The sequence below is a fragment of the Rhododendron vialii genome, chromosome 2a, assembly GCF_030253575.1.
Source record: "Rhododendron vialii isolate Sample 1 chromosome 2a, ASM3025357v1".
Lineage (NCBI taxonomy): Eukaryota > Viridiplantae > Streptophyta > Magnoliopsida > Ericales > Ericaceae > Rhododendron > Rhododendron vialii.
Window position 1 is genome coordinate 6,613,322 of NC_080558.1, and position 140,685 is coordinate 6,754,006.

General features: G+C 38.6%; 14 protein-coding genes, 2 long non-coding RNA genes and 1 other non-coding gene across 32 annotated transcripts; 11 read left to right on the forward strand and 6 right to left on the reverse strand.

Moving 5' to 3' along the window:
- The first annotated feature begins 2,626 nt into the window (after positions 1–2,626).
- LOC131318019 (probable voltage-gated potassium channel subunit beta) lies at positions 2,627–9,147 on the forward strand. Its single transcript, XM_058347794.1, has 4 exons — positions 2,627–3,334; positions 5,442–5,582; positions 7,683–7,847; positions 8,852–9,147. The coding sequence occupies exons 1-4, from the start codon at positions 2,771–2,773 to the stop codon at positions 8,963–8,965; spliced, it is 984 nt and encodes a 327-aa protein (XP_058203777.1). The 5' UTR covers positions 2,627–2,770; the 3' UTR covers positions 8,966–9,147.
- A 1,934-nt stretch (positions 9,148–11,081) lies between these two features.
- On the forward strand, positions 11,082–17,817 carry LOC131318020 (uncharacterized). 3 transcript variants are annotated; one of them, XR_009197473.1, is made up of 10 exons: positions 11,082–11,382; positions 11,616–14,504; positions 14,700–14,786; positions 15,046–15,198; positions 15,427–15,590; positions 15,673–15,823; positions 16,028–16,150; positions 16,242–16,329; positions 17,279–17,694; positions 17,734–17,817. XR_009197473.1 is itself a non-coding variant. In XM_058347796.1 (9 exons), the coding sequence occupies exons 2-9, from the start codon at positions 12,090–12,092 to the stop codon at positions 17,464–17,466; spliced, it is 3,369 nt and encodes a 1,122-aa protein (XP_058203779.1). In that variant the 5' UTR covers positions 11,082–11,382; positions 11,616–12,089; the 3' UTR covers positions 17,467–17,817. The 3 variants fall into 3 exon arrangements, 1 of the variants encoding a protein (XP_058203779.1); XM_058347796.1 differs by having other exon boundaries at positions 17,279–17,817; XR_009197474.1 differs by lacking the exons at positions 16,242–16,329; positions 17,279–17,694; positions 17,734–17,817 and having other exon boundaries at positions 15,720–15,823.
- An 817-nt stretch (positions 17,818–18,634) lies between these two features.
- LOC131318021 (3-ketoacyl-CoA thiolase 2, peroxisomal) lies at positions 18,635–24,626 on the forward strand. The gene is made up of 14 exons (XM_058347797.1): positions 18,635–18,965; positions 20,413–20,489; positions 20,602–20,686; positions 20,797–20,923; positions 21,010–21,108; positions 21,209–21,276; positions 21,660–21,767; positions 21,845–21,922; positions 22,051–22,183; positions 22,273–22,369; positions 23,254–23,377; positions 23,520–23,628; positions 24,080–24,163; positions 24,297–24,626. The coding sequence occupies exons 1-14, from the start codon at positions 18,870–18,872 to the stop codon at positions 24,404–24,406; spliced, it is 1,395 nt and encodes a 464-aa protein (XP_058203780.1). The 5' UTR covers positions 18,635–18,869; the 3' UTR covers positions 24,407–24,626.
- Positions 24,627–25,988: 1,362 nt separating this feature from the next.
- On the reverse strand, positions 25,989–38,662 carry LOC131318023 (uncharacterized). 6 transcript variants are annotated; one of them, XM_058347801.1, is made up of 10 exons: positions 38,507–38,629; positions 38,359–38,472; positions 35,597–36,480; positions 33,133–33,859; positions 32,935–33,021; positions 31,013–31,213; positions 29,824–29,909; positions 27,915–28,014; positions 27,644–27,742; positions 25,989–26,444 (listed from the first exon to the last, which is right to left on the reverse strand). In XM_058347801.1, exons 3-10 carry the CDS (start codon positions 36,475–36,477, stop codon positions 26,382–26,384), a joined length of 2,244 nt encoding a protein of 747 aa, XP_058203784.1. In that variant the 5' UTR covers positions 36,478–36,480; positions 38,359–38,472; positions 38,507–38,629; the 3' UTR covers positions 25,989–26,381. The 6 variants fall into 6 exon arrangements, with proteins under 6 accessions (XP_058203784.1, XP_058203786.1, XP_058203783.1 ...); XM_058347803.1 differs by having other exon boundaries at positions 35,597–36,523; positions 38,507–38,624; XM_058347800.1 differs by having other exon boundaries at positions 38,359–38,476; positions 38,507–38,621.
- On the reverse strand, positions 35,190–35,297 carry LOC131318262 (small nucleolar RNA snoR100). The gene has a single exon (XR_009197591.1). It is a non-coding gene; the product is annotated as a small nucleolar RNA snoR100 (small nucleolar RNA).
- Positions 38,663–40,522: 1,860 nt separating the features above from the next.
- Positions 40,523–97,618, reverse strand: LOC131318029 (sm-like protein LSM5). Of its 2 annotated transcripts, XM_058347811.1 has the most exons (5): positions 97,614–97,618; positions 43,323–43,397; positions 42,984–43,107; positions 40,928–41,000; positions 40,523–40,841 (listed from the first exon to the last, which is right to left on the reverse strand). In XM_058347811.1, exons 2-5 carry the CDS (start codon positions 43,357–43,359, stop codon positions 40,809–40,811), a joined length of 267 nt encoding a protein of 88 aa, XP_058203794.1. In that variant the 5' UTR covers positions 43,360–43,397; positions 97,614–97,618; the 3' UTR covers positions 40,523–40,808. The 2 variants fall into 2 exon arrangements, with proteins under 2 accessions (XP_058203794.1, XP_058203793.1); XM_058347810.1 differs by lacking the exon at positions 97,614–97,618 and having other exon boundaries at positions 43,323–43,448.
- On the forward strand, positions 44,889–47,212 carry LOC131318030 (uncharacterized). Its single transcript, XR_009197477.1, has 2 exons — positions 44,889–45,126; positions 46,967–47,212. It is a non-coding gene; the product is annotated as an uncharacterized LOC131318030 (long non-coding RNA).
- On the forward strand, positions 53,914–55,816 carry LOC131318026 (chalcone synthase). The gene is made up of 2 exons (XM_058347807.1): positions 53,914–54,216; positions 54,601–55,816. The coding sequence occupies exons 1-2, from the start codon at positions 54,039–54,041 to the stop codon at positions 55,590–55,592; spliced, it is 1,170 nt and encodes a 389-aa protein (XP_058203790.1). The 5' UTR covers positions 53,914–54,038; the 3' UTR covers positions 55,593–55,816.
- On the forward strand, positions 61,795–70,348 carry LOC131318025 (uncharacterized). 4 transcript variants are annotated; one of them, XR_009197475.1, is made up of 7 exons: positions 61,850–62,053; positions 62,387–62,474; positions 62,936–64,634; positions 66,474–66,960; positions 67,521–67,687; positions 68,203–68,414; positions 69,632–70,348. XR_009197475.1 is itself a non-coding variant. In XM_058347806.1 (4 exons), exons 3-4 carry the CDS (start codon positions 63,075–63,077, stop codon positions 66,810–66,812), a joined length of 1,899 nt encoding a protein of 632 aa, XP_058203789.1. In that variant the 5' UTR covers positions 61,795–62,053; positions 62,387–62,474; positions 62,936–63,074; the 3' UTR covers positions 66,813–67,074. The 4 variants fall into 4 exon arrangements, 2 of the variants coding, with proteins under 2 accessions (XP_058203789.1, XP_058203788.1); XR_009197476.1 differs by having other exon boundaries at positions 67,529–67,687; XM_058347806.1 differs by lacking the exons at positions 67,521–67,687; positions 68,203–68,414; positions 69,632–70,348 and having other exon boundaries at positions 61,795–62,053; positions 66,474–67,074.
- Positions 68,630–69,815, reverse strand: LOC131318028 (uncharacterized). The gene is made up of 2 exons (XM_058347809.1): positions 69,406–69,815; positions 68,630–69,191 (listed from the first exon to the last, which is right to left on the reverse strand). The coding sequence occupies exons 1-2, from the start codon at positions 69,813–69,815 to the stop codon at positions 69,131–69,133; spliced, it is 471 nt and encodes a 156-aa protein (XP_058203792.1). The 3' UTR covers positions 68,630–69,130.
- LOC131318022 (uncharacterized) lies at positions 71,024–86,984 on the reverse strand. The gene is made up of 13 exons (XM_058347798.1): positions 86,438–86,984; positions 82,414–82,563; positions 80,343–80,513; positions 79,475–79,618; positions 78,709–78,814; positions 78,326–78,474; positions 78,077–78,202; positions 77,179–77,322; positions 75,073–75,160; positions 73,911–74,284; positions 73,373–73,696; positions 71,973–72,203; positions 71,024–71,513 (listed from the first exon to the last, which is right to left on the reverse strand). Exons 1-13 carry the CDS (start codon positions 86,714–86,716, stop codon positions 71,376–71,378), a joined length of 2,424 nt encoding a protein of 807 aa, XP_058203781.1. The 5' UTR covers positions 86,717–86,984; the 3' UTR covers positions 71,024–71,375.
- LOC131318031 (uncharacterized) lies at positions 88,254–88,952 on the forward strand. Its single transcript, XR_009197478.1, has 3 exons — positions 88,254–88,408; positions 88,524–88,758; positions 88,820–88,952. It is a non-coding gene; the product is annotated as an uncharacterized LOC131318031 (long non-coding RNA).
- Positions 94,439–96,952, reverse strand: LOC131318027 (bifunctional protein FolD 4, chloroplastic-like). The gene is made up of 4 exons (XM_058347808.1): positions 96,627–96,952; positions 95,604–95,840; positions 95,306–95,473; positions 94,439–95,192 (listed from the first exon to the last, which is right to left on the reverse strand). Exons 1-4 carry the CDS (start codon positions 96,945–96,947, stop codon positions 95,022–95,024), a joined length of 897 nt encoding a protein of 298 aa, XP_058203791.1. The 5' UTR covers positions 96,948–96,952; the 3' UTR covers positions 94,439–95,021.
- Positions 97,619–107,755: 10,137 nt separating the features above from the next.
- Positions 107,756–110,198, forward strand: LOC131317030 (uncharacterized). Its single transcript, XM_058346611.1, has 3 exons — positions 107,756–107,774; positions 108,953–109,203; positions 109,860–110,198. Exons 1-3 carry the CDS (start codon positions 107,756–107,758, stop codon positions 110,196–110,198), a joined length of 609 nt encoding a protein of 202 aa, XP_058202594.1.
- A 1,276-nt stretch (positions 110,199–111,474) lies between these two features.
- On the forward strand, positions 111,475–112,046 carry LOC131318032 (uncharacterized). The gene is made up of 2 exons (XM_058347812.1): positions 111,475–111,579; positions 111,702–112,046. Exons 1-2 carry the CDS (start codon positions 111,476–111,478, stop codon positions 111,901–111,903), a joined length of 306 nt encoding a protein of 101 aa, XP_058203795.1. The 5' UTR covers position 111,475; the 3' UTR covers positions 111,904–112,046.
- An 8,960-nt stretch (positions 112,047–121,006) lies between these two features.
- On the forward strand, positions 121,007–124,866 carry LOC131318034 (pentatricopeptide repeat-containing protein At1g63330-like). Of its 4 annotated transcripts, none has more exons than XM_058347814.1 (3): positions 121,007–122,977; positions 124,202–124,512; positions 124,615–124,866. In XM_058347814.1, exon 1 carries the CDS (start codon positions 121,044–121,046, stop codon positions 122,919–122,921), a length of 1,878 nt encoding a protein of 625 aa, XP_058203797.1. In that variant the 5' UTR covers positions 121,007–121,043; the 3' UTR covers positions 122,922–122,977; positions 124,202–124,512; positions 124,615–124,866. The 4 variants fall into 4 exon arrangements, with proteins under 4 accessions (XP_058203797.1, XP_058203798.1, XP_058203796.1 ...); XM_058347815.1 differs by having other exon boundaries at positions 124,646–124,866; XM_058347813.1 differs by having other exon boundaries at positions 124,202–124,866.
- Positions 124,867–128,575: 3,709 nt separating this feature from the next.
- LOC131318036 (pentatricopeptide repeat-containing protein At1g63330-like) lies at positions 128,576–132,639 on the forward strand. 2 transcript variants are annotated; one of them, XM_058347820.1, is made up of 2 exons: positions 128,576–130,658; positions 131,905–132,639. In XM_058347820.1, the coding sequence occupies exon 1, from the start codon at positions 128,725–128,727 to the stop codon at positions 130,600–130,602; it is 1,878 nt and encodes a 625-aa protein (XP_058203803.1). In that variant the 5' UTR covers positions 128,576–128,724; the 3' UTR covers positions 130,603–130,658; positions 131,905–132,639. The 2 variants fall into 2 exon arrangements, with proteins under 2 accessions (XP_058203803.1, XP_058203804.1); XM_058347821.1 differs by having other exon boundaries at positions 132,053–132,639.
- Positions 132,640–140,685: the final 8,046 nt, after the last annotated feature.

The window sequence follows — 140,685 nt, forward strand, 5'->3', positions numbered from 1 at the left end:
TCTGTCCCTCTCGCCGTATATAAAGCCCCTCAACCGTTTTCCGCCAGATAAAAATAAACAAGTACAAAAAACAGAAATTTAAAAAACACTTGAAGAGTTAACGAGGTCATATATGGGCCACGTAACAGAATTCGGTGCCGTGGGCCCCCTATTGTTTTGCTATTCTTCTATTTTGGCCATCTATTTCGTCAATATTAATTAATAGTAGTACTTCCTGGGAAACGCTACGGTGTCTACCCGCCATTTAAGAACATCGTAATTTTTAACATAACTGATCATTACAAGCATAACCAAGACCAATGATATGTATAACCAAAGCCTTACGAAGGCATAACCCCCAAAATTCCCAAAAAGGTTATGCCTTCGTAAGGCTTTGATTATACATATCACTGGTCTTGGTTATGCTTATAATGGTCAGTTATGCCAAAAATTACGGTGTCTCCAAAATGACCGGAGACACCATAGCATCATCCAGTACTTCCTAGCTTATGAAATTCCCTGGATTTTTAAACCAATTAAGTTACTTGGCCCCGTTTAATAACAGTGATAGATTGATGAGATTCGTAAGGAGATGAGATTAGAATTGAGATTGGTAATGAGAAGTGATTGTTAATGAGTATGTTTGTTTGGGATGAGATTAGATGATGGGATTATTAATATCATATTTGTTTGAGATGAGATTAGATGATGGGATTGGATTGATAGAAGAAATTGATAATAAAAAGGGATTGGTAATAAAAAAAGGGTTGGGATTGAACTACGAATATCAAGTCCTACGGGGTATTGCTAATACCTCCTATAGAGCTCACTGCTCATCCCAAAGGAGTAATAATCCGATTATCAAACAAGGGGTTGGGAAGCCCTTGGGATTGGTAGTCCAATCCTAAGGCATAGTCCGGTTATCAAACGGGGTGTGTTTTTTAAAATTAAAGGCGATATATCGTAAGAGAATAATTTGTCTCTTAAAGTGAAAATTAAGTATTTAAAAATAATGATCTTAGCATGACAGGGTCTTACCCCGTTCCATTTTCTCAAATAAGAACTTATTTTCAAGCTTAAAGATAATGGATTTACGAAAATAATTTTTCAATTTTTTGTAGGTCAAACAATATCCATATTGCATATTTTTTTTATTTCAGTAAGCCTATTATTTTTAAACTTGAAAATTACAAATAAATACTTATTTTTTAAAGGAATAAACCGGATAGTTCATCAATAGTAAATAAGACTATTGAATTCATAGCAAGGGAGGTATTGGATTCGCAGTAGAGGCATTTGCGGCTGGCTCAAAACGATTTTTGGGATCGGAAACACATGGTGGGTTCACGGCGGTCAGAGCGACAGTAGCAGCGTCTCAATTCTTGGGATGGATTTGGTGAGCCGTTTGGCCTCAGATCGTGTAATTGTCAGTGTTTCTCACCGGTCAGGTATTGAGGGTGGTTCGCCACCAGTGAGGGTGGGTATCTAGGGCCAGGGGCTACTTAGGATTTGGTCTCGGGAGGCTGAGGATGAATCTAGGCTCTGTTTAGTTATTTAAACGTTGCTTAGTTTTTTGATGTTGTCCCTTATTCCTTTTGTCATTGTAATACTCATATTTCAGTGATAATAAAATCTTTTCCTTAGAAAAAAAAAGTAAATAAGTCTGATTCTTCCATAAATAATATTTAAAAAAAAAAAACACCTGTTCTGTTTATCAATGGCATCCCCTTGATTCTTTGATTTAGTTCCTTAATAAAAGAAATTGTTAAAAAAAAAAAACATTGGTTTTGTTCAACCTTAACAGGTTAGTTTGACATTTAGAATCGGAAATTTAAGAATTTATTTCCTCATAAGTTTATCAATTCATCTAGGGGCCATTCTGTAAGAGGCATTGTTTGACTTTAATCCCTCTTTCCCCAAATGCTAGTGTACAATTGAGATTGGTCCTTCGGAAAATAATTAAGTGCGTAATCTGACCCATAAACATTTTTTTCTTAAAAAAGTTCTGTTCATTTTCGTTAAGTATCATGAATTATGTTGTTTGATATATTTCTAAGACTCTATTCTGCCCTATGACAAGAATCATAGATGAAACAAAGTTCAAGCCATCATTGCATCGCCAATAACCACGTGCGGTATAAGTTGTTATTGGAACTTGGCTACTATTGGAGTTCTTGTTTCATAGTGCCCCAACAATACATATTCTTCACTATGCCACTACATAAAACCTTGCTCGTTCTGGACTAGGGCTACGAACGAACCGAGCTGATTTAGTAATTCTGCTCGAGCTTGAATTTTGGGCTTGTTTACTAAACAAGCGGAGCTTGACACTCAAAAGCTCGGCTTAGCTCTTGCAAAAACTTGATTAGTTTGTATAGGCTTGGCTCATATAATGTGGCTCGTTAAGTAAACTGGCCAAGCTTGATTCGTTAAGTGCTCAACTCGTGTACAACAGAGCCGAGCTCAAGTTTTAGGCCTAAACACCACGAAGCTTGGTTCGTTTACGTTCCTATTCCAGACTGAATTGTAAACAAGAAATACAAGAAAGGGAGAAATTAGGTCAAAGAAGAAAACATCAGTGACCAACAGAAATAAAATAACTTGACAGGGTATAAACTGTCATTTACCGCCAGATGCCATCGCTCGATCTCCTCCTCTATATTCTTTCCCCCACCAGCCGTTCTCTCTCTCTCTGTCTCTCTACTCTCTCACTCCACTTTTTCTCTCTCTCTCTCTCTCTCTCTCTCTCTCTCTCTCTCCACCGCACCACCACCGCCGATCTAAAAAAAAAATGCAGTACAACAACCTGGGCCGATCCGGCCTGAAAGTGAGCCAGCTCTCGTACGGCTCGTGGGTCAGCTTCGGCAACCAGCTCGACGTGAAAGAAGCCAAAACCCTCCTCCAGACCTGCCGCGACCACGGCGTCAACTTCTTCGACAACGCCGAGGTCTACGCCAACGGCCGGGCCGAGGAGATCATGGGCCAGGCCATCCGCGAGCTCGGCTGGAAGCGCTCCGACATCGTCATATCGACCAAGATCTTCTGGGGCGGGGCAGGGCCCAACGACAAGGGGCTATCGAGAAAGCACATCGTGGAAGGTACGAAAGCGTCGCTGAAGAGGCTGGAGATGGATTACGTAGACGTGATTTACTGCCACCGTCCGGACGTGTCGACGCCGATCGAGGAGACGGTGAGGGCGATGAACTGGGTGATTGATAACGGATGGGCATTTTATTGGGGGACGAGCGAGTGGTCCGCCCAGCAGATCACGGAGGCGTGGGGGGTGGCGGAGAGGTTGGATCTTGTTGGGCCGATTGTGGAGCAGCCCGAGTACAATTTGTTGTCGAGGCATAAGGTATCGGAAAATTTTTACTCCCTCCGTAACGAACAATTATTTGGTGGTCTTCGGATACTGCAATGTGGTGCTCCAACATTTTTATCCACCACACATTTCTCTTGTCCTACTACTACTAGGTGTATGGATCCCACAGAACTGATAATGGTGTTGGGGCGCCAAGTGATGGTGCCCCAAGACTGCTGAATAATTACTCATCCGTAATATCAAGACGTGAACTTAAAAATAAAGCATTTTGGTGGGAAAGATTTTAACTTTTTTGGGGGGGTTGTGTGAAGTTGATTGTATGAGGTTATGGGAAAGATGATTTGGTTCTTTTACCACGATCTAGGCCTGCTGAACGAGCTGAACAGTTGGATTGTTCAACTTTGGTTTGAAAATTTGATGAGCTTTTAGAAATTTGTTTATGAGATGAATCACTCTCAAACGAGCTGATCACGAACCGAGCTATGGATCACGAACTGATCATGAGTAGCTTAAATTTTTAGACATCATAGCTCGTTCCCTGAGCCAGGGCGGCTCTTGGGATTTTAGTTCAGTGACAAAAACGTATAGAAATTATTTTGTGGAACAACATTCTATATAAAATAATTATTATTTTTATTTTTAGTTGACATTTTATTGGGGCTTAGACAATCAAGTCCACTTCCAAGCCAGTCGCCATTGGAAGCAGGAAAGACTCACTCATTTTATTTTGCTGAGCTAATTTTCTTGTGTTTTGACTTTGTATTAATGACTCAGTAGGGACAATATTAAAGAAAAATCAATTTATATATAAAGAAAGTACAAAAATTTATTACATTTTTCTAACCCAGGGGGCTCGATTGGACTCTAGAGCCGCCCCTGCGCTGAGCAGTGGTTTGTTCGAGTTTGGTTCGAAATCTTAACAAACATAAAAAATATGCACAAGGTTGGTTTGTTTATGCATCGAACCGATCTCAAACGCGAGCTCAAACTCAAGCGGGATATAGACATGGCTTCTTCTTTTGTGAAATTGATACTTGTGGGTTCTGTGAAGTAGCTTTGTCTTATGTATATAGATGTCTTGCTGTGTGTGTGCATGCTTCCATTTGTGTTGGGGAGGCCGTAGGGGTGAGGAAAAAACCGTTGATGAATCCTGACCAAACCGAATCCTAACCAGCCGATTTGGTTCGGTTTCTTAATTGTGATTTTTGGATCTTGGTCCAGAAAACAAATAACCGGATCAAATGGTTTGTCTGCAGATGTAGTGATTAATGTCTTTGGTTTTGGTTCCAAACCAATCCAAACCACAATAGATATGTGCATGTACAATTATATAAACTCATTCAAGTATAATTTCATGGAACCCTCTTTGAAACGTTTATTGGATTTTAGATACGATTATTCGATTTTAGTGACTTTTAATGGTGTTTTTTTTCCAAGTATAGGTTTCAATTTTAGTGACTTTTAATGACTTTTTATGCAATTTTGAAGTGGTATAATGATTTGTGAATCTGATACCGTGGTTCAAAACCGGGGCCGAAGTATTTAAATGGTTTTTATTGGTCAGGTTCTATGAGTTGCGCGGATTGGTTTGTCCTTGAAATCTACAATCCAAACGAATTGGTTTGGTATGGTTTGTGAAGTTGGTTGTAGGCTTGTAGCATGTATGGGTAAGGTAGATTTTGTGCTTTCTCGGATCATCCAAGTGGATATTGTTTTGGTCTGTGTTTTTGTGGGGCGGGTTGGTCTTATATTGCATACAAAGATTATATGCATGTGGGGGATAGCAGAGTGGCATGGAACACATTCTTTAAAACATGATCCCAAGCAGTCAATTAGGTAACCAAAGCAATCTAGAATTCTTTCACCGTAAATTCCCTTCACATTCTGAGAGTTTATCTTCTCTCTTCCTTGTAGATTGAGGAATTTCTCCTGGTTCATATCCTAGTGGATTCTACAACAGTTTAGGTTGAAGAATTGTAGCATGTTATGTGCCAGTGCCACTATTAATGTTGTTACTGTTGTATATATGGTGTTGATGATGGGTGGGATGGGACGTCTGTGAGCTGAAATACTACTTGGTTTCTTTGCATAGTAATTGATTCAATTGATTCTTATTGTTTTATATTTTGTGATACTGCAGGTTGAGTCTGAGTACCTCCCTCTGTACACTAACTATGGAATAGGTCTCACCACATGGAGTCCACTTGCATCTGGTGTTCTGACTGGGAAATATCTCGGGGGAATCCCACCTGATAGTCGGTTCTCATTGGAAAACTACAAGGTAAACTTGTTTGGAAGTTACTGTTCTCTTAGCTACCCTTTAATTTACAGTTTCATCAGACTTTGTAATTTTTTTTTTCCCGAAGGAGACAAGACTACATAATTGACCTAGTTAATTTGCACTTCTGACCCCTCTATTTCTGATGAACATGCTCTCTGCATAATTCGTCTTCTATCATGGTTTCCTGCGGTATATAAAGAGAAGGAAAAAATCATGAAGAACTTCATGTGTTGGTGGCTAAATGTACTTTAACGACATACATTGATGCTTAATTGACTGTGCACTACTATAGGACGATGAATTTTCATTGCTGTTGCATCATTTCACTTTGTTTATGTTTTTGTTTTTTCATACGAAAATGGATTAATGTAGCACCTCAGTTCACAGTTTGGTTGGATTTGGTATGCTCCTGCATTAATCGTGTTTCTGCTTTTTGATTAGGATATATAGTTGCACTTACCGTAAAACCAAGAAGAAAATTTAGCTGCGGTAATATGGTGTAACACCCATAAAATAAAAACAAAAACTAGAGTATATGTTAGTGAAATCAAATCATTTTTTTGACTGGACCGAATTGTTTTATTGAGACTAAGATAAATACAAGAAAGAATAATAGAAGTATGTGTGCATGTGCTAGCAACGTGTAAGCTAGAAATGAAGTACAGAGAAGATTTTGAACAAAGAAAAATCATTTAAGTGTGGACATGTGTCTCATTTCCAGACTCTCACGTATGCCGAGTCTTTTTGGTCTTTTAAAAGGGAGGAGTGGGTATTGGTGGTGCTTATTTATTTGTACGTAGTCAGAAGAGAAGTTGAGAGAATGGAGCAATCGTCCCCGACCGATTGCGGTGATGCATATCGTAGCAATTTCGGTCGGTCATTCGTTGTGGAGTGCGTATATTGCGGTGGCGATTTGAGGGTGAGTGTGAGATACATATTTCTCGTACAATATTAATGTTGGGTTCTTGTTGGTTGTGTTATGTGCGGTGACTGTATGTCGTGGAACTGTTTGGTATGTGGCGGGGTGACTAGGCTAATAAGCTATGCCAAAAGACATGTTGGCCAATGGGCTATGGTGAGGCTAGTGAGGTGGTACGTCACCCGTCATATACCGAGGAGGACAGGATATGTGGTTCCTTTTATGTGGAATGTGTTATATTCCTGGTTGGTGTTATACGTAATGATTGACATTGTGCAGTTTATTTGATATTGCTATTGTACACGTTATTATGTCTCACATACTCCTGGGGTCCTTTGGACTCCAGCTTGCAGGTTGGTTAGCGGGCTCGTCCGAGTTGCTGCGAGAGTGGGTGTTGTTTATTTATTTTAGAGATAGTTATAAATTGTAAAAAAAAATTGGAATAAAAGACAGATTGTGGTTTTTTTTTTGTATTGTGGTGCTTGAGGATCCGGGTCGTTACATATGGTATTGTGGAATGTAGATTATAACATTTGTTTTTTGTTAACTAAAGAAACTAGGTTGAGAAAGAATGAACACGGCGTCTTTCCTCCTGCCTTCTATCTGTTACTGCTATTTATCGCTCATTCCTTCTTCATTTGAACACCTTTAAATGGATGTCTCATACTCGCTTAAAGCATGCGAGCTTGCCCGCATTCCACAGTGATGCTTTCATGCGTGAACTGTGGACTCCAACAAAACCTTTTGTCCAATACGTAGCATGAACAGGCCGATTCAGTCGCAATTTTGGCCTCACACCAGTTATGGAATTGGAATTGCAAAAGAAAACCAGATTTTGAACCTGCTTATATGCTAGGTCTTGGCCGTTTTGGAATCCTTGGTGGATGCACTTTTAAATTGTTTGTAACTCATAGAAAATTTAATTATTAAATCTCTATATCGGGATCGCATGGAACTGTGTGCGCTTGTGTATATGATGTGACTCATTGATCTCGGTATTCTTAGTCCTTTGCTAGTCATGTAACCAACAATGTTCAGGTGTAACATCTTAAGCCTCGTTCCTCGGGAGGAACTCTTCCATTTATTTCATACTACTTCCTAACGAACAGTCATACACGTAGTTGCATTTTTCTGCCTTTTTACCTTATTGGCATATCTGATTGTGGTGTTCAACCTTGTAGAATCTTGCCAACAGATCGATGGTGGATGACGTGCAGAAAAAAGTAAAAGGATTGAAACCGATTGCTGAAGAACTAGGTGTGCCTTTATCTCAACTTGCAATCGCTTGGTGTGCAACCAATCCTAATGTCTCTTCGGTTATTACTGGTGCTACCAAAGAGTATCAGGTCAGTTTATCGTACTTGAAAAGGTTTTCTGATAATAATAATAATAATAATAATAATAATAATAATAATAAATTCCTGGGTCAGATGCTCATAGCCAAAATAAAAAAGAATCCCTTTTACTCTTGAAGAAATAAAACAAAGCTTCCAAACAAAACCCTCCCTTCTCCTTCTATCGTTTTTGACGACTTACGAACTCGACGACTCCTGTTGCTTTTCGTGTTGTTTTTTGATTGAATCGGCTTCAATGTTTGATTTTAGCAAACGGGTATTTATATATATCGAAAGGGACATTGCAATGCAATAAAAGTTTAGAGTCAGCCCCCCGGGTATTTATGTATATCGAAAGGATATTGGTAGTTTTTTTTTTTTTACTTATTTTTTGAGTAAGGCATAGAGAGATGTTTGATGTTGAATTTTTTCCGTTATAACTCGGCCCCCCGGGATTTTTAATCCTAGCTCCGCCACTGTGTTTTTGTTCATGTCTTTTAGAGTTCGTGCTTTTGGAATATTAGATATATTTGAGGGTTGTTTTTTGCTTTTTTGTACAAAATTGCAATTTCCCATATTACAATGTGTTTAAAGGAAGTATGATGGAAACATGACAATGTGAGTGCATTTTCGCGGGTGAAACTAGTTTTCTTGTCTTGGCCCCTCTCAGGTCAAGATCCTAGTTCCGCCTCTAACGTTTATGATCACGAGTAATTAATATTCACGTCAATTGAAGTAGTCAAACCATAGAAAAAAGTAGCAACTTACCATGAGTCACACCTGTTGACCAATATTTTAGAAGTTGTTTGGAACGCAAGAAACAAGCTTCCAATAGTTTTGCTGCTTTTGGTTTTCCTACTCGAACCTTGGAAAAAATAACGCATTCAAAATCTTACTGTGAATAAACGACAATGAAGACCAACTACGTGATACTGTTGTATATGGTCTATTCTTTTGTTTTTGGTGCATTTTTAACAATATTCTTTTCACATTAACACCATTTTCCACTTGTGCAGATTCAAGAGAATATGAAGGCTATTGATGTCATCCCTAAACTGACACCTGATGTACTAGAGAAGATTGAGGCTGTCGTTCAGAGCAAACCGAAGCGTCCCGATTCTTATAGGTGATCGTAAGAAGTGCTTGAACTCCGTGGTTTTAGTTTAATATATATCCCGAAGACTACCTCGTGGTTTTAAATTTACCATTTCCTTTGTTGTGGAATGATGCTTCTCATGGTATTGTTTGTCGGAAATTCATTTTGAATAATGATTCATCATTGATAATGACTACATGACCTTCGACACAAAAAGAGACCACTGCCCCTTTCTGCATTCAATTCTCTATTGAGCCTGGTGTGGAATCACCATCATTACCTGCCCTTTGTACGTTTTAAATGCCAAGTGATTGAACAGAGACAGTTCGTTTTTCTAGACACAAAAGAAGTGGTTTCACTTCTTGTTTTCCTTCTTAAATGGGTATTGTTATTGGCGACGGTAGAGTGGCTGTTTGTCCTCAATGTTTGACCGGTTAATAGCGATTTTTCATGGTGCGTATTACCATGATTTCAGTATTGTTCTTAGGGCTCGTTTGTTTGTCCAGAGATAAAACGAAGGAATAAAAGATTCATTGGGTTTGTGTGAGATGTGTTATTCCTTAGGATTGCTGCAAACATTTTCAGTTGTGTCCTCGTGCGAACTGCAAGTTTTGTATAGACCATAGCCGAAACAGTCGCGCAGTGCTACTTGGTAGAGGGATATGAAATTCCACCCTCAAGGCCTCAAGGGATCTCTAATTGCGTACGGCAGTGGGATATAGGCTCTTTCAGGATACGTTATCCTATTCCAATTTGTGACACCAGACATTGAATTTCTGAGGCCACGGTATTACATCTCCAATCCCAACCCTCTAAATCCCCCAAACAAACGAGCTCTTAGTTGCTTGTTTCTTTTCAGATTTTCTGTTTTGCTCTCTCCTCTCCAGAAATTTTTGGGTACCAATAGGATTTCTCTCTCTCTCTCTCTCTCTCTCTCTCTCTCTCTATGTTTGTACTTTGAGGGGGATCAGCATGATCTTTGTTTCCCTTTAGTTTCCGAGCAACCAGAGTGGTTCTTCACAATACGAAGCAGACTTGAAGCACTACAGTTGTGATCGGGGCTGTCCTTAGGCTTTCAGGGGCCTGGGCGAAATCGAGGAGTGCGGTCTGACATAATTTTACAATGGAAAATTTTAAAATCAGCTCAATGGGCTGACAATAGTGAGTGAATGAATGTGTATTAAATGGTATAAAAAGTACACAGAAATACGTATTTTCTCGTCTTCTAGTGTATTTATCGTTAGCCCGGTGGACTGACAATAGCAAGACCGTTTTACAATTAAACACCGAGAGTGTAAATATTGGTGAACCTAAGTATGTCAGTTCATATTACACACCGTAACTGCTTGGACAGGATTTGAACTCAGCCACTGCGAGTGTTTCGTTCAGCTTACCACTGAATTTACGAAAACCATTGCTCGTTCAGCTTACCACTGAATTTACGAAAACCATTGGGTTTAGGTTTTCTTGGATTCGTGTGTTTCGTTCAGCTTACCACTGAATTTACGAAAACCATTGGGTTTAAGTTTTCGTGGATTCTTGGGTTCTAAATCTGTGAACCGAAGCGTAATCGACGGTTATTATCAAATTGTTATTAAAAACTCAACCAAACCCGCGCGGTTCGTTTTAGTATCAGAAATTTTTTTCCTTTCATATTTTTGCCATAAAATAGCATGAATGGATTACTAGCTAGTGAGTTCGATTATAACTGGAATTCAGCACTCATCCATGAACTCGAATCCTAATCTTTTCCTTGAAACTAAGGTGCGCAAATCACTTAAGCTAACCCCGAGGGGTGATTCATAATTACCTTTCTTTTAACGCAATCTAACTGAGGGCGGCAAATGAATCAAGCTGCACGCGACCAGCTTCAGGCTCGGCTCATATAGTAATCTAGCCAAGTTCAAACCTAACTTTTAGTAAACGGGTAGAGCTCAACAGTCAAAAGCTCGGCTCGTTTCTATGGACTTGGCTTGTTTACAGATGCGCGGTTAATAAATGAACCAAGCTCGACTCGTTTATAAACGAGCCGAACTTCGAGCTCGTGCTTTAGGCTCGTTTAGGAAACAATCCGAACTTAAATACTACGAAGTTCGGCTCGAGTGGTTTGTACCCCAAACATAAATAACTTGGTCGTGTGTGTGTGAGAAAGAGAGAGAAATTAGTTACAGTTAGGAGACCCCCTCCTGGGTTGATGCCGCTTTATTCTAAGATGTCACTCTCCAACCCCTCCCCCGACTCTCATGCAACGGCCCTCTCTCTCTCTCTCTCTCTCTCTCTCTCTCTCTCTCTCTCTCTCTCTCTCTCTCCCCATTAACCTGCACCTCACAAACAAAACACAAATTCAGACACCAATTTTTCTCTTTTGAGCAAGCCTGATTTTTGCTCCAGAAATGCAACTTCCTGGGCTGCAAACCACACAAAATGGACAAAATCTAAGTGCACAAAGAGGTACCCTTTTGGACTGTTTCTTCTCTATATTCTGCATTCCATATCCCATCTGTCTGGATATTCTTGATATTCTCGTAAAACGTCTCAAGTTTAATTCATTTTTAATACCCATTTCTATTTCTCACCAATCTCCATTTTTTTCAATAATTTTCACCATGAACATTTATTGGTTGATTTGGTTATCTTATGCTTGAATCCATTGGTTCATTAATGATCCTAATTTTTCTGCACAGCTGAATTTGTGAGTCTCTAGATGGAATGCCACCACAAATCTGTCTGATAGGTGTATTTGAGGTGATTATATTGATGTGGGATTTCAATCAGCTATATATTTTGTCTAAATTATAATGGGGTGAAAAATGAAAATTGAAAAGGAAATCCTTGTTTCTGTGTATAAATGTGTTGGGTTTTCAAATGGTATTTGAAGACTGGTAGATTGTAGGCAGAAATTGTACATTATCAAACCCCTTGGGCGTTCTTGTGACAGTTTTTTCTCAGTTGTTTGTGAGAGTGGCCATTTCTTGTATATGCAATTGAAGAAGCCAATTACGGAAATATTGTGTTGAATTTGGATATAGTATGACCTTTGTTCCACTTATTCTTTGTTTATATTTGGAGAAGCAATTGCACACCTATTGTCAGATTTTATGGTCACCCACAAAAAAGGCTCATAAGGCCAGACAAAAGGTTCTTGGTGGATTGACATCATGACAAGTGAAGTTCAGGGTAATTCAGGCCGACAGTTCAATAATGATTCGGCCAAGGTTGTGCCAATCGATGAATTTTACAAAGGCAAAGACGTACACAACATATGTATACAGACTGGGGAGGAATTTTCGCCAGAGTTTCTCAGAGATCGCATTTCACCGCGAAGAGTACCCCTCATTAATGAGACGGAACAGCGGCAGGCGAGGAGAGTAGGGTTTAACTATGATCAGAACAATCAACTTGTCTATGAGGATCTTACTGGTCTTCTTGGGATAAGAAGAAGAGATTCTGTGGATGTTTCAGCAGAAGTAGAGCAAAAGGCTTATGCTGGTATGGTAAGCAGATACCACAGGAATTACATAGCCAATGACCAGCAAGCGGGTAATTTTTTTAATGAAGTTAGTTGTGATCGAGCGGCTACCGGGCCACTGGGGTCTCCCTTTTATACATCAGACTCGCCTCAGTCCTATCACCCACTTGGTTCTGGAGTTTCGGATGGTTCTTTATCTGGAAAAATGAAATTCCTCTGTAGCTTTGGAGGGAGAATTTTACCAAGGCCAAATGATGGGAAACTTAGATATGTTGGAGGAGAGACACGTATCATATCCATAAGGAAAAACCTTACCTATAGAGAACTAGTGAAAAAAACTTCTGTAATTTGCAATCAAGCCCATACGATTAAGTACCAGCTTCCAGGTGAGGATCTTGATGCGCTTATATCCGTATCATCGGATGAGGACCTTCATCACATGATAGAGGAGTATCATGATTTGGAAAGAAGCTCTCAAAGGTTACGAATATTTCTCGTTTCATCTTCTAGTGAAGCCGAAAGCCCAGTTTCCTTAGAGTCAAGGAGCGTGCAACAAAATGATGTTGATTATCAATATGTTGTTGCGGTTAATGGAATGCTTGATCCGAGTCCCAAAAGGAGCTCTAGTGGGCATAGTTTGTCAAGTCAAGCAAGTCATTGGGGTTCCAAGGACTATAGTCCAACTTTTCAAAGGGACTCCCCTACTTCCGTTCAACCTTTGGAGATTAGGGAAGGAAGCGGCTCCCCAAACTTGAGACTCATGCTTTCAAACCCTGCCACTCAATTTTTTACCACAACCAAATCATTCAGTCAGTCTCCTCCTTTATCTCCCATGCCAATTCACTCTAGGGATCCTAAGAATACCCATATGCAGATGTACGAGGATCGTGCATTCGGTGATGGGCATTTCTATAATCAACCTCAAGTAACTCTGCAAGTGTTGAATTACCAAAATGCTCATAACAAACATTTGGTAGAACCCAACAAGACTCGTGACATGCGGTTTCTTAATCGTAATCCTTGCAAAGATTGTGTTGTTTCTTCTCCACTATATGGTCAAAGTGATACAGACTTTGGTAGGCCTAATGATAGGGGATTGCAGGGTGAAAAGTTCATCTCTTCTCCTGATGATACAATGCGGCTGTTTCCTGAATCTGATGTTCCAATTCGGACTTATAATAGAATGCCTCATTCTCTCTCTGATCCACAATTACTACGGGAAGGGAATTCCAACTATGATGTGGAGAAAAACGTAGACCTCCCATGGTATGGCCAGAATTTCGAAATGGAAAAATCTCCTTCCTTGGCAATGTCAAGTTTGTCACAAGAATGGCAACAGCAAGAGATGATTGCTGAGAAATCAGTTGAAAATACAAGTATGCCCATTTGCAAGTCAGGGGACCACAGCAGGGAATTTACTGAATGGGAGCAAGACACGATGAATAGTATGGGAAAGAAAGGCGATCCTTCAGGTGGGGATGGGAAACATTATGGTGGAAATGGAAATCCAATGCAGAATCGCAATGCTATGGAACATCAAATGAATAATTCGCCCACGAACTCAATTCATCCACAAGAGTATGTCCCTGAGGGAAGAAGTTCTGATTCCAAAGCCACTGCACTGGAAGATTTCACTAACAGTATGAGAGAGCTTGTTAATGAATACCACTTAAACCCATCTGCACCTGAGTTCCTTGTCAAGAGCCAAAAGGCTAGTGAGACGATAAGCAGCGAAACAGTTTCTGATGCATCTCCTGGAGAAGAGCCTATTCTTGGTAGCCCTTTAAATCTGAGAGGTTTTTCGTGGGAGAATGACTGTCTTGGCCTTGAGGAGGACCCTGGGAAATATCTTAATGGAAGCTATGAAGAAATGGTAGGATTACGAGGGCAATCTTTTGTGGCCTCAAGGATTGGAGAGAACTCAGATAACCTTTTTGAGGTATCTGAATCAGCTGTCATTGTTGAAGATGTAACTGGCGTTTTACCTCCTGATGTCCCTTCATCTTCAACAATTGTGCCTCATGTAGATGATGATCCCAGCGACGAGAATTCATCACCCAGAGAAACAGATACTGAGAGTTTCGCTCCAGAATCCGACTACGAGGTATTCTTTGTACCTTTTTTTTCTCGATAAATGCTAAAACTATAGCTACTGTGCTAAGCTGTTAAGCCTCCTTACTTTGATGGGTCCTAATATAGTTATGACTTTGTAGAATTTCCTTCTTTTCTTATTGTTTTTCGGACTATAGCATTGTGATTCTGTTTTTGTCGGAAGATTTACTGCCATATATTTTTGTAGGATGTAAAAGGTGGTGCCAGTGATAAAGACGAATCGTTCAGTGATGCTGCAATAGCTGAAATGGAAGCCGGCCTCTATGGTTTGCAGGTTCAGAAATTAAACTTTGACTACTAGGCTTCATTTTCAACACCTAGGTTGCTGATTGTTGTCTATTATTATTTTTTTAATTTGGTTCTCTTTTTTCTTTATAGTTACTGATGAGCTAGAAAAAAGCACTGTTGTTACCTTATTTTCGTTTGCCATTATTCACTCTCGTTTTTTCCCACGAAGTGAAGATAATGTGAAGGTAAAAGAAGAATCTTATTGTGTTATGATTGTACGACTGAATATCTCAGACAATGTGCAGATCATAAGGAATGATGATCTTGAAGAGCTACGAGAGTTAGGATCTGGTACGTTTGGAACAGTTTATCACGGAAAGTGGAGGGGAACAGATGTTGCGATCAAAAGAATCAAAAAGAGCTGTTTTGCTGGAAAATCATCTGAACAAGAGCGGTTGGTGAGTCCCGACTTAAACTACAGAAATGACTTAGCAAATCTATTTGCGTAACCAAAAACTGCTTTTTTATCCATTATTTGTACTTTTAGTGAAGTACAGTGTCCAGTTGTGAAGAAAGGGAAAGACAATAACGATGACATGATAAAGGCAATTCACCATTATAGGATAAAACCAAAATAAATGTAAGGTGTTTGCAACTCCAATATACAATCTCACTTCTTGTCACAGATAAAAGACTTCTGGAGAGAGGCTCAAATCCTGTCAAAGCTTCACCATCCGAATGTAGTGGCATTCTATGGGGTTGTTCCAGACGGGCCAGGGGGTACATTGGCAACTTTAACTGAATTCATGGCCAATGGATCACTACGACATGTCCTCTTAAAGAAGGATCGGTGAGTTGGTTTGTGATTCGAATTTTCTTTCTATATCCTCTTAGCACGAAAATAGTTTAATGGAAGTTTTGAATTTTTTCAGAAAAGCGCTTGATTGGCGTAAAAAGCTTATAATTGCAATGGATGCAGCTTTTGGCATGGAGTACTTGCATCTGAAAAATATTGTTCATTTTGACTTGAAATGTGACAATTTGCTTGTGAATTTGGGAGATCCGCATCGACCAGTATGCAAGGTACTTATCTTCCAAATTTGTTTCAAACTTCCCATGTTACATTTTAACAGACAAGTTTTCATTTATGGAATGAAAGTTCATCAAAGCTTTTAAGTAGAGGAAGTTCAAGTTCACATCCACTTCCCAAAAGTTGTCCTCATCTTCACAATTTTTTTTGTAAATCCCCCTTTTAAGTAAGCATGACTACTAGAACTAGCATTTCAGGTGGGAGATTTTGGATTATCGAGAATTAAACGCAATACGCTTGTTTCTGGTGGTGTACGGGGAACACTTCCATGGATGGCACCAGAGCTACTTAATGGCAGCAGCAGTCGGGTTTCTGAGAAGGTTATAATCATAATTGCATTCATGTCGTCTAAAACATTGAATAATGGCATCTTTTTCTTTTCCCTATTCGCTTTGCCACTTGTTTTGACAGGTTGATGTGTTCTCATTTGGCATCACAATGTGGGAGATCTTGACTGGGGAGGAGCCCTACGCAAACATGCATTGTGGTGCTATCATAGGTATGATTTTCCAAGGTTGAATAAAAAATGGAACAAATATTGTAGGGTCAGGAGTAGGATTTAAGATGGCAATTTTTTTTGTTTTCAACGTAGCCAATAACCCTTTTGACTGATCTGTGATTCTGAATCCCATCTTGATGAGATCTGGTATGAATTCTCAAATGGTTGCTAGCAAAAATTTGGAACATTGAGTAGTGGTCAATTACGTTGATATGCGACTATATATTGTAATACCTGCTGTTATGGATGTTTGTTGGGCCAACTGCAATGCAGAATGCCTCAGTTCTCACTGTGAGGACTTTTGTTGCAAATCATCTTGGGACTATTTCGTGCGTGAGAGAGGGATTCCATCACAATGTAACTTCTGTGATAATCTTTGGTCTCAACTTCTAAATGGTTTTTGTTAGCCTCTCTCAAAACTTAGGTGGTGGGAAATTTCTTCACTTGCTTTCGAAGTAGCTATGTTCACAAGTAAAAGTAGTACAGTGAAAACAATCTATGTCTGGCATTGTTATACTCCCATATGGAAGTATTCGTGCTTCATAGCCTGGTAGAAACTAGTTAATCCACTTGCTTTCGAATTATCTTATGTCTACAAGAGTACAATGTTGAAGATATTCTTTGCATCTGGCATTCTTATGTTATTTACATATGGCTTCGGGACAGTTGTGACAAAACATTGTAGCGATTATTTACATTGTTCAAATTGTGCGTTCCTGAAATGTAAACAGATTTGGTTTCCAAGTTGATTTTCACGTGAAAACATTTCAATTTCATGTGATTTGGGCTACATAATAGAATAAAAAGTCAGCTTTCACAATGTTTTACCTTTACAACCTTGATATAAGGACTGTGTAAGACAATTCAAACTTTCTTGCGTGCATCAGCGTTCTCTACTCGCTGTTTCTGTTTTATGAGTAACCCTGTCATCAATTTTGAAACTGAACAGGTGGAATCGTGAGCAACACATTGAGGCCTCCCGTGCCCGATCGTTGCAATGCCGAGTGGAGAACGTTGATGAAAGATTGCTGGTCGCCTGATCCCGCAGCCAGGCCATCGTTCACCGAGATAGCCGACAGGCTTCGAGTTATGTCCATCGCAGTCCAACCAAAGCGATATAATCAGGCAAAGAGATGAGATTATCCAACCCCCCCATAAGTCGATAGGAGAAAAAAGGAAGAAAAAACTACGCAACTTATCGTCTTTTTTGCGGTTGAACTTTGTAAATTAGAGTCCATAGCGGCAATTCTTGCAGGGTTGATATGTGCATGTATGAGGGAAATTCACCATGTTTTTTGACCTCCTCTCAGTGTATTTATCTGCTCATCCATTGTCCAGGCATTGTTCATAGAATTCAATTGTGATGTTTGTCACTAATGGGAGTCTTAAGAGAAGTCCTATAAGTTTTCATCCTGAGAATGATTTGTAAATTATAACAATGAGTAACATAAGCAAGAGTCATCTTATTATGAGTCTCCAAAAAAATAATCATTCAAATTTTTTTGACAATCTCCATTTCTTTTTTTCTTTTTTTAGCTGTATTAAAACAGACATTCACGATCGTCCAGGAAAAGTGAGTTCTCGAGTAAGTTCATCATATCACATACATGGGACGACTCTGGATACATCTATGTCCTTATTCCGAATTTTTTTTCATCGTCCAACCATTAGTATTACTTTTTATTTTCACTATAGGTTTGTTTGGATCGATGTCCGATTTATACAATTAACAAAAGCGAGCTGATTAATTTGACTAAAAATGAAAATAGTTGACAGAAAGTGATTTTTTAGTAAGAATCCATACAATTAACTAGATTAGACCCACTAATTTGAATAAGTGTTTAATCAACTAATTCAATCATTTAAATCAATCAACATGTTGGCAAAAAAAAAAAAAATTCAATCAACATGCTGTAATTAGCAAATGTACACTCTCCCCGTCCCAAAAAAATTATTCGATCCACAAAACGAAAACTTGAAAAAATGCATTTTTATCGAGAAAAATAACCAACAATTGTGGTCATTGACGGAACGGGGATGCTGCCAAGCACCCCGCAAAAGCGAACGCAGAGCAGTCGATTCAATCGTTCATTTCGGCAATTGACGGTTCAGATCGCAACCGAGCAATAGACGGTTAATATTTGTATGTTCTCAAATTCAATCCGAGTCATCCGTTCCAAGATGGACGGCCGGATCGAGTGCTCGACACCGCTTTGTAGGAAGATGCTTGGCAGTTGGCAGCATCCCAATTAGCAAGTGATGGAAACGCGCTAAAAACGAGAGTGGGCAATCAGGTCTTCGCCTTCCTCGTTTTGATTCCCCAAATAGAAAATCAGACCAGACAGACACGCACCGCCTTGTTGTCACGTCTTCTTCGTGTTATCCTGATCTCCATTCCCCCTTCCCGATAAAACTTTTCTCGTCACACTTCCCAACGCACGCACCTATATATATACATAGCTATATCTATCTACATCTCTCTTCCTCGTCAAACAATCAGTTAGAGAGAGAGAGAGAGAGAGAGAGAGATTTGTAGAGATATGGAGAGAGCAATCGAGAGGCAGAGAGTCGTTCTTCAACACCTTCGTCCTTCCTCCACTTCTTCCTCACTGGAGAACATCCAATCATCTCTCAACGTAAGTTCAATTTTGTTTTTTTAAGACTTTGATTCACCTCGATCTGATCGAGGACAGACCCACGGGCGGATGAGCCCGGGCGATCGTCCTATCCAAGTTTCGAAACTTCGTTGGAATTATAGCAGTTTTTTTTTTTCTCGAAGATGGAAAAGTTATTTAAGTTGGCCCGCGCCCATCCGAGATTTTTTGGACAATTCAATACCCGTTCATCTTAGGTTGCGTATTTGGCTCCTGAAAATATTGAGGCACAAGATTATACGAATCTACGATTGTTTGTAACTGTATTTTTGTAATTGTTTTGGTCAATGGAAAATACCGATGATTGTTCTTAAAAATTGTTTTGGTAATACGTATAGACAGAAATATATCATGCTATCATCGGAAAGAAGATTTTATTGTTCGCCCACCTAATATTAAAATCATGTGTCCGTCCTCGGATTGGGTTGGCTCTGAGTGCTCGCATAAATGTGGAATTATTATTCTATGTCACTTTCCACTTTGTGTTTGGATCTGGTTCATTTTTATGTGAATATCTATGGATTTGTTTTTACCTGTAAATATTGGAGCCTCCTAATTGGAAGTATGTCTCATCCCTCACTCAGGGCTTAGGCCAGTAATTAACTAGCATACGTGTTCCGCCATTTTTAAAATTTATACGTGTTCCGCAAAATTTTTAAAATTTGTGCTTACGCACAAGAGGATGTGAAAATCTTGTAATGACAACTTGAAAACTGAAGTTATAAGTACGTAGTGTAATTGATGCAGTCGAGGAAAGTTTTCTGTTGGGCAATTTGGCATAGAAAAATGAGACGGAAGGTGATCCCTCCATAGAGCTAGTGTTAGATATATATAAGAACTGTACCCTTAGGGCCTATTTGGCTAGTCATATGATATTGTGGTAATAATAGTGCTTCAGTTTGAGTAAACTGATTTATTTACATATGAGGTTTCATTTATATTGGAGATCGCTGGAGCTTTAGTGAGCAATATAAGATTTTTCGGAGGCCCTGAAGATGTTATATTTAATGAAACAAACAGGTCTAGAGAATATGAGTCAATGATAAAGGTTGGGTGGGTTGTTATATTTAACGTGTACCTTCTGTGAAACGTTTGACCGTATTAGATTGTAGTGAGACAAATGGGGTTTGACGCATGTCTGAATAGGGAGGTGATGACCTCAGTTTGATCACTTGGGAGTATCATTAATTGTTCCACTTTATTTGTCCACATTCTTTTGTTGTTACCCAGTATCCAAGCTTTATATAGGGTTTAAATTTGACATATGAGGTCGAATTTTGAGTTGCTAACATAATACTACAGCTTGATTGTATCCTCTGGTGGTGAGCAGATGATGAATAGACCTCCATCGAAGCTTGTGTTGTGTAAATGTCTTGGCTTTACTCTTGGCTCTTGTCTTCACTAAATTTGTTTATATTCTTCACTCCAGGCATCTGTCTGTGCTGCTGGGGATAGTGCGGCATACCATAGGAGTTCTGTTTATGGGGACGATGTAGTCATAGTGGCGTAAGTAACTCTGATGGTATTTTTACAAAGTTATATATTCTTTTGGACTCTGGTAAAGTAATGAATTTTGTGTCTCACCTTGCACATTGTGTGCTTTTGATGCTACACACAGTGCCTATCGGACAGCACTTTGCAAATCAAAGAGGGGTGGTTTCAAGGATACATTTCCTGATGATTTACTCGCGCCTGTTCTCAAGGTCAGTTATCATTATTGTCATCTACTATGTTGATTTAGTTTTCCTTAACATCTAAAACGAGGCTTGATGAGATTGAGAATACACTTTTCTATGATGACTATTTGATACAGGCAGTGATAGAGAAAACAAATGTGAATCCGAGTGAAGTTGGGGACATTGTCGTGGGCACTGTATTGGCACCGGGCTCTCAAAGGGCAAGCGAATGCAGAATGGCTGCATTCTATGCTGGTTTCCCTGGTATATTTCTCTTTCTTCCTTTTTTTTTGGGATTTTTGATTTGATTCCCTAGCATTTGCTGACATGTTTTTATCTCATGTGCTCAGAAACTGTGCCGGTAAGAACCGTGAATAGGCAGTGTTCTTCTGGTCTCCAGGCAGTTGCTGATGTAGCTGCATCAATTAAAGCTGGATTCTATGATATTGGTAAGGGTCATCTATTTTTGAAGGAAGCCCCCTGAGTCTGGAATTTTGATGCATGGTCTGTTTGTGTTCATTCTTTATACTGTTTGTATCTTCTGAATAGGAATTGGCGCTGGGTTGGAATCCATGACCGCAAACCCAATGGCATGGGAAGGATCAGTCAATCCAAGGGTATGTTTTGTAATTTTTCTCTCCATGTTGTGATTTTGGATTTTGATGAGCTCTCTGGAGGAGATAATTTCTTTGACGTTGTGTTTGGATTATGGATATGTAAGAGGAATTTATGGATAAGAAGGAAAATTAAAGGAAATAAGAAACAATGAAGTGAGCAAAAGGTTATTTTTTTCTTTGGTTCATTTTATGTCCACTTGGCTGTGCTTGGACCAAAGATTTGTTGAGGTAAGGGATTCCTCCTTCCCTCAGCTTTCTTTTCCCATAATAGATTCCTCTATTCTGCTTAGCGCAAGCTACATTTGACCCCTAGATGAATTCTTGATCCAGACACAGCCTTACAGGATTGCTTTTTGTTGACCAACTCTTTCTATTTATATCAGGTAAAGACCATGGCACAAGCCCAAGATTGCCTACTCCCTATGGGTGTTACTTCAGAAAATGTTGCTCATCGCTTTAGCGTAACAAGGCAGGAGCAAGACCAGGCTGCAGTGAGTTGATATGATTCATTAGTATGTTGATTTTTTGATGTTTGCAAGTTATTGATCTCCTTATTCTACATTGTTAGGTTGAGTCACATAGAAAGGCTGCTGCTGCGACTGCTTCTGGTAAATTTAAAGAGGAAATAATCCCTGTGGCCACCAAGGTAAATTTTTTTTTAATTGCTGTCTCAATGAGTTGTGATATGGAATTTTGCTGCTTGCTTAGTGTTACCAAGTTTGTGTGTGGATGCTATGATCTTGTGCATTGATGTAATATATTCTGTGCCAACAGATTGTTGATCCAAAAACTGGAGATGAGAAGCCCGTTACGATTTCAGTTGATGATGGAATTCGGCCAAACGCGTCACTATCAGATCTGGGAAAACTGAAGCCCGTATTTAAGAAAGATGGGACAACCACTGCTGGTAAATGAAAGCACAACATGTTTGAGCCTTTGAGGTTTATTTAGAATTCTGGTATTGTGATTTTATTTCTTCTGGTGGCTATACGATAGGGAACTCTAGTCAAGTGAGTGATGGTGCTGCAGCCGTCCTCCTGATGAAGAGAAGTGTTGCAACGCAGAAAGGATTACCAATTCTTGGTGTATTCAGGTGTGTAAACTTAGATTATGCTGCTTGGATTACATCGAGAATAAGATGGTTCAGCTTTGCACATTGGGCTGAATCACTCTTGTTCCCACGTACATAGTTATAGTTATTCCTCATATTCAAATCTTTCGACTCTCATAACAAGTCAAAATTTAGATGAAGGGTTCATGTCTTGGAAAAACTTTGTTGCCATTGATAAGATATTAATTAGGAGATATGTTTCATTGATATCGATGGGTGATGCTATCTTTCTTGCTGTCAATATAATCGCTAGTGCTCTAAACTTGATTAGGTAACGGAATGATGCTTGAGGCACTCCACATGATCAGTTAATGTTTGCCATTCTTCATGTTTTCATGCTCCCTAGTGGAATCAATGTTTGCCATTCTTCTGTTCCTTCCTCTCGTTTGTTCTTGGCAGAAAATCACATGTTGCACCCTCTGCATGGTACCTGCAAGGAACATATCTTACCTTTTCATGATATCCTCGATGGATTTGCTTGACGTACTAGAAACAAGTATTCTCTTCATGTACCAGTTATTTCCTTCATGGTAGCTCCTCGTAGCTGATTATTGATTAAGGCCTGAGATTGGCAACTGTGCTGGAGCTAAGTTTTATGAATCTTCTTTGAGGCGCATCATCTTACAGTTTTAGTTATTCTGTTGTTTCTCAGAGTTATATTACCATTAAGACCCCGTTAGATGTTTTACTACACTGAATGCCTCATTCAGTGCCAATCCTACAATAGCTTCTTCCGGGTCAAATCAACCCTCCAATGCTACGTGTGTACACCTGCCATGTGTTTCCTAGCTGACCTCTTCGATAGAAGAAAAGAAAGTCGAGGTACTGGGGCTATTGAGAAATTTTATTTGGTGAGCTCTATGTAGGACTTTTGCTGCTGTTGGTGTAGATCCTGCCATCATGGGTGTTGGCCCCGCAGCTGCAATTCCAGCTGCAGTCAAGGCTGCCGGTCTTGAACTTGATGATATTGATCTTTTCGAGATAAATGAGGTGATTTTTTTATTATGTAAAGAAATTTCTCTCTCTCTCTCTCTCTCTCTCTCTCTCTCTCTCTCTCTCTCTCTCTCTCAAGCATTTACAGTTTTTGAACTTGATATCTGCTACTGTTCCAATTGTAACGCTTTTTCCACAGGCATTTGCATCGCAATTTGTATATTGCCGCAAGAAGCTGGATCTTGATCCAGAAAAGATCAATGTTAATGGAGGTGCAATGGCCATTGGGCATCCTTTGGGTGCAACAGGTATGTGCTACATGCATTTTAGCTTTCCTCAATACTCACTCCTTTATCCCGTCAAAGAGGCCTCCATAAATGGGCTTGCACCAAAAAGAATACTATGCGGTGCTTCTAGATGTTTCTACTTTTCATTTGTTCTTATGTGCATGTTCCGTTTACGTATGTGCTTACCTCGTCCTTCTTGAGGACTCGGCTTGCACCAAAAAGAATACCATGCGGTGCTTCTAGATGTTTCTACTTTTCATTTGTTCTCATGTGCATGTTTCGTTTACGTATGTGCTTACCACATCCTTCTTGAGGACTCGTCTGAACCCGGCTCATAACCGTTCATGTTTGGCTTCTTAAATATTCATAATATGAATCTTGTCATCAAGGATTTTGATAGACTAGAATCCGAAAATATTTGAGCTTGTTTATGGGGATTCGGGAATGACGAGATGCCTTCTGCATGTTATAGGTGCACGATGTGTAGCCACACTATTGCATGAAATGAAGCGTCGTGGCAAAGATTGCCGCTTCGGTGTTATATCCATGTGCATAGGTACTCTCTCTCTCTCTCTCTCTCTCTCTCTCTCTCTCTCTCTCTCTCTCATTTACATTGGCTGAGCATACGATGATACTTTGTTTTCATTGGCTGGGCATACGATGATATTTTGTTTTCTAATTATCTGCAGGTACTGGAATGGGGGCTGCAGCTGTTTTTGAAAGAGGTGACTCTGTTGACGAGCTCTGCAATGCTCGGAAGATCGAGACCAACAACCTTTTATCCAAGGATGCTCGATAGAATATAATTCACTACTCCCATATTACAGCATAAATAACATTACACCTAGTGTTGAAAACCGATGTAATAATGTCGCATTGATATTGTGCGAAACCTGTTAGAGACCGTATCCCTACATTTGATTCGTCACAAGTTGTTGGCAAGCTAGAGGGTATGAAATTTGTCTCCTTTTTTCTTTTCTTTTTTTGGGTAATCAAAAGGACATGGAGTTAGCTGTGAACTTGTTAGTTTTTTCTCGAATTTGGTAGGAGTAGGAGAATTTGGCCTCCCTCTCTGATACCATTTGGTTTTTGATTTGGGGGCATGGTTTTACTACAAAATGTCCTTGTAGCTCCTCGGTTCTTGGAGGTTTAGGGGGGCCACTGTTTTAGTGGTATTCTGTTAGCAATTACTTTGTGCATATATTGCCAAAGGTTAGCTCTATTTCTAATCATCCTCCGCCCATACCCTCAATGATTGGGGACTAGATGGGTTATGTTTTGTTATTGTTGTTATAGGAGAATGAGAAGAAAATAAATGAGAGCATGTTTAAGATCTTTTTAATGCTGCTTCTTATTCCAAACTTGTTTATGTGGTTCGTATTTGGATCAAGAAAAAGAAAAGGAACTCTTACAGGCTGTATTTGGATTGAAAAATGAGAAGAAAATAAATGAGAGCATGTTTAAGATCTTTTTAATGCTGCTTCTTATTCCAAACTTGTTTATGTGGTTCGTATTTGGATCAAGAAAAAGAAAAGGAACTCTTACAGGCTGTATTTGGATTGAAAAAAATTGGGTTCCTTTTCTACTTCGTGCCCGATTTCTTAATACAATACAGCCGCGACTAGTGCATTGTTTGAGTTGGCGTCAAGGTTTCGCCATTATACGACTGTTTACAAGTGAATGTTTTGTGCTTGAATTTGCCTTTTCTTTTCAAGCCTTATTTCCCAGGAATATCCTGGTCTATGGTGCTTTTCCATTATGAACGTCCTCATTCTCGGCTTTATCTGCTTGTAACAAGAACAAATTAAAGGATTTCTTTCAGTTCTGTTTAAATAAACAAAAGAGGTTAAACTGCATAACGAATTAGTTTTGGATCCCCATCGGGTATAGTTCTAACTATTGAGGGCAAAACGGCATACACTAAATGGGTAGTACGCCCTACTCTAAATAGGTAGGATGGCATTGTTGCTATATGAAGTTCTACTCTAAATAGGTAGGACGGGCAAAACTGCCTAAACTAAATGGGTAGTACGCCCTACTCTAAATAGGTAGGATGGCATCATTGCTATATGAAGTTCTACTCTAAATAGATAGGACGGCGTGACTACTATGTTAAAGTCGTGGAGCAATGGAATCAAGAGCTCCAAATGAGCCGTTTTATCATATTTTAACTAATCTTCGGGGATCACAATGCCATTACGCTTGCGCCTCACGCCAAAAAAGCTCGCACAATATCTTGGCAAGGTGATATCATTAACAACGAACAACCACCCTTTGGTAGCGCCGCAAAAGCAGCAAGGCGTGCTATCCATGCTAGCATTCATCCTCAAAAATTTCCACATTACCTATAATCTGAATTCCTCATAGAAGTACTAAACAAATTTTTAAAAAATAATCCTTCCAAGGTGACCAATAGATAATAAAATACTTCGTACTGGATCTCAAAAGCCCAATGCATGTATTCATATGGGCGCACTGATAAGCAGCAAAGCAAACACAACACAATATCTTAGCACATAAACTCTCCACATTCAAGACAAACTTGAGGATAGGATTCAGGTGAGATGGAGGCCTCGAAATACGGACCCATTGTGAACTGAACAAAAATGATGCATATGGAATTTTGCTTATGCCAATCTGCTTCCCATGACAGCAACCAAGAGAAGCAAAACTAAAACAAGGGGTAATCTCCCACGAAGCAAGAATTTGCCATCACAGATTTGCTGTCGTTCGCTGCAAAATGACATGGATCCCGTACAAGTCCCTGTTGCTAATCAAGTGATAGATGACTTGCATATTGGGCATGAGGTTTTCCTTCTGAGCCATGTGTCAATGCACTGCAAGTGTGGGAGAAAACAAGTTAGATGCAGATTGCGCATCGTCAAATGATTCCCCGAGGACTACGTTTGTGAAAATTATATACGGTAGTTAGGGAAATTACCAAACAATCCCACCGGGGGGGTGAAACCTGAAAGTTTCACCCTTTTTACCAATTTAAACCCTGAATTGTTAATGCGCAAACAATCTCAACCATCAGTTCAAAGTATTTTAGCATCTAAGGGAAGTAATTTTTTACTGCTCCAACTTTGTGTTCGTTCTAACTTTACCTTAGACTAGAAATCGCAATGGGATCACTAGTATTGTCAACCCTCATCAGATCCATCCAGCAAAACAGTATCATGCATTTGGTCTTCTCTGGATTAGCCCCTCCAACACGTTCTCTGCAATATGCGGTGAACAAAATCTTACTCCACCAACAACCGCCATCCTATCCTCCCTTTCCACCATCCATGCAGTCGCTCCCCACCCCTCCCCTTTCTCCACCACCCTCTACCTCCCCTCCTCCACCCACCAGCTATTCCTTCCCCTCCCTAACCGCAATCCTCCAACCATATGTCACCATCCCTTGGAGTTTGGAATTTGCTACCCGCAGTTTTGATCATGAGATCTTGTTGATCAGAGAACTTTAGTTTGTCAATTTTGTGTTCAAGAGATCTCCTGTTTGCTAAGCATGCATTTGCATACACGTCTATACAGTACTGATGGGAGATGTGAGGTTTCATACTGCGATTTGAGTTTGCGAGATTTGGATTTGCAGCGAGGTGGGGCCAGCAGAGGCGGTTTTCAGGCACTAGTCGCATTGGCTTTTGAGGTGGGATGAGATTGGGAAGTGGATATTATGGTGGTGATGGTGGAGGAACAGGGTGGTTGACTGGCAGCTAGCTTAACTAAGAAGAGGAAGGACTAAGAAGTTGGAAGAATGACAAACTATTTGTTAAGGCTAGTTAACAGTTGCAGACTGATGGTTGAGATTGACATCCCAATATCCCATTACTTGTCTGGGGGTTATTTTGAACAGATTTCCAATTTAGGACTTGATTTGTTTCCGGGGTTGACCTTGTTGTGTTCTCTGTAATTGTTCCTAGTAGTTGTTAGACTAGATTTTATGGAGAAAAGGATCTGTATGATCCTAGTAAATTGATGCTTCATGGTTAAAAGAAATGAATAAACTACTATCAAATTTAGAATTGCGTACATCTTTGTGAAATTTGTGCAAGCAAGGAAGATGGCGTATAGAGTCACCGGAGGTAGGGGTTTCAAGGCAAATTGCACAAGCTTCTTCAAAATTCTCGCCCTGCAAGACAGAACAGAACAACAAACATCAAGTGAGCCAAAACATTTATTCAAATATGTATCCATATATGTCGTCTTCTTTTTGTGGGGGCGGGGGCAAGAGCATGCCCTCGTTGAATCCTGTATCCTCTTTTTCTTCTACATACTCACTTACCAAATCTAATGTATATTACCTGAACTGTTGACAGTGGCAAGCTATTAATTTGATCAAGAGATGCACCAACATGGTGGTGATTGTTCTCGTCAAGCGCCAACAACATTTCGTAATCATTTCTGGAAAAAATCAGTTGTAGTAAGAGATTTTATAAAAAAAAAAAAGGGGGGGAATTGGCTAGAAGTAACTGTAAAACTTACAAATCCTAAAGCAAAAGAGAAATACTATATTAACAAAAAGTCGTGACAGTGCCCCACCCTCTCCTCTTTTTCCCCCTTCAAACGGGTAAAGTGCAAAAAGTTTCACGGGACGTCATAAAACACCCTTACAATTGATATATAGAGAAACCCAAAACTTATGCACTTGTGCTTAGCAACAATATTCTAGCATCTTGGGTTGATAAAATGTGGCACACAAGTGTAGCACGGTCAAATAGACTAGTCAATCCAGTAAGAGTCAAAATTTGTGAATCTAATTTTGGAAGTTCTCAAGTTGAATATCCTCCAAATGAAATCAACCTCAAAGATGTAGGATACGAGTTCAACTGTTGATGTGCCAAACATAATGGAGGAAATGTTAGCTTAAACAGGTAAACTTTAGTCTTTCTTACAATAAGAAAGATGCAATATTAAAACCAATAGAGGCATAAGCATAAGCCTCATGGAAGTTCCTTGACCCTCCCTATTACGAGAATAAACAATCTGAATTTGGGGCGATTAAAGTGAGTAATGCAAGACGGCAATTCAATGAATCAAAAGTATGCGAAAAAAGAGCAATAAATTGGAAGATTGCAGCTGGAGGGCTCAAAGTGCCACAAATTAAAAAGTAAGAAACCGTTGCTTGGAGAAATGTTTCGAATGCCATCCTTAAAAGCTTGCTATCGCAAATAATCTTCATCTATTCGTTATTCAAACTAGTTGTGAAACCTAAACGATTATGCAAAAATCAAAATGTTCTTATAGCAGTCAACCAGAAGTATTAGATGCAAATATTGCGTCTTTAAGGGAACACTAACCTTGTTCATCACTGAGGGGGCCAGAACCCTCGATTACCTTTCAATAATACATATTTAGGTGGAAGAAGACAAATTAAAACTATATGCCTGAAAAAAAAAAATTAATACAGGTTTCTAGAATCTAATATTTTCTTGGAATTTGACATTTACAATGTCCACAGACACACTTAGTCGATCAAAGTTTCTCTTCCCTATATAGGAAGGAGTTAAAGTTAGGTTGCAAAACCACAACTGCACAACACCACAAATATAAAGAGTCATCAACCGTGAATGGACATGGAAAAGCTGTAGTTAATACCCAATACCGAAAGCGCCAGAGAACTGTAAACAAGTGTATGCGATTTTCACCATGTGACAATGTTGATGCATTGAGTGCTGGAGCATTAATCCCTCAAGGCAGGGTGTAAGACTAGAAAGCTTTCCAATAAGACTGTTTTTAATGGGTCTTTTGATGTTGGAAGTATGTGTTTGGGATCGCTAATAAGCTGGGAGCCCAGAAGTTTGGTTTCTCTAAACTCCCCACTTGTATACCTCGCTGCTTAGCGTTTTGTATATCCAGCAATCCCTCAAAAAGCAAAAATGGAAACATTCTTTACTTTTTAGACATACCAAAGAAAGCCTTAGAACACCCACAATCAACTTCTATAACATCACGGTTTACGCATACATTACGCAACTCAGCAGTCAGCACATCTATAGAAGGCTACAGCAAAGACTTAAAAAAAATTAATGAAAAAGGGAAGGACCACAACAAACACCAATGCATATTTAACGTACAAAATAACACCAATGCATATTTAATGTATACTCTCCAGTAATTAATACAGAAAATTATACAAATCAACTACAGTACAAACCATACGCTTAAATCATGTCCAATGTGATAAGCAAAGAGAGCACAAAGATAACTTACTCATTGAATTCACGATCAACTTGAAGTAAGTTACCAGCCATTTCCATATCACTGAAGGCCTCTAATGCTTCTAATATATGCATTCTCTGCGTATCATGAAAAAAAGCATGAGTCTAGCATATCCATGACCAGTGGCCACAATATTAGAGGAGTACAGGTATTCAAGCCAATGAATCTATAAACTGTGGTGCTAGTGCGGGAGTTTCAATAGGTAACATAATATTCGCTACCAATCAGACAAAAAAAAAAATTAATGTAGAGTTAAAGAAAGAGGAAAGTAATGCTTCCACTTTGCTCAAAAAGACATCCCATACATACTATGTGTAATATGACAAGAGATGCCAAGAAAACAAACCTCCTCAAATGGAGGAAGTACACAAAATGATGAAATGGATACATGGATTTCGTAATTTTCGCTTTGTTAAATGGACTTGTCTTACATAAGGAAGTATTTAAAGGGAAGCTTATAAACCCGCCCCAAAGTGAAGCTCAACTCAAAAATAAAAGGTTGGATATGAACCCTCAACAGGATGAATGGCTGTCTGAAAATCCTGGGAAAGTCCTTCAATTCAAAAAGGAAGCATTGATGTGTTTAAAACAGACTTTGAGTAACAACATTGAGGGTGATTGTGAATTAGTTTTGTGGCCCTCGTGTGTCCTTCTTTCCTTTCTTCGATCAATAGGGGAAAAGATAACCAACAAACAAAGAGGGAGGTTTTAGAAAGGACAGCACCACAATGATCAAAATAATCTTAGATGTAAAGGACAATTGCAGAAGCCAGGACCATCTTCAAGACCCACATCTCAAGGCACCATATTGAATGCCGTGCTTGAAGGACAATGAAAATAAGCAACTAAAAATACTGGAAAAAGCAGGATCCATCAGGAAGAAGGAAACTAAATGCTTATACAGAATTATAATGTCAGAATGCATATATCATCCAAATTATATCCTCACAAATGAAGTAAGACTGAAATATCTTCCAAACTATATCATTAAAAATGAAATGATGAATAAAAAAGAGAGAATTGCTGGGTTAAACAAAATAAGGTCAGCTCAACTATCAACCATATATCCAATTCATACCTCAACATCACATGTCAAGGACTCCAGCCAGCAGTAAGAATGAAACTTAAAGAGAACTTTAAAAAGTAATGCAAATTCTGAATATAGATATGGGCCTAATACCATGTCCAAATCCATGCTGGGAGGAAAGAGAGAACCACTTTCCCTATAGGATATTCTAGGCAATTGGCTCCGTACGCGACTCCTCAACCGTGTTAATCTAGCAGAGGCAGGACCTTGAGCATTAGTGCCTCCATACATAGAAGGGTTCTGAGAGAACGGTGACCGGGACTGTCTATAGGAATTTGAAGTTAGAGAGCCACTCTGCATAAAATGCAAATGATATTCTTTTAGAACACAACTGGGATTATTAATACGGAATTTAACAATAACTATATGCAAAGCAATATGACCATTACTGGAAGTTTAATGCACGAGATTAACAAATACCACATATAACTTTACCAAACCGACCCTTAATAACTTTAAGTCTTTAATAATGAAAAAATGCTTTCAAGTCCTCTGATATTACTGAACATAGAAATGCGATCACACAGACAAATACATAATTGGAAGCGCAGAAAAATTTGTTGGGTGACTTAATTGAAATTCACGATCCAGGGACCTTGCATTTGTGAGTTCCTAACCATGATATTCACTTTCTTTCAGTTCTTCACATTACTTCTCGGCTTCTAGCCAATTTCTCCACAATTTTACATTCAAAGGTCAAAGTGATTTTGTAATTTTAAAGTTTCAAGTCATGTTTGGGTCAACTAAGGTTCATAATAGGACCCAATTTATGTCATAAGGTGCTGGGTGTTTTCGTAGTTCTAGAATTTAAAGAAACAATTCTTTCAACTTATACATTCTTCTTGGTATATGTTAAAGCAAGGGAATTTCAATCGAGATAGTCTTGTCCAAAAGACTGTGAAAGCCTAGCTCTAATACTATTTTAAAGCATCCAACTCAAAATCAATTGGCAATGAGAGGTTGCAGAAGCTCATATGGTAGTTTTGCATGTGAAAATTAAATAGGTGTAAACAAGCCCTACAAATCTAGATAGAAGCTTGTAATTCTTGTTAGTCAACGAGATGATTCTCGTCTCTATAGACATCTGACTCCTTGTTGTGGCACTATATATCATCACCACAACAAACGCTCCCACGAATATGGCACCAAATGTTAGTCTCCTGAAAAGACACATATCATGCACTTCCCTATGTGATCATAGGCAAAGTGTAGCACACACCATATCCTATCCTTGAGCCCGGGAACATTGAGCATCATCAACCGTGGCTCAAACAGATTTGATCATATAATTATTGTTACTCCTTTGCTAGTATGGTTAGATATCAACAACATATTTGAACAATGGACAACTGTAGGTATGTCAACACTTGGTCCAAGCACAGAGTTCAAATATGTTGCACTCCCTCCGTCCCACTTTAAATGTCCCCTACGGAGATCCGTGCAATTTCAATCCAAAAAAAAAAACACATTTCTACATTTTTTTTTCTTTCTTACACCAAATTAAAGTGCACATCGAATACTTTAATTTGGTGTAAGAAAATTAAAAAGAGAAAATATAGAAATAGGATCCCGTAGGGGACAATTAAAGTGGGACGGAGGGAGTACAAATCAGTCCATACTAGCAAGGGAAAAACAGTTCGCATGCAACAACGTGGAAAACCTATCAACTACTGCATATTGTATCAAGTTACAACTATCAGCAACGAACTGGTTTGGTCATGCTTCAGCCTGCCCTTTCACAAGAGAACGTAAAATGGAAAATGCAAATGAAGTGGCTAAATGCAGCATCTTTCTTCCATTTATTCCCATGCCACAGAACAGAATAAATTCCCACACGCAGACACTGAAGACTGTTGCATCGCAACCTCAAAACAATACTTAAACATCTCTGGTTCTTACCTGAATGTTTGAGACATTTTTGCCTATAGAAGTAATAGAACCATATATATTTTATAAATCACTATAGGATGTAGCTGTTTCATGCGATTTGAGTACCTATAAAGATGTCTACTTACAGGATGGAAAACAGGATGACTTCCACCAGAATAAGAATGCTGTGATGATTCCTCCCGCTGCCTCGCTGATGTGATGAGTGCATCAAACTGCATAAAGGTAAATAGCGATTCACAAAATAATGGAATTAGGGGCGAAAAGAGGAAGTAACATCTAGCAACAAGTACATAAAATCAACAGAAGCGAATAAGGAAGCAAACTTCTTCATCTTCAACTCCTGGTGACTCATGATACAGTTGTTCTTGGAGTTCACGAGCCAACATCTCATCTGCTTCTACTTGTCTAGCCCTATCATCTGAGTCACCATTACTACTAGCATCTCTATTGTCGGACCCATAGTGTCTCACTTCAGGGGAAAATCCATCAACTTCAATAACCGGATGGTCTGAATCCAAAATGCTTGGACCACTATCGCTATGGTTTCTAGTTGATCTTGAATTTAACGGCTCCTTCGATGAGGCAAGAATCACAAATTCAGAGTCAACAGCGGCTGATGTAGAGCTTTGACCATGATTACTTGAGGTAGAGCCTTGCTTCTGTCTTTTCATAAGAGTGCTTGCTGCACCACGATGACCGGTAACATGGACCGAGTGTGCCATAGGGCGGGAGACTGCTTGAGCTTCAGTTAAAGCACATCCATTCTGAAAAGAGACTGCATTCTGATCTTCCCGATCTTCGTTGTCAATCCTGCTACTAATCCCCTTCCCACTATCTCTTCTCACCACCTTGCTTTCGTTTTGTTGGTTGACATAGGACGGGTCATCCTTTGTTCTGGAAAGATGTTGACCCTCATCAAAGAAGGGGAGATTAAATTTCTTCGTGCGATTACGTGTGTTTCTCCACCCGCCAAATCCTTCAAAACATCTGAATGCATCTCCACTGGCATTACTAGTTCCACAGATCTGTTCATTTTGAGCTATTGAGCTCCTGCAAGTATATAACTAGATTAGCAGCAGGACAATTTTCAACTGGCTCATTGGCCAGTAGGATTCGTCACTAGTAATGATGTTAACTTACCAGGAAAAATCAATAGGAATAAAGCAAGGAGACTTGCATTTCCATGGATGAGTGCATGATGACACGACAAAAAAAAAAAAAAAAGACTCGAGTGACTTTCACAGTCAAATGATTCTTAATTATGTTACCATGTGGTAGAGCGATTTCACAAAGATATTGTTCTGCCAGAACCCCCTTAAAGGTCCTTTTCTTATCTATTTTCAGTAGGTTTTGACAAAGGGGAGTCGTGAGTTGCCAAATAATACTTCCAAAGTTATCACACCTTTAGATAAGAATCCACCTCGAAGTTTTTTACATGTCAGTTACTTACAAAGGTGCAAAATCTTCAAGACTCAACCCTTTTCACATGCAACTATCAACACTGAAAAATCTCCTTCCATCAAAACTAATTGGTATCTTTTCTCTTCTCAATGTGTTGTGCAGATTGATTGACCTTAGGCTGTGTTTGCCTGTATGGACATGGATTTGAGGAGGGAGTTAACAAGGGAAAGGAAAATGGTAGGGAAGACAAGCCTCTTCACTTCATTATCTTCCTATACTTTCATTCACCTCTTCCTTTCCCTACACAAACCCCTCCACCAATCCTGGATCTCAACACGGCCTTAGTGTCCACTCCAGAATAGCCAAAAATTACCACTAGGTAGGCCCAAAATGCCAATCAGATGGATCCTAACCTTGCAGATTCAATTAAAGCTGCAGATCAAGCTAGAAACTTTTCTTGACAGTAAGTTCTCTGAAAGTGCATTGAAAATCTTTCAGCTTAAGTTTTTCACTAGAAAACCAAAGGCCATTTTGAAACAGGGTTCTGCAAGCAATTTCCAAATGTATATTAATTTGGCTCACAAAAATGCCTTTTGTATAATGTTGAGCCAGTGAGTCCAATAATTTTGTGTGCATGCCCATGTCTTGTCTTGTGTGCATTTTTAAATCTGTTCAATTCCATGTTTATGACTATTGTCATAACCTACGGGGCTACAACTCTATATCATGAATGCATAGGATAGGGGAAGCACAAAAGTGGGTAAATTTCATGCTTTTTAAAAGAATGGATAGTACAAGACATGAGAACCATCCAATGATACAATAACAGAACCCATCTAGTCCCCAATTAGGGGGTCTGGGCAGGGGAGGATTGGAGACAAATCTAACCTTTGGCAATATATTGACAAAGTGATTGCTCTCCAAATACCACTTAAACAGTGGCCCCCCTATACCTCCAAGAACCAAGGAGGTGAAGGGACGTTTTGATGCGGAACTATGCCCCCAAATCAAAGCCAAAAGGCATCAAAGAGGGTAGGCCTAGAGACTCAAATCAATTTCTATGCATATTACCACGCTTGCTTCATTCATAGTCTAGAGCATCAGAAAGTTCACAATGTGAACCGTGCAATTAAATCATACATAATTAGGAAAAGATGCTACCAAACAGAAATGACACAGTTGTACGGTGAAGCTGCCCACGCTCAAGATTCAGACAAACCGACAACAAAGTGGGAAAGAGGGAATCTAAGTAATCATCCTACAGAGTTCTCCAAGCAGCTTCATGAACCAATCCCAAGGAACAAATCCAGCCTCTAAATCAAGAAACTAGGAATGTAAGCAACCACTGCAATTCAACGCAAACGATTTTCAAGCGAACAGTAGTACCTGGTAGCCAAATCTATGGTTTTTGCAGCCGGCTCTTTTGATGAAGAAGGCTGAAATATCACCCCTTCTCTTCTATCAACATTGTTCCCTCCAGCAATCAAATCCCTTACCAGATTCAACGAGGAATTAGATGAAGTTCCCCTATCATTCTGTAAATCAATGGAACCATTACTGTGATTTTCAGCAAACTGTTTGGCCTTTGCTATATTCCGTGGAGAGATGCAGCCATCTCTCACAAATCTAATTCGTCCACCAACTCTAGGCGACAGACCATAAAATGACGAGGAAACACCATTTCCAACTTCAGGTAGTGAATCACCAAAGGTTCCTTTTCCACAATCAAGACCTGAACCTCCTTTACATGTATCATTTACTTTTTCTTTTCCTCTACAGGTATTAACTGCTGTCGCTGAAGAATTTGATATGCCACGTAAAGAAGAAAAGCCATTGGTCGTTATTGATCCTTTTCTAAATTCTTTAGCTTGAAAACAATCTTCTAATACTGCATTTGGGACATCATTGTGGAACACTTGGGCTGGCCCCCTCCACTCCATCAGATCTACAACATCATTTCTTCCACAGTTAGGTGATTGAGTACTAGATAGAGCTTTTCCTTTGAAGTCACCATCAACCTCCGACTTGTTGGAAATGCTAACATTTTTTCCAGGGCGAAAAAACAGACTTTTACAATGCCCATTATCGAGGACCAGTTTACTCCTGGCTCTTAGCTGATTTTTAGCAGCTTCGCCAGAAAAATCTGTGTTTCCTGCAGATGAATCACTTCCTATTTCAATAACTTGCCTTCCATTAACATCCTGGGCAGCCAATCTATCAGGAGTGTCGGGAACATCAGGGACCTGATCAATGTCCATGTAATCCATATTCTGTACAAAATTCCAGCTGGTCTCAATTAAGGAAAGAGAAACACTATAAACACAAAATGTACAATTCTTTTTTACAACATACTCATTGGCATTGATTCATTGTACAAATTGTTGTACATGATGGTTTGTTTATAACTTTATAGCAACGCTCTAAATGAAATAGCAACAGTGCCGACTAAGAAGAATCAACTTCTGTTCATCCCAAAAGATATTTTGTCATGATGCAATCATTACCGTGGAAGAAAAAACACATTTTAACAAAAAAACATAAAATAATTATATTGAGAGATAACAAGTGCAATACCACAAAGCGTAGGCAAAACCAAAGAGCATAGGCATGAACGCATAATCAAAGCTTTATGAAAATGTTTTGCTACAATCATCTATAGAGGCAAGTAGATAAAAGGGCAACCAAACAGAGCAAAGGCAAATGAAGTGCAAAACTCATGCATACTCACTCCATCAGATCATAAGAAAATTTGGATCCAGGAACTTTTTAGACAAGAGGATCTCTCACAACAAGAAAAGAAAAGAAAGAGCAAAACAAAAGACTCAGTAGAGAAGGCTTTCGTTGGTCACTTTTACGTGAATGGAGTAGTTGAAAGGAAAATAAAATCTTCGAGGTGAGCTTTCTATAACAACAAAGCCAAGAAAATGCAGAAAAGGTAAAACAAGACTGGAGCATGGTGCACAGGGTTCCAAAAACAGTTGCACAGTTCAAAATGCATTTCATCAAATTACATAACAGAAGGAACAACCCCAACTACCCCCCCAAATCACACAACCACCCACCAAGAAACGAATCCTTCCTTTGCCTCTACCTATATGTATGACAGTAAAAGCAGATCAAAACATGCAATCCAAAGATAATTATGAATGAGGTGGCACCAGAAGTGCTTAGTGTACAGGGTTCAAAGATTCTGACTTACATACCAAGACCTGTGTGATATCGGGAGGTATAATCAGCTTAATACAACACCAAAGTCAATTGAGATATTATCCAAACGACCAACATCAGTTAACAGAAAGCTTGATCACATGTATATAAGCTCTTGGCATTAAATCCTCCCCTTGGAAGCCGGTTTACAAAGGTGAGCTCTACTCAATGATTTATATAATCTGCTATGAAAGCTATGGATCTCAACACTAATATAGTTAAACCTGAGAAGGATGTTAGAGCTCCAATTAGCCCATGGAGGGAGGTCATGCCAATGAATTGCAATAGAAACAAAAAAACAAATTGCACTAGACAGACTTGCATGTGTGGGACATCTTCTCTACAATTTTGGAAACCTGGTGTTTCTATGTTCTCAGTTGGGTTTCTATGTTTCAGTCTCGTATCCCTGCCCAATGGAATTAGGTCTGAGAGACACTGAACCAGTGCCTGCCAAGGTCTTTATGATGCTAGAAAAGTGTTTTACGCAAATAATTTGACGAATAATACTCTCTTTATTTCATGTTTTATAGCCTGAAAGAAGTACATAGTTGATTCTGATATGGTAACCTACACAAGCCTACTCCTATCGCGCATTCAGGTTCTTTGTACCAGAACAAACCGCATTCCAAGTAACAAAAACAACGGTACGAAACGACCCAGTTCAACCACTGATATAACAACTTCAAGAAACCCAATAGTATGACCTTAAATCTCAAACAAACAACAGGATAAAGGATCAATACCATACACATCCCAATGCAAGTTCAAGATCAGACAGGTGAAACAAACAAAACCCACAAATTTAATATGACAGAGCTCAAAAGTAAGCCAGAAAATAACAAAAAACAAATCAGAAAGAAAACTAACACAGAAGCAGGTACTAAAACGACTTTACAGCAAACCCTTGATGAAGAGCTGATGAAAGCAGGTAAAGATTAAACCTTTAATGGGTTCTTTTGATCCTTCAAATCCAAGAAAAGGAGAAGTGTGTAGAGTTGAATCTAGATACTAAGGTTTCCCACGAAGAAGACAACCCTGGCGAACTCTCTCTCTCTCTCTCTCTCTCTCTCTCTCTCTCTCTCTCTCTACATATACGTATATATTCTATCTCGATAAGTTATTCCAGTTCTGCAGTCGGAAGAAACAGGAAACTCAAACGCTAGCGAATACGTGAGCAGAGACTCACGCAAGATCCAGATTTTGGCATGTTGTAACCTTCTTTTTTTTTACAGTTCAACTCATCCCAAAAAAAAAAAAAAAAACTCATCCCATTATATATGTCGAGCAATTTAAAAAAGAAAAAAGAATTTATAATGTCACTCTCTAAATTTAAAATGTCACTTCCAAAGGAAAAGTAGTTGTCAATTTAGAGGGTAGCATAAATAATCAGGGGCGAAGCCAAAAAATTTGATTAATGGAATCAAAAATTATATTCATGTGCAATTTTTTTTTTTACGCACAAGTCTAAAAATAACTAAATTAGAAGGTTAATTATAAGATCGATATGCACTAATAATTCATTTTTGCCTCATAATTAGCCCAAAAAGACTCGTTATATTTGAAAAAAAAATGCATAATAGTCTCATTTCTAATACTATCAACTCTCGAATAAAAAAGAACGCTTGGGATTTCTATACACTTAAAACAAGTTGAGGCAATTTAGAGATTTTTTGTGGGGTCAAAATAGCTAAATTATACCTTCTTCCTATGAAAATTTGGGGCCAAATTAGTAAAAATTATACCTATCCCAAGAAAAATTTGGCAGCAAATAGAGTCAGCCGCCCTTCCTTGTACCCATGTGCCTCCGCCCATGGTAGCATTATCAATTTCTATATGAAATTGATTTTGCCACTCCCAGGCGAGTAGCATTATAAATTTGGGGTTTTGGGGACATTGGGGAGTAGCATTATCAATCCCTATATGGAATTGATTTTGCCACTCCTAGATGAGTAGTATTATAAATTTGGAAAGTGGCATTATCAATAGCCAAGAAAAATCATAACTAATGTGTTGGGATAAATTTTACTCCGCAGTATCTACATTTTGACTAATTTTCGGAGGACCAATTCTAGAATTTAGTAACTTTTTGTACATTTAGTTCATTGATTTACTCTATCCTAATATCTCGTATTCGATTCTCTTTGTTAACAACTCTTGCGTCCACCTCACCCGCGCGTAAGTGCGTGAAACTGCTGTGTGAGGAGCTGTAAGAATTAGTCTGAGTTGCACGCAAACTGGCCCGAGACACCCTGTATTGAAAAAAAAAGTTATAGGAGTCTTTGTAGGCCACATGAAGAACTTCTTCTCTTTTTTTTCAAATGGTCAAGTGAGACGAAACGGAAAAATTATTGTGTCTTAGGGACAACGTAACATGGTGTTTTAGGTCATTTTTTTACCACACATTGACGCGGAGCCTACGCATTTTGTCTTGGATTTCACACTATTGTGCGGTGAGAGAGGGGGGGCGTGTGTGTGTGACAGCCAAGGGCTGAATAATTTGTCGAGAACAAAATATTTTATTTGAGCCAAATCTTTTGTAATCGGACTATGAATTTTAACTCGGGGATCTCCAATCCAAAAATGACTACGATGGTATTTCAAGGATGGGCTCGAAGGGAAAAAAGCAAGAAAAAAGTTTTTTTAATGAACCCAAGAGAGAGAAAGCGCTCACAGCGTTCAATTTGGATTTTGGAGAAGGTTTAATGAGTAAAGAGAAATAGATATAAAAAATTTATTAAAATCCATACCCAAAAGTTTTGAAACCCAAAAGGAACAAGGCCACTCAACCCAAATTTTACGTAACATTCTACAGAGTTTTGCAACGCTACAGTTTATCTGGGAATTTAGCTTAAGGTTAGGGCATCTCCAATGCACAATTATTAAAATGACATGTCTTGGTCAAAATTTAGTACAGTGCAGAAGGAAAAAATAACAAAAAAATTAGTCAAAATTTAGTATGCTACAGCACTCAAATTGCATAAACAATGTCTAGATCTTGAACTTGCAAGGAAAAGAAAAGGATACTTATATCATGTTAAGGGAAAATGAAATGAAAAACAATTTGAATTTGGGACGCTTTGGAGTATTATGCGAATACGCGCAAAATTAGAAGGAAATTTTTATAGAACAAGAAGCCCATAAATGATAAACAGGACGGAATGTTACGCTACTGAAAAACAACACTGTATCATTGCTAAGAAATCTAGAAACACAAAGTAACAAGCAAACTACAAAATCTGAACCATGGTTTAACATCAGAAACTCTGTTTTCCTTCAGAACTTGCAGATTGTTGATCACCGAATATTATGAATTTCTTACGAAAAGCCTTTCATCTAACGATAACATTGCCTCTTGAAAAGATAGCAAAACCACACAACCTAGATAAAAGCCTCATTCTGGATCAGGAGAGCCACCAGGAACCAGCTGCAGTAGACAAAAAGTTGCCTCAATCAGAGCTTTCTGAAAAACTATTAGGGGGGGCATGTACAACAGCTATGTAATATACTTACAATCGCAATGTTGTTTCCATTGAGCAAGATCTGATCCAGCTTCGTGATCCGTCGCCCTTCAGAAGTGATTTCGCTGGATATAAAGATATAATCAATCAATGACGCACTCATAAACATTACATATGAATCATGCAATAGCTAGCTCAAAACTACAGAAAGCACAACTAGAAGTTCCAAAACTTATCACAAGCATTATGTTGAGGAGAAAAGAACAAAATGCAGTGTTCTAAAAGGCGGCCGCCTAGGCCGATTAGTCCCCACCTAGGCGCTAGGTGGTGGCCCGACGCCTAGATTAGATAGCCGACTAGTCGGGTGCCTAGTCCCTGCCTAGGCGCTAGGCAGCTGACTAGTCGGCGCCTAGACGCTAGGTGCCCCTTTTCCGCCCAACTAGTGCCTAGCGATTTTTAGAACATTGACAAAATGAGAAACTTATACGCGTCCCTTTGACATCCAAGGATATAGATAAACACTTCTCAGATGAGATCTTGCTTGTAGAGGAACAAACAAGCAAAGGGATTTATGGAGCTAATTTGGTTACTCTTCCTTTGCTTTTCTCCCTCTAGTACAATCTCTCCAAAAACCAAAGAAAAGATCAAAACACAGCCTTGAAAGATAGGTTTAGCAATTCACCGAATGAGGCAAGTGGTTGCTAGTTGCAACCAATTATAACCCAGTCTGTTTCATGATCTAGGCATCCATGCAGAAAGGTTAGTTTATTGGAACATAAAGGGCTCTAGAAATTGAATATAACTAACTTGTAGTGAAATATAAAGTTGCCATCACTTGGACCAACCATTTTCAGCAAATATGAGCATTCAATCCTCGTTAAGCATCTACCATATGTATACTCAATAAAAACAAGCATAGCCATTATCGCAAGCCAATAAAATGTGTTCCACTCAAGCACACAATATCCCTATCATGTTTACTGAGTACTAACTATGAACGACATTGTGACGACCCACTGCTTAGTGGCCCGGTAACTTCTGAAAGGAGAGTAGGAGACCCACTAACTTGATCGAGCTAAGATAAGGTTATTTAGAAACAAGCTGGCCTTATTATGTAGCATCTACCAATTAAGCCATTGATTTCCAACCATGGGGGACGGTTGTAGGAGACCTTGGTACAAGTTGTAGGTGAAGTGGGCACAGGTCGTAGGTGACAATGGTACAGCTGGAATTGTAATATACTATGTTTTTATTTGAACGGCAAATTGCAATATACTAGTCGACTCTGGCAAATCATGTATGCCAGAACTCAAGAGGACCTCTTTGCAGTTCCACGGGTGCCAGATAGCTCAACACCATCACAAACAAGAAAAATAAGGTGACTTGCACCTTTCCATGTTTGAATTTAACTTTTACGTTCTCAGCCTTAAAACCAATACAGCGAAAAGGGAACAAGTACTCTCATCAGCAGTCATGAAATGGAAGTGCTCATTCCCATCTCTTTTGATCATTGTTGCAATGTTCTACTGCTTCAACTTGATTTGCGCCCAATAGCAGTTTTATGGGGACGGATAACAAATTGAAGAACAACAAAATCTGTACTTCATGACCACATTACGATCTCCTCTTCCACTAACCAAAACATTTTCATTTTCCATGTCAAATTTTCCAAGGCATTTTTGGTTCTTTGATATGACCAATTGTACAACTCTAAAGGCATGTTTGATTGATGGAATTCAACAAGAAGGGATTACAAATACCACGAGCCTGAATTTTGTTAATTGGATGCAACAAGTGGTGGAGGCCGTTGGACAAGCAGCCCAACATAATCCATATATATAATACCTTGGAATGTGGTATCGGTGATCCTCTCACTTTTACTTTGATGGGATCACTTTTCCGACTAACTAATTCCCAAATGAACGGGGCCTAAGCACTAGTGAATTAAAAGACATACGACCCCAAATCGAAACAGTCTCAAATCAATGGTTATCAGCGACACAAGTGTTCGTGCATCCGCATTAAGTATATAGACACAAAAACACAAGCATTAACATTTGTAAGCGTAAGCATATAGTAAGATAATAGACAGGCAGGATGGGAAATACTATTCAATGACGTCTTCAAGAACCATGTTGACGTATACATCAAAGCCCCTGAGGGTTCCAACGAGCTCCTTGTCGCCTTTCATTATCACCCATATCTTCGACCCAATGCACCGATCAATCAGCTCTACAATTGAAAACCCATTACCACAAACAGTCAATCAAACACGGAATTAAACCCCATTTTGCCAACAAAAAAAAAAAACTCACTAAATTCAAGTCAATGATGAGTTTCTAGGGTTTTAGCTTCTTTCCGGCTTATTGCATATTCTGAGGAACCAAGAAAAGAGAAAAGATGGAAAATAAATGGGGGTATAGAGAGAGAGAGAGAGAGATTAGTACCAGATGGTAGGAGTTGAGAAGGATTGTTCGACGACATGTCTTCTTCCCTGCACACAGAGAGAGAGAGAGAGAGTCCGAAGTTCTCTTTCCCGCAACTCGCTCTTCCTTTCTTTCCTTTCTTTATTTTGTTACCCCGTCCCCATTTTTTAAAGTAAATTGCTACTCTCTCTCTCTCTCTCTCTCTCTCTCACACACACACACACCCCCCGCGGCCCCACACCCCATTTCCCATATTACCCCCTTCCCTCTCCCCCTTCCTCCTGCTCCTCCTTCCTCCCATTTTGTTTTTTTTTTCTTTTTTCTTTTTCCTTCTTTATTTCCTTTTGTTTTTTTTCTGTTAGAATTTTTTTTTTCGTTTTTTTTCTCTTTATTTCTTTTTGTTTCCTTCCACTTTGAATCTTTTTTTTATTATTTTAATAATTTTTTCTATTTTCTTTATTTGTTTCTTTTCCCATTTACCTCCCTTCTTCTTCTTTTTTTTGGTTAACTCAAATTCTATTTTCAATTAAAATTGACTTTATACTTAATAAATTTATATTATTTTAATTAGTTAATTAATTAGTCTTAACAATGAATAATAAAAATAACTTGTAATGAACAATAATAAATTGAAATAAAATTTCATTTTATTATAATTGAGTACATATTGTCAAAACATGAAAATACATAAAAACACAAATTTTAATCAATATCTCCTCCAAATGCTGTTCCCGGCGTGCTTATACCCATTACTTCGTACCACAATAGCACAAAGAGCAAAGTAAGAACAAAGAGCAAACACAAAGTTTCTAGAGAGAAAAGTTGGAGAGATTCAAGGTGTGAATTGAATGGTTTCACAAAGGGTTCTATTTATAGGAAAATGAGGACTTCTCTCCTCACCCCATATGCCCCCCCCCCATATTTGCTCTATGGTTGAAGTTTAATTCTAGGTTCAAGTCTAATAAAAATATAGTTACAAAAAGAAATGTTTCAATTTTCAATCTGTTTGAACCGGTGCAAAGATGTTATTTTTCTGATCATTTCATCCTAAATGGTCGTAATAAATTTTTGCCTCCAAGGCCTTTTAATGAACACCCTAAGAGAGTCTTGAAACTAAATAATGAGTTTTAGGGTGTTTGTTGAAAGGTCTTAGAGTAAAAAATTCATTATGATCATTTAAAATAAAATGATCAAAAAAATACAATTTTTGACCCGGTGTATTTGTAGAAATTAAATAAATAAGATAAAATTAATTAAGTAAAAATAAAATTTAAAAGGTGAAGGTGTTTTAAGAGGGGAGGGGGGCCGGAGGATAATTCGGGTTTTAAGGGAAGGCTGGGGTTTGATAAAAAAAAAAAAAAAAAAGGGAAGGCGGGGTGTAGAGACCTGTATTTTTTAGGCCGTATTTTTTTTTTCTTTCTTTTGCAATAGTACGACTTGTCAAGATAGACGGTGTGGATTTACGGTGTGACGTGTTCGTGAAAGGATATAAGGATATGATTAGGTGAGAGGTGCATGTGTGCGTTTGTGAAGTGAGAGCATGGGATAATTTTTCCCATCTTTTCCACTCTTTTATTTCCCAGGAGATATTCTCTCCTTTATTTCTCCTCTCTCTCGGCCGACACTCTCTCTCTCTAGCTCTCACCTCTCCCTCATCTTCTCTCCTCAATTTCACCTCCATGGAGTATGATTCCGAACAAAGTCCGAGAATTAAAGTTGTTCTACGGAACGAGGGCTACCTATCCATCCAAGAAAAATTACGATCGGATCACGTAGGAGTTTCGGTTTCGCTCGGATCTTTGGGGTTTTGCTCAAAACCCATGAGGTAGGGATTTCTTACTCTCGTTATGCGTTTATACGGTGTTTATGTACTTAGATCGTGCCTTGTTTCGTTGTTTGAGGTTGTTTCTTCCATTTTTGAGAATCTGCAGAACAGGGTCTTCGTTTTTGCAGTTTTATGCCTTCTTAAGCTCGGAATTAAATTTTGGGTTCCTCGTATGAAATAGAGTAGACTTAGAGCCCGTTCTAATGCCGCTGGAATCACTCGAAACCGTTGAGAATTGAATTTATGGTGATTTTTAGAATACTGGTCTGCAATCTGTCTCGTTTTCTGGGTTTCAGCCCACTTCGAACGGCCATAACTTCCTCGTCCGATGTCCGTTTTATGAAAATTTTATATTGGTTCGAAGGTCCTGAAGTTAGCTTTCATTGGCCACTGGAATCGTCTTAAAACTCTTAGTACACAGAAAGTTATGATTGTTTGAGTGGAGATGTGTCATTCTGCGTGACAGAATCATTTAACCTCGGTAAACCCCTGTTTAACCACCCTTGGAGTGCAGATTTGACTAGGTTCCTTCTCGTTTTTCAAACTTTGTTCAATCGCGAAACTTTTGGGACTGGAATCACTCAAAAATATTAAGAACTCGATTTATAATGATTTTTAGAAGATTGAACAAAAATCTGAAAATCTGGGCAGTGTATAAAGCTGCGTTTTTCATCGTTTACTATGGTTAAACGACACTATTGGTTACGGGTCCTTATGGGTTTTAAAGATTGGTAAGTTGGTGATCTTTTGGCATTGGAATCATTGAAAAATGTCGAGTATGGAATATTTAATGAATGGTCGAACAGTGACTGCTCTCTGGGACAGTTTTGGTCCGTTGATTCTCGTTCGTTTGTTTTGACTCCCAATCACTTCTAACACCCTTTTAAACATCGTTAAACCATTCCAAAACTTGATTACTCATGTTCCAATGAGTTAATGATTATTCTAATTCTTTCGTTACCCGTTAAGCGTAATCTTAGTGTCGTGGTAAATAGAATATGTGATGTAAGGTTATTTAGGAGTACCGAAGGCTAAGTGAGACGTTGTGGGAAGTATAGTTGGTAGACGTGAGCTTTTCTAGTGATCCGAGTGGTAGCATAGTAATGCGTGTCTGCACGATTCACTTATCCTTCAAACTCCTTTGGCGCTCGTTCCATGAAATCTAAGTAATCAATATTAGCGAGTAGTATGTTGTAGAGTCACTATGGAGTTGGTACGATATTGTGATGTACAAAGAGAAAAAGGCGTGTACTAATTTGCTAGTCGATATTCTGTTATGATTGATCGTTTGGAGTACTTTGTCATGTGCTTGTCGATGCGTGTTTGACCTATAAGTCAGTTTGATTGATGTGCTTCATTGTGTCATGAGATTAGAGAAGCGTTTGATGAATGAGCTGTATGATTATTGGGATTTGATTGGCTGTAATTGAGAATTGGAATGAGGATGTGATTGCAACGCAAGGGGTGGTAATGCAAAGACCGAAATATTGGGTGATGTTGATTGCAACGCAAGGGGTGGAAATGCAAACTGCAACGCAAGGGGTGGAAATGCAGAGTGACTGAGATTATGAGAAGTGTCGAAATGGTTGTGAACCTATTGTGAGTACGTTTGATTAATGTGATTTCAATAATGTTTCTACATGACATGTGAACGGTTAGGAATACTTACAAGTTGTTTGAAACTCTTTGGCCGTAGTCTGTCTTTCGTTGTGATAAACTCGTGTTTCTCATGTTCACTTATCGAATTCTTTCACTCTTTGTGCATACTTTATCGCATTTTCATATAGCTTGAGTATAGATTTCTCTACTGGGCTAGTGTAGCTCAACCTACCATTTTCAGGTACACTACATGGACACAGTCTTGGAGGGTGTGAAGTGCATGCAGACATCACAGGCTAAAGTTATTTTTTGAAGAACTTGTCTTTCCCTTGTAAATCAAACTGTATTGTACTATTTTCTCAAATTTGGAATATTGTATCAGTTGACAAAATTGTGAGATTTAGAAACTGTATGTTGTAATTTGGGGTACCGTATGTACTATTGTGAGGATTTGTATTTAAAATGGTATTGTTATTTATATTAAAAATCGAGGGCGTGACACGGGGGGCCGGGGGTAAGGGTAAGGAGGGAAATGGGGTGTGGGGCCGGGGGGGGGGGGGAATAGCAGCCCTCTTTTTTAAATAGGGCACGTTCCGCAAACGAAAAAAATACCTTATTTTTTAAGAAGATAATTTCAAGTTCAAAAATTATAGTTTTATTGGAATCTAAAAATATGCAATATGGATCTTGTTTGAAAGATCTCGATAAAATCTTTTATACGATGCAAAAAAAATTAAAAAATTATTTTTCATTTATATTATTTTTTAGTTTGAAAACGTAAAATAAGCTGCTTATTTTTTAAGAAGTTTTCTGAAACGAGGTAAGGCTTTATTTTCACCCTAGTTGATAATAAATTAGTTATTTTTTTAATTAGTAATTCTTTTTAGATGCAAATATAGACACTGTTTGATAGATCTCGATTAATATTAGGGGAAATTATATTAAGCCCCCTCCAACTATACCTCGGTAACGAGTTGTCCCCTTCATCGTTTAACTCGGACACTTAACCCCTTTCATCCTTTATCTCGCGCAAAATGGAAGATACCGTTAACGGAATTGCTGAAATTACCAATTTACCCTCTTTCAACCCTAAATAAGATGAGGGAAAATTACATTAAACCCCCTCCAACTATACCACGGTAACAAGTTGCCCCATTCATCGTTTAACTCGGACACTTAACCCCTTCATCTTTTATCTCGCGCAAAATGGAAGATACCGTTAACGGAATTGCTGAAAGTACCAATTTACCCTCTTTCAGCCCTGAATAAGATGATGCCCTGATGATAAACCGGTCGTCCACTCGGTCGACCACCAGGTCGTCCACCCGGTCGACCACTCTGTCAACCGGCCAGTGTAAAATGACCTCCAACGGCTAGTTCCCACTGTAGTTCCTACCAGCAAATTCCATACTAGCGTTCCACCCATTCTATACACGGGCAAAACTAACCCGTTCTAGCGTTGTACCCGTTCGATGCACGGGCCAATTAAAAGAAGTAGGCTGTCTTTTGGGTAACGACTACCATTTCCAGTACTTTATTTCTGGGTTGTAATCTTTATTGGAATGCACTACGTTAATCAACCAATACTCATTCATATTGTACCTAAGCCAAAGCAAGATACTTTTCAGTCACCATTTTCTTGTACATGTGGGATAAAAAAAAAGAGAACAATCAAAAGAAAACCTATTTTCTTCCACCGCGATTTCTTCTTCAAACATAGGACTTCCTTCTGCATTTGCCTAATTTTTTTCGCATTTGTTGAACTTCTTTATGCATTTGTTTTTTCATTGCTTCCAACACTTCCACTCTACTTTCCAATTCATCTACCTTTCTCTGCAACTCTAACTTGCGGATCTGTAAATTCTGGGTGCTCTCTATGTTGGACTGGATGCTCTCAGATTTTGGTGGGTCAGCCCAAATGAAAAATCCACACCCAAATTTTGTCTGCAACCACAAATACAATGAGACCCAGTGCTACATTCCATCACATAGAGAAAGAGAGAGAGATTTCATAGAAAAAGAGAGAGAGAGAGAGTGTGTGTGTACCGTTGGGAGAGGCAGAGAAATAGAGAGAGAGAGAGAGAGAGTGTGTGTGTGTGTGTGTGTGTGCCGTTGTGTGTATTCTTGACTAACGGCTCACTAACGGATGGTGGTTAAGTGTCACGCGATAAAAGATGAAGGGGGTTAAGTGTCCTGGTTAAACGATGAAGGGGGCAACTCGTTACCAAGGTATAGTTAGAGGGGGCTTACTGTAATTGCCCCTTAATATTATTAAACAAAAATTTTAAATCATCTAAACCCATATAGACTATACAAGATGGAGAATTATTGATGGAGTATAATTAATTAAAAAGTGACAAGAACACCCATAAAAACTAAAAATTTGGGACGGAATAGTATTTTCCTTGGAACCCCTTTTTTTTTTCGGCTAAGCCTCCAAATGGGAGGGGCGAGCATCCTAGCTTCCTCATGGGGGAGACCAACCCTAATTAGAATGTTAAATTGTATCTATGTGTCCTGATTAAAGATCGTCACCATTGGACTTTTTTGCGAATTAACAACTATCTGAAGGAGAATAGTCCGTCCCCGTAAGCCCGGTGAACTAAAGGCCTCTTACTCATTATTTGGTTCAGGGGTCTTACCATCCGCGGCAAGCGAGATTTGAACCCAGGTGTGGGAGAGAGGGACTTTCTTCTCTCACTTTTTTGCTTATACATAAGTGGGAGTTAGCGGGGGAATTAGTCAATTAGTTCACAGGGATTCAGAAGTTGTCCTTAGCCTTGAACGCCAAACTCCTCGGACGAGGCTCGAACCGTGGCCTTTCTTGTGGGAGTACCAAATATTTTTGACTCGTTTAGACTCGTGAACATATTTGAATTCGACTTATACCAAGGCAAGTTCGGCTCGTTAAATTTTCAATGAGCTCGAATTCGCTTATACACTTAACCAACAAACCTGAACGTTCTAAAGTTCGAGGTCGATTCGACTCGTTTGCTGCCCTAATTCCGTATATACATTAAAATTAGTGTGAGAGCTGACCTCCTAGCACAGTATTTTTTAATTTTTTTTAAGCTAAAAACACGAGCAGTGTTTAGTAATGCACTTGACACAGCACAATGACCATCAAGTTTTTTGAATTTAATTTTTTCAATACTTGTAATAGTTCTTTTTAAAATTGAGTTTATCATACTAAATTTTTTATATTTGTGAATTATATCGGGGGTACCATTCAAAAAGGTCCACTTCGAGCCCCATTGGTCCTGCAATGGATCCCAAGCATAAGTGTAGGTTACGGGGGTTTTCCGGCTATAATAATTTTTGCAGAAATGATAAAGGTACAGATGAATAATCTATACCAACGTGTACAAACCCGTTTTGGGTCTTAAAAAAATGATCGAAGTCGTTCATTTTATTTAAAATACTTTGTTTACGGTCCCTATAAAAATTCAATTCAATTCGGTATCGGTAAAGATGTTTACAAAACATTCAACTTTGCTTTAGAATTCAGGTTTGAATTCTGAAACAAAATTGCATGTTTCGTAAATGACCTAACCGATACTGGATTGAGCTTATTTTTTGTAGGGAGCATAAACAAGGTATTTGAAACAACATAAGCGATTCCGGTCATTTTTTTGAAACCCAAAACGAGCCCAAAATTAATTTGTACATGCTGGTACAGATTTTTCATTTGTACCAATAGCACCTTTGTAATTTTTATCAACTAAGTTGCAATATACTCCTACTTATTTCTTTTAGGAACAACAATAAGGTTTTTTTTTTTTTTTAAAGTTGCAATACACGTCCTTGGCCGTCATTTTCCCTGATAGAAATTAGAAAATGCTAAGATCTATTTGTATCCTAAAATAGAAAGTCAGATCCATTTCACTGGTGTGAGGGAATGTGTATGTTGGGCCCATTTCATCTCCCACACAAATTATCAAAATGATTTTGTAGAAATTAATAGTATGTACCTAGTATTTTGAACAAAAACTAGAATAAATTGCTTCAACTTTCAAGTACTCAACGTTATTCAATAGAACTCATTTTTTCAAAGTGGGTCCCACGTGATAACTCCGGCTTATACTTGGTTTGAGTAAGAGTTAAGAGTCCTTCTATATACCGCCTAGTAGGCGGACGGTAGACGGGATTCCCAGGACAATTAATGACAGTACTTTGAGACATCTACTGCGCAAAATGTCTGTGAAAAGTAGATGACTTTAACATAAGAAAGTAAATGACCAAAACACCCCTTTAATAATGCTACCTAGGTCCCACCCCTAGATATACCATCCCTCTTTCAATTTCCAAATCTTGAAAGAAACGAAACACTTCAAGAAAAACAGGGTCCTTCGCGGCACCACCGCCGACGGCGTCCCCCTGCGTCTTTGTTTCTCTCCATCGGCCATATGCTCAAAACTAGATTGGGAGGACGCCCATATTTACTTTGTCAGACGAAATGTTGATCAACGAAGTGCAAACCCAGATGATTGCAGTGAAATTTGGGGATTTTGGAAAAAGGGCTTTTAGTTTAGGGGTTTTGATTTGAGATTTTTTGTGTGAAATTCGGCTTGAAGTTGGAAATTATGTATTCAATTTTTTTGTTTTTGAGCTTTGTGATGGAGCTTGTATTACAATCAGTACATTCTCCCTTAGATTTACATGGAGCAAGATCACCTCACCATTCCTCCATCTCTGTTTCCATATCCTTTGTCCTTCTCACATCTCTCTTCTTTTTCTTTTTTTTACACCCTAAATCGAGTAAGTAAGAATTTGGTTTTACTAGTCTGATAAAATACAAAAATTTCATGACGCTGAAAATTTGAATCAAAATAAAAACTTAAATAAATCAAGAGACCCAAAAATATATATATATATATATATAGAGAGAGAGAGAGAGAGAGAGAGAGAGAGAGAGAGAGAGAGAGAGAGTTGCTACTATGTAAACAGACCACACTGTAGAGTGTGGACAATTTCTAAGCTTGACCAAAAAATCTTTCCTGATGACGAGATGTAGGAAATACTGTCAAAATCAAACACTTCTTATCTACAGAGAACATAAAAGTTTCCACCTTATTTACTCAAAAAAAAAAAAGAGTTTCCACCAAAGATTGGTTGCAAGATCGCCGGGAAAGGAAGACAGCAACAAGCACTCACAGATCGGAGCCCAGCAGAAAGACCGAACAGAAAGAAGATGTCATCAAAAAATAAAAAATGATGAGAGAACAAAGAAAATGAACGAGAAAAATACTATCGGACGAACGAGAGCGTGGAGTGACCACCAGTACTTGAAACTTCCCGGGGAGAGGTAAATTTACAGTAGAGAGAGAGAGGGGGAAGGATAAGCTTGGAGCGGATCAAAAAAAAAAAAAAGGGATAAGCTTGGAGGGGGATGAGGACTTGTTTTGGTATTCGGAAAAGCTATTAGGGACAATATTGTCAATTAAAATCAAATTGGTTTGAATCTCTTTAAACCTGCCATTGCCTTGATCCACGTACAAAAAGTGATGACGTAAAGCGTACGAGTCCTACCTTTGTGAACGCGTGCTCCACACTACCGTCAGCCTTCTGGGCGGAAATTAGATTTTGCCAAGAGTTAATATGGTGGATAAGAGTAGGTGAATAAGGGTGGATGATATATGAAATTACCTTGTTGTCCTTATTAAATTGATACACAAGGAATACAAAAATGAGTTAAAGAACAATTTGATTTTTCTCCCCACCCGGATTAGGCCCCGTTCTGCTTTCTCCAAAATTTTTTTTTAAAAGAATGTAATTTCAAACTCAAATATAACAAAAATGAAAAAAAAATTATCTTCTTTTGATAGAAAAAATTTTCGAACTCAAAAATCATGTGTTTACGCAAATAATTTTTCTATAAATATGGATCTTGTTTGATATATCTCATTGAGATCTTTTTATTGGTGCAAAAAATCGAAAAATTATTTTTCATTTACACTATTTTTTAGTTAAAAAATATGAAATAAGTTGTTTATTTTTTAAGAAGGTTTCTGGAACGAGGCCTTTAGGACCCCAAAAAATATGCCCTAGAGGTTTGCTTTCACCTTAGGTTTTAGGTTCGAAACTTCTCAGATGCTATCAACTCCTCATAAAGATCATGTTGTACGGAGCTTTTAAGTGAGGTTGCGCACAAACTGGCTCGAACACCTGAGTTACTAAGAAAAAAGTGAGATCCCACCCAACTCAATTGATTAAGAAATTTCCTGTATCTATTTATTTTCACTCATCACCCAAAAAATCTACCTCAAAATCCAAACCGAACATTCTCCAAACAAAAAATATCTGGATACACTCCCAGTTGATGTGCCATCATCCTAACCCTGCAAGTTATCGGTACTCACACCCATAGTACTAGTATTCCCAACTATCCTTCTTCGCCATTTAATACCCTCTTTCGACCGGTCCATAAATGACAAAACGTTATTCCACGTTCATTAACCAATCTGGAACGTCCATTTCACCTAACACATACACCTAGAATTATTGATTGGTAGTATTATGTTCTTCTAGTTAGTAATTCCTCCGTCCCAAATTGTTTATCCGATTTGCAAAATGATAGCTTGAAAATGATGTAATTTTGTAAAAAGCAAATTTAAATTTTTTTTACAAATTAAAAGAACTCATTGATATTTAGTAAGTTGTTACAAAACTTTCAAATTTTTCTTGCAAAAATTATATTATTGTTAAGACTCTGTTTTGAGGATCGGACAAACATTTTGAGACGGATGAAGTATTATTCAATAGTCTTTGGCACCGTCATGTGATGCTTCTCAACACCCTTATGCACTACACATTTTCTTGGACTCAGTGTTGCCTTAACACCATTATCTACCATACATTTCTATCGAACTCAGAGCTGAGTCTCACAAAAAAACATGTGGTGGATGAGGATGTTGGGGCATCATGTGACGGTGCGAGAGTCGAACTCTACAAAAATATACTATGACGAACAACGGTGTTAGAAGCACCACAGTGACCGAATAGCATTTTCTATGTTCTTTCCCCCAGGGGTGGTAGGTACCAAAAACTACAAACCATGTGGAGAGTTGATAGCCAGAGCCGTTAGATGCAAACCAAACCAAACACAAAATCCCAGTTTGGTCTGGCACGTGACCCTCAGCTACCATTTTTACTAGTATTAGTCCACGCACCCACCCCTTTATATAAGCCACACACCTTACCTTCATTTTATCTCACTTAACTCGATCTCCAATCAAACTCGATCCTAGCTAAGCTACCACTTTTCACTCCCTCACGAAAACTATCAGGCCACCGGAAAACTCTTTCCGGCGAACATGGTGACGGTCGAGGAAGTCCGGAAAGCGATGAGGGCCGAGGGACCGGCCACGGTCATGGCCATCGGGACTGCGACCCCTCCGTTCTGCGTCGAGCAGAGCACGTATCCCGATTACTACTTCCGTATCACCAACAGCGAGCACAAGACCGAGTTGAAGGAGAAGTTCCAGCGCATGTGTAAGTTATATTTGATATGCTTTTGAAAATAACTGTTGCCCATTCAAAATTCCCATTTTCTTGGTTGTCTGCCAGTAGTTATCGCCTATAGGAGATCTTGGTATATTCATGTATGTTTTTCGAAAACACAACATGTGATCATGGAGTATGTGCTAGCTGTAGACTCTCTCTCTCTCTCTCTCTCTCTCTCTCTCTCTCTCTCTCTCTCACACACACACACACACACACCAGATAAAAGTGTGAGCTGTGTAAAAACTCATCTGGGTAGATGGTAGAATGAATCTAGACAGCATTATTAATTATATATTTCCTGCATATGTGGGTAAATTTCTGTGTGTATATTACGATTTATATTCTTACTATTTTTGTGGTGGGAAAATTCAGGCGACAAATCCATGATCAAGAAGAGGTACATGTACTTGACAGAGGAAATCTTGAAGGAGAATCCCAACGTGTGCGCCTACATGGCGCCTTCCCTGGACGCCAGACAGGACATGGTGGTGGTCGAGATCCCCAAGCTGGGGAAAGAGGCGGCCGTGAAGGCCATCAAGGAGTGGGGCCAGCCCAAGTCCAAGATCACCCACCTTGTCTTCTGCACCACCTCCGGCGTCGACATGCCCGGGGCCGACTACCAGCTCACCAAGCTCCTTGGCCTCCGCCCCTCCGTCAAGCGCCTCATGATGTACCAGCAGGGCTGCTTCGCCGGCGGCACGGTCCTCCGCCTGGCCAAGGACCTGGCGGAGAACAACAAGGGCGCCCGGGTCCTGGTGGTCTGCTCCGAGATCACCGCCGTCACCTTCCGCGGGCCCAGCGACTCCCACCTCGACAGCCTCGTGGGCCAGGCCCTCTTCGGGGACGGCGCAGCCGCGATCATCGTCGGGGCCGACCCAATCCCCGAGGTCGAGAAGCCCCTTTTCCAGGTGGTCTCCGCGGCCCAAACCATTCTCCCGGACAGCGATGGGGCCATCGACGGGCATCTCCGCGAGGTGGGCCTGACGTTCCACCTCCTCAAGGACGTCCCCGGGCTCATTTCAAAGAACATCGAAAAGAGCCTGGTGGAGGCCTTCCAGCCCTTGGGCATCTCTGATTGGAATTCCCTCTTTTGGATCGCGCACCCCGGCGGGCCTGCCATCTTGGACCAGGTGGAGCAAAAGCTAGCCCTCAAGCCCGAAAAGCTGGGGCCCACGAGGCACGTGTTGAGCGAGTACGGGAACATGTCGAGCGCTTGCGTGCTATTCATATTGGACCAGATGAGGAAAAAGTCATTGGAAGACGGGCACAAGACCACCGGTGAGGGGCTCGAGTGGGGCGTTCTCTTTGGGTTCGGGCCTGGGCTTACCGTCGAGACCGTGGTGCTCCATAGCGTGTCGGCTTAGTGGGCGGTGGTTAGCCTTTTGGGTGTTGTTTATGGCTTATGTTTTGAAATCTGATGTGTTGTGGGACTATGGACTGGGCTTTGTTTGATTCCACATAAAGGGCTGGTTAGGCCCATTGTTTTCAATTCTGAAATTAATTAAAAAAGGATCTTGTTATGGAAATGGAAATAATTTTCTTTGTGATAATATGATTAATCAAGGAATATTTTTGGGTGTTACCAAAATCATTGATGTTTGGCATATTCTTAGCAAAAAGTATTGATGGTTAGACCTATAAAGCTAACTGTGGCTTTTATCTTTCCAAATAAACTGAAAAGTGCTTAGGTCTTGCTAAGAATTTTTACTATTTTCTTAGGTCATCCACAGTAATATAATCAAAAAAGAATAACCAAAAGTTGACATATCAGCTTTTGATTTTTCATTTAAGAGGTTGTTAAGCTTAACAATGTTAAGCTTCACTATGGTCACTTCTAGTCCATAATCAAAATATGGGGTCTACTACAATTTCATTCTCTCTCCCCCATGTTTTCCATCATTCACTTCCCTCCATTTACTTTTTTTATGAGTTAAAATAAATCGATTCCCTTTCTTAATTTTGAAAAAAAAATCGGTGACTGCCTTGCCTCCTATTATGATTTTTTCCTTCTTTTTTTTTTTTCGGAAGTGGGTAGTGGAAACAGGAAAAAAGAGTGAAACACCTTAATCCGGCGACGATGGATTGAATTGTAGATGATCGAGAGATATGAGTTTCACTTTTGAAGGAAAGGAAAGAGAAATAGTTTGTTGGCGAAGTGAAAAAGATATAGAGTAGCGAAAAAGCTTGGCTACATAAAAAATTTAATCTTCAATTTTATTTTTTTAATCAAAAAAAAAAAAGAGTGGGCGAAGAAGGAAAGAAAAAAATACTAGTTGAAACACATGTGTATACAAATTTTGGAACTAGTTAACTTATGTGGTGTAGGATCCACAAATTTTGATTATTGAAAAAGGTTGTTAGTTTTGGTTATCCAAAGCCCAAAATTTGATTATTTCTAAGGATGTTGCTAAGTTTGATTATACCATTGTGAGTAATCTTTTGCACAAACATTGGTAACTTTAAAAACAATTGGCATTTGATTATACCACTGTGGATGGCCTTAGTGCTTATTTTAGACACATTATTGTCTCACAATATATCACCTTTAATTTAGTTAGGGGAATACATTCTTAGACCCCGTTCCAGAAACCTTCTTAAAAAATAAGCAGCTTATTTCACATTTTCAAACTCAAAAATAATGTAAATGAAAAATAAATTTTTAATTTTTTTTGCATCGTATAAAAGATCTCAATGAGATCTTTCAAACAAGATCCATAGTGTATATTTTTAGATTTCAATAAACCCTTCATTTTTGAGCTTGAAATTGCCTTCTTAAAAAATAAGGGCTTTTTTCCGTTTCCGGAACGGAGCCTAGTCTCTTCCAAAATTTTGACAATTATATGAAATCGTGAATGAGATTTCCATATGTTCTTGCTAGTATATATTCTTTCCGTCCCTTTTTAAGAGTTTCATTTCATAAATTCAATTTTTTATGGAGACATCGTCATTACATTCGAAAAGTTAATTTTTCTTACTTACCCTCTATGAAATATCATCATTATACTTTTATTTACTAACTTTTAAAATGGAATGTACTTTTAGAGGTAGAATGAATAAAAGATTGATGTTTGCGCTCTATTTTTTGCTGATGGCACTTCACTTTGTTCATGAGTTACTAGTAACTTTACGTTAAAATTGGAGCGCCATTAGTAAAAAGTGAAGCGCGAAAATTAGTTTCCAAATGAAAAATGTATCAACTTTTATTCATTAACTTAACAAAATGAACACTTATTAAAGGGATAGTTCAAAATAAAATACTAGACTCTAAAAAATGGACGGAGTGAGTAGCATAGTGATTAGTGTTTGTTGATTTCAACTAATTAACAGTTGCAATTTCACATTCTTTTTGGTATCAAGTTTATGTTCTAAGAGAAAGTGAAACCCTAATGGAGTTACCAAGTGAAAACAATGAATAATAATGGAAAACATACCAAGTGTAACCTTTTATATATGTTGAGGGGCACCTAGAATTTAAATATATAAGATCTTTGTTCTTGAGAAGTGACATTTGAAATTAAGTCGTTTAACTTGTGGAGATGTCTCTCGCTTTGATGGTGACCGTAAACGTGCACTTGACATGAGCGGTAACATGACTCTACGACTTAGGGAAAAAAAACTGTGTTTCGCATTGATGGTGACCGTAAACGTACACTTGGCATGAGCTGTAACATGATTATACGGCGTAAAAAAAAAAAAAAAAAAAACGGTGTTTAAAACCAGGATCTGGATTTAGTCAAAATATACACTATATAGTTAGAATTCTAATTACATTATTCTGATAATTTCGTACTCCATAAAAAAAACCTGTGCTATCAATGCAGGCTGTCCGGAGGGAGCCTTATGTCAGTCCGAACGGTTGGACACAAAAAAGAGAGGCTGTTCAAAATCCGAAATGCTATTGGTACATACAATCTGTGCACAGATTATGCACAGATTTTGTGGTAGGGCCCACCATGGATCCCACACAAATGATCCGAGCCGTTCATTAAATGTAAAATATTTTTTCAAGGGTTTCTATAAAAAATCAGCTCAATCCAATATCTATAGGTGCTTGATCTAATCATCTAACTTTTCATTACCCGGAAATCTGAATGAAAATTTAGATAATTGGATCGAGTACTTATACGTATTAGATTGAGCTGATTTTTTACGGGGACTCTTGAAAAAATATTTTACATTTAATGAACGGCTCGGATCATTTGTGTGGGACCCGTGGTGGGCCCCACCACAAAATCTGTGCACAATCTGTGCACAGATTGTCTGTACCAGTAGCATGGTTCGTTCAAAATTAAACAGAAAGTCCAAAGGTACAGATTTTACATCTGTACTAGTGTGTACATACTTCTTTTTGGGCCCATTTTAGATTTTAAAAAGATGATCGGATCCACTCATTTTGCTTAAAATACTTTTCTTATGGTCCTTGCAAAATTAAGCTCAATGCAGTATCGGTAAGAGCATTTACAAAACATCAAAACTTTGCTTTAGAATTCAGGTTTGAATTCGGAGACAAAGTTGAATATTTTGTAGATGTCTTAACCGATACCGGATTGAGCTTACTTTTTGTAGGAGCTGTAAACAAATTATTTTAAACAAAATTAGTGATTCCGATAATTTTTTTGAGACACAAAACGGAATCAAAAAGGGATTTGTACATACTTATATCTGTACCAATAGCACGTCTGTTAAACCCTGTTTTGTGCTCTCTTATAAAATGGAAACTTAGGAGATCGATTCTAAAGGTTTTGTTTAGGGGGCTATTCCTTTAATAATTTGGCCTCTCTAAAGAGTTATGGATGCAGTCGGCTCGTTGTAATTTGTTTTATTTATAGTGAATCGTCGCTAATCTTCGCCCATGGAGTATGTCTAAGCTTTTTGTACTCAGGCGAAATTATGTAAATCTTGGTGTTCTTATGCGGTTTGTTTGGCTGTTTCATTCTTTCGTATTACATCATATTAACTCAAACCAAGCTCGAACAGTTTTATCAAAACTACTCAAGATTGATTCACAACTATCTTGAAATTCATTTGGAATCAACTCGCCAAATCATTTTTTTTTTACTGAACAACTACTACAAAAAATTCAATTCTGTTAGTTTATATGTCTAATCCAAGCATTTGCATGTTCTGTGGGCCGGGTCAACGTGGGTACTGCTCGCGGAATAAAGCGTGTCGAAAAAAATTTGAACAAAAAACCAAAAGGTTATTGATTTTGACGCTCCAAAACAAAATCCCGATGGATTTTGGTACTCCACTTTTAGAGCTATATTAGGGAATGATTTTGGCACCCCACTTTTGGAGCGCCGGCTAAAATTTTGGAGTGCTAAAATAAATATCCGAAACCAAAAAGAAAAAACAGGAATATGACAGTACGAGGAAAAAGACAGAAAGGGGACATATTCATTGTGTCGCGGGTAGGAAAATGCAATGAAAAATGAGCCAATCCAATATTTTTGCGGTCTGTCAAAGAGAAAAACTTTTTGCCTCTATATTGTTTAAAATTTTCTTCAGTCGTGTGGGTCGGGTACAATAAGATTATCCAAATCGTTCAATTTCTAGATCTCATTAGAAACATCAATCAAGCTGATTGAAAATTGATTGATATAATTTCGGAAGGCATTTAGCATGAAACTTAATAAGTGGTTTGGATTATTAAAGTGAGCCCGAAAATGCCTACAAATGGGGAAACTATACCATTATAAGAAGTTCTACTTCATTTCTAAAATCGTACTACTTCCTTTAAGAGAGGGTCCTTATATTGACGGTTTACTAGGCTATCACTGAGTTGAAGAAAATAATTGGAGGATTTTAATATATATACTTTTTGATTTACGAAAACACACTTCTATATAATTTTCACACATTTCAGTACATTTTTTAGAATTAATAAAAGCCAAATGAAGTGGGTTTAACATTTTTTAAATGAAAATAATCCTAAAGCAACCAAGGATGCATGTTATTGAGAGGAAATGAAAATAATCCTAAATCAACCAAAGAATTCGATTTTTTGGAAATAATCTCTCTCGAAACTTATTTGGGATGTAACCTATGTATGATCATCTACTGGTTGTAGAAGAAATGCCAAATCGTCTTTGAAGGGGTGGAAAGAACGGCAAGTAGATGTTTATCATGATAAATTTGGAAAACACGATGGATTTATCATATTCGCAAAATGTATCACCATCTTTGTGATGAATTAGTGATGTCTATTCATCATGTTCCGAAAATTTATTTTGTGGTAATTTGTCGAAAATAATCTATGAAAAACGTGGTCGATTTTGATATCGACCATGTTTCGAATTCTGTTTTATTGGTACATAAATAATCTATGAAAAATATGGTCGATTTGAATATCCAGCACGTTCCGAAAATATGTTCATAGTAATTTTGTATAAATATTTCTTGAAAATCATGGATTAATTAAAAATTGATCATATTCGAAAATTTGCAGGGAAGGTAATACATAGTGTGTAATAAATGAGGGAGGACTTATAAAAAGGCTTGAAATTCAAATTATCAATCACATATATGGTATTGAACAATAAAATAGAAACTAACCACAATCGACAGAGATTTCCTAATCTCGTTTTTTTGGGTAAGTGGAAACGTCCATGTGCAAAATTTAAGGTATAAGTAAATATATACACAAATGCATATATTAATAAATTAATAGGGCATAATACGTAAAATGTGCAAATTAAGGATGAACACTTTTAATTATTCAAACCACTAAGGATGGAACTTAAGTAGTGGCTCAAAACAGGATGCCTATTTAATTTGTTCTATAAAAAACTATGGTCTTATTTTTAAATCTAATCTTTATGCTCAACGTGATATACGATAGTGCCCTAATGTACTACTAGAGTGTAATACGTCTTCGTATGCTCAATTAGAATTTTTTCATCGAGATATTCTGTTCAATTTGTAGAATAAGTTGAGAAGATCATTTAAGGAAATATAACTACTCTGTTGTTTTTTTTTATTTTATTTGTCAAAAGTGAGAAGATTGTATTGATAACTCCGAGTGATACTTACAAAACGGAGATCATTACAAAGAACTTGGGTAAAACCAAACTAATCGTCTAACAAATAAAAACTAGTAAATCACAAGGCAATCGATATATTTTATCTTAACCCAGACATGTCCTGATGAAACATCGACACTTTTAAACTGTTTAACATCTAATTAGAAGTCTCAAACGAGAAAAAGTGCAAAGTTAAGAATAAAAGACAATAAATACCCAGACGATCAAATGCAGTCCAACAAAGGATGAACGCACCAATAAACTCTCAAAAACTACTGATCTGTTAATCTACAACGAGTTCTATACTTCCAATAGTACGCTAATGCACTACGAGACCCTTGTTCTTCCTTTTTTTTGGTTTCAAATTATTATCTATCTATATTTCGATTTCTGTAAGTATCCATCTCTCCCTCCAAATTCCTTAAAAATTGTTATTCTATTTCCCAGTTTTTCAAACAAATTATAGGATTGATTTCTTTTATTTTTTATATAGTAGTACCTTCTTTCACAAAAGTCAAAACCCATCTTTTCTTCCTCTGTTTCTATCGAACCCATTAAATGATAAAAAAAAATCTTTACTCCAAAAAAGAGAGAGAAAAAAGAAGAAGAGAAACCCATCTCTCGCTCTCTCAAATCTGACCCTTTGTGCGTTATGGAGCAACTCTCCTTCAGATGACTAGTTTCAACCCTTTGGTGTGTTCCAACGAAAGGGTAAATGGAACCTTTGCTTCTTTCCTCAACTTCAACCTTTACCCCCGCATTAACCACTCCCCAGTATTTCTTCTCCCTCTTTAACCAAAAGGGTAAGAATCTCTCTTTCTTTGAATCTTGACCTTTCCATTTCTTCTTCCACGACTCTACTTTTGTGTTATCCCTCTTCAATCTCTAATATCTGCAGTTTTCTTGTTTTCTTGGATGGTGGGATTTCTTCTTTATGCTTTCTTATGTGTTCCTTGCTTTGATTCTGCTTTTAGTTTTTAATTTGTTAGATTCCCAGCCCCCTCAAATTGTTATAAAAAGTTGAGTTCTTTTTCGTTTCTTTCTTTTTCCTTGTCTCTTTTTTTTCACACCACATGTTTATCCTTTGGTTTGTTTGTCTGATCTGGATTGGATCTATTTGTTCTTTATGATTGCAGAAGAGGTGAGAGGTGGTGGGGTCCACTCACTCAGTTCTTTTTGGCAGTAATCTTTATTCGAAGCAGAAGGAAGAAGAAGAAGAAGAAGGTGGGATTTCTTGACGCTTTTGCATTTCTTTCTTTTGAACCCTTTTTGAGGATTTTCTCTTCTTTTTTTGCTTGTGATTGCTGTAATTGTCGGGCCCGTGTTGTTTTCTTGTGTCTTTTGGGTGTGATTCGAACTGGGTCTGATTCAGTCCTGAGAAAGATTGAGGGAAAGAGGAAGAAGTTGGGATTTCTTGACCCTTTGCTTACTTAACTTTTAGGCCCATTTTTGTAAGATTTCTGTGCTTTTATTTGTGATAGCTGCAGTAGTCTGGTCTGTGTTGTTTTCTTGTGTCATTCAGAAAGGGTCCGATTTAGCTCTGGTAAAGATTGTCTGGGTTTTTTCCAATTTGGTTAAGACTTGTTTTCTAGGTCTGGTCTATATGTTAATTGAGTTGTGATATTGGATGAATCTGGTGCTAGGTTGTGATTTACTCATAATGGTGTTGTTTGAACTTATGGCAGTGGTAAATCCTCATATTTTGTTGATTTGGAAGAACGGTTGCTTGTTTGGACTCCTTTTGCTTGTGGCTTTGGATGATTGAATTGGGTTTTGATTGTTAACACTAATCCGGGCTAGGGCCCCCCAAAGAACTCCTGAGCCATGGCAGGCATTGATGTGTCGAAGTATGCCCACAGTCATGTGCACAGAGCTGTAGCCATGAAGGACTATGCAACTCTCGGAAAGATACTTTCGGGCCTCCCACGGTTTTGTGACCCATCTGAAATTCGCACTGAATCAGATTCACTATCCGAAGAACAAAAGGCTGATGCCGTTTCTGCTGTGATTGACTGTCGCAATGTCCCTAACCGTGACACCCCTCTTCACTTAGCTGTCAAGCTCAGTGACGAGACTGCAACTGAAATGCTTATGATTGCCGGTGCAGACTGGAGCTTGCAAAATGAGCAGGGGTGGAGTCCACTCCAGGAAGCAATATGTAACAGGGAAGAAGTGATAGCACGAATCATAGTCAAGCACTACCAGCCGCTGGCTTGGGCTAAATGGTGTAGAAGGTTGCCGCGGTTGATACAAACCATGAGGAGGATGCGAGATTTCTACATGGAAATAACTTTCCACTTTGAGAGCTCAGTTATCCCTTTCATCTCACGGATTGCACCGTCTGACACGTACAGAATATGGAAAAGAGGTGCCAACTTGAGGGCAGATATGACTTTGTCTGGTTTCGATGGGTTGAGAATCCAGCGATCGGATCAGAGTGTTCTTTTTCTTGGCGATGGGTCCGAGGATGGAAAAGTTCCTCGTGGGTCACTTTGCATGATCACGCACAAAGATAAGGAAGTGATGAATGCTTTAGATGGTGCCGGTGCCACAGCAAGTGAGGCAGAGGTGCAGCAAGAAGTGAAAGCTATGTCCCAAACTAATATAATAAGGCCTGGGATCGATGTGACTGAAGCAGTTCTTTTGCCACAGGTGACATGGAGACGACAAGAGAAAACAGAAATGGTGGGTATTTGGAAGGCTAAAGTGTATGATATGCACAATGTGGTTGTCAGCATAAAGTCCAGGAGGGTTCCAGGTGCTATGACGGACGAAGAGTTGTTTTCAGCTTGTAATGACAATGAAACTGAAAGTGAAGGCCTTGATGATCTTCTGACGGATGAGGAAAGAAGGCAACTTGAAGTTGCACTCAAGTTGGATTCTTCGGATTTAAGCAATGAGAATGATTTAAGCAATGAGAATGGTGAGATTAGGCATGGAAAGAAGGGATGGTTTGGCGGGTGGAGAAAACAGGATAATACTGAGGATAAAGGGAAGAAGAGGACTGTCGCACCAAGAGGTTCACTCTCTGTAGAAGAGAAGGTTAGTAGTGATCTGCTTGGTGATTCTCCATCACAAGGTCAGAACAATCCGGGACGACACTCAGTGGAGATTGATGTGAGGGGCGATGAGAACCCTAGAGGAAAGCACACCAAAATATCATCATCCGTGAATTCTGAGAGTGGAACTCGCCGGAAGGATGGAAGCCGTGAAAATGAATACAAGAAAGGGTTAAGGCCTGTCCTCTGGCTTTCTCCGGATTTTCCATTGCGCTCTGAAGAACTCCTTCCGCTGCTAGACATTCTGGCTAACAAAGTTAAAGCCATTCGTCGCTTGCGAGAACTGCTTACTACAAAACTTCCTTTGGGCACCTTTCCGGTCAAGGTATGTTGCATAAGTGTGGTCATTCTAGTACACCCCTTTTCGATGCCTGATATGTTAATATTCTTGTCTGAATTTATGTGCTTTGAGACGATGTATCCTTTTCAATAGCTAAATCTTTGTGCTGCTTTCCGTCCTTCCCGTAGAAGATGTTGTTATGGATGTTGCTTTTTCTAGATCTTTTACTGGGACTATGGTGCTCTTTTTAGGAACTGTAGCGGTGCGATCCAGTTATAACTCTACTGAATGCACCAAGATAGTGTCAGCATAGTTTGCTGGTTTTTATGCATCACTTTTAATATGTATTTGCCTATTAGGGTTTTTCTCTGGAAGTGAAAACCTTCTGAGAAATGCTGCCAGTTTTTGTACTCCCTATTTAATTGAAGTTGGATCTTACTTCATTTCATTTGGACTGCCTAAGCTGCAGACACATAAATTAATTTAAAAGATGGAAACCTGACCATCCTTTGGTAGTGCAATACAGAAAGTTTCCTTTATAGGAGGTACAAATTGGAGAAATGGAAGGGTTTGAGGCTTTGAGCGACTATTTCTAGTTTCACTTACATTCAGACATACTTGCACAACTGCCTTCCACCCTAAAGAGACTATCAGCCTACTTCAACAGAAGAGCATGGATTCCTTTTTTTCCCCCGGTGTGAGCCTAATCTTAGAACCTCTAGGCCAGTCAAGTAAATCGGTTCATGTTGTCACCATAAGGGTATTTGTCAAGGAAACAGTTGTCATAGTACCTATGAGAAACCATAGCTTCAAGTGCCCCAAGGTAGTATGTGTGTGTGAAAAAAAATATTCAAAATCCTTCTAGAGAAAGAGACTTGGAGATATAAGAACTACAACAGAAGAAGAATTATATATGACATTCTGTATCCCTTAACGTATTCCTCCCCACAGTAAGGTTAGATGTCTGCAAAACATATTCATTACAGCATGAATACATGGTTACATTGTGCGGACTCAACACCTAAGAATAGGGGAGATTCCCTTGACTATCACCCAGTATCAAGTATTGAGCCATCGTTGCGATCCAGGAAACCCTCCATGCTGTAGAAGTATGGTTCTTAATGATGCTTGGTTTCTGCCTTCTCTTCAAGTGTTAAACCTTAACTACTCCTTAGCTGCTTAGCAAGTGGGGGCCAGTTTTCTTTGCCAATATTTTTTACTATTACAGGGAACGGCAACTACGTTATGCACCTTATCAACTACTACTAGCACCGCTTATACTGCCTGTCAGTTTATAGGGCCTTCTAATCCTAACCATCAGTTTTTTTACAATTAACTACTCTGTTCACACTTCACAGGGCTTCTCAGTTTTAAGAAAATTTGTTCCCAATTCTGTATCCCAACCCCTACACCTTTTCATAGAGCCCCCCATTTCAAAATAGTTGGCGGTCTCTGTGTGCCAATGAGTTTACCTTTGAAACTACTGATTTAGTTGCTGGATTGAAGCATGGCTAGTTTAATCCACTTTGTACGGTTGAGTTGTAGGAGACATGGAATCAGCTTTGGATACAAAGAAGTTAGATACATTGACCTGATGGTGGTATTTTTGTTGTAACAAAGCGGCCAGAGACTCGGAAAGACCTTGGAAACCTGCTCAACTGACCGATTTATTTATTATTTTTTTGTTGCAAATTCTCTGCTTTTTGGCTTTACAATATCTTCAAATGCTTCACAGCAGACTTTTGAATGTGGTTCATATACCTGAAGTGTTTTTTTTTCCCTTTTTCCTTTCCATCTTTCTTTCTGGAGCAGCTTCTAGTGGGCTGTCAGTGCTTTGTAACTTTATTTGTATCCTTTCTTACGCAACTCTAAATTTTGTTCCAGGTTGCTATCCCCGTGGTTCCCACCATCAGAGTGTTGGTTACATTTACAAAATTTGAAGAGTTACAACCAGTGGATGAATTCTCAACCCCCCCTTCGAGTCCAACGGGCCGAGAAAGCCCAGCAATCATGCAGTCATCGAGTTCCTCATGGTTTCAGTGGATAAAAGCTCCTTACCAAAGACCAAGTTCTTCCACTGGTGGTTCGAGCAATAGGATAGAAAATATTCAAGATCCGTTTGCAATTCCTCCAGATTACACATGGGTTACAGCTGAAGCAAAGAAAAAGAAGATGCAGGAGAAAAGGAAATCAAAGGGAAAGAAGTCAGAATCAGTAGTTTGAGATGAGATTGATATCCATTACTTGGTAGCAGATGAATACTAAGTGAGGACACTGGCTTCGTCAATATCATAGTTCGCATGTGAAAGAACAGAGAAATAGGGGCCACACTTGTACGTAGAAGATGATCCGTTCGTAGAGTTACAATCTGGTAAACCATAAGGGGTATAAAAAGTTGAAATTTTGATTCTTGCATATGCTTGTAACCAATATGGAACAATTGTTTGATGCTGGAGATGCTTATACCATTTACGTCGTTTGATTTTGTTCCTGGCACATATTCTTCTGGCCTCTGACCGGTTTTGTTTACTGCTGAGGGATTTGGTCATTTGTTTCCCTTTTCTTTCTCCTGATCTCCTGACAAATGTGATTATTAGTGTTTGCTTTGCATGCATCCAATGAAGCATTATCCTCTTCCCTTGAAATGGATTTGCAGTTTGTCAATTCGCAAGTGGAAAATATGATATTGCTCTGATGGTAGTGGACTCCATAAAACAACTTTCAGGAACTTAAAGTTTAATGAATTATGAATTTGAAGATGTAGAGTAGTCGAAAAGTTTGCAACGTCCTTTTGAATTAGTGGGTTTGAATTGGCTGCTCTTGCAAAGCCTGCATAGTAGAAGAAGCTTTAAGTTGTTTCTTTTCCTTCACAGCTTTCATATTTTGCGCTAACTGGCCATTGAATAACTCATGTCATTTGATTGCATTTAGTGTTTCAGCTGATGCCCATTCTTTGTCATATGTGCCTTCAAAGACCCATTCTCTTGCTCATGTTGAAACTTTGAAGAGCAAAAGAGCGTGTTTGCTGTAAATATGGCGTCCGGAAAACTACTTGGACATGCTTTTTGGTTCGTATTGTGGTGCCTCCTCTCTAGTCGGTAAGTTTTCCTGGTTCTCTCCTCTGATATAATTTAAATATTGGCCTTTTTTGCTTTCTCTGAATAGAAGGCTATGCTTGTTAGATTGTTATCAGGTTGACCTGCCCTTCTTATGTTGCCTGTTAATGAAAGAAATAGGAATACTGTAATGGTTTTATCGGCACTTTTACGGTTGATTCTTTTCTGGAATGCTCCAATATGGTGATTATTGCGATCTCTTTCTTGTTTTACTTCTATCGGATAACCTCCTTCAGTTATTTAATGACCTTAAGCTTTCGCGTTTGTATAACCATCCCACTATACCAGAATACTTGGTCAGCGTAGAATGTTTTCAATCTTCAACTAATTGACCTTTTCATTAATTCAACTTGGCATGTTATCTCAATCGAAATTGTACTTTTGATATAGATTTTTGGGGTTAATCAAAAGGAAAGTACATTTAGATCATTGGAGTCAATTTCATTTGCCAGGCACATCATTACACTTTTTCCACTTATGAATTTCTCCCACTGCAGTGGAGTACAGAATTTGAGCTCTATTGATATTTGCTGAAGAGAATAGCATCTGAATATATAGAATACTGCTGAACAGAACTTTGAAGTATACCATCTGCAAAGTAAGAATGAATCCACTTCATGAGCGCAGAGGATACTGAAGCAAAAATGGTGACAAGAACGATGAAATAATTCCATCCATAGCTGCAATGAATGCATTTAAACTCCATGCGGTAATAAAAATTGTTTGATTTAGATTTTTGAAGAACTTAGATATGGATATTTGTCTTGTAAAATGGATGATCATCACTGTGGAAGATAGGGAGAGATGCAATTTTTAAATCTGGGAAAAGCAACTCTCCTTTTTCAGAACCAATTAGACGAGTACAAGTATTTTGATTAAACTTGATCTCCTCTGGCTCTGTGATTATGCCTTTTTGTTGGGTGGGGTTAGGAGTCTGTTTGGTAAATCAACTAGGTTGGAGAACATATCATGGAGGTGGGACTTAACCCATGCGCATGTTTTTCACTGAATGATTTGAGTCTTCATTTTATTTGCACCCTTCACTTTTTATACATGCTATCATTATGCAAACATCTTACTTTAAACTTTAAAGTATCACATTTATAGTTTTTGATGTACAGCTTGCATCTTTCAATGTGTCTTAAACAATACATCTTTGAATATTCTTCCTAGTGCCCTCGTCCAAGCAAATATATTCTCAATGGAGGAAAAGGATTTATGTAGCCGACCCAAGTGATTGGGGACTCAAGGCTCGGTTTGGTTTAGATGCTGTTGTGCATTTTAAGTCAAACATACTGGTACACATTGCAATAGAACACCAAAAATAAACCCGATTATTTTGATCTAACATGTTTGCTGCAACAAGTCTATAAAGATACCCATCTGAAATTGAAGTATGTACATAAAGCAAAAGGCATACCTCTTTCATTGAATTGCACAAACACAAGAATTTTGTACTCCCTCGAGCTCACTGCTCTCCGACACACTATAAAATGGATGGAAGAGTGACAACACAGTAAGTCACGAGTCAAAGCATAGTGAAAACTTCAACATCAAGAAATAATTGTAGTCTTTAATTGTTTCCGAACTTGTTAAGCTCATGAACACACCCTCGAAACTGTTTTAAGTACTAGGGCTTTTCTTATATCTAACATTAACTTTAGACAACCAAACTAGAGGGGGTAGAATGATGACTTTACCTGGGCTCGAACAATTGAACATTAGCAATATCTTTCCCATGAGCATCAGGCCAATTTACTTTCCTTGTGTCTACCCTTTCCTGATCTACCTCCACTGTAGTAAATTTCTTCAGATTACTCTTGAGAGGAATTGGATCAATGTGAGTCCCATTAGTCCTCCTATTACCTTGGCTTTGCAGCCTATCATTGCATAAGTCTTGTCTGACCCCATCTTTATTCGCCGCAGAAAATCGCTTCTTGTTGTTACTGCTGTTGTTGCTGCTACTTCTGTGGTGAACTTGATCATCGTTACAGTCAGAACACCGAGATGGTACATAGCAAGAGCACACTAAGGAGGTGCACCTGTTCTGCGCCGACGCCGCCAGGAGTGCAGACAACAAGCTTAAACAACCCGTCTTGAGGGAGAGCATGCAGATCTCCCCAGTCGCCGCACTTGCCTGGCTCCCAAGTCGGTAGGGACTTCTCTGTTCACGCTTAGAGATGTAAAACGCTGGTTGCTCCTTCCTATCCTACCTTTTCCTGCTCTCTTGCCGTCCCTCTTCTTGATACCAGGACCAGCTCCAAGGATACTGTGTTTATTGGGATGCCTGTCTTTCAAACTATCTGGACAGGAGAGTTTTGTTTTTGATGGAATGTGGGCGATTTCTACGGATGATTACAGTTTTGCTTTGAAAATAAGATAATGGTCTGTGGTGGGTTTTTTTTTTGAGGCTGGGAAAAGAAGTTTAATGGATACAGAAACAGGTTTGCTCATGCTCGTGCCTCTCCCCACTAAGAGTTGTTTTCTTTTGCTTTTGCCTTGGGTACTCATTGGTGTGACGTATTTAGTGCTCTTTTTAACTTTTTGGAATGTTTGTGAAATTACTTACACTGTTTGTCAGCTCTTGCATCATTGAGATGATCACATGTTCTTTTCTTTCTCAATGTTATTTTGCTTTTCTCATGTTTTGGCCTGGGCCCTGGAATAAGAGGAGTTATAGACGCCCTTACACTAGTTCTTTTTTCTCCTGACGAACCCTCACATTAGTTGATATGTACCTTTTTGAGAGAGAGAGAGAGAGAGAGAGAGAGAGAGAGAGAGAGAGAGAGAGCATCATAATTACGTAGTATAGATTGCTTGTTTGCCACTCTGGTTCTGGGCGTGGTACTTTTGCACCATATTTGAAATGGTTAAAGAAATGACATGGAATTTGTTTGGTCATCTAGGACAGATTGATAAAAAAAACAATTTAGAAGGGAGTCACATTCCAGCTCCATTCATGAAAAACGAAAAGGGGAGTATTGAATTTGTAGTAATCCAATCTATGTACTTACTCTAGAGCTAAACATAGCTCAAGGATGTATCAGATCTCCAATTTGTGTAGCAATACGTCCCCAATTTGCGTAGCAGTACGTCTGGGCAAAAGAGAGGGAACAGGAAAAGGATTTAAAAGATATTTGAATTGCACCAACCTACACAAACTTATTCAACTCTTTCATGGGGTGGGCGTATACTACTTCCATCGAACTTGCTGCAAAATCGGTCTGTAAGATAGAATAGTAAAGAAAGTGGGATCGCAAGTGAAGTTCCTTTTGAGAAGATGCGTATTTATGCGTATAATGAGCTTCTCCATGTGAATAAACATAAGAAAGATAACTTAATTCTCTGCAACCAGTGCAACATATACATGTTAGACGTCTATACATCACAGGATCGTTCCCAGCACAAGAAGAAGAGAAGAAAATAAAAGAAAAGGTCCTCATCGGACACTACCTCAGCTTATACAAATTGGCAATGGGAAAACTACATTTTTAATATGTTTTATTTTTCCCTCCCAAAATTTGCATCCATTCAGCCTCCAATAGGCTACAGCTTGTGGACAAATCAGATGGGCATAGAGACAAGGAATTAGGAAAATCATTTGGATGTGAATGATTGGAATATTTGACTACCCAATATATGTACACCTTCATGGATCGTTAAGTAGGAGTCACTGTAAAAATGTATCTCGAATTAAGCGTGCCAGTACTCGGGAAGATAGCCGACTAAGGATCTCAGGGAGCACGTTAACGGAGAGGCTTGGCAATACAGGAAGTAGTTCTTGGACCACCTGAGTAACATCAACAGTCTGCAGACACAATTAAAGAATAAGATGAGAGAGAGAGAGAGAGAGAGAGAGAGAGAGAGAGAGAGAGAGAGAGAGATTCAGTTGTTCCAATTGAAAATAAGGCTAGTTTCGTGCCAGAATTCATATTCCAGAGCTGGAAGATAGGATTGAAATGCACGTAAACTTAATAATTGTGTTAACCTAAGGAATTGTGTTGTGAGTTTCCCCGTTATTTGCAGTTTCAAATCCCAAACACTCGCAGGAACTCATGTTTGGTTACTCTCAGAAAAGTTCAGAAAGACATCAACCAAATTGTCCTACAGCTTCAAAAATGGAACCAAATAATGGGGAAATTTCAATGTACCATGCTCTACTTATTTGATATATGTGGCTATATGTTCTCAATTGTTCTACTTCCTTTCTTTCTATTTTGCTCTTCTTTAAGGTTTCTATTTGTTAACAAACAGAGCTTTTTGATACCTGGTTTGATGATCTCTTTACTGTAGTTCCTGCCGTCAAGAATTCGAGGATTTTCTGAACATTGTTCAATATGACTTTGTCCTCCTCAGTTATGGTAGGTAGAAGAGCTGCGGTCCTAATGGGTCCAAAAGACGGAATCATACTGAAAACTGGGGTAACATTTCCAAGTCCAAGGACTGCCATCACTCTTACCAACTGTTCCCTTGTAACTGCATCAATACCCTTCACAATCTGTTTTACATGTCAAAAGAGGAAGAAAGAAAGGAAGAAGTTAGATTTTCAACATCCCTATTTTGTTCTCTTCGTCCTAAAAAAAAAAACCCATCCACTCAATCCACTCAATCAAGAATATATAATTCTGGTGTCTAAGGCAGAGAGATGCTGTTTTAAGAGAACCTAATTGGAAAGACGAGAACAAAAAGAAAAACCAGAAAACTACTCGGTAGATGGACACAGAGATGGTTGTCATTCCACATCAGTCTGTAGAGTAAACTATTAAGTAATTCATGAATAATGTCACAAAATACAAAAACAACCAACAATAATTAGAGAAACAGCTAAACGTATGTATCGAGTAGGGGAAGGACTGGTAGAAAGAAACCACTGTCAATAGCATAGATAAAATGAGCCTGAAATATTCTTCAGGGTTCTAAGCCTACCATAAACGAACCCTACAAATAGCAGTTCTTACCATTGAACTATGGAAGAATCACATGCCCGACATTATTAGTTGAAACTTGAAAGTAGATCTAAAGGGTCAGTTATCCCTCATGCAACTGTATCATATTGTTAATTTAATTGGAAGTCTTCTGTTCTCAACCATGAACAGGAAGTAGTTAATAATGTGATTTTCTCATTTCCTTTCTTTTAGATTCGTCCTTGCCCAGCTGCTACTCACAACACCAATCGTAATCGGGAAAAAAAAGAATGTTGAACCATGTAAGCTACTACTAGTACCTTGGGCTTAAGCATTTTGGGCCATGTGGCGTGGCTTGTGGATCAAAATCGAAGTATTGGGGCAGTGGTCTGCTTGGGGCGCTATAGATGATATCAGAGCAATCCGTGTACATGACCATGTGGGCCTTGGACTTCGGTTTGATTTGGTTGTTGGTGATTCTAGTGCTGAACCCCTCACGAGGGCACAAGACTATAAAGGTGGGGAGATTGTAACACCCCCGTCCCACATTGGAAGTCCACATGGATGATTTTGGGTATATAACAAACCATGTAAGCTACTACTAGTATCTTGGGCATAAGCATTTTGGGCCATATGGTGTGGCTTGTGAATCAAAATAAAGATACTGGGCTAGTGGTGTGCTTGGGCCATTACATGAACAATCCTAACGGGGATATGTCTTATAGAACAAGTTGCATGAATAACGGATTATTTTCAGAAGTACCTCATCCAAAAGAAATTCTCGAAAAAAGTTTCCCTTCTCTGATAATAGAAATGCCAAGGCTGCTCTTGTTTGAATTGGCTGCTCTTGTTGAGATGCACTAATTGGAAAACCGGGAAATCCATAGCTGCTTTGATTTTGCAGAATGCCAAGCTCAGCCATATCCCCACTCAGTTCCTCACCACCTCCACTTTTGGCTGCAGTTATGAAATTCTCAAAGGCTTGCATGACATCAATGAACCTTTCAGCATCAAATACACCAGATTTTCCGTATATCGTGTAGCGCAAAGCATTCCTTAGGCGTGGTGATTCATCAGTCAGGAGCCTCTAACAAAGGATACAAATAAACTGACGTCAAAAGTTTGGTTCTGTTTAGTTAAGCAAGTTTCCCATAACAGACGATAATATTAGTTAGCGCATTAAGGATAAAATAGTATGAATGCCTGTATTAAGCTATCACGGTGAATGCATCAGAAAGAGCAAATCTAGAACCCATTCTTGTGTGCTTATATATAGTCTCCCAGCTTTAGTATTTCAATACCTGCGCAATGTATGGATAAGCTTCATCTACAATAGCAAAATCAGGATTCCCCACCAAAGCTATGCCTTCCAGCACCCCTATCGCCCTAATTATAAGAGCAAAATACGGAGGTATCCTGAATGGATAGTCAAATGTAATTTGAGCCAAATCGGATGCCAACTCCTGAAAGTTGATATTTTTTGCTCCGCCGCCTTCAAGTGCCTGATCAAATACCTTAGCCAAAACAGGCAAGATGGGTTCCAAATTAACACCTTCGGCAATGAAATCAAGTTTGACGAAATCTTTGACTATAGCTGCATAGTCCCGATGAATAAGATGAGCAATAGCTTCAATCATGCCATATTTCTGATCATCTGTCAGTTTTGTGACTAGGCCTGATACAGCAAAAACATTCATTAGAATGTTCAAGACTGTTCCTCAAGTATCACATTGTATGATGATGATTTTTTTGGAGTAATCAAAGCAGTTACCACCAAATCAAAAAAGTCGTAATCAGGTCTCTAAGTATTTCTAGTCCTGTGACATTTTGCATGGTGTGGCTCACAAGAAATTCTTCAAAACAGTTGAAGTGTCTCTACTTAATTTAGTTCTCTGTTTTTTCTCGTGAACAGTAGGGAAAGCATGTCCCACCCGTTTTTGCATTTGATGTTATCCATCATTTAATGTAAAACACAATTCCTTTCCAAACTGAAATTTGTAAGGGAAAAAAGAGAGAAAGATGATGGTCACCTCACCCAAAAAACTCCCTCGTGCTAATAGACAGTCTCCTTGCCTCCACATCAATAAGACAATTGGTTACATCATCCCTTATATTTGAAGTGTGTGTCTAAATTTCTAGTTGTATCACTCAATAATCTGTTTTCCAACAGTTAGGCTTCAATGGGCTCACTCTTCGGCAACTTGCCTTTGGAAAATCCTGTTCAGCATAGTTTATGGTAATCTCAAATGAAAAACTTTGTGGGAATTGATGGATGGCAAACTGGTAGAGTTTTGCCAGGCTTCTTTTCAGCATAGCTTAAATTCTATAGACTCAAATCTTTTCAAAAACTAGCTTATCCAATCCGTGCATTTACTTAAGAATGAGAAACTACAATCCCAAACAAGCATCAAAGGAGAATGTTAGTGATGCTGCTAAACAAACATTTGCGAAGGAAATTGTTACCAAAATCAAGGATAGCTAGCTTCCCATCTGGAGTGCGGATCATATTCCCAGGATGTGGATCAGCATGGAAGAATCCAGTATCAAGCAACTGTAAATCCAAATGACAATGAGCAAGATAATGGAGGAAACATACGGAAAGCTTTTTCGTACTCGACCCAGAAAAACACAATTACTCAAGAACAGAGCTGGAATTTGCAGCAAGACAGGTAGTGCAAGTTGCAAACCATAGATGCAAAAGGGAACTGTAATGGAAAGACAGACAGCAGAACAACATACTGTATAGTTTTTATGAGCATGGAAGGAGTCGAATATAAGAGATTTTACATTTCGAACTCTCCATTATGTACGTTATGAAGTTATTTTCCCTGGCCTAAGATATATTAGTGTTTTCTTATAAATTAAATAAACTGGTAGATAATGCTAGATAATATTGTTCCACCTAGGCAATTTTTCCCTATATTAGACAAGCATTAGGTGCATCCTCTTTACTAGGGGTGTAAATTTGGACCAGTGGCCTAGAGTACACCCGAGCCCGATGATATTTAGCCTGGCCCTAGGCCCACTCAATCCCAATGGGTAGGGTTTGGGCTAGAGGTTCTGAAGACCGGCCCAGCCCGAAGCCCGACCAGTTGGGCTACCCTATTAGCCCGGCACTAAGCTCAAAAATTTTAGCCTGACAAAATAGTCACTTATTGATGGTGAAGCATGCCTAATTACAAGTCTTTCTCATGACAACCATAATAGTTGCAAAAGGCACATACTGTCATTGTTATACACTTCAGACAATGGATGGTCTAGTTTTAGTCAACAAAGAAGAAATGAAGAAGAAGTTCAAGATCTATGGGATTAGATTTGCTACTTGTTTTGGTTGTCGAGTTAATTTTCACTTCCCTTCAAAGGGATTTCCTTTTTTTTTTTTTTTAAATCTCTAGAGTTTGGAAAGCAGTTTGTTTGTTGTAGTTCCGTTTTCTTCATTTCTCTTCCTTTCTCATGGATGGACTTCTTATCCTCATCTATACCCATTGCACTTCTGCTTAGTTCTTCTAATAATAGGAAAAGTTTCTAATTGCTTGAAAAAAAAATTACTCCGCCACTAACCAAGAAACAGATTCTATCACACAAGTAGTACCCATGACCAGCACACAACATATGGGTAAGGGAACCAAATATGTTTATGACGTGTAGAGTTGAATATTCAGCCAACAAGTAAGTCTATAATATGATTTTGCCTTATTACAAAAAAGGATATAAAGAATTATGTAAACTTTGTCATGCCCCAATATCGTTGCACATAGGAGATGAATTCGATGCTTAGACACATACCCCAGACCAGAGTCCATGTAGCATAGGAATTTTTTAAGAAGTCCACTTTCTCATGTCAGAAGGTAGTAAACAACATAGAGAACGTGGGGTTTGGGGGCGAGGTTCACATAGCTTCCAGCCGGCTCATTCCTGAGTGAGTTTGGTTTTGCCTAACGGCGATGGAGACTTGCGTCCGGCGGTGGTGTGACCGTAGATCTGAGCACTGCTCTTGTGCTTTTTGGGTCTTTCCATGACAGGGTGTGCGGTGGCGATTGTGGCAGCGTATCTTCTGTTATTGGATTCTGTTGGTTTAGGGTTTCGGTCCAATTGGGTTTTCGGGGTGTGGTGGTTCACCAGGGGTTTTGGTGGTTGGAGGCTGTTTCCGTGGCTGGGGTTTTGTATCTGCTGTTGGGCTAGGGTTTAGGTGTTTTTGGGCTTATTTGTATATTTGGGCTTTTAGGCCTTTTGGGTGTTTGGGCTGCATCCCACTTGTGCTTATTGTCTTATTTGGGCTTTTAGGCTTTTTAGGTGTTGGGCTTGTCCCTTGGTTGGCATCTTGCGAATCAAGGATTTGGAGAGGATAGGCAATTGTTGCCTTTCTCCTTGCTCCCTTTAGTCTTTGTTTTCATTTCAAAGATTAATAAAATTTCCTTTTTCGCCGTTCAAACAAACAAAATAAAACAACATAGAGAACAAACAAATATAACTTATATCCAACTTGACTACACAAACACACAAGTAAATATAGACGAGTCAGAAATGTCTATCCCCAGTGGAATTTTAGCTGTTTACTAGATTAATCACCTGCTTTAAGTAGCATATGACTCCAACTTTGACCAGGTCTCCAACATCATCTGCTGTGCTTTGTGAAAGCTTTTCCCCGTCTACCCACTGTGTAGTAAGAACCTTTCTTGAAGTGTATTTAGTATAGGTCTTAGGTACAATTACCTGGGACAAAAATAAATCAGAAGTATCAAAATACATCTTAAAAAGTGACATCTACAATACCCACACTTATTAAACTTGACAGCTAAAAAACAAATGAGAGAAACTACAAAATGGTAAAATGGAATCCTCAAAAACCTTCTATGGGACTCAAAAATGCGAAGGGGTAATTTAGAAATACTTAAAAAGATATGCAATTGATATGTCAAGATTCAAGAGTAGGTTATAATATCTACACGACAATCTACCAAGACCATACTAGTTTCATTTGTCCAACTTTTAGTAGTTCCCTGGGTGGAATCCTTCTAATTGATTCACAAAACAACACCCTTTGGCTTGGTTAAAAATTGTGGCTGACACGCTGAGTTGATGATAAATTCGCAATCAGACAATCATACAGCACAAATGCAGAACCAAACATCCTTGTTGGAACCTTAAATCTTTGGTGTTCTTCACCCCTGGTATTTCCCAACTGAGTCAATCAGGTTGATTGGCAGCAACCCCAAATGCAGTATATTTAAGGGTCCATACAACATGGTGCCAACAGGAAGCAAGTAGCGTGACTTTTAGACTTAGGCGTGTGATCACATGTTTCTTTTGAAACCATGACTAGCTTTCTGATATTTGGCTGTCCGATAAATACCATTAAGCATGCAACTGACAGTATCCGACTTAAAACTCCGCAAAGAGTGAAATTGTCAACACATAAGTTGGATTAAAAAAAATGAAAAAAACTTGTAAAGATACTCAAACCCACCTGTGGAAGGTCTTTCTTCATCATCTCAGCGAAGAATGTTCCATTTTCACCCTCATTAACATAATCAAGCTCCTCAAAGAAACGGGCAGCCCATTCATCCACCAAACCAACAACATCAATAGAAACCTGAATAATAACAGTTTTATGACAGGAAGCATCAGCGAAACTACAGTTTTCCCTTACAAAATGACAAAAAAATCCCTTCGGGACAAAAAATAGACTGCAAGACTTGTGATTTAGGAAAAGTACCTGAGGGAACTTCCGAAGAACCAAGCCCAAGTTCCTTATGACGAACAAATCAACTGTCACTGTCTCGAGGACAAATGGCCTCTGTACTTTTACAGCAACCAAATCCCCATTCTCCTTTAGCCGACCCTTGTACACCTGTCCAAGAGATGCTGCCAAAAAAGTTCACAAGAAAAATATATGTATTAAGCAACAAGGCCAGACATTTTGTGGGTACGTTTAAGGGACAAGTATTTACCAGTGTACAACTCAAGGCTCATGCAGACTCTACTTATGAAATAACAAGCGAACAACCAAATGGTAATTATAATTCACAATTTCAACTGGACATCCCCATGCTCTAAAATAATGTTCACTCAGGTAACAATATCAATTGTGGAGATTACCAGCCGCTATTGGTGAGGAAGTCAGCTCAGAATAGATGTTATACCACGGCTGACCAAGCTCCTCCTCTATAAGAGCCATAGCAACGTCATCTGGATATGAGGGAACCTTCAAAAGTACGAAGAGAGAAACAATAAGTCAACACTGAAAGTAGAAAATTCATGTCGGTTGTTGCAGGTGTCCAAGGTTTACTCTGCAGGGATGAGTCCAAAATGGAACCATAATCATAAAGAGAAAAATTATTCTTGGGATACTTCTTGTGCCCTTTGTTAAAAAATTGAGTCACTACCTCTACATGCAACAAGCTATTATAATGCTCAGTTTATCACTAGCAAACCAAGTTAAAATATTAGAATCCCATCCATGGTACTTCATGCCGCCTCAGTGACTTCAAGAAATAGCAATTAAGAGGCAACCACTTTCCAAATCTTCTAATTTGCACATCCCCATGTCCTATTTATCTCAGAACTTCCTTATCTACTTCCGAGCACCCTTTCGTTCGGCTTCTTGGTCCTTTTCATTTTCAGATACTCGTAACCATCACCAAATTACAAACAGAAGTTCATTACAGAATTAAGATAGAGATGCATTAGGCTATTTGAAGGAGCATTTCCTAACGCGGATAAAAAGAGAGAGCATTTCCTAAGTATAACAGAGCAAGTCCAACCTGATTTTTAGAAAAACAGTGAAACAAATTCAGCGACCTTGCAGTTGAATCATATGTAGTTTTAGTGGATGTTGAATTGTTAAATGAAAGGCCACTCATACCTTGTCGCAGAGCTTTTGCAGCTCAGTCATTGCAGCAGGTGACAGTATATCTGGTCGAATGCTCAATGCTTGCCCAAGTTTTATGTATGCTGGACCCAAAGAGGTGACAATATCCCTAAGCTCAATAGCTCGAGAAACTTCATTCTAGTTACCGGGAAAACGAAATAATAGTCAATACTAATAGACAAGGAACAATGGAGTAGAAAGATGGACATGTACAAAATTTTAACCCCTAACCCCCTAAAGTAGGATAGCTAAGTCAATTTGTCAGTTGCTTGTACCAATGGAATTCAAAAATCCCAGCTTATCTCTCCCGCAGGCAAAAAGGGAACGAAAAACTACGAAGTACATTAACAAGAGTCACTCCCCTAGACCTATATTCCACCCCTCCAACTCCCTGCCAATCTTCTTCAACAATGGAGCCCAAAAGAACTCCACCATACGTTTGTCACCTAAGGATAACCGAAGTACTTAAAAGGCGAATTCTCAATGGAATATCCATACATCGTCTTTCATAAGCAATTGGAGTTTAGTGATCAAATTGACGCTTGTGAATATCCTACCATCCAGATTAATTACAAGGCAGAAATAAATATATTTTGTATTTTGTTCTTCAAAGTCATGAGTAATAGAACAAGACACACCTAACAAATTATTGGTTTATAGAAGTGAATTTCAGAGCGACTTGTAAACAGATGCTCCCAGTAATTTATAAGCTTTCACATGTAGAACAAAAACCCAAGAAAAAACCAAAGAAACTTGCATACTTCTTTTATTCATACCAAAAGCTGGTGCAGACTATTAAAATTATGAGACAGTCAGAAACTCTCCAGTAAGTCCAAATAGCAAGCGTAGGACTGAACATTACCTCTTTAACCTTTTTGTTTATCACATCCCAGGCAAGACGGGAAAGAAAACCTCCAGCAACTGATAGCAACTGTACAATGCGTGTTGCAACAGCACGTGGTCTCTTTCCCCAGTATGCAGATATGCTAGCAGGTTCATACACCAAAGGCAAAAACTCGCTGCTTTCATCAACCTGAAAAAGCACAAAGAAGCAGAAAACACAACCCTCAATAATTAGATGAAAAAGGGAGTTCCAACCCAAGAGCTCCAAATATTTATGAGTCAATGACAACCTATCTAAAACCTTGAGCTTCACGAAATGGATTTTTTTATTGGTAAAATTCCTTGACTGTACTTCTTATGAAATTCTGCAGCCACAGGCTTAGGCTTTCCAGTCTACTTTGCGATACGAAACCAGTGAAGCTCACTGATTACGACAAAACTTTGAAGTTTCATGACATAGTAAGTTACAAATGCAAAGCTCTACTTGGTTAGTTGGTTTACATATAAACTATATACTTCACAAAATTGTGCTTCAAAGTCAAAACTAGCTGATCTGTAGTGACACAAAACTTTTGTCACCTTCAAACCTGGCCTGCATGAATCTTATAGCATGATTAAAACTTGGAGGAAATAGTTGTCATCAATGTAGCACGGACACTTCGTCAGAGCTCGCGTATCGTTGTCTGACACTTTTCGGACACCAATACTCTCCGGACACGCGTCTGACACTCAAATCCAACGTGTCCTCCTTTTTCTCAACGTTTTTTGTTTGGAGACTCCAGGGACACTCCAAAAAATGCTCAGGACACTCTTGGGACACTCACAAGACATGTCGGGGTGTTAAACGAAATGGTTAAGACTCTTGTTAAAGCTTAGAAAAGTCTTTCTTCTTTGTGTACCATATGATAAGTTTATTGATGACTAAGACACACAGATGATGAAAGTGATGAAACGCTATTTGTTGGAATACTTTCGTGAACAATGTGAAGATAAATAAGATTTAAGCTATATATGGTGTTACACATATAGAATTAGAGCTTTTTTATACATATAACTGTATAAACATATATCATTTAAAACGTGTCCCTTAACGTGTCGTGTCTTCCAATTTTTTAACATTGGCGCATGGGAGAGTCCGTGTCGTGTCGCGTGTCCGTGGCGGTGCTACATCATCAAGTCAAGCAAAATTCAACACACACATATTACGTAAACGTCAATCTTTTTGGATCCTAGATCAGTATGTACACTGTTATTTATGGCTGCAGACCAGCAGTTAGCTATTGCAGATTCGAAGTTATCTATACAGGGTTCCTTATTTTCTACTTTCTTATGTTACTGTGGGAGTGTGTTTGGCACAACTTCCACTAATAGCTTATGCTATAGAAATAACTTCAAGCAAAGTTAATTATTTGGAAGCAAGAGAAGGCGCTTTTGGCTTCCGCTTACAGAACAAGAAAGCTGCAACAAATTTCAGACCGTTGAAAATGCAAATTTCAAGCAATTACGTTCAAGCACTGATGAGCTCTATGCGGACCCAATCTTATTATATCAGTCATCTTCTTTCAGCAGAATTGATTAGTCCCACTACCCCATAGATGCACCTACCTATAACCTATACAGGTAAAAGCACACTGAAATCAATCTATCTTCTTTTTCAAAATAAAGACAGGAATTCTAAAATTAATTTAACAAAAATATTAGAGAAATTCATCAAGAATCTAAAAAGTTAACCAAAAGATCTTGAAGCTTGAAGAAAAAACAAGGCTTGCAGAATAATAGACACTACAGCAAAGACTCGCTGGTTGCATAGTAAAGACGGATCATGTTTCTCCTGGAAAGTTTCGATTATTCTCCTTTGCACACTGGATTTTTCAAATTGCTCAAGATGAACTTGTCTATTTAACAGCAAAAATAGCCACGTTTTCCAAAAGCCAACAACTTAAAGTGCATCTAAAAACTTGCAATGTTTCATTTAAACACTCATAGAAACTTGAATTCAATACATATACGTCGTAACAATAAAAAAAACCGAAAGGAAGTGAAAGTTCGCATCAGCTGATACAAATAACCAATCAAAGCAACACACAAACCTCCACAAGGCGAAGCTGAATGTTCTCATCAGCAAACTGGGAATCACTCAAATTCTGACCCCTAAGCCCCCTCATAAGTATTGCCACCTGTTCATTTTCTTCCATCTGTGCTCTCACTCTTTTGATCTCCTTTGAAACATCACCGATTCTCTGCCATTCCAGATCTCAAACCATCAGTACTTCATAGGGCAATCAAATAGAGGTACGACTTAGTTCCCAGTAAGAAAAACTAATTCCAAATGGCACTTTATTTGATTGCAAAGATGCGGTGGGAAAAAGATAAAACAGAAAAACAAAATTTTGGATTTCTAAGAAAAGCCCAGATATTTTGTTGGAAATTGACTAGAATTCCTAAATTGACTAGGATTCCTTTTCCTATTCGGTTTAGGTTTATTTAGTGTTTTCCTATAAATAGGGACCTTGGGGGTTCCTAGGGTTATGGTCTTTTGACCAAGGGCTTAGATATTAGGGTTTTGTTTATGCTCTTAGGGTTCCACCAAGGGTTTGTGTCTCCCTTTTGGGTTCCACCAGAGATTTGTCCCTAGATATCTGTTTGGTGCTTCAATTAGAGTTACGGGTATAGCCGGCTCTTTGTTTCTCTCCCCGTTTATAGTGAATCCTCTTGCTCTTTTCCCCGTGGAGTACGTTCTTGCTTTGTGCTTGAACGGAACCACGTATATCCTTGTGTTCTTGTTTATCGCTTGTTGATTTATTATATTCTCAATTTCGTGTTCGGCACAACAAATTGGTATCAGAGCTCCGGGTTTCAATCCGAGGCTTTTGTTTTCTGTTGCGTATTGTGCAATTGGTGATCGTTTCAATGGCGACTCGTTTCGAAATTGCGAAGTTCGATGGGCAGAGCACTAGCTTCAGTTTATGGCGTATTAAGATGAAGGCTTTGCTTGTTCAACAAGGATTACACAAGACTTTGTTAGGAAAATTGAAGAAGCCTGCTGATATGCAGGATAGTGTGTTTGAGGATCTCGATGCGAAGGCGCTCAGTTCGATTCAGTTGTGTTTAGCCGATGATGTGCTTCGCGAGGTCGGGGAGGAGGATACTACTGCCGGTATTTGGTTGAAGTTGGAAAGCATCTATATGACGAAGTCTCTTACCAACCGGTTGTATTTGAAGCAGCGCCTTTATACGTTTCGTATGAGGGAAGGTACGCCCGTAAAAGACCATCTAGATGAGTTAAATCGAATTATTATGGATTTAAAAAATATTGATGTTGTGATTGATGATGAAGATCAAGCCCTTATTGTGTTATGTTCTTTGCCTGCATCTTATGAGCATTTTGTTACTACCCTACTTTACGGGAGGGATACGATTTCCATGGAGGACGTTAAGTCTAGTTTGTATTCGAAAGAATTGAGGAAAAAAGTATCCGGTGAGGGTGGTGATTTTGATGCTCAGGGTTTGATGGTGCAAGGAAGAACTTCTGAGAGGGATTATGGCAGTAGAGGGGTTTCTGGCTCTCGTTCCACAAATCAGGAAGTAAAGTGTTTTTACTGTAGGAAATATGGGCACATGGTGAGAAATTGTCCTAGGTTGAAAAATAAGGATAATTTTGAAGAGAAGGTTGTTGCTGGTATTGTTGAAGAAGATTCCGACGATTCACTTATGGTTCTTTCTGTGAGTGTCGGTGATGTCTGTTCGAATAACGAATGGATTCTGGACTCCGGATGTTCTTACCACATGTGTCCGAATAAAGATTGGTTCGATACTTATGAATCGGTCAGCTGTGGTACAGTTCTTATGGGGACTAACATGTCCTGTAGAATTGTTGGGATTGGAACAATTAAAGTCAGAATGCATGATGGGTTTGTGAGGACGTTGTTTGGTGTTCGACATATACCAGATTTGAAGAGGAACCTTATCTCTTTGGGTACTCTTGACTCTTTGGGTCGGAAGCATACCGCTGAAGGTGGAGTCTTGAGGGTTTTGAAGGGTGCTCGTGTTTTGATGAAGGGTCGGAAATCGAATAACCTCTATGTGCTTGATGGTAGTACGATTGTGGGTGCTACATCTTTGGGTTCTTCATCGGTGAATTCGAGGTTGACTCAGTGTTGGGTTTTTAACTCTGTGGTAGAGTCGGTAATTAACTCCGTGTGGAGTTTGAGCAGATCTTCGAGTGCATTCGGGAGGGATGCGTTGGGTGGGAGGTGCCCGTTGGAAGATAGAGGCTCAATTTGGAGGCATGTGCGGCTGGGTTTCCTGAGTCGCGTTTACAAGGTCAAGCAGGTGTGCTTGAGCCTTACTCGTTTGTGCCGTTGGTGATGGCCCCGTGGGGGGGCTTTTGGGGGAGATGAGCGATTAAAGGAGAGGATTGCCTATTGTGTTGAATTCGATGGAATTCAAGTCAAGGTGGAGATTTGTTGGAAATTGACTAGAATTCCTAAATTGACTAGGATTCCTTTTCCTATTCGGTTTAGGTTTATTTAGTGTTTTCCTATAAATAGGGACCTTGGGGGTTCCTAGGGTTATGGTCTTTTGACCAAGGGCTTAGATATTAGGGTTTTGTTTATGCTCTTAGGGTTCCACCAAGGGTTTGTGTCTCCCTTTTGGGTTTCACCAGAGATTTGTCCCTAGATATCTGTTTGGTGCTTCAATTAGAGTTACGGGTATAGCCGGCTCTTTGTTTCTCTCCCCGTTTATAGTGAATCCTCTTGCTCTTTTCCCCGTGGAGTACGTTCTTGCTTTGTGCTTGAACGGAACCACGTATATCCTTGTGTTCTTGTTTATCGCTTGTTGATTTATTATATTCTCAATTTCGTGTTCGGCACAACATATTTAGTGGATACAAATCAAATATCTCATAGTAATTATCTACTTGCCTTAAAAAGCTGTATCATGAAGACTATCTACCTCTTTTTGATCAACTGATCTCTGAACAGTACAAGTGAAGTTTCCCACATTGTGTTTAGCGTTTCACAATCATCTTTGTTTTAAACCGCATAAAGAATTATATCGAGTCCCAAAGCTTTTAAAATTGCGTTGTATTGTTCCGCAAATGCACTCTTTTCAATCCGCAAATTGTTTGTAATTAAGTCTGCTAATGCACCCATTTTTAGATTCTGTTTGGATGCACTTCGGAACTGGGTTCGTGAAAAAACTTTCCATTATCTAGTTTTGGCAATAAGAACACTCTACATGCATGTATCCTATTTAAATCTATCGAAACCAATTCTTGAGAATCTTTTGGACATCTTTTCAAGATTTCATGAAAATGAGTTTTCTTTTTAAGTGTTCCGCAGAATTGATTCCAAAAACTGTAACTTATCGTGAGTCCTACTACACTGATCACTAGGGAGGGAGGGAAATCCAAGGGGCATTCAACTGTTCGAAGACAAATTCACTTCAATTCTTTTAGCAGTCAGTTCAGCTTGATAATGTTTCTTTCTATAGCATTGCTGCATGTATTCAAACACCATTATATTTCCTTGCCATTTCCTGCATTTTCCCCGCTACTAAACATTAATTCGACAAAAATAAGAGAATGAACAAGTCACAATACATAGACATATATACATAAAGAGAGTGTATCGGTTATGCACTTAACAGCCCACTCGGTTGTCAATAAGGCGAGAAGAATAAAAAAAACAAAATTCGGCTTTTACACTTTTCAAGGCACTTCAACACAAAGAAATTATATATATATATATATATATATATATCATTTTCCTGCTTTATTGACAGCCCATTGCGTTGTTATGCGTTATTAGCATGTATATATATCCCACCTAAATATAGGACCTTTGGGCATACGCCAAGGTCTCCAACATTATAGTTATACTCAAATCTAGTATAAGAGTTTAATTATAGTATATTGCCGCTGAAAAAGCGAGAAAAATACTAATTTTTAAGTAATGCATTTTGAATTAACGAAATGGTTATCTAAGTTATTTTTATTTATGTTTTCAATACTTGTAAGTATTTTAAATAAATACTAGTTTTTATGTCTTTAAAAGCATCTTATGCAGGAATTTGCACAGAGAGTCGGATACTCAGTTTAGCTTCACTGACCGTGGAAACTCCATTGACCGGCTTCAATGGAGACGAGCTCGGGGATCCATTCACTACTCTCGGCCCTTTCTCGGTGGGTTTGGGCTCGGTGGCGACGGCCCGAACGACGCCGTTCCGCCTCCTCCGAGCCCTAATCGCGGACGGAATTCGACGGCGAGGCGTGGTGATTGTTGTGCTGCTGGAAGAGGAAGAGGAAGAAGAAGAGGAGGAGAGAGAAGAAGTGGTGTGACGGAGAGGGTCGATTCCACCGCAGCAGACGAGCTGGCAAGCTACGTCCATCGGCGGAGTCGAAAAGGGTGCGTGGAGAGAGAAGGAAGTTGAGACGGAAACCGGACAGTACGACTGAAATCAGTGAAATGTAGATGTTTAGAGAGAGAGAGAGAGGGAGGGAGAGAGAGAGAAGAAGAAGTGGAAGTGGACTCGTGAGTTCAGTAGACAGCGGGGAAGGAGGGCTTGGTGGTTGGGGGAACACGTGGCTCCATATGGTGTAAATAAATGTGGACCGGCTTCTCTACAATTGGACTCCAGATTTCAGAGTGACCTCCGTCGTTTTATTGTAGCAATTTATTTTCGCATTCAATGATCCATAATTTAACAAAATTTTTCTAAATAGGTTTTTTTAAAAACTTGAACAGTTTAAAACACTTTTGGGCGGCTATGATCATGCGGACCACACTTTACAGTCCAACAACAGCAGAAGCGAGATTCATAAATGACTTGTCTCACGTAGTGGACTGCACAGCATATAGTCCGGCCATTTCCGACCTCAGTTTGGGTTCAATTCAATGATTGAACTCGTTCATACTGTAGACTTCAATTGAGAAAAAAACCACCCAAAAATTGCCGTTGATCTAATATCGATCAATACTTAATCGATGCACTTTTATCTTGACCAAAATGAGCAAGGCACCTCAGATTACCATTTGAACAATTCATTTTTCTAAAGTTAAATGGGTTACGACCCGGACCAGCCACCCAACCAACATGATTTTTTTACCTGGTTGTTTAATTTTACAAGCTCTACAACATGAACGAGATCATTGAGTTGAACCTCAAATAGAGATGAGCTGTCCCCTAAATAGAGATGAGTGTCCTGTTTGCCTGATTTGCTTATTGTTGTACTTCCAGTAGGAGTTAGGAGCAGCTACCGTTCGTTTTGGGCTTTGGTCGTCCACCCGTTTTTCCTTTTCCATTTTTTCTTGAATACTCTCCACGTTAGTATGTTTGACCTTCGATTTTGTTTTCAATCATTATTCTACGGTTACGAATTCAATTATCGTTATCGCAAATTTTAATAGTTTGTAAAATTTTTGAAAGACACTTTCATACTCGACGTATTTTTATCCCTACATGAAAATGATTTTCTATAAAAACGAACGTACCTCAATAATATGAAGTTGAGACAACATAAACAACGGAGCATTCTTGAATAATAGGTCCGTAGCCCTATTTATCTCGTACAAATTGCAGCATCAACCATTGCTCCACCCTTGAGAAGCATTCTTGCACACTTCACCTGCAATGATATACGATTGATCCAAAAACCACCTGCAATGATATACGATTTATCCATAAAAGTTAAAAGATAAGAATTACTAACTCGTAAATTGCAAAATACTTACAGTAGACCCTGAAATTAATGTGCGAAAAACAACTATGGAAAATCCCTGCCATCTGCAAGAATAGAATCGTTGTTTGCATGGAAAAATCATATGAAACATTTGAGACTAAAATTCAACGAAGGGATTCTCATGAAAAATACTTGTATATATTGATGTAACATTTTACTGATGGAATGCAGTTTGGGTCTTTAATAATAATCACTTATCATGTGAGACTGCTTGAAAATTTTATGTACTGAAATTACATCCAGGTTCAAACACATACGCCCCAATATGGTCTCTGTGCTCCGTGAGAAATTTTCCCACCTTAAACCTCACCTTTTCTATTGGTGGACAAATAAGTTTTGATGTGAGTGGATTTCATTGCTTGTCTATGCTTTTATATAATTCTTAAGCTTCGCTAAAGTAATTAGCAACCGGTCATTGCCAGCTAATTTGACATTATGTTTTCCTTGGTGTAAAAGGTGTTTCCTCAAGGTTTGGATAAGACTTATTATTGCTTGGGGTACCTAGATGATTTTCGTGAAATTCACTTCTTTGGAGACAAGACTTGCAAGGTAAAACGTATGCCTAGCTTATCCATTTATTTGGATTTTCCCTCCTTTTCTGATGGCGATGTTTTTCTCCCTTGATTGGTATTTCCTGTGAGCCCACTAACTTGTTATTGAACCTCGGTTCCCTGTAGTCATGTCTTGTAATGTGTTTTAATAGAGGGAAAATGAAGGCTCAAGACGTGTTTTGATAATTAATACCCGCCAAGGACATTTAATAGATCATGTGAATTTTTTTTTGGCTGAATATTCTGTAGTACTCCATTAGGACTGACATGCTTGGGTGTTTGTTTGAGCAGGGGAGGAAATGACTTTGAGATATATGAATCAGAGAGAACCTTGGGCCACACAGGCCAGCCCTATATTCGAGCTTATTGATGCAATTTTAATGTACCCGGGAAATTTCTATTTGCCATGGCATCTATAGGACCAAATGTGTAATTAGCAAAGTTTTTGCAAAGAAAGCTTCTGTAACGCTCCGAATTTTGGGTACGTTAAAAAGACATTTTATTCATAAAATCAAATGGAGTCTGGGCGTTAAATAAGTAATTTTATTGAAAATAAACTGAGTCAAGCTTTTTATTACAACAGAAACTTAAAAGGAGTACTTTTATTACAAACGGAAGGGAACTAAGGTTCCTAACTACAGCTCCGCCTGCTCCTCCATCTGAGCCAGCTCTTCAGCTCCAAATGCCTCCAAGGTGTAAAGTTCACCCTGTTCATCTACAAGGTTTGACACATTATACCAGCGTCGCCACTGATATAATATGTCAGGGTCACCGAAAAGGCAACACCGTGAGCTACGAAAGCTCAATAGAAAAATCCTATACCCGCTAACCCATAACTAACAAGCAACAGGTTATAACGTCACATCGATTTCCACATGATATGTGTATACATAGCTACAAAAGATAACATTAATAACACATCCGCAATTGCTATATAACTATCGTTGGTGTCCAAGATTCTCCGAGTTTCTCCTACGCAACTCATCGTAGACCGTGTCAACATTTTCACATACCAATTCATCTTTTCAAAAACCATTTGTTTAACTCACACAATTTGCATTGGCTCCGTACCGCGGATAACCAAGCTACACACCCAACCTCGGTTCCGCCGTTCCGGACTCCCGAGTATCCTCACAATGGTTCCGCCGTCCCGGGTTCCCATTGGCACACAAAACTTGCATTGGCTCCTCTCCGCGGATAACCAAGCCATATTACCAATGAGGCTACCACGTCCGACCGCATTGGCAATCTTCACAATGAGCTACCAAGTCCGGCCACATTGTGGTTTTCACAAACCACGCAATGGGCTACCAAGTCCGGCCACATTACGAGTTTTCATACACACAACGGGCTACCAAGTCCGGCCACGTTGCGGTTTTCACAATCCACACGATGGGCTACCACGTCCGGCCACATCGCGGGTTTTCATACACACAATGGGCTACCAAGTCCGGCTACATTGCGGTTTCAAAACACATCTCATCATTATCTACACCCTAGGTGTCATGTTTCTACTTTCTTGATTTTTCGTGTCTCGTTTCTCATGCATAGACTCCGCGGTGAGACTTTTCACATACGATATCATTCATTATACTATTCAATCTAACAAGATCATCTATTTTAAAACTACTTGACATGCTTGAATCACTTAATAACAAACATCATGCATTTTATATACTTTCAACAAAAGATAACATTATCTACTTTAAATGACATGATTAAAGTTTCTTCCTAACGAACTTATAATTAGGTACAAGACTATATATGGGAAAATAGGTAAAGATAACTACTTGGGATGGAAGATAAGGATATCCTACATCATACGTAGAGTTAGGGGACAAGGAATCCTACCTTGCTTCTTGGCGGTAGTCGGCTACGGAAGTTAGTTGGCGGTCGGACGGAGTAACGGCATCGGTTTTGCTTCGTAAGGAAAAGAGTTGTACTTTCTTTTCCTAGAAACAACTTCCTAACTTAACTAAGCTACTTTAAAAGATCTAAAGGTGGTTTTGAAAGTGGTTTGGTGGTTCCTCTCAAGAACACTCAAGAACACAAGAAAACTAGAACTTGGAAAGCAAGAACTTTTGGAAATTTTTAGAGAGAAGTGAGAGCAATGGTTTGAGGTGTGAGTTTAAGCTTGGAGTGAGCTTCCATTTATAGGCAAAGGCTCTCCCTCTCTCCCTCTTGGCCGGCCCCTCTCTCTCTCTCTCTCTATGTCACACTTTATTTCACATGTCAAGGTTTGATTGAAAGGTTGGAAGCTAAATTGGTAGGCTTGCATGGCTATGTTAGTCCTTGGATGGGATTCTTGGAAGATATGTTGCAATGGAGGAGTCATGGGTACAAGATTCTTGGTTTAAACAAATGAAATTGGTACCAAGGAGGACAAGTAGGTTAAGATTTGGCTAGGAAAAGAGATCACCAAAGATTTTGAAGTACTTTGGAAGACTAATGACAAGGTACACATCAAATCTTTCTTCTTCTTCCTTCCTCTTTCCTTCTCTTTCTCTCCCTCTCCTTCTTTCTCTCTCTCGGCCTCTCTCCTCTCTCTCCCTCACGGTTCTCTCTCTCTCTCTCTCTCTCATGTACTATCCATATACATATATATATGTACTACTAATGCAAGACAAAAATAAATTAATAGGTACTTTTGTACAAAAGATCAAACTAGCCTTTAAGAGTCAAGATTCTACTTAATAAACTAACAAATGGGTACGAGTGTACTAAGGCAATATACATCATTCAAGTACTTATATACATATATACATATGTACAAATATATATTAGGGCTAAAAGGGTCAAGATTCTCCTAATAAACAATTAAAAGGTACAAGTACTTTAATTAATATAATAATGTACTTTTGTACTCCCGGGAATCTTAACAAAATATTATTTTAATGGGATAAGTACTTTGTTTGAAAGATGAGCCTATTACCCAATGGTTAATAGAATCCCTAATGGTTATTATCCAAAGGATAATAAGGTACGGGTACTTTAAATACTAAATTAAGTTTTTGGAAAAGACTACATGTCCTTTTTGAAAATACACATATGATATATATATATATATGTACTTACCAAATAAAATAAAGAAAAGGCTTTTGTCCAATGGGTAAAGATTACCCTAATGGTTAATGTCCAATGGTCCATAGTTACTAGGGTACTTTTATTAGTAAATAAATCGAAAAGTACTTTTCAAAATAATTATAAATGTCAATCATAGTACTTTGTTTAAATCTTTCAAAATCCTTTTAATATAAAGAAATGAGTTTCTTTTATCCAATGGATAATAATTCCCCCTAACATTTATCGTCCAATGGATAAAGAATAAATCTAAACAATAAAAGAAAACAATTAAACAATTTGTAGTCTAGGGTTGAAAAGGTTCAAAAGGTCCAAGATGGGCAAAACGGTCCATCTTTGGTTAGGGAAACGTAACTAGGTGACTTCCTAGTTTGGTTACTCCATCGAGCCGGTTAGAAGCTAACTAGGCTTGCTAAGTAGGGCATATAAGTCAAGAAACGATCCTTGAGGGTCCAAAGTGAAATTAGGGTTTCTAGTCGAGAGTTAACTAACGACCAAAATCTAATTACGACGAAAATAAACAAAACATCATATAGCCATTCAAGAGAAAATAAGTAATTCAAATAAAATTCAAATTTTTAACGAAATTTTTATTGACCAAAATTGAGGGGCGTTACAGCTTCAATCAAGTAGTTTCATTTTGTATTCAATCATATCCACATCATGTATCTATTCATCTGCCAGAATTGGATGACTGCAAAAAATTGGATACATAACTCAAAATACATAATTGGCAACATTCTATTCATTGCAACTATTCATTTTGTACAAGATGGACTTAATGTTTCGCTTGAGAAGGAATACTTTCATTTTTATTTAGCATCCAAATGACCGTTTAATTTGATTTCAGTGCCAACGTCGCACTGGCAATGGTTTTGGTTTGCCTGGTGGGGTGGACGGCGGCGTGTTGGTGGTTACAGCGTTTGTTGGGCTGTGCTGGGCTGTTAGGGTTTGGGTAGTCTTGGGCCTCTTGGGCTTGGCACTGCCTATGTTCTCTATGGGCATATGCTTGTGTGGGCTTGGGCTTATTTTTATATTTGGGCATTTTAGGCCTTATTTGTTTTGAGCTGTATTGGTTTCAAATCTGGGCATTTTGAGGCCTATAGGGTGTATTTTGGGCTTTGCCCTAGGGTGTTTGGGCTTGGCTCGCTTTTTAGGGTTTTGCCCCTAATGTGTTTCGGCCTCGGCCCATTTTCTAACCTTTGATTAGATCCCCATCCCCTCTCCTCCTACTTGATGTACCTCTATCAAGTTTCTTAATAAATTTTGCCGTTTCGAAAGAAGAAAAAAAACATTGCTCCCTTTATGTTGCTATTTCCCCCCCTCATAATCGCTAAAAAAACTAAACTTGTTTGTTCTGTTGACAGTTACCAGCCCTGAGGATACAATGAAGCAATGTACATCACTCTTTCTGACCAAGCAAGTTTGATGTCCTCAAGGTTATTTCAACGTTGTTTACTTTGGCTTCTATCCATTTGTAATTTAGATAGCCACAATAATTGATAGCAGAAATATCTGCTTCAATCTATAATGACTTTCATAGTTCATTCTTGTGTTCAAATGGTGAGCATTTTTATGTTCCCATTGTGCCCTAGAAGTTTCAATATATCATTCAGTCAGATGACAGACTGACGTTGCCAATAACTTGTAGTAAGAAGCTAAATTGTTTTCAATTTACGGAAGCACAAATGTCATTGACGTTTTTCCCCCCTTCAAACCACTATCTGTCTACAGTCTGTTTTTGTCGTATTTTATATCAGTGAGATTGTAATAACTTCTATCGGCAATTGAGTCAGAATTGGGGAGGGATGCAAGTTTTCTTTGAATAATAGTAATGGGTCTTGGCTAGGGACCAGAATTGTTAGTAAGCTCTCCCTACCAATTTTTGCACTGAAAAGTTACACCTACTTTTATGTTCAGTTTACAAATACTTGGCACATATCCATCCCTCCCCTCATTGCCAATGGCAGACCTTGTTACAAAAATGGCTATTTTTATGTTCAGTATAGAAATACTTGGCACATATCCATCTCTTCCCTCATTGCCAATAACAGACCTTGTTACCAAAATGGCATAGATTTAGCCCAAACGAACGAATAAGAACGCAAGCAAATGGAATTGGTGAGTTTTTCCGTTTTTGACCCCAAAAAAAACAACAAAAAGAAAAGGAATTGGTGAGACTCTTGTGTTCTACTAATCCAACTATGTAGATTCCCTCAATTTGGATTTCTTAGTGGTTGAGATATTGTCCGTTACACCCAACATATTACGCCAATTCTAGACCACATCGTAATTATCAAGAGGATGTTTTGTTTTTGTTTTCTTTATCTTAGATTCAAGACTGTCAAGAATTTTATTAATAATACTGATATTATAGTACCAAGAACTATAAGTTTACCGTAAAGAACTGACATTAATCATTGTATAAGAAACTTATTGCATGGAAAACAGTGGCAAAGGCACACTACCAGTCGCCTCCATTGATATATTATCAACAATATAAGAAAATCATGTGACGATAGGAAATGGGACACATGCACTGGTGAAGGATAACAAGGCAATGGTCCCGATAGAAATTTCCATGCAACCTACAAGTGATAAGCCAAATACAGTGATTCCGCCGCCAATCTCTCCACAAAAATCTTACCCATAACAACCTATGTTGAGCAACCTAGGTAGACACATGCATCCAAAACAGCCCTTTTTGGCAACCCGTCAATAAGAAAATGACACCAACAATGAGCAAAAAAAACCAGAGAAGATTCGCTTGCCCACCATCTTATACATTTACTGAAAGTTTTATATGAGTATGACCATTCTTATAGTGGAACTCAAATAATTACTTGTACAGAAGAACATAACTTCCAATTCTGAATCATGCCATCAGAAAATTGGTATAGCCTTCTTTATAGTCAATATAAAAAATACAAAATTGTGAGATCATAGTATGTAACAAAGAGTTCCTGTGTACGAAATCGATTTCCCTGTGTACCTTTTTTTCTGGAAAGAAAGCACCCAGTTTGCAAGCACTTACCTCCTCACCTCCTCTTCAATCAACATATTTACGAAGCACCCAACCTCACATGAACTACTACCCTTGTCTAGCCAATGCCAATATTCAGATATTGGAAACAGTAAATAGAGAGAAATCGAAAGGCGCTCACGCGAGGGCTATGTTTGGATATAAATTTGCGGTGGCCAAAAAATATTTTGTGGAGATTTTCTCAAAATCAGTTAACATCCAAGATCCAAGCACTGTCTAAGCAGGTGCTCGAGGGGAATGGGGTTGTAGACTAACTGAACGACAATGAATCCTCCTCCCTCATTTGTAGTTGTGCATTCTCTTTGCTGAGCTGAGAGTATTAGATAGAAGCATTGCGATAGTCATGGGTCCAACTCCCCCGGGAACTGGAGTAATAGCTGAAGCAATCTTGCAAGCCTCCTCATAACATACATCTCCAACCAAACGATACCCTTTTGCACTTTTCGCATCCTGTCACATAAAATGCACACAGAATCAGCTCAGTGCTACTAAACTCAAACTGCAAAGCAAACTCTCTGTAAGCATGTGAACATTGTGAAGAAGCCAAAAAAGACCCAGCTCACCTCAACTGGATTAATTCCAACATCGATAACAACAGCACCAGGCTTTATCCAACTACCCCTCACCATGTTTGCTTGCCCTACAGCAGCAATGATGATATCTGCTTGTCTTGTGATCTCCTCCGGATTATTGGTTCTGGAATGGACAACGCTGACAGTAGCATCTTCTCTCTAGAAATTAGATCACATCAAGAAGTTAAAAAGGGAAAGAAACTAAATTAGATAGAGAAATAACATTCAGTTTGGTAAAGTAACTTGGACAGAGGCTGACATAGTAAAAATCCAGGAACCATAAGATTACCTGCAGCAATAGAGCAGCTGGCGTTCCAACAATATTGCTCCTGCCAATCACAACAGCCCTCCTTCCCTTGATATCCATGCCATATCGATGTAGCAGTTCTATGCATCCTTTAGGTGTACATGAAACAAATAAGGGCTCTCTACCACGCATGGCTAGTCGTCCAATGTTAAGTGGGTGGAATCCATCCACATCTTTCTCAATGGAAACAGAATTCAAGATATTTTGCTCATTCATATGCTGGCACAGAATCCATGAACAAAATCAGAACTGTAGACTGTAGTCTTAATGACAGTTATAATCTATGTAGCACGGACATGGATACGGGACACGGCAATTCTAAAAAAGTGGAGATACAGACACGGCGAGGGAGATGCCACGTGTATATAATATAAATATATATATACATATATATTTTTTCTTTTCTTCCATGTCCGTTGACGAAGAAATGTCCTATATGAATGTATGAGATTAACATGGTTCAAATAAAGACATAATTATAGTTTAACCCAAATGTTTTGAATAATTTCATATTAACCCCTCAAAATTAAAAACATGTTACGTTTTGACTCCCAGCCATGTCCTCAGCATGTACCCAACAGTGTCCCCCGCGTGTCCCCTATAAGAAAATAATAAAAATTATTGGACACGCCATGTGGCATGTCCAATACGTATTTGGGCGTGTCCCCGTGTCCAATACATGGACACAATGCCCTTTTGGAGTGTCGGTGCTTCATAGGTTAATCAAGGCCTTACCATACACTTGCGACAAGTTGGTTTATTTGCAAACTCGATGCAGTGTTGGCTACTCAAAAGATATAATATCTCACTGCAGAATAATGCTTTAGGGCTAACCATTTATTGACCATACCTTAATATCTTTGTTTACTATGTGAATTTCTAAAAATGCACCTACCAAACGTAAATGCATGTTTTCTATTATGTTGTTTCCTTTAAAAGGTATGTTCTCATAACAGGGTTTAGAAAAAAGAGAGTAAAATGCAGTACACCGAATAAGGAACTCACGGAAGGAAGAGGTAACTGAACAAGAATTCCGTGTACAGAGGGATCATCATTGAAGCATGAGATATGCTTAAGCACTTCCTGTTCTGTGGAGTCTTCAGGCAAGTGCACTTCATAGGAATTGATCCCCACAGATTCACAAGCTTTCTTCTTGTTGCGTACATAAGTTGCAGAATCCTTCCTGTCACCCACTAGAATAACTGCTAATCCTGGAACAACACCAATCGTATCCTTCATCCTCGATATTTCAACAGTTATCTCATCTCTGATTTGCTTTGCAATTGATTTTCCATCAATGATCTTTGCAGAGGTTTCAGCAGCCATTGCAGCTGCACAACAAATCAATAGAATTTACAAACCAAGAATATCTCATACAAAAGACAATCTACCAATTCCAAATTTCAATGGAAAAAGCCAAAAGAGTACAACGCCCAAAATGCTCCCAACACAATAAAAACAGAATCGGATATCAAAAGAGAAACTTTTTTCCTATTTTCTCCTTTCCCTCCCAAAAGCCCATTCGCTAAAGCCAGTTCCCGCTTTACCAGAACAAAATATCTCTAGGTGTTTCAATATCTGAAGCATTCCAAATTGGACATGAAAATAGTGAATACTTCTACCCATATTAGTCGTCCAAATCCAACGCAAGAGATGTACTCAACAAATGTGCCCAACAAAGAAAAGTAACGAATTTTTTATCATATAAAGAAAATCTGATTAACCTACTCATTTACACTATTCAAATGAGAGAAGCATCCGAGATTAACAAGCCATGGAACTTCTTAGCTTCCTAAAGAAAATACAGCTGGATTATCCTTAAGGTCTGAGAATGAGTATAATTCCATACAGGCACCGGTAATCTGGACGTATTGAAGTTCACTTGACAAAGTAGTGCGAAGTAGCCCATACATAGAAGCAAATGGTTACTTATTTTCCTATGGGGTGACCAAGCTGTTGGGTTTGTTGCTTTCTGGGTTTTTGATCATGTATTGAAGTTCTTTTGGTTGCCTCCTGGGCAACTCTGTATGTTAACTCTTCCTCTCTTGGGGGCTTTGTGGGCAAGTGATTGTCGTGGGGTTGGGTGCCAACATAGTTGGGATGTTGCCGCACATTGTGATGCCTTTTCTTTGCCTCCTTTTAATCCTTGTGTGCTGAAGCTTGTGATCAATTAAATCTCTTCTTTCGGTGTTCAAAAAAAAAAAACAAAAAAACCCATACATAGAAGCGGGATGGCCAATTTCACTTGAGAATCTTGTGCAAAGTATTCCATTACAGAAGCAAGATGGCCAAATTCAATTGATATGAAGATTTCTTTTAAAATTAAAAGGCCGTCTAACAAAGAATGTGAAACAAGATTTAACTCACTATTGTCACATCATTTCTTGTTCATACTCTCAAGGAGAAACAAGAATAAAATATCATACTTTCATTTATGGATTCAATAGGATATATGACTAGTAGGCTCTAAAGAACACCCTACATATTGTGAGCCACAAATTCTAGTTATGGAAGAGAGGCATGTCATTTTCTTCATCTTCCTCAGGAAACAACATTATAGAGAAACAAACCCAATCCTTAATCAGCACTTGCTTTATGAAAACAATGACCTGTGGTGTAGCTATACAAAGATTTGAAGGGCATCTATGAGATAACTCTTAGTTCAAACAGCTATATCTCATACATACATAAACCTTTTTTTGTGAGGGGCCAGGAACCCCCTTCCGCCCATGGGTTGTACAGAGAACTTGAAGCATTCAACTTGTTCGACAAAATGCACTATCATTCATTGGCGCAAGCACAACTAATACTAGTAACTAAATGAAACCCTAACCACTGATGGATACAAATTACAACGTTTCACGTCCACAAGGGCAACATCACCTGTATATAAAATGAAACACATAAACTGGTGGAGCACATTAGATTGTAAGTGTAGAACTACGACTAACACATGCCCCATAAAAAGCGTCCATAAAAAGCGTGAACCTGCCTTCCCTTCCCTCGATAGGGATCAGGAAACTTCACGAAAAAAAAAAAAAAACGTACAAAAACGCTGAAAGCTCGTTCAATATTGGCTTAACACATGAACAAATTAAACACTCAACGTATGATGTATAAAAAATTCAAACAACTCGATCGACTCGTGTTGGGCTCGATTAAAGCGCTTCGAGATAGGCTAGTCTCGTAAACAAGCTAAGCTAGAACATGTTTCAAAACTAATTTAAGTGTTCAAGCTCTGCCATTCAGCCGGTTAATCAGCCCTAACAAGGAGGATTTGCTTTATTCAAATCAAGAATGGAAGCGATTATGAAGGAGAAGGAGAAGTAGAAGTACCGGTGGGAGAAGCTGATGCGTGACTGATGGTGGCGGTAGTCCTGAGCAGGATAGGTTTAACAGGTGCGAACGGTGCGAACTGCAGGGGCATCGACCGGAGAGAAGGTTTAACAGGTGCGAACTGCAGGGGCATCGACCGGAGAGAATGAAGGACGCTGTGTCGGACTCTGTATCTGCTTGAGGGAATAAGAAGAGCCGTCGTAGATGATGAACAGTCCGTGAACATCACCGACGCCATTCTGAGTAGTAAGATTCTCAGCCCTATGCTTAGAACCTTAGTTGCAGAAAACGCCTAACTTGGAGGCGGGAAGGGGCTCCCGCACGAGAACCGCGAATCCCCGCTCCGCTTCTCACTCAGAAACGCGATGGGAGCGCGCGCGCGCACGAGTGAGAGATTTGGCCGGAGGAGAGATCAGTCGTCGTCGGCTATGCTACGGTTTGGGCGGCGACGAAGAAGAAGAGGTAAGAGGCGTACCTTGTTTCGGCGATGTGTGGAAGCCGATATGGTCGACGCAATCGCTGCTGCAGAACGACGTGCAGCTCGGTGGTTTTTTCCCTGGCTTTAGTTTTTTTTTTTTTGAAAAGGGGCTAGGGTTTTCCTTTAGAGTAGTATTATTTTGGGTTGTAAAGTTAGGCTTTGTATGTAGTTTAATAGGTTTACTTAGCAAAACTTCTCTGATGCTCTAAGTGGCACGGCAGCATCATATGAATATGAACTATTAGATTGAAAATCGGTAAATTATAGTTTTTGGATCAAAACCAAAAATTAAAAGTAGAGTAGTTTTGTTAAAACCGAGATGGTTTTGTGAACTTTTGACCAAAAAAATCAGAAGATTACTTACCACAGAACATGTTACATATACTATTGAGTAAGGCAACACTTATCATTGAATAAGGCTAAACTTACTATAGATTATGAAGAAACTTACTATACAGAAATCCTATTGGTACCGACGGTACCATAGGAAAAATGTACCGACGGCCACCGGACGGCCGTCTCCGGCCACCGTACGGCCGATCCGAGCCGTCCAAAAATTTTAAAAAATAAAACCGAGTGGGCTCATTCGGGAATCAATGGCATCCGAGGTGTGTAGGATACTTGATCCGAGCACCCCTTTTTCGTGTATATACACGTATATACATATATAGACCAAAAAGGGGTGCTCGGATCGAGTATCCTACACATCTCGGATGCCATTGATTCTCGCGAAGGCCCCCTCGGTTTTGTTTTTTAAAATTTTTGGACGGCTCGGATCGGCCGTTCGGTGGCCGGAGACGGCCTTCCAATGGCCGTCGGTACATTTTTCCTACGGTACCGTCGGTACCAATAGCAGTACTCTTTACTATAACCAGTTACTCGGATAACAAGTTACCATTAACCCAAAAAAAAAAAAAGTACCCTATTTTTTTGCGGGAAAATTTGGAGCTTTTGGGATTTATATGTTTACACCACTTTAAGCTATATACACCATATTTTTTGCCTTGTTGCTAACAATTGGGTAATGAAAAACCTAAAAAATGGTGTTCAATTATAAATCTAGTTTAAGATTTTAATTTGGTCTTAAGATATAATTAGAAGAATTATTTGAAAATTAAAATTTGACAAAAAAAATCATAATTTCCAAATAACATTATAAATGTATTTAATTAATTTGTTTTTAAATAATCATATATTTAAGTAACTTACTTTTAAATATTATGGAGAAAACAAGGTATTGATTTAATATTTTGAAAATTTACAAATTAAGTTAATATATATAGTATAAAATAACACTATAAGTTAATTGTTACAATGGAATTCAACAATAAATATATTTTTTCTTAATAGATATTGAATAATTTAGTAGAATTCTCAATTAAATTTATGATAGTATTTAATAAAATTAGGCTATTTAGTTTCATTAATATAGCTTATAGTGATAAATATGACATAATTTGAAAATCTAACAACTAATAGTGTTGATAGCAATATACTTGATAGCAATCAGTCAACGAGGATGGATTCATTTGCTATTGATTGATTAAATTATAAGTTCAACCAATTGATCAGACGATGTGAGTTGATTAATATCATATTTGTTAGTTGTGGTAATTAACAATGATATTTTGATTGATAGTGATTAGTGAAGATTAATACAATTGGCTAAAGTTGAGTGACTAACTTGTTGAATTGCTTAAGCACGGACTTATCTATTTCAATCCTTCAAATTACACAATTAGTAAATTTCAAAAATGGTTATTTGGTGATTAACATTGATCACTTGGCAAATGTAAGAGTAACAGTCTTTGTAGTTAACATTAATCACTTGGCAAATGTAGGAGTAACCACTAATAAAACACTAAATTGAAATGTCTCATTCATTTAATTCTTTATTTTCATAAACTTTAAAAGTAATTTCATTAAATAGAAAGATAATACACATTTGTTTAATTTATCATAAAAGTAATACAAGTAGATCTTACGTAATTTTAATTTGGTATGTACCATACCCTATAGAACATTAATGTTGATACATAAATGTATACTACTTACCAGTCATTAATATCTTACTTACCATAGAATGAAGCTACAAAAACTATAAAAGCTGATTTTTTTTACCATAAGCTAACTAGAGTTCACAAACACTTACCACGTCTTTACTGTTTTTTACTTCATTGGAAGGTAACAATGACTATATACTGAAACCACATTTACCACAGAAAGTTAACACGTTTTGGCATTGCCTTCTTACGTACCATCAATTATGGCATTAATGGAACTAGATTACTCCATACCTACATTAAACTCTTCAAAGTTATCCACTCTAGCTCCCATTCATCTCTCTTCTTCTAAAAAAAAAATGAAAATTGAAGAAAAAACTTCCGAACTTTCAAAAGCCAATAGGTGGAAGAAGCTAACTAAGTAAGTTTTTCTCAAGAACAAACTAAATTAAGCTGTGATTATTAGCTCTTACCAACTTACTCAAAGACCATAAGTTGAAGAATCACAAATAAGTGTTTCACAATAATCTAATTAAGCTGCCGAGCAAAAAAAAAAAATCTAATTAAGCTTTTCACGTTTTTACAATATTTTATGGTTATGCTTACCATTGTTTAGGGCAATACATACCACTTTATATGGTAGCACTTATTAGGGATTGAAATTGTACTAAGTTGTGATTCTTAATTTTCAAAGCCAAGCTATTAGTAAGTAAACCCTGTAATTGTGGCGAAACATGGCAGCACACCCATGTTGAAATCCTTTCCTCTGCATGGTAGCACACCCATGTCGAAATATAAAAATGGCAGCACACCCATGTTGAAATCCATCCCTCTACATGGTAGCACACCCATGTCGAAATATCCAGACCCATGTTGAAATGTCTAGTTTTTATTAAATAAACCCTGTATTTGTGGTAAGTATGGTTACGGAAATTGTAGGTACTCTTGGTTCATGTCATACCCACTATAATGTATGTACAATCATTATCCCTTTTTTTGGTGGTAAGTATGCCCAATTTTTAGTTAGGGTATTTGAAATGGTATGTACAATCCGTTCATGGCATACCTAACAACAACACAACGAACATACCAAACAAGGTCGCTATTGATCAAACAACAAGAGCCACCAAGGCACATCAACATTTGATCAAACAAAAAGAGCCTTCTATCACATTTATTTTGGAGAGTATACGATATGAAGAGTATACAATGTCTTTGCTTAGAGAGTATACAAAAAGAGCTTTCTATCACATTCATCTTGGAGAGTATACAATGTATTTGCTTCCAATCTCTAAACATATAACTATATATCAGTAGCATCACAAAATAGAACGATCCATCAAAAAATCCCAACGCCAAAATGTCTTGAGTTGATAATGAGCCAAAAAATGGTTTGTCCATTTCCGTGTTACTTGCAAACCAGCCACCACTTGATGCATTAAATAAGTGATACAAGAATTAGTATGATCGTATCTACTATCCCTTAATCCATCAAAACAACTAAACAAAGGTCAAACAAATTTCACAGATTCACAAATACCATGGTCATGAAACAACCACTCTGATACTTACTACATAGCATTTTCTAAAAGGACACACCACATCACTCCATTATGGTAGAATGAACTCCTTGTGAGATGGTTCTTTTCCCTATCAAAATAAGTACAAAAAATTAATCTCAATATATCCATAGGGACACCATACCATGTCCAAAGGGGATAATTTCCATTTTCTTGGCCACAAAGTTAAATGGTGAAAAGAACTGAGCAAGCATAACAAAAAACACAGAGGAAATAAGCTAGTTGTGTAAGCTTTTAGGCACTAGCAGAATTCCAAAAGTTACAGAGGAAATAAGTTAGTTGTGTAAGCTTTTAGGCACTAGCAGGATTCCCCATGTATGGCAAACTTTATGCTGTTACTTGAGTAAAAGACATCCTCATGGTCAACAAAAGAAAAAGAGGACGAACACAATATGGGGAGATTGGTGGTGATTGCTAAACCGACAAAAGTTTTAAAAGCAATAGGGGCGATGCTTGAGGAGGGCATATTTCAGTTCTCTTCTCAGAAATAATAATCATTTCGTTGCTTGGTGCTGGTCCTAAAAACCAAGGGTGATGGGAGTGGTTTACTCGCAAAGTAAAATTCTCCCAAGGCAAATGTTGGTATCAACTTTCAGACATCTCAGAAATAATAATCATTTCGTTGCTTGGTGCTGGTCCTAAAAACCAAGGGTGATGGGAGTGGTTTACTCGCAAAGTAAAATTCTCCCAAGGCAAATGTTGGTATCAACTTTCAGACACCAAATGTTACCAACAATAACCCAGAAAAAATGAACAGAAACTTGGTTGATCATTTTCGAAATTCTGAAATGGTATAGGATCAAGTAATCCCTCCAATTTGATAATATGGATAACGAGTGCCATGTGCGACTAAAAATCAAAAATGCATCTAAACCGCTACATCTCTTTCTCAGACAAATATGCAATGATGTCAAATGATTAGAGTAAATCTCTTCTGCAATCAAATTATATGTAATATCCCATAAGACCGTAGATGAACAACACCATTAACATTTCCTAAGATACTGGCAAAAGCAAGAAAGGGTGAATGATAACTTCTATGATGAATAATGGCAATAAGAACTTAAAATGGGACTGAAAAGTAGCACATCATAAAACGTCTCCAAGCGATCATGCACTACAAAAAAATTGGGATCTAACAACGGTCAAAAGCGTTACTAAAAAACACAAAAAACGTTGCTAAAAGCTATACCAACGGTTCACCAACCGTTGCCCAAACCGTTGCGAGATATCCGTTGGTGTAGACATATAGCAACGGTTTTGATGAGCGTTGGTATAGATTTTTTTTTAGTAACGGTTTCTTTAGCAACGGTTGTAACCATTGCTAAAGGCAATTTTTTTTTTTTTAAATCTGGGGTATGGCGCTGACGTGGCCCCCACCTGTCGCCCACGTGGCCTCCCATGTCGCCTGCGTGGCGCCCGCGTGGCGCATGGAAGGCAACACAATAATTTTGCTTCTCCTGGGAATCGAACCCAGGACCTCGCGTATGCGCGCGCGAGTACGAACCAGCTGGGCTAGCCCAACACTTGTGTAATATTGAGGGCCTTTTAATATTTATACTATGCAAACCGGTTGGGCTAACTTATGTCATCAGAGTTTTATCGATTTATTCTTAATCCAAGTTTTTAAATTCGGTTTATACTATACAAACACCTACTTTTTTTTTCCGATTGGAACTGTCTATTTTTTACATAGTACAGATAGCTACGCTTGTTCGGATTATTTTTTGTCCTTATTCAATTTTTTTTTGCATTTGTTAGTTTCTCGCCAATTTTTTTGGGATTATTGTTTCGTCATGACGAGAGGAATCATTAAACTAAAAAATTTCAATCAAAACTTAATTTTTTTGAATAAAGACAAAAAATAAGCCAAAAATAAGCCAATAAGCCAATTTTTTCGTCTTTATAGTCCGGTTTATAGTAACGGTTATGGAAAACCGTTGCTATAGTCGGGTTTTTAGTAACGGTTATGGAAAACCGTTGCTATAGTCCGGTTTTTAGTAACGGTTATTGAAAACCGTTGCTATAGTCGGGTTTTTAGTAACGGTTATGGAAAACCGTTGCTATAGTCCGGTTTTTAGTAACGGTTATGGAAAACCGTTGCTATAGTCTTGTAATCTAGTAACGGTGGCATGAAAACCGTTGCTATAGTCCTGTTTCTAGTAACGTTTGGAAAACTGTTGCTAAACACCATCTATACCAACGGTTTTTTTAACCGTTACTAAAAAACCGTTGGGAGATCCCAAAATTCTTGTAGTGATGTTTCAATGGATAGTTCATTGAGCTTCAGACTGAAAATAAGGTGAGAACGTAGTACACTATACACTGTCAATAAGAATTTGTCACCTCCTCATACCAATATAATTAGGCAGTAGGCACTCCACAAACTAATCTGCAAATGGGAAGGTAATGTCAACAATCATCAGTGTCTTTCTCTCTTTATTTGGACAAAACTTAGGGATTGGGCATGCCGTGAAATTATTATCTAATTGACTGATTTCCCATTAAATTATTATCTAATTCTTAAAGACGACGTTAGATTATTCCTACTTTAACAAGTCGTTGCCGGTTGATCCATGAAACATGGAGGAATTTATTCAGATTTCACTTCCAAAGTACAAGGAACAAAAAAGGTTTTCAATTCAATTTTGGGGAACAAAAGAAATCAAAAGCGAGAAATAAGTTTTATCTTATAATTAGGGAAGTGAGGAACTTGTCATGGTTAAGAATGGCAATGGCCGACATTTTGGAGCAAAACCCTAAGTTTTGGTACGAACTAAGCCCTATCTCACCCATTCTCGCCCAATCTCACCAGTTTCTGTGACATTTGGTGAGAAAGGGGAAGAGCCCACAAACCCAGTTCACAACGGCCTCAATATGCGTGGTAGTGCAGAGGTGTTTGTGTTTTGTAGTGGTGGTTGTGTGTTCTAGAGAGTGAGAGAGAAATACCTAGCACAATGGAGGAGAGGGCTTTTCGTTGTGACCATCTGTTTAGGAAGAGAGAGGGCTTTTTGTCGTTTGCTTAGGGGCTGTGGATGGAAGAGCTATAGAGGTTTCCGTCGTCGACTGTGCAGTGGAGAGAGATGTGGAGTTGGAGGAGCCGTGGACAGAGGCGAGCGGACGACCGTGGAGAGGAGAGAGAGGTGGGAGGGAGGAGGGGCCAAAATAATTTTAGGGCTCTCAAATACTGTATTTCACGTTAACTTGTAAATAGGAGGTAACGGGGAGAGAGAAGGATTTCTCTACCAACGACTGGGATTAAAGCAATAAGATCCAACGGTTCACAAGCAATGGGAGTATGATGCTCCCAAACCGCTTGGGAGCATCATAGTCGGAGCCCTTACTTAAGCTACATTTCAGAACACATTCTTACAAAATAAGTACTTATTTTATATTTTTAAACTCAAAAATAATATAAATAAAAAATAATTTTTTAATTTTTTTGCACCGTATTAAAGATCTCAAAAAGATTTATCAAATAAGATCCATATTAAAAGAAAAATTATTTGCATAAACATATAATTTTTGAGTTTAAAATTGTATTCTTAAAAAATAAGTACTTATTTTTCTTTCGGGAACAATGTCTTATTCTTTACTACTAAATGGGCTTGTATATTTAAGCAAAACATGATTAAAGTAGATTCTACAACAGAATAAATGGGCCTACAATAGCTTTTTGATGGGCTGTGTTATTTTGTTTATGTGAATAGCCAAATTACAGTTTCAAAACCTTATGTTTTAATTTATTACTCGATAGACCCCTTATCTTGCCTTTGTTGGTAAATTGTGATATAGTACTTGTTATATAAAAAATGAAGCGTACAAAAATTATCTAAAAGGTTGATATAAAATACATATTTTCCGCTCCCCCACTCCCGCTTCGTGCAACTAAGCTTAGAACTAGGGTTTGAAACACACAGAGAGAGAGAGAGAGAGAGAGAGAGAGAGAGAGAGAGAGAGAGAGAGAGAGAGAGAGAGAGAGGGTTGGTGGTTGATTTTTGTGAGAGAGAGAGAGAGAGAGAGAGAGAGAGAGAGAGAGAGAGAGAGAGAGAGAGAGAGAGAGAGAGAGAGAGGCTTGGTGGTTGATTTTTGTGAAACAATGGCAGCGGTGATAAACGGCACCTCATGGGCCCCTCTTGCGACTTTATCAATAATTATAATAAAAATTGTTTTATCAGCAACCTACTAATTTAGGGGACTAAACAACAATGCTAGGATCACACAGACACTTACACACACTCATAATAAGGTAGGTAGGTTTAGTGTGTGTAGGTAGGTAGGTTTAGTGTGTGTAGGGCTTATCTCTCTATTGTGAGTATGTGTGTAAGTATTTGTGTATTTGTGTGTAGTTCTAAACTTACTGTTTACTAAATAATACTCCCTCCGTCCTAATTTACTTGTCTTAGTTCTATTCTAACTGGATAAAAAAAACTTGTTATATCTTTTAATTGGTAATAAATTTTATATCAAATATGGATCTTGTTTGATAGATCTCGATTTGTTTTAGAAATTCAAACAAAATTATTTGATTTTGAGACCTATGTCTAATTATGGTGACATTTTCAATGCCATTATTTGACTGGTTTTATCATTTTTGTAATTATGATGGTATCGAAAATGTCTTCAATTTTTGTTATTAAATTAAATAAGTAGTCATGCACAACATTGGAAAAGTATATAATTTTATGTAAATATTAAAAAATAAAAGGGTCTTAATAATGTCAACCCGAATACGATATGATTTTTAGCAGGTCAGGTTAGTGTTAAGATATTTGACACATTTATGACAACAGGTATTTTGACACTAATCTGAAAAGACACTAAATTTGAAATGACATGACACGAATACGAGTGGATATGACACAAGGCCAACCCCTAACTATCCCTATTTATACAACATGAATACAAGTGGATATGACACGAGGCCCACCCCTAACTATTCCTATTTATACAACTCATTGGATGGATCTAGACCTAAGATATTCTTCCCACCCCTAACTATCTCTATTATACTACTCAATGGATGATTCTAGACCTAAGATATTCTTACAAAGATATTCTTCCCACCCCTAACTATCTAACTATTCCAAACTAATATCTAGATATTTTCCTTTAGAACATTCTACACATACATATATTTAGAGTCTTCTACACATGGATATTTTTAGAATCTTCTAGAGATTATTCTAGAACATGGGTTGGATTTTAATATCTCCAATTTGGGCTTTATTTATGGATTGACCCCAAAACCTAAATCAAGTTTATGCTCCAACATCCCCCCTTAAACTTGATTTAGAAACTCCGAAAAGATTTCTTAGCTTGGAGAAGACTTCATACTTGAGCGGCTTGATGAGGATATTGGCAATTTGATCTTCTGACCTTGTGAAAGTCATTCGGAGTTCCATGTTAGCCATGCTTTCTCTTATAAAATGATACCTTCTATCTATGTGCTTGTTACGATCATGGAAGACTGAATTATTGGCTAGTGCTATTGCCGATTGATTGTCCATGAATAACTCAGTTGCTTCTTCTTGTGCAAAATTAAGCTCCTTTAGTAAGCTCCTTAACCACATTGGCAGCAGCTCCTTTAGTAAGCTCCTTAACCACATTGCTTTTTAGATTCCAACAAAAGTCTATGGTACACGCCTGATATAGCTTGCATCTTGTAGTTTTGAAAGAAAGGGATGAAGTGATTTTGAGTATCCTTTATTTATGATTTCATGTCTTTCTTTTGAGAATCTCAAGTGTTATCACAACAGGGTCAGAATTTCTAAAATTCGCTTTGGACTGCTAAAATATCAGGACAAAATGACAAAAAGATAAAGGCAACTTCAAAAATCAAAGTGTTTAGTATTCAACAAGATATGATATTCAAAATTATACATATTGTTGCAAAAATTTAAAACAATCACTTAAAGATCACTCTTCTTTTAGGCAACCACAAATTGGCAAACAAGCCACCTTGCCGGGCTGCCATCTCAAAGCGCCAATCTGGCCTTTTCAAGAAGCTAAGTGAATTGTGTACCTTGGTCGGCTATGAGATTGCTCTTGTTGTCTTTTCACCTGGCCTTTTCAAGAAGGCAAGCAAGCTGTGTACCTTGGTGGGTTGTGACATTGCTATTGTTGTCTTCTCATCTAGTGAGAAACTCTTCTTGTTTGGCCATTGTTGCATTGACGCATCAAAGGTTCCCTTTTTTTTTTTTTTCCTTTCTAGATTCTAGAACTCCACCTTGGCAAACTGATGATGGAAGTAATGTAAATACGAAAGCTCATTGAAACTTAAAAGGAAAAAAAGAGAGATGATTTTTTTTTGGAACCAAAAAAAAAAAAAAACCCGCCTAAAAAGTAGCTCCAAAGTTGATGCCAAATGTGACATGTTGGACAGTTTTATAAAAAAATGGTCTTGGTCCATTATATGAATTTTATAAGCCCAGGTTTTATGTAACTTCCAAACAATTGAAATGTCAAGAGATCAGAGTCCAGAACAAACTTCATCATGGATGTGAGATAATAAACCCACAACACGGTCAAGCAGTTCAAGTTCTATCTATACACATACTTATATCAATCTGTATGTAGCATACACCTAGATACTTGCGTACACATCAACACACATGGAAGGATGGTGAGATTTAAACGATCTTGATGTGGAAAATCATTTATTCAATACTGGATTTATCTAGAAAAAAGTTGTTTCTCTCCCTATAAGTCTTAATAAATATGAGTACGAATTGATTGAAGCCAATCAAAGAATTGTATACTACTAAAACAAGCCAGGATCTAGAAATATTAGTGTTTGAAGAAATAAACAAGAATGACCATAAATATTAGTGTTTTGCAGGACATGCTGGTCAATGATGGAGGAGAGTTGTTTTCAAGATTCAATTCAAGAACGGTTATGGAGTTAAAGAGGGAACTACTTGGGTGGTTGAGACATCTTCAAGACGGACTTGTGGCTGGCATCTTGTGTGAGATTGTATCCATCTTGGCGGCTCAAATGTTGCCTGTGGGAAAGTGGCCGGAATTGGAGGGCTTCTTGACGTGTTACATTCAAAAAATAGACCATGTTGCCTTGGACTCAACACTACTCAACCTCTTGGATGAATTAGCCCAGCATGTTCCCACATCATACCTCGAGGCCGTCCCAAGAATATTGGGGATGCGCACCTCGAGAAGCTGATTGCAATTGTTAGTAATTTATTTTAATCAACGGGTATCTGTAATCTTAACGCGGGGAGATTAATAAGTATTTAATATCATGAAACTCGTAATATAATTGAGATAAGGAAGGGAGTGCAATTATAATTCTGTAGTGGGGTGAATTATAATTAGTGAAATCAGAAATAGAATCAATTAGGTTTTCTTATTTACACTGGGAGCCCAGACTTATTACTCATTATGTCCCTATCGTAGTCCTATATATACACGTTATGCTCTCTAGATCAGATTGACGTTTTTCTATTATTCAGTAAATAGAGACAGGCTTAGTGAGAGCAACACTCGGTTCGTGTTCTAGACGTGCGGGGAATACGGTAGAAGATCGTAAGGTACGGTCGAACAGTATTCGTGGCATATAGCAAGGTGTGTTGTAACAAGTTCAACCAGCGTTCGTGACGCAGGAGTTGTGGTAAAACCCTAATTCCGCCTTGTAAGGTTTTTGTGGGTTTTGTTATCTAATTTGTACGCATCATTATTGGGTTTTGGGAATCGTTTCCCAACAACAATAAGTCTGATGTGTTGTTCAACACCTATTCCGATGAGGCTCGCCAGCAGGCGACACGGGTGTCCATTGTCGTCCTGCGACACTTCCCCAGAGATAATGGTTTGTTGGTCCACCTCTTCCGCCGTGTCGTTGATTTTATTTTTGAGTCCCTTGCATCGGAGAAACCTTTGGCCGACAGTTGATCGAAGAGTTGCAATCCTTTGCGATGGCTCTAGAATGGCATCAGGATGCTTTAGTGGATGACTTCTCCAAGGTATATGCTGAAGATAATCCGAAGCCCCTCCTTTTCCCCGAAGACCATTGATTTGGCCAAGACGGCCCTTCTCTTGGTTGCCGAACTGAACCCCTATTCGTGTTCATGGATTCATAAATTAGTTGATAGCTCCAAGATCCCTCCTCTGTTGCACTCTGCATGTGCTAGTAATGAGGTATTCCCAACGGCAATAGATATTATTTTTGTTTTTTAACTTCTTGTTTCTATTGGATTTTCATAAAAATGATATTTTTGTGTTAGTTTAGGCCGTGATCATTGGTGATATGGAACGTAATAATAGATTGGGGAAAAAGTAATGTCCCTCTTATGTTCTCTCTCCTTTGTGGTGTCTACGTGAGACTATGTAATAACAGATTGGGGAAAAAGTTATTTTTTTGCATATTATTGTCAGTGTAACTATTTTGCAATTTACGGGTTAATTCTTAGCTTTTCTGGATCAATTGGATATCATTGTGGAACAATGGTTGATGCTTTGGATGTGAATAAGAATATTGTGCTTCACTATGCGGTTCAATATGGCAGCAATGAGTGTGTAGCACTTTTGCTAGAACATGGTGTGGCTATGTAAGTCAAACCTCTAATCTGGTCGATGTTTCATGCTGTCATGGATTTGTTTTTTCTTTTTTATGTTTTGGTTCTTGCGCTGTTTGTAACTTATTTTCTTTGCTCTCTGTTTATTGCTATAGCACTCTTGAGAATCTAGATGGCGAAACTCCCATTGCTTTGCGAGGAGGTATGGAAAGCACGAGGTACTTGGTCTTTTGGTCACCTACCCGACCTTTGGAACCTGTTCGGCTGCTAAAAACAAATGAAGCTGCTAGAGAAAGATGGTCTCCATGTCAATATTTGGGATCCTTTTTGCGTATACTAGGGTATTGTGTTAGGTAAAGGCTGATTGATGCACATATTGAAACACGATTCATTACACTTCAAAGATAGCAAAAAAAAACATGGTGCGCATTGCATCTGTTATTGTTTCTACTAGGGTGGTTGCTGCTACATCTCACCAATTTGTTGTCAAATTACAAAAATGCGGGATATGTTTGTTTTGGGAAATGCCGTATGCTCAGTACCCTAAGTCTGGTACATCCTTCATAGTTTCTACAAATGCACACCGAGTATTTTATTTTGGTACACTTAGTTCAGTTTTAGTTTCAGAGTTAGTCGACAAGAATCTTAAGATTATTACTTCTTTCCTCGAAGGATATAGATCAAAAGCAATACTAGATCGCAATCCTTATTTTCCGATACAATGGATTCCACCTTAGAATCCTCTGGTTGAACTTGAGGGTGGTTCTCAACCAAAGAATTGTCTCCACACCACCAAGGAGGAGGTATCCTTCCCATCACCAATTAACATTTATCATATATATCCTTCTAAGTACGTAGAAGGTTAATTAAGACTTGATAATACTCTTCAAAGTGTGAGGCTCTCCTCCCATAGAGGTATTTCATTCTCTTCTTTATTTCTTTGTTTTTACGAACAGAACTTCGTTAGAAGTTGAAACTCACAACTTTCTTTCCAGACGAGTCTCTGAACAAGTTTCAAAAGGCAATTTTGTTTTCTTTTGTTTTTCTCAACCCCAACCACCTTCCATCTTTCTCTTTCAATTCTCTTAGAGACGGTTCCCATTTGATTAATCTTTTGCACTCTTACTGTCGGTATATCCGCCAAAGAATGTTCCTATCAATTCTATCAATGGCAAGTGCACTTGTTTGCAAAGAAAGACCATGAACGGTTGAAGTGACAGCTTGGATATGAGGGTAGCCCTTCGCCCCTTCCCGCAAAACAAAGAGAGAGTTGGGTTGCAGTCCTGTAACAATTCCGTTTTGAACTTTTACCTCTGTTTCAGTAAGTAGTAGGGACTCTCAAATCAGGTCAAAGGCGGAAGGAATTCCGCATTTAAGCTTCAATACAAAGAAGATTTGGGAGAAACAAACAGCTTAATTGAATTGCCCTCCCTACTATTGACCATCCTCATATTGTCGGACACAAACATGTGTTCTTCCTCATCCTCTTAAACTTCAAATCATAAATGAATCAATGTCCACCAATGCAGGTCCTGCTACTTCCTTAGTAAGGATTGGAACAGGTAGATATGAAGCACTTTGGTAAGTTCAGGTGTAAAATATAGACAACAATCAAGTTTGACAGTAAAACCAAATGGCCACCATGAAATGACTGCCACAGTGAGAACTAAGAAAGCAGCAGAAATTCCACCTTCTAGCAGAACATTGGATTAACATGACACAAACCCATTGTTGTATAGAAAAAAAAAAAAACAGTAGTGTAAAAAAAAATGCAAATACAGTTTTGAGAATTTTGAAAAGGGAAAAAAATTCATAATCAAGTTTCTCCATTTATTTTTTTGGGGTAATTAATGCCATTTATATATATATATATATATATATATATATATATACGGGGCGGTTCTGGGGACACTTAAAAAAACACTTCATAGTTCCCGATCGAATTTTGATGATCCGGGCCGCTCAATGTGATCAGAATGTGATTTTAAGGGTGCTTGCGAGAAATCAGCAAAAAAAAAGACCGGGAAGGGCTTCATCGGAATAATTTTTCATTGAACTTTATTGAACGGTCCAATAAAAAATTGCTCAAATCAAGCCCTTCCCGGTTAGTTTTTTTGCCAATTTCTCGTGGGCACCTTTAAAATCACGTTGTGAACACATTGAGCGGCTCGGATCATCAAAATTTGATCGGAAACTATGAGATTAAGATTTAGAGTTTTTTTTAAGGGTTTTTTTAAGTGTCTCCGGAACCGCCCCGATATATATATATATATATATATATATATATATATATATATATATATGGGAAATGATAATGCCAAAACTGTTTTTGTTTGTGCCAAAACTAGAGTGCATGAAAGTCTTGTATCTTGTGCAATGTACAACACTTTTATACACTCCAGTTTTGGCACAAACAAAAATATTTTTGGCATTAGCAACATCTTATATATATAAGTATACAGAAAACTTCTTTTAAGGACCTTAGGTGAGGTTCTTTAAGTGCGGACCTCTCTTTCTTGATCAAACTTTGATGATCTGAACTATTCAATGTGTTTAGAACGTGATTTTAAGGGTTATTGAGGAAATTAGCAAAAAATATGACTGGAAAGTGCTTGATCTGAGCAGTATTTTATTGAACCGTTCAATGAAAATTGCTCGGATGAAGCACTTTCTGGTCATATTTTTTGCTAATTTCTCGCCAAGACTCCTTAAAATCACGTTCTCATCATATTGAATGGTTCAGATTATCAAAATTTGATCAAAATCTGTGAGGTTCGCACTTAAGTTAAGTAAGGGATCCCTTACAAGAACTGACTGTATAAACATATATACAAAACATATACATATATATTGACACAGTACAAACTCAAATCCACGCTCACAGCCACCACAAATCCTCCCATCTCCAGCATTGTCTCTGGCGTATACCCACATCTCTCTCTATTCATATACCCACCATCACTGGCGTCGTTGAGTTTGTTTTCACGGTCGTCGATTTCGATTCCAGAATCCGCTGTCGTCGATCGAGAACAAGTCTTGTTCATTGTCGTCGATCTGGATCAGAGAGAGAGAGAGAGAGAGAGAGAGACCTACGCGCGAGAAGCAAGCCAAACGAGGCTAGAAAACCTTGCCACACCTGGCTAGGTACTGTAGCTTCCAAGCAAATAGGCGAGGCTGGAGCGAGTCTCGTGGGTTTGTGATTTCATGATTTTTTCGCCATTATTGTTGGATTTTGAGCTGGAGCGAGTCTTTTAGAGATGCTCTAACAAATGCAACAAAACACTTTCAAGTGATTTTTGGAGGGCTTTCTTTTACTCCAAACTTCAAATGGAATTTTATTTGCAAGGGGTTTTGTTTGACATCTATTCAACAAGTAAAATGCCGTGTTAACAACTTCCCCCCAAAAAATCTTGGGTAAACCTTTTTTTATGAAATATTCAATTATCCATTTCTTCAATTGTTTTATTTTGTCTTTCCGCCACTCCATTTATTATGGAGTGTATCTAACCATTATTATCGAGTGTATCTAACCCTCAATTCTCTTTCCATGCCAATATCTTTGCAAAATTTCATAAATTCCTTTGAGTTGTACTCACCACCTCTATTACTTAGATGGCCACTTTGCCTTTCAACAAGACTTTCAAACATTCTAAAAACATTAAACACATCTATGAGTGTCATCGCTCCCTAGGGGAGAGCGCTCCATGACTGGCACTTGTGGGTAGACTTTACTAAAACATGATGACTGGCACAACATTGTCAAATACTTGCAATCAACAAGCACTTAACAAAACCCAGTGTCGCCACTTGGTTTAGGTCCAAGAACTGAAAATTGCTCTTATGGAAAGGCTTGATCCTTGCATCACCACTGACGAGTCTTGGGGCTAAGGTACCAAGTATGAAGGTGTTAGGCACCCACTTTGTCCAATCCAATGATTGGCATCTACTCATCACCATTAGTTCTAATCATCTCTATCTTAAATGCATGACACACAAGCAGACAGGTAAGTTTTAGTAAACACATTTTGAAAAATGAGTCTTTTGCTAGAGGGGAAAAACCATTTGAAAACTGCCTCCATCGAATGTAACACATGAAAAAGAAAGTGAAAGCATACATCTTGTGGATGAGAGCCTAGAGATGAACATCTCATTATCATCTCATATCCTCAGGCAATGATCAATAGTCATTCTTAGGTCCTCATACGGTCCTTAGATCTAGCACACAAGATAATCAATCCGCCGTTGTGAATGCCAAAAAAAGGGTCCCTACTTCTTGGAGAAGCTAGCTACCCTAAAACTAACTAGCATAGCAAAGGCTTGAGTTGAATGGGTACATGCAACATGAAGTACTAAACTAATCATGCAATTGAGCGGAAATAGAAAACATGCATGAACATGGCTGAACCAAACTTGAACTAACATACAACATGAGAGGATGAGGGAACTAAAATTAAACTAGACACCTGACCAAATTAGAAAACCGGGCCAAGTTAAGAAAGCAATCCGATTAGAAAACTTTTTAAATTAGGAAATCGAGTCAAATTAGAAAAATAAGCCGATTGGATAGCCACATGCATTGACTGACTACTCAGAATAACTAATTAAACAAACATAACGCCGATATATTGCGTACATGGGTAAAATAGTAATTCACCGGATAATATGCATGGGGTGATGCGGATAGCATAGCGATATGGGCTCAACAGCTAATGCGCATGCGAACAACATTACGACAAGGATGAAATGGTAGATATGCATGTAGACAGCATAACGACTACGCGTGAATACATGTGCGAGTGTAAACAAAGTAACCACAAATTCATGATAAGCTAACTATGCATGATTTTAACTAAACATGCAAAACAATAATTAACTAGAAAAGGACAACATGGTCATCTTGTGTGACTGAAAACTACGCTAACGCATGAAACATTGCTAGGAACTAAACAAAATTAAATTAGATGTGCAAAAATTTACTAAACAATAAAGAAAAAAAAGACGAGCACCATACCTTGACTCCTACAAACCAAGCGGGATGCCCTTAAGAACTGAATAGAAATAGGACTAGACTACCCACTCGAGGGCGATCTTGACGCGAGACGCCTTTCCGGCAGGCTAACAACGTTAACAAGAATTTACTTGCTCGAATGCTAACTAAGGTGTGAAGCCTTGGCCTGCTTTCAAGCTGGGGAAGAAGTTCTCAAATGTGAGAAAGGATCCCAATTTGATGGATGGATGAATCTATAGAGGTAAGGGGTTATATGGAATGAATTCGTGGAGCAAAAACGAAGATTTTTCAATGTGGGACTAAGAAAACACCCAACGTACGGAATCTGGGACGTTTGCAGTCAAAATGAGGCCATTTTAAAAGTGAAAGCCAGCCCGGTGTAGACAACCCAATCTGGACTTCCAGATTAGTTTACTTTTGGTTTTTGATTCCTCAATGGTGAAACTGATCGAGAACACCCCGGGAATGTCGAGTAGTTGAACTTTGAGTGTTTGACACCCTTTTAAACCTAACCAAACCTATCCAGAACCCTACTATCATACGTTGGTTCAAATCCAGCGTGCGCTAGTCAAATTGCCACCTGTTGGTCAACGATCAGCATGGACAATTGACCAGGGCAGGGCAGGCTGACTCACCCGCGCAGAGTCATAACAATGATTCAGAAACATATGAACCTTTAACTTCCTTCCTGTCTCTTTCTCCCTCACTATTTCCTTTTTCTGCAACAATGATTCAGAAACATGTGCCAAGGGATAAAATACCATGTCTTGAGTTCTAAGGAACTCTTTGACACCCTCAAAACATGGATACTTAATTAAGTGTTATGTAACGGGTACACCCTCACTATTTCCTTTTTTTTTTTTTTTTGTGAAAAAATATCCTATTATTGGCTTACGGGTACATCGTACAAGATCAACACTTCTTCATACTAAAACACTGCAACCACCAGTAATAATGTCAGTTTAGGGATTTGGGGACGCTTGCGCGGACACGTGAACAATGACTCAATTGGCTTGTAATGAGTAGAAAACGACATCATATTTGTTGATCAATGAGGAAACTGTTTGAAGTTGTGTCATGTCTTTTTGATCAATGAGAAAACTGTTTGAAGTCCTGTCAAAACGGGGTGCGCAACAAATCTGCAGCGCATGCACGAGCTACAGCATCCTCATTGGGAGGAAACTATTGTCAACCAAGATACATGTTTACCGCAAGTTGGAAAGATAGAAGTATTTGATCTATGTAAAGGGGCTAAACAAAATAAGTTAAAACTCGTTGCCTTTTTTTTTTTTCCTGAAGTTTTTACATTTACCTTCCCAAAAGCAAGAAATTTTTTATTTTTTTTGGCGGTCCCCTGAGCAGAATTGTTAAGCAAATGTCCTAGCAAAAAAAAAGGAGTAAACCAAAGTAGCAGCAGATCGAGAGAGAGAGAGAGAGAGACTAAAGTGGAGCTTATTAAGCTACAATGAAGACAAAGGTATTAAAGGCGAGACTAGAAATGGTATATGTTGCATTCCCTGTCAAGCTAAACGCCTTGCCTAAATGCCTCGTCTTATGAGAGGTCTATAGCTTTGCCCTGCCCAGCCCAGCCCTTTCGCCTCTGAAAACTTGCAAAACCATCCCAGACAGAAGAAATGGTATATTTATAATACTCTCTTTCAAGCTAAACCGTGTCAGACTCATCTAGTAAAAAGAGGAGTAGATAGATAGATAGATAGTATAGTCAGAAGCAGTAAAGAGCTATGCATATTCGTCTAATGCTTTCCTTCAAATTAGTCTCACTGTGAAGAATCCAAACCACTGGGAAGCACATATGCACAAACTACCCGCAAAAGCAGAATGTGTGATAGATCAATCTGTTGCAGTGGTTCAAGGTTAACATACATATGCGACAAATATACTAGACTGATACTCAAAAGTTCCACGCATGACTAGAAGAAAAATTCTGTAAGGTATAGCCGTATAGGTCACAGCTTTCGACACGAGCATGACTGATGCTAAAGAGCATAATGAAAAACTCCATAATGTAAAGGTCACAGCTCATATTCTTGCCATCTCTTATGTTTTGCAGATGATTTTTTTTTTTTAGTGCTGAAAAAAAGAGGCCATTTATAGCCATGCCATCAAGCAGAAGCTAATCAGAAGAAGATCTTGCGAAGCCTAACAGTAAAAATGTTGTTCGACTGTAAAGATAAAGATTATGCGTTAGAACTGTAGTGAAAGAATTAATGTGATATCAAGCGTGATAAAATGTAGTCGACTACGTGCAGGTAAGAGTTGCTGGCCTGATCTCGTAAGGGCATAGGGGGAAGTCCCCGGCCACAGCTACAATTGAGAGTGTGAATCCTCGGGTTGAGGCGGGGATTGTGTTAGAAGGTCATTTGGACTTTTGATTGCTCAAAGATTTTGGGTTTGGGATGATGATAGCTGCTCTGTTTCGAGTGTCTTTCTCAATCAGTTAAGAGTCCGAAGTTGGTTGTTCTGTCCTTATGACACGGATTTGGATTTCTTACAATAGCATTCGAGTTTAGGCTTGACGTGAGCGGCATTGTGAATGTCATGCCTGAAATTGGTTGGCAATCAAGCATTATCAAGTTTCTTGTTCCGAACTTTTGCATGTACGCAGAAAATTCCGCTGATCTAAGTATGATGGTGTCCGAATGGCACCGGCAGCAGTTGTAGTGGTTGGTGGAAAGGCGGTTGTAGTAGTCTTAAATCTATAAAATGCCTTTTACCTTCGAAAAGTGTACAATATTTTCAAATAAAATCAAATCTTTCTGCTAACCGTGCAAAACATTATTCGATGAATTATGGTTTTCAGACACATCAAGTACTAGAAAATACATAGTAATGTGTTATCTGCGAAAATAGTTTTGCCGGAACAAACAAAGCGTCTGTGAACTTAACTCTGCAAGATAATTTTTACCTTGATATAAGGACGAGATTCTCTAGATTATGGTTCGGTAGATCTCATTGTGTTGCTTTTTCTTAGTGATCCATTTGTTGTTGCAATGAATGGTGTATTTATAGACGAGGATTTTGAATTTCTGACCATGATTAGCCTTCTGGCCTATGGGTGGCAATTTTAGTGGCTGTTTGGTTGCCACATTAGACTATCCACACCCTTCTCATCAACGAAAAGTCTACTTACAGAGACAAACTAGACGCAATAATGCACAAGTTTTTTGCGGGGCGTACCCGGGTCCTGCAAAGAGGATCCAAACATATCATTTTTTTTAAAAATATTTTTTCACGCGTTCCCGGAAAAAAATCATTTCAATCAACGGTAGTCGATTTTTCAAAATTAGTAGAGCGAATCAATTTCTTAAAACATATTATTTTTGTCTGAAATATTATCTCAATCGAACATCAGTGAAGCTTTTTCAAAATTCGTAGGGTGAAATTGACTGATTCGCCCTACGAATTCTAAAAAAGCTCCTACCAATATCCAATTGAATTTTTTTTATAGGTATCCACAAAAAAGATGTTCTAAGAAAAATGAGCAATTCAGGTAGTCATTGTGGGATTCGTGGTGGATCACGCAAAAAATTTGTGCACGATATGTACCGAGTTTATCTGTGCCCATAGCACAGTTGCAAACTCATCCCGAGGGATATTTGATTCTCCAACAAACCTCATGAACGACGCCGTTTATCCGTATTGTTATACTGTGTCATTTCCGCATGTTGGAAACTCATCCCGAGGAATATTTGATTCTCCAACAAACCTCACGAACGACGCCGTTTATCCGTATTGTTATACTATGTCATTTCCCCATGGTTGTCTGGTTTGGCGCAATCAAACGATAGAGGTTTCTTGTAGGGGTGTACACGGTCCGGATTGGTTCGGTTCTCTAGAAAATCAGTAATCGGATCATTTCAAACGGTTTTAGGAAATTAAGAACCAGAACCTAACCAATATATGAGTGGAACCGAATCAAAACCAAACCGCAAAACCGGTCCGATTTTGGTTCGGTTTCGGTTTCGATTCTATCCAATTAACATCCAAACCTATCACCGGTGTGTGAGAAAAAGAGACGTGAGATTGAAATTATAAAAACTAATCCGTTAAATAAGGTCGCAAAGAATTGAAAGAATGAAGATAATCTATTAGAATAGAAAAATAGAAAAAGAAGAAAGAAAATAAAAATTTTCCTAACAAATGAGATTTCATCTCTAAATAAAGTAAGTTTAAAAAGAAAGAGATTAACCTACCAAATTACACACATATATTTATTTTGTATAATTATATATATTAGTTTTAAACGGTCCGGTCCGATTCTAACCACGGTTCTTTAATTGAGAACCAGTAATCGAACCAAAATTAACAGTTCTTATTTTTTTGGAACCATAACCTGACCGCAGAACCAGACCAAATAGGACAATTCGGTCCGAATTAGACCGATTTTACGGTTTGGGCGGTTTTCTTGAACACCCTGACTCCTGACTTCTTGTTGCGGAAAAAAGAAAACTCTTTTCAATCAAGAAAGATGCGAACAAGAAGAATCGCTGCTGTTGCTTTGATTTTCAGCCCAACAACGACAGCACGTAATTATGGAAAAGGTAACCCGTTTGTCCATCATCATACACTCTTGTTTCATACTACCCAATTTTCAACGAACCCTAATCCCACTGATGTCATTGCAATCACGAACCGGCAGCAACTACAGAAGTTGTTGCTGGAGAAATCTAAAACGGGTTTTCACAAGCTCGACCATGCTCTTAGTTTGTTCCGTCAAATGGCCCGAGTTCATCCTCCGCCTTCTGTCGTCCATTTTAATCAGCTGTTAACTGCTGTTGCCAAGATGAAGGAATATTCATCCATCATTTCTCTGTATAAAGAAATCCGCGAGTTGGGCATTCCAATTGATGAATATACGCTGACTATTTTGATCAATTGTTGTTGCCGCTTGAATCAAGTGGATTTTGGATTTGCTATCTTGGGTATCTTCTATAAGTGTGGTTATACTCCAAATGTGGCTACCTTCACCACTCTGATAAATGGGTATATTTTAGAAGGCAAGACTTCTGAGGCTGTGAATTTGTTCGTAAGGTTGATAAAATATGGAGACATCGAACCTAATGAAATCACCTATGGGACGATCATAAAGGGGCTTTGTAAAGTAGGAGACACTACAATGGCTATACGTTTGCTGAGGAGTATGCAGAAATGGAACTATAGGCCCACTGTTGTGATGTATAACACAATCATCGACACCCTTAGTAAGGACGGGAATTTAGATGATGCTTTCCAGCTCTTATTGGAGATGAGAGGCTATGATATTATGCCTAATGTGGTGACCTACAGCTCTTTGGTTGATGGCTTCTGCAAATCAGGTCGAGGGAAGGATGCCGCAATAATATTGAGTGACATGACGGAGCAAAACATTTTCCCTAATGTTGTGACCTTCAATATGTTGATAGATGCACTTTGCAAGGAGGGAAGGACTGAAGAAGCGGAGGGCATACTCCAGATCATGATTCGAAGAGGTGTGAAACCCAATGTTGTCACTTATAGTGTATTGATGGACGGATATTGTTTGCAAGGCCAAATAAAGAAAGCAAAAGAAGTGTTGAACTCCCTTGTTGATAAGGGCCTTGAGCCTAATAGCCATAGCTATAATATTTTAATCAATGGTTTCTTCAATAAGATGAATATAGACGAGGCCATGGATCTCTTTAGAGAAATGCCTCGTAAAGGGTTAAAACCTGCTACTGATACTTACAACTCTATGTTAAAGGGGTTGTTACACATAGGGAGATGTGATGCAGCAGATCATATGTTTTACGAGATGATGTGTAGCGGTCAAACTCCTGACATTCTAACTTACTCAATCTTATTAGACGGATTCTTTAAGAACAAAAAAATTGGCAAGGCAGTAGAGGTGTTTCGTTCAATGCAAGATCAAGGAATAGTTCCTAATATTGTTATTTATAGTGTCATCATTAATGGCATGTGCAAAGCAGGGAAGATTGAAGATGCTCGAAAAGTTTTTAGTACCTTCTTAGCTAAAGGTTTGAAACCCGATGTTAAGATTTACACAACATTGATTAGTGGACTTTGTAAGGCGGCCTTGGTAGATGAAGCTGAGGAGTTACTTTTGCAAATGGAGGGAGATGGGTGCCCACCAAATGATGTGACTTACAATATTGTGGTCAGGGCATTCCTGAAGAGAGGAGACAAACACAAGGTTAAGATATTTCTGCAAGAAATAATCAACAGGAATTTCAAACCAGATGTGTCTACCATGTCCATATTAGTAGATTTACTTGCCGCCGAGGGTGAGGATAGCGATTTTTTAAAAATGATCCAGAGTCTTCTGCCAAGGGAGGATGGTAAGGCTGTGTCCCAAGCTTTAAGGGAATGATTTGAAGTTGTCAGATTATGGATGCTTGTGCAAGTTATGTTGAAGGATTTTATGAGGTTCTATGTTTTCACCTTTAGGAGCAAGTTTCACCTTTAACATGACATTTGCCTTTTACTCGTAATTTTGCTCGAGGTTATACTATGATATTGTGATTTTATATTCTTGTGATGTTGGTTTTTTTTATAGATGATGCATTTTTTTCCACTAGAAGGTCTTTTCTCTTGGTAAAACTTATGTTAAGTTGTTAAATAATCATCCTAATGGGTAAACACATGGAAAGCTATTCATGTGAAATCACAAATGGCAGTGAAATCTATAATGATGAACACAAACAAATACTCCATGAATAATTGAATATTTCAGTATTTTAGTTTGGCGGCAGTTATTGTTCAAAGTGTTACAATACCTATGTAAATTGGTTGCACTTATTTCTTTGAATCTTCACTGATATTAGGTGTACTTCCAGTTGGTCACTCTTATCTTTTTCCTGCCCGTCTTTATGTTTCATCCACTATTTAAGGCCTTAGTGATTGAAATTTCGTAAAGTTTCTCTGGATTTTGAACTAAAAAACTCTCAAGCAAACAAAAAAAAGGGTCATACCCAGTGCACGAAGCTCCCACATATGTGGGTTCTTTGAATGATTGATGTAAGTAGCCTTACACTTGCAAGCAAAAATAAGTTGTTAGATTTGCCATGAAATGAGATCAAACAGTTATTTCTTGATAAGTTGTTCAATGATACAGCATTTGTTGCTATGATTCATTTAGTTGAATTGCCATCATTGTAGAACAAATGTATTACGTGAGAGCTATATATGACAATATAGCAACTCTTAACTGGCAGGTTCAGGAAAATGCGTGAATTCACTTAGCCATTGAACATAAAAGTGTAGTCTCAGAATTCACTTTCTTTCTTGTACTAAACATTGTTGGGACGTTTGAAAACTAAGGCAAAAGTATGCTACTGCCTACCAGTTATACGTATGATTGAGCCTCGTGTTGGACCAATAAATGTTGGAAAAAAAGAACACTATTTTCATTGAAATGTTCGTATTAGACCTTGTCCAATGTAAGATGAAGATATTCGGATAGGCGTTTTGGCTGTCATTTCATTTACCTGATTGTAGTTACGACTTTCCTTGAGGTGATGAAACCATGCAACTGGATGTAAACTTTTTCGTTCTTGGATAGGTATACCAGCTGTAAAATCTTTGTTCTTTCATTTACAGAAGTATTGAAATATCTCTAATTTTTTGAAATTTTGATTTTCTCATATGCAGTTTGATCTCTAGGGGACCTTTCAGTTGGATTTGAATGCAATGATCTTTTTTCATTTGACAAAAGGATATGATGACCATACAAAGTGTTGGTTTCTCAAAAGTTTACGTGAATAGTGCTGACACAGATTGTTTGATACTGCTGGTGAAGAGCTGCAGACCTTCTCATGAATCTCCAACTTCTGCAGCAATGTTAGAGGTCGAGCTAGTTGGAAGACTAGTTTTGGTTGTCAAAACCGTACCTACCTTCTTATCGTGAAACACGGGTTTGTTCTCTTGGGGTCTCAAAACATTTCTCCGTCTCTCTGTGCAAGGTTTCTGCTAAAATTTCCCTTCACTTATTATTCTCATCTTCCTATCTATCTCTCTTCACAAATTACCCCAAACTACTCCCTTGAAACTGTTTCTGGATTTAGTTTTGGGGTTTATCTAAATGCTGGAACAAAGGCTTGCTTGGACTGCTGGTGTCCTCCCAGATCTCGTCATTTATGTGCTGGGAGTCTCTCCTTCGAACCTATGCGTTCCGAGATGGAGTTGCACTGGTCTACGTCGTTTTTGCATAGGAACTCATGTTCCAGGATACTGCAGGTATTCACTTTATAGCGAACTGTTTTGGCGAGCAAATATTATTCATAGGTTTTCTAATAAATTTGGATAGTTTCATGAAATGGGGGTTTGTTGATTTCTGAATTGCTTTTGTGAAACAGATAGGTGCAATTTAATTTCATTTAAACCACTATCTTCTCTGTGTCTCAATTAGACTTTGTGAACAACTCCCCCATCACTTTTTCACTGTTAAACGAAGCAACAATTTTGAATCGTAGAAAGAAGTTACGTTTTGTTGCATTATCACATCCTAGCCTGCCTGACTAAAAATTGTTTTATGTCATGCTTTAGTGGTCGAATGCTTCTGTCATCTGATCGCCACCTATTATTAGTAATCGTATTCACACGATGGCCGTGGAACTTAATTTGCTGGCTAGATATTGGAAGTATCTCTGTATTTGGAAAGGTAGTTTTGTTTACGCTTTGAGCGTACGAGCAACTTTTTGAATGTTTGTTCAAGAATGGCTGGATAGAGCATCACTGCGCGACAAATTCTCCCTCTGTCCCTCTTCATGCAGTCAGTTTGGGAGATGTTGCCAAGCGGGGGTGTTTGGTAGCGGTGCTGAGCGGCCGACCCGATTAGGTCGTTCAGCTCGGGAATCGACGGCTTGGACCTTGGCCACGCAATGGACGGTTTAGATTTGTATGCGCTCAGATTCAATCTGAGCCGTCCGTGCCGAGATGAACAGTCGGATACCGCTCGGCACCCCGCTTGGCAGGGGGTGTTTGTCAGCATCACGAGTCCAATCCCGTTCAATAAGAAAGACGCATCGCGGCAAAATATTGAAAGAGAGTAAACCCACCAAACCTAGCTGTTCTGTTTATTCTACATTACACACATCATCATCATATCATAGTAACAAAAGCATACTACTAGAAGAGATAATCAAGAAAGATATAAACTCCAGATAGAATTGCAAGAAATTGCAAACACCAGCGGAATCTCTTATAGGCAATAATACTGCGTCAATTTACCATCCACTAAAGTGATGTTCGAGTATTAGCGGAATCTCTCGGATACTTGTTGGCCAATTTTTTCAACTTGAGGCTGGTCCACGCTTGGCGACGAAACCTCGAACAAATCAAGTGGAGGAGGGGAGGCGAGGCGAGCCTCGTGAGGGTCTTGAATTAGGGCCCAAATATCTAAATTCTCCTCGGCATCCCGAATAAGGGACTTGTATTCGAGCATTCTCTCTCTTTCCTTCGCTTTGCTCTCCTCTCCAGCAGGAATAGCTCCTCGAGAGCCTCGGCCCGTTCAGCAATTTTCTCCTCCGGATCTGCGTCACGTTCTCGTTTCATCACACAGAGAGAAATCAGTAGGAATAAAAGGTTATGTTGAAGAACAAATTGTGAAGAGGAGGAGGACATCGTGAGATTGGGAGGGTTTGATTTGAGGAAGGATTCAAACCTACGTATAATACATCTCTCTACCATGCAGTATATAGGGGTTAATGCCCGGGAGGTCTTTTTGGTATCCAGTCTGGTCCAGTTTTGAGTTGTTCCACAATAACGATAGGAATCGTTCATTTTGTAGATCTCGTCGAGTATGTGATCCACGCAAAAAACTTAGCTTGATTGAATATCGATAGGTACATAAACGAAACAGATTTGCACAAGAAAAATGTGACCACAAAAAATAAATTGAAACTCATTATTGCCTATTTTTTTCTTGTACAAACATATTTCGTTCATGTACCTATTGATATTCGATCATGCTAATTTTTTGCGTGAATGACATACTCAACAAACTCTACGAAATGAACAATTCATATCGTTGTTGTGAGAGGGGTCCAAAATTGGACGATACTAATAACTGGACTTGACTTTCTTCCGTTAATGCCATTGTTTTCTTTTCTTTTTCTTTTTTTCTTTCAAGTCCCGATATTCCGTCCTTCAACTATCTAATCTATGTTTATTTAGTCCCTCAACTGCCAATTGAGTCTATTTAGTTCTTCAACTATCAAATTTTGGAAATATTCAAGATAAAATCTCAAAAGACGGCTTTTTCGACTTTATTTTGGATATTTTTCAAAATATTTGGATAAAAGTATAAATTTTTTACTACTTGAGATAGTTCTTTCAGTTGCTTATGGAAAATTACTGAATTATATAACCGTTTCCTTCTTCCTTCTACCATAATCAGTTTTTCGCATAAAAACGGCTGAAAATCCTCCTTAAAATTTACTACAATATTACACTAATGTTTATTAATCAAGTTGCATTGCTATATATATCAATTAAGAAAGATTCATGAGCAGAATTTCAGAGCAAATTGGTAATTTTGCACTTCATATAATTTGGGAAACTACACAATTCAACCAAAATCAAAATAACATTTTTTTTTCATCTTATTTGGTTAAATATTGTATTTTTTTTTACCTCTTCCCTTGATACTCCCTCATCCATTTTTATGTGTCCAATTTTGTAATTCCAACTTAGGCACCATTCCGCTAAGGAAAATAAATACTTATTTTTTAATTAAATGTGATGTATTCTGAGAGAATGACCTGTCTTGTAAAATGTGAAATAAGTACCTAAAAAATAAGAAATTTGGTGGAACTTGACCTTATTATTAAGGAGACATAATCTTGATTTTTACCTCCACTTTCAACAATTATCCTCTATTTTCACCCATTAACTCATTAACCATTACCATTTCACAAGGACAAAATAATAATTTCACAAACTTTACTCATCAATTTTTTAAAATGGACACTTAGTAAGAAACATCCTGAAATGGAATGTCATCAATTCTTTAAAACGAACACTTAGTAAGGAGTATCCCTAAACTTCCAAAACTACCCTCTCGTTCCCCCCCTTCCATCTCTCTTGTTTCTCTCTTCTCTTCTCCCCTGCACCACCACCAAACTCCATAACCACCATGGGAGTTCATCAAGAACTCACCGGCAGCGTCACCAACACCACTGCCACCACCGTTTTGCCCTTCTCCCTCTCTCCCCATTTCTCTCTTCTCTGTTCGTTCACTACCACCACACCAGCCGACACCATCAACACCAGCAACAGTAGACGCTTCCTCCACCACATTTGTCGGCCACAACCACCACCACCAACACATTCTCAGTTCTTTCTTCACTTCTCTTCTGCTGTACACACCACCACTACCACCATTGTGTATCCGAAATTTCAAAAAAATTCCCCGACATATTCGGATACACATTTTTGAAAAATTTCGACAATTTCAAATTTTAAAACTTAAAAATGTTTACAAATTATAACGCATCTTCATGTATTTTTTTTGTTAAAACGCAGATTCTAACTATTAAAAATGCAAAAAACGCAAATTTCGAATGCGTCATGCTCTGTAGAACGCATTCACGAAATGCGCGATTAGCATGGCGCATTTTGCTAATGCGCAATGGGATTGGGCTCTTCGGCGAAGAAATGCGAGTTCCATACAAAAACCGACGGCTGACAACGAAGTTGGTGGCAATTGCTGCGGTGGCGGATGTAACGGCGGCGGCGGTGGTGGTGGGGAGTAGGAGGAGGGGACGGTTGAGGTGGTGGTACATGTAGGTGAAAGGTGCAGATAAAAAAAAAAGAAGACTGGTAGGTGGGAGGTGGGTTGGGGAAGAAGAGTAGAGAGGAAGATGACCTATAACGACATCGTTTCATTGAGGGTATTTTTATCCATTTATTAAAAGGGTATTTTTGTCCCCGAAACATTAATTTTAGCATGGATTATGCTTAGAAAATTTGTAATTGCAAATAGTCAACCTCGTCAAATATTATGACATGAGCAAACTCATCCCAAGGGATATTTGATTCTCCGACAAACCACATGAACGACGCCGTTTATCCGTATTATTATACTGTGTCATTTCCCCATAGTTGTCTGGTTTGGCTCAATCAAACGATAGAGGCTTCTTGTTGCGGAAAAAAGAAACCTCTTTTCAATCAAGATGAGAACAAGAAGAATCGCTGGTGTTGCTTTGATTTTCAGCCCAACAACGACAGCACGTAACTATGGAAAAGGTAACCCGTTTGTCCATCATCATATACTCTTGTTTCATACTACTCAATTTTCAACGAACCCTAATCCCACTGATGACATTGCAATCACGAACCGGAAGCAACTGCAGAAGTTGTTGCTGGAGAAATCTAAAACGGGTTTTCACAAGCTCGACCATGCTCTTTGTTTGTTCCGTCAAATGGCCCGATTTCGACCTCTGCCTTCAGTGATCCATTTTAATCAGCTGTTAACTGCTGTTGCCAAGATGAAGGAATATTCATCCGTCTTTTCTCTGTTTAAAGAAATCCACGAGTTGGGCATTCCAATTGATGAATATACACTGAATATTTTGATCAATTGTTGTTGCCGCTTGAATCGATTGGATTTTGGATTTGCTATCTTGGGTATCTTCTGTAAGTGTGGTTATACTCCAAATGTGGCTACCTTCACCACTCTGATAAATGGGTATGTTTTAGAAGGCAAGACTTCTGAGGCTGTGAATTTGTTCGTAAGGTTGATAAAATATGGAGACATCGAACCCAATGAAATCACCTATGGGACGATCATAAAGGGGCTTTGTAAAGTAGGAGACACTACAATGGCTATACGTTTGCTGAGGAGTATGCAGAAATGGAAATATAGGCTCACTGTTGTGATGTATAACACAATCATCGACAACCTTAGTAAGGACGGGAATTTCGATGATGCTTTCCGGCTCTTATCGGAGATGAGAGGCTATGATATTATGCCTAATGTGGTGACCTACAGCTCTTTAGTTGATGGCTTGTGCAAATCAGGTCGAGGGAAGGATGCCGCAAAAATATTGAGTGACATGACGGAGCAAAACATTTTCCCTGATGTTGTGACCTTCAATATGTTGATAGATGCACTTTGCAAGGAGGGAAGGACTGAAGAAGCGGAGGGCATACTCCAGATCATGATTCGAAGAGGTGTGAAACCCAATGTTGTCACTTATAGTGTATTGATGGACGGATATTGTTTGCAAGGCCAAATAAAGAAAGCAAAAGAAGTGTTGAACTCCCTTGTTGATAAGGGCCTTGAGCCTAATAGCCATAGCTATAATATTTTAATCAATGGTTTCTTCAATAAGATGAATATAGACGAGGCCATGGATCTCTTTAGAGAAATGCCTTGTAAAGGGTTAAAACCTGCTACTGATACTTACAACTCTATGTTAAAGGGGTTGTTACACATAGGGAGATGTGATGCAGCAGATCATATGTTTCACGAGATGATGTGTAGCGGTCAAACACCTAACATTCTAACTTACTCAATCTTATTAGACGGATTCTTTAAAAACAAAAAAATTGGCAAGGCAGTAGAGGTGTTTCGTTCAATGCAAGATCAAGGAATAGTTCCTAATATTGTTATTTATAGTGTCATCATTAATGGCATGTGCAAAGCAGGGAAGATTGAAGATGCTCGAAAAGTTTTTAGTGTCTTCTTAGCTAAAGGTTTGAAACCCAATGTTAAGATTTACACAACAATGATTAGTGGACTTTGTAAGGCGGCCTTGGTAGATGAAGCTGAGGAGTTACTTTTGCAAATGGAGGGAGATGGGTGCCCACCAAATGATGTGACTTACAATATTGTGGTCAGGGCATTCCTGAAGAGGGAAGACAAACACAAGGTTAAGATATTTCTGCAAGAAATAATCAACAGGAATTTCAAACCAGATGTATCTACCATGTCCATATTAGTAGATTTACTTGCGGCCGAGGGTGAGGATAGCGATTTTTTAAAAATGATCCAGAGTCTTCTGCCAAGGGAGGATGGTAAGGCTGTGTCCCAAGCTTTAAGGGAATGATTTGAAGTTGTCAGATTATGGATGCTTGTGCAAGTTATGTGGAAGGATTTTATGAGGTTCTATGTTTTCACCTTTAGGAGCAAGTTTCACCTTTAACATGACATTTGCCTTTTCCTCGTAATTTTGCTCGAGGTTATACTATGATATCGTGATTTTATATTCTTGTGATGTTGGTTGTTTTATAGATGAGGCATTTTTTTTTCCACTAGAAGGTCTTTTCTCTTGGTAAAACTTATGTTAAGTTGTTAAATAATCATCCTAATGGGTAAACACATGAAAAGCTATTGATGCGAAATCACAAATGGCAGTGAAATCTATAATGATGAACACAAACAAATACTCCATGAATAATTGAATATTTCAGTATTTTAGTTTGGTGGCAGTTATTGGTCAAAGTGTTACAATACCTATGTAAATTGGTTACAATACCTATGTAAATTGCTTGCACTTATTTCTTTGAATCTTCACTGATATTAGGTGTGCTTCCAGTAGGGGCTCTCTTATCTTTTTCCTGCCCGTCTTTATGTTTCATCCACTATTTAAGGCCTTAGTGATTGAAATTTCGTAAAGTTTCTCTGGATTTTGAACTAAAAAACTCTCAAGCAAACAAAAAAAAGGGTCATACCCAGTGCACGAAGCTCCCACATATGTGGGTTTTGAATGATTGATGTAAGTAGCCTTACACTTGCAAGCAAAGATAAGTTGTTAGTTTTGCCATGAAACGAGATCAAACAGTTATTTCTTGATAAGTTGTTCAATGATACAGGATTTGCTGCTATGATTCATTTAGTTGAATTGCCATCATTGTAGAACAAATGCATAACGTGAGAGCTATATATGACAATATAGCAACTCTTAACCGGCAGGTTCTGGAAAATGCATGAATTAACTTAGCCATTGAACATAAAAGTGTAGTCTCAGAATTCACTTTCTTTCTTGTACTAAACATTGTTGGGACGTTAGAAAAGTCAGGCAAAAGTATGCTACTGCCTACCAGTTATACGTATGATCGAGCCTCGTGTTGGACCAATAAATGTTGGAAAAAAAGAACACTATTTTCATTGAAATGTTCGTATCAGACCTTGTCCAATGTAAGATGAAGATATTCGGATAGGCGTTTTGGCTGTCATTTCATTTACCTGATTGTAGTTACGACTTTCCTTGAGGTGATGAAACCATGCGACTGGATGTAAACTTTTTCGTTCTTGGATAGGTATACCAGCTGTAAAATCTATGTTCTTCATAAAACAGAAGTATTGAAATATCTCTAATTTTTTGAAAATTTTATTTTTTCATATGCAGTTTGATCTCTAGGGGACCTTTCAGTTGGATTTGCATGCAATGATCTTTATTCATTTGACAAAAGGATATAATGACCATACAAAGTGTTGGTTTCTCAAAAGGTTATGTGCATACTGCTGACACAGATTGTTTGATACAGCTGGTGAAGAGTTGCAGACCTTCTCATGAATCTCCAACTTCTGCAGCAATGTTAGAGGTCGAGCTAGTTGGAAGACTAGTTTTGGTTGTCAAAACCGTACCTACCTTCTTATCGTGAAACATGGGTTTGTTCTCGTGGGGTCTCAAAACATTTCTCCGTCTCTCTGTGAAAGGTTTCCGCTAAAATTTCCCTTCACTTATTATTCTCATCTTCCTATCTATTTCTCTTCACAAATTACCCCAAACTACTCCCTTGAAACTGTTTCCGGATGTAATTTTGTGGTTTATCTAAATGCTGGAACAAAGGCTTGCTTGGACTGCTAGTGTCGCCCAGATCTCGTCATTTATGTGCTGGGAGTCTCTCCTTCAAACCTATGCGTTCCGAGATGGATTTGCACTGGTCTACGTCATTTTTGCATAGGAACTCATGTTCCAGGATACTGCAGGTATTCACTTCATAGCGAACTGTTTTGGCGAGCAAATATTATTCATAGGTTTTCTAATAAATTTGGATAATGTCATGAATTGGGGGTTTATTGATTTCTGAATTGCTTTTGTGAAACAGATTGGTGCAATTTAATTTCATTAAAACCACTATCTTCTCTGTGTCTCAGTTAGACTTTGTGAACAACTCCCCCATCACTTTGTCACTGTTAAACGAAGCAACAATTTTGAATCGTAGAAAGAACTTATGTTTTGTTGCATTATCACACCCTAGCCTGCCTGACTAAAAATTGTTTTATGTCATGCTTTAGTGGTCGAATGCTTCTGTCATCTGACCTTCACCTATTATTAGTAATCATATTCACATGATGGCCATGGAACTTAATTTGCTAGATATTGGAAGTATCTCTGTATTTGGAAAGGTAGTTTAGTTTACGCTTTGAGCGTACGAGCAACTTTTTGAATGTTTGTTCAAGAATGGCTGGATAGAGCATCACTGCAAAGACAAATTCTCCCCGTCTCTCTTCATGGAGTTTGAGAGATGTTGCCAAGCGGGGGTGTTTGGCGGTGGTGCTGGGCGGCCGATCCGATTAGGTTGTTCATCTCTGGAATCGACGGCTTGGACTTTGACCGCGCAATGGACGGTTTAGATTTGTATGCGCTCAGATTCAATCTGAGCCTTCCCGTGTGCCGAGATGAACGGCCGGCTACCGTTCGGTACCCCATTTGGCAGGGGTGCTTGGCAACATCACCGGGTCCGATCCCGTTCAATAAGAAAGACGCATCGCGGCAAAATATTGAAAGAAAGTAAACCCACCAACCTAGCTGTTCTGTTTATTCTACATTACACACATCATCATCATATCATATTAATAAATCAGCAGTCTTGGTTTATTTGGCTCATGCGGCGTTCAATCAAGTCCAACGCCAAAAACCTGCTTTTAGGTCAAATTTTGAGAAAATTTGAGCTTTAGGCAAGTTTGCAAAAAGAACACTTTTAAAGAAGCCATAATCCAAACTTCCTGTGCTGAATCCCATTCCCAGTTCTATAATATCTCTCCTCTTGTTTTCTTTATTGCGATCCTAACCTACTTAGTGTTTGTACCCACTTGGTGTCTGTGTCCTCTTTCCGGAGAGGGGTAAAAGTCAGGAAGGTAATAAATGTAAGTAACAAAAGCATACTACTAGAAGAGATAATCAAGATATAAACTCCAGACAGAATTGCAAGAAATTGCAAACACCAGCGGAATCTCTTATAGGCAATAATACTGCGTCAATTTACGATTCAGAAAAGTGATGTTCCGAGTATTAGCGAAATCTCTCGGATCCTTGGAGGCCAAGTTTTTCTGCTTGAGGCTGGTCCACGCTTGGCGACGAAACCTCGAACAAATCAAGTGGAGGAGGGGAGGCAAGGCGAGCCTCGTGAGGGTCTTGAGTTAGGGCCCAAATATCTAAATTCTCCTCGGCATCCCGAATAAGGGACTTGTATTCGAGCACTCTCTCTCTTTCCTTCACTTCGCTCTCCTCTCCAGCAGGAATCGCTCCCAGAGAGCCTCGGCTCGTTCAGCAATTTTCTCCTCCGGATCTGCGTCACGTTCTCGTTTCATCACACAGAGAGAAATCAGTAGGAATAAGAGGTTAAGTTGAAGAACAAATTGTGAAGAGGAGGAGGAGTAGGGTTTGATTTGAGGAAGGATTCAAACCTACGTACAATACATCTCTCTCTATCATGCAGTAGACGGGTAAATGCCGGGAGAAGGTCCAGACCAGTTTTTTTGGTATCCAATCCGGTCTAGTTTTGAGTTGTTCTAGCCCACAATAACGATAGGAATCGTTCATTTTGTAGATCTCATCGAGTATGTCATCCACGCAAAAAAATTAGCTTGATTGAATATCGATAGGTTTATAAACGAAACAGATTTGCACAAGAAAAATGTGACCGCAAAAAATAAATTGAAACTTTGCCTACTATTTTTTTCTTGTACAAATATATTTCGTTCATGTACCTATTGATGTTCGATCGTGCTAATTTTTTGCGTGGATGGCATATTCAACGAGCTCTACAAAATGAACAATTCATATCGTTGTTGTGGGCCACGGGAGGGGTCCAAAATTGGACCGGACTGAATACTAATAAAACTGGACTAGACCTTCTACGTTAATGCCATTGTTTTCGTTTCTTTTTCTTTTTTTCTTCAAGTCCCGATATTCCGTCCTTCAACTATCTAATCTATGTTTATTTGGTCCCTCAACTGCCAATTGAGTCTATTTAGTTCTTCAACTATCAAATTTTGGAAATATCCAAGATAAAATCTCAAAAGACGGCTTTTTCGACTTTATTTTGGATATTTTTCAAAATATTGGGTAAAAGTATAAATTTTTTACTACTTGAGATAGTTCTTTCAGTTGCTTATGGAAACTTACTGAATTATATAACCGTTTCCTTCTTCCTTCTACCATAATCAGTTTTTCGCATAAAAACAACTGAAAATCCTCCTTAAGATTTACTACAATATTACACTAATGTTTATTAATCAAGTTGCATTGCTATATATATCAACTAAGAAAGATTCATTAGCAGATCTTCAGAACAAATTAGTAATTTTGCACTTCATATAATTTGGGAAGCTACACAATTCAACCAAAATCAAAATAACATTTTCTTTTCATCTTATTTGGTTAAATACTGTATTTTTTTACCTCTTCCCTTGATACTCCCTCCATCCATTTTTATGTGTCCAATTTTGTAATTCCAACTTAGGCACCATTTCGCTAAGGAAAATAAATACTTATTTTTTGAATTAAATGTGATGTATTGTGAGAGAATGACCTGTCATGTAAAATGGGAAATAAGTACCTAAAAAATAAGAAACTTGGCGGAACTTGACCTCATTATGAAGGAGACATAATCTTGATTTTTACCTCCACTTTCAACAATATAATTATCCTCTATTTTCACCCATTAACTCATTAACCATTACCATTTCAAAAGGACGAAATAATAATTCCACAAGCTTTACTCATCAATTTTTGAAAACGGACACTTAAAGCATCCACAATGTAATAATCAAAATCAAAAGATTGTTAAAGTTAGCAATGTGTGCTTAAAAAAATACTCACATTGTAATAATCAAAGTTAACAACCTCCTAATCAATAATCAAATTTGAGCATTTGAATAATCAAAAGTAACAATGTGAGACTTCACATTGCTAACTTTAGCAACCCTCTAAATGAATAATCAAAAGCTGACGTGACAAGTTTTGATTATTACATTGCGGATGCTCTTAGTAAGGAACATTCTGAAATGGAATACTGAACTAGTATTATTTTAGGACGGAGGGTGCCACCCCCACCCCCAATTTCAAGCCAATTTCTTTTACGCTAAGGTAATTTGGTTAGGTATCTACTGGTATTTGGATAAATTCGTGCTTTATAAAGATATTGTGAAAGATTTCTTTTAAAAAAAATGATTGGTTTGGATCTTAACCATAATTTGTCAATGGATTTTATTTGAAGACCACAAGACGGCCAGTTTGTAAAGACCCGGTATTTTTAATAAATAATACTCCCTCCGTTCCTAAATAAGTGTCCGGCGCGCAAAATTAGACTTTACAAAACATGCATATTTTTCATTAAAAAAATTAATTTTTTTCACAATATAATAGAACTCATTGCTAACTATTGATTTGTGAAAAAAATTTAATTTTTTTAACGACACAAATGCTTTTTTTTGAAGGCCTAATTTTGCGCGCCGGACACTTATTTAGGGACGGAGGGAGTAATAATTTCCAAAACAAAAATATTATTTTGCTCATTGGTTTATTTAATGTGAAAAAAATTATTTATGTCACATCAAATTTTATTCCATAATCGATTGTTCGCGTGCGTATCCGGCAAGTTAATTTCTTATTGTGTGCATGAGTTTGTCCTGGATCATTTTACCGAAACCTGAATCTAACTAAATCCTAAACTACAATCCTAACCAAACTATTACCAAACCAATACTCCACCAACCATCACCTCACTTCTCCTTTTTCCCCTTTTCCAGCCGAAACCCACCCTCTCATCTGCCATTTGCCGCAACCCCATCCCAGAAATGCCAGGAACAAAGAAAATTTATCCCGAAAGTACCCCGAAAATAGCAATCAATGGTTGAAATTCACTTTGATGTGTGTGACCCAATCATCAAAGTGATTCTCAACCATTGATTGCTATTTTCAAAGTACTTTTAAAATAAATTTTCTTTATACGTAACATTCTCCATCCCCATTGCTTCCCCTTTTTCTTCTTGTCTTTTCCTTTGTACTCCTTTTGTTCCCATTACACACAACACCCACACCCACACCCACACCACACTCGGCACATCACTTTATTGGGATGTTAATTGACGCAGTATTAATTATTGTTGCTTTTAGGAGATTCCTCCATTAATGTTTGCAATTTTTGTTTGGAGTTTATATCTTGATTATCTCTTCTATACTTTTTGTTAAGAACTAGCAATTTTTGTTGGAGTTTATATCTTGATTATCTTTTCTATACTTTTTGTTAACAACTAGCATAAGATGATGTGGTGTGTGATGTAGAATAAACAGAACAGCTAGGGTTTGGTGGGTTTACTGTTGGAGAAGAAAACATATGCAATAGGAATTTTCTAATAGAATAATAAATATAAATAATATTCATCAATCAAATTTACAGAATCAAATAAATAGAGAAAGGTATAGAATAGCCCGTGGGTTAGTCGAGACACGTGATAGCGCCCTCCTAAAGAACAATATACCCTCTCTTCTACAGGGTTGAATGATACTCCTCCCCCAAGATACATCGACTTTCAAGTTCTCTTCTATGCAGTGAATTGAACTCATGAACCAATAGTTTCCCGACACTCGAAATTCAAATATATTATTGTATCAAATATCTATATATTTGAAAGAGGACTAGTGCATGCCCATGAGGCACGGTTCGAACAATAACACACACAAATAAATATTGGATATTGAACCCAGTATATAAACAGGCCCAATGAATTCAACTTTGCGGAAAACAATAACCCAAACATATTTATTGACCTGTTTAACTTGAATTGACAAATAAAGAACGATACATAACATTGAAAATGCGTGTCTAAAGTAGAGATACAAAAAAACATAGAAAAACATGTTTTTGTTGGAAATTTGAATGGATTGGGGGGCCTTTACTTCCCCATATTCATGGTGGGGGTTACCTCTATTCATTGTGGGGTTTTTTCCCCCATTCATTCTGCCATTTACTCCACGTATTGAAGGCTGGCAGAATTATTAGGGTCAAGCTTTGCCTATAAAAGGAGCATTTCACAGCATAGTTCTACACCAATTCACCCAAGAATTCACTAGCATTCTGATATAGTGTGAGAGAGAGACAGACGCTGAGTTAGTTCGCCAAGACGTTCTTCGGTTGTGTTCCGACGTTCGTGGTCCGAGCCGGATCAATCCTGGGAGACAGACGCCGAGTAACCTCAACACCCTCCGGTAGGCGGTGAATCTGTTTTAAGGACACCGTGTGCAACACGGGTTTCGGTTCACAAATCCATATTTAGTATTTCGGTTCTCATTTCGGTTTTGTAATTTCATTATATTGTAATTCAGTTCTTGTGTAAATATAATAGAATTTGTATTCTGGATTCCCGATTGAAACTTTTGGATAACAAGCTTAAAACAGATTTTGATTGTTTTGATCGACAATCGGATTTCCAGAAAACGTATTCTATTTGGGACTAACATTTGGGTTGCAAGAACAGTTTGGTGACAGATTAGTTTCCTTGATGGATTAACCCCACTGGTGTCTGCGTTTATGAAGTAATCTGGCAGATTGCTCGATGTTCAAAGAGATCATTTGCAAAACATGTTTGGCTTCGGCCATGGCCTGTCGTGCGCGACATGGCCACTGTTCGGTGATGAGATAAACAGTAAGGCTACGGCCTAAGGCAGTCGTGCGCGGCTTGGAACAGTAAGGCTACGGCCTAAGGCAGTCGTGCGCGGCTTGGCCTTGGATCAATTTTTGGATGGCCTCTGGGGTGATTTACTTGGCTTATGCCTGGACATCGCCTGGCCTTGATCCCACTATGATGATCTGCTTGGCGGATGCAATTTGGGTACTTGGCATGGCCAGAGGTGGCATGCGGCCTAGTGTGCCTTGCCTGAAGTGATTAAACCAGTGGTAGGCGTGATTCACTCAGCCTTGGTACACGGCCTATGTGGTATAAGCCAATACCCAAATTACGCTGTTTAGCAGAAGGGGGAGTCGGATGGCCACAGTCTTATTAGTAGTAGATTGTGTATACCGTTTACCTTGGTCGATCCCCGCTGAAGGCCAGCCCTCAGACTCCCGCCCCGGGGGCGCTGCCCCCAGGACCCCCTGGTTACATGGTATTATGGGGATGTTAGACTTAGCTTGTTTAATAGATTGCTAATCTATACATGTATAGCTTGTCATTTTGATATTGAGATTTGTTCTCTTATGTGTTGTTCCAAATTTTAGGAAAAACATGACAACAGTGCAAGGGAAAACAACTTTCACTGGCAAAGACAAAGAGACTGGTGGGGTCAGTGGCAATGGAAATAATGGTGGTGCTATTCCAACTCATGCTCCTATTCCTGGGATTCCCACTGTTCCAATGTCTCACGTGGAGAGGCCGAGCAAATTTGTTGGGGTGGACTTCAAAAGGTGGCAACAGAAGATGTTGTTCTATCTCACCACCTTGAACTTGGCTAAGTGGTTTATCGAGGAAGCACCTGTTATTGCTGAGGAAGATCCTGACACTCAGAAGCGAATTGATGTGGCCAAATGGAAAGAGCATGACTACATGTGCAAGAATTATATTCTGAATGCTCTAGATGATTCGCTGTATTCTGTGTATGGCGAGGCTCCGTCTGCGAAGGAGTTGTGGGATTCCTTAGACAGGAAATACAAGATCGAGGGTACCGGGTCCAAAAAGTTTGTTGTGGGCCGGTTCCTTGACTATATGATGGTAGACTCCAAGTTTATGGCAGTCCAAGTCCAAGAGCTGCAGCTCCTGGTCAATGAGATCAGGATTGAAGGGATGATTCTGAGTGAAGCATTCCAGGTGGCTGCAGTCATCCACAAGCTACCCCCAGCATGGAAAGAATTCAAGAGCTATCTCATGTTCAAGAATAAGGAGATGACCTTGGAGGCTCTTTTCATCAAGCTCCGGATTGAAGAGGAGAATCGGGGAATGGATAGGAGTGCAAAGGCCTCCTACATGGCCAAGGCAAATGTCATGGAGCATGGTCAATCTTCCGGTGTGAGGAAAAATCAGAATGACAGGCGTTCTGACAAGCGTTCTGACAAGCGATCTGATAAGCAAGCTGGCAAACCGAAGGACAAGAATGTCAATCTGGGACCGAGAGGTGGTGTTGCCAAGAAACAGAGAGAGAAATTTCCGAGTACTTGCTTCAACTGCAACAAATTCGGGCACAAAGCTTCAGAATGTTTGAAGCCGCTTAACCCTCGCGCTCAAGCGCATTTGGCTGAGGTGGAGGCTGCAGTGGCCGATATCAACCTCTCGGCTATGGTATCTGAAGTGAACATGATTGGTTCAAACCCGCAAGAATGGTGGGTAGACACTGGGGCTACACGTCATATCTGTTGTGACAGACAGTTGTTCACTACCTTCGAGCCGGTTGCTAACGGTGAGAAGTTGTTTATGGGGAATTCAACTACCTCGGATGTTGCGGGGCAGGGGAAAGTGGTCCTGAAGATGACTTCGGGAAAAGAGTTGACTCTGAATAATGTGCTGTTTGTGCCAGATATTCGCAAGAATTTGGTGTCTGGTTCTCTGCTGAGCAAGCACGGCTTTCGTCTGGTTTTTGAGGTAGATAGGGTCACTCTGACTAAAGCTAGAATGTATGTAGGGAAAGGTTACATGACCGATGGTCTCTTTAAGATAAATGTAATGACTGTTATCCCTACTATCAATAAAAAGAAATCCTCTGTTGCTTATGTGCTTGAGTCTTCCTTTTTGTGGCATGGTAGACTAGGTCATGTTAATTATAATTCATTGCGTAAATTAATTAACATGGACCATATTCCAGCTTTTCAAATTAATAACAAACACAGATGTGAAACATGTGTTGAGGCAAAAATGCCAAGATCTTCTTTCAAACCAGTAGAGAGAAGCACAACACCATTAGACCTAATCC

Bases quoted from the DNA above. Each gene is read 5' to 3' on its own strand.
- LOC131318019 (XM_058347794.1), top strand. From the start codon at position 2,771: ATGCAGTACAACAACCTGGGCCGATCCGGCCTGAAAGTGAGCCAGCTC. The intron at 3,335-5,441 runs GTATCGGAAAAT...GTGATACTGCAG, and splicing joins ATTTGTTGTCGAGGCATAAG to GTTGAGTCTGAGTACCTCCC. The intron at 7,848-8,851 runs GTCAGTTTATCG...CCACTTGTGCAG, and splicing joins GTGCTACCAAAGAGTATCAG to ATTCAAGAGAATATGAAGGC.
- LOC131318020 (XM_058347796.1), top strand. From the start codon at position 12,090: ATGACAAGTGAAGTTCAGGGTAATTCAGGCCGACAGTTCAATAATGAT. The intron at 15,591-15,672 runs GTGAGTTGGTTT...GAATTTTTTCAG, and splicing joins GTCCTCTTAAAGAAGGATCG to AAAAGCGCTTGATTGGCGTA. The intron at 16,151-16,241 runs GTTATAATCATA...TTGTTTTGACAG, and splicing joins GCAGTCGGGTTTCTGAGAAG to GTTGATGTGTTCTCATTTGG.
- LOC131318021 (XM_058347797.1), top strand. From the start codon at position 18,870: ATGGAGAGAGCAATCGAGAGGCAGAGAGTCGTTCTTCAACACCTTCGT. The intron at 20,490-20,601 runs GTAAGTAACTCT...TGCTACACACAG, and splicing joins GACGATGTAGTCATAGTGGC to TGCCTATCGGACAGCACTTT. The intron at 23,378-23,519 runs GTGATTTTTTTA...CTTTTTCCACAG, and splicing joins ATCTTTTCGAGATAAATGAG to GCATTTGCATCGCAATTTGT.
- LOC131318023 (XM_058347799.1), bottom strand. From the start codon at position 36,477: ATGGATTACATGGACATTGATCAGGTCCCTGATGTTCCCGACACTCCT. The intron at 28,015-29,823 runs GTAAGTTATCTT...GATTTTTTCCAG, and splicing joins GTTGATCGTGAATTCAATGA to AAATGATTACGAAATGTTGT. The intron at 26,445-27,643 runs GTACGCAATTCT...CCACACTTGCAG, and splicing joins TGCACAAATTTCACAAAGAT to TGCATTGACACATGGCTCAG.
- LOC131318029 (XM_058347811.1), bottom strand. From the start codon at position 43,359: ATGTCGTCGAACAATCCTTCTCAACTCCTACCATCTG. The intron at 43,108-43,322 runs GTACTAATCTCT...TTTCAATTGTAG, and splicing joins TTCTCAACTCCTACCATCTG to AGCTGATTGATCGGTGCATT. The intron at 41,001-42,983 runs GTATTTCCCATC...CTTTATATCCAG, and splicing joins CTTGAAGACGTCATTGAATA to CGAAATCACTTCTGAAGGGC.
- LOC131318026 (XM_058347807.1), top strand. From the start codon at position 54,039: ATGGTGACGGTCGAGGAAGTCCGGAAAGCGATGAGGGCCGAGGGACCG. The intron at 54,217-54,600 runs GTAAGTTATATT...GGGAAAATTCAG, and splicing joins GGAGAAGTTCCAGCGCATGT to GCGACAAATCCATGATCAAG.
- LOC131318025 (XM_058347806.1), top strand. From the start codon at position 63,075: ATGGCAGGCATTGATGTGTCGAAGTATGCCCACAGTCATGTGCACAGA. The intron at 64,635-66,473 runs GTATGTTGCATA...ATTTTGTTCCAG, and splicing joins TGGGCACCTTTCCGGTCAAG to GTTGCTATCCCCGTGGTTCC.
- LOC131318028 (XM_058347809.1), bottom strand. From the start codon at position 69,815: ATGCTCTCCCTCAAGACGGGTTGTTTAAGCTTGTTGTCTGCACTCCTG. The intron at 69,192-69,405 runs GTAAAGTCATCA...TCCATTTTATAG, and splicing joins GTTCAATTGTTCGAGCCCAG to TGTGTCGGAGAGCAGTGAGC.
- LOC131318022 (XM_058347798.1), bottom strand. From the start codon at position 86,716: ATGGACGTAGCTTGCCAGCTCGTCTGCTGCGGTGGAATCGACCCTCTC. The intron at 80,514-82,413 runs GTTTGTGTGTTG...GTGCTTTTTCAG, and splicing joins TTCAGCTTCGCCTTGTGGAG to GTTGATGAAAGCAGCGAGTT. The intron at 73,697-73,910 runs GTATTGAAATAC...ATCCTTTGTTAG, and splicing joins CTTATCCATACATTGCGCAG to AGGCTCCTGACTGATGAATC.
- LOC131318027 (XM_058347808.1), bottom strand. From the start codon at position 96,947: ATGGCTGCTGAAACCTCTGCAAAGATCATTGATGGAAAATCAATTGCA. The intron at 95,841-96,626 runs GTGAGTTCCTTA...ATTCTGTGCCAG, and splicing joins TTCAGTTACCTCTTCCTTCC to CATATGAATGAGCAAAATAT. The intron at 95,193-95,305 runs GTGAGCTGGGTC...TTTATGTGACAG, and splicing joins TTGGAATTAATCCAGTTGAG to GATGCGAAAAGTGCAAAAGG.
- LOC131317030 (XM_058346611.1), top strand. The intron at 109,204-109,859 runs GTTCCCTTTTTT...AGTGTTTTGCAG, and splicing joins GTTGCATTGACGCATCAAAG to GACATGCTGGTCAATGATGG.
- LOC131318032 (XM_058347812.1), top strand. From the start codon at position 111,476: ATGGTTGATGCTTTGGATGTGAATAAGAATATTGTGCTTCACTATGCG. The intron at 111,580-111,701 runs GTAAGTCAAACC...TTATTGCTATAG, and splicing joins CTAGAACATGGTGTGGCTAT to CACTCTTGAGAATCTAGATG.
- LOC131318034 (XM_058347813.1), top strand. From the start codon at position 121,044: ATGCGAACAAGAAGAATCGCTGCTGTTGCTTTGATTTTCAGCCCAACA.
- LOC131318036 (XM_058347820.1), top strand. From the start codon at position 128,725: ATGAGAACAAGAAGAATCGCTGGTGTTGCTTTGATTTTCAGCCCAACA.